We start from the raw sequence: 144179 nt of genomic DNA, 5'->3' as shown, positions 1-144179 counted from the left end.
TCATGCCTGTAATCCCAGCACTTTGGGAGGCTGAGGTGGGAGGATCGCTTGAGCTCAGGCATTCAAGACCAGCCTGGGCAAAATGGCGAAACATCATCTCTACCAAAAACACAAAAATTAGCCAGGCATGGTAGCGCGTGCCTGTACTCCCATCTATTCGGGAGGCTGAGACATGAGAATCACTTGAACCTGGGAGGCGGAGGTCGCAGTGAGCCGAGATCATGGCACTGCACTTCAGCCTGGGTGACAGAGCAAGACCCTGTCTCAAAATATAGGATTATATTTAAAAATAGTAAAATAAAATAAAATACACAAAATACAGGGATGTGAGTGTGTGTTGATCGCATGTGGCGCTTCTTCATTGACAGTGAGACTGCAACAATCCCTTGATCCAGAAATAATCCCTGCTTCTTGCCCCTACCTCACAATTTACAATATGGCAAATTATTCTGTAGCATTTGCATGTTAAATGGGCAAGAGAACTTAAAAAAGAATTCATTGAATGTCTCTGGTTAGAAAACAAAGACTCACCTCCTCTGTCAGAAAGCTGACCTTTAGAAACCAGGCTTGCAGATGATACAAGATAAACTAAGATAAACTCAACACCTGCAGTTTACACTGACATTCACATTTGCTAGCCTTAGGGACTCTCTCCAATGTTGTGAGGCTTTTCACATCATTTGAAAGCGGGGAAGAAAGACCTAGACTTCTTAAGTTTCATTAGGAATCTCCAGGAATGGAGGGGGCTGAGTATTTCCATCCGCCTGGTGACCTGGAGCCCTGAGCTAGTGGCCCTCAACTATTTTAAGCTTGATTTGTATCTGCCCTGAACCTCATTCACATGCAAATTCTTTTTAAATAGGAATTTGTAAATGGAGTGCACACCTCTAAGAGCCCTGCAGCTACTTGTCCAGTCAGTGTCTTGCCTTCTTTCTGAGTTACCGTTGGAGCCACAGCCGAAATTAGAGAGGCATTTTCTGTAACGCTGAGAAAAGCAGGAAGCGGTGAGAGGCTTCTTGCAGAACACGCAAGGCTGTTTGGAAGTGGCCCCCCCCCACCTCCCACCCACTGCTCTGTAATTTCCCCAGGCAAAGCTGAAGGAGCTGGAAAAACCCTGATAAGGTTGCTACACAAACGTTGGGAGAGTCCCTGATGGCCTGTGAGGGGCCATGTGGGGCCAGGGGCGGATAGGGGAGCTTGACTCTGCAGTCCCCAGGGCAGTCTGACTGCCCAGTGCCTGGCGTGGGTGAGCTCAGGGCTGCTCTGTGTGGGGGCGTCCAGGCCTGGCTGCTGATGCCCTGTGGCTGAGGCCACCTCCATCTGCATGAGCCAGTTTGGGGATTCAGCTGGCCCCCCAGGCAGTGGAGGCGAGTAAGGGCTTCTTCCGAGGGTGACCACTCAGATTGAATTGGTCCAGGTGTTGAGCCAGAATTGGCTCTATTTTCTGCTAATTTCCATTCCCTGATTCTGCTGCCTGCTACAGGAGTGATTTTGGATTTAGGCTGACCTGGTAGACTTCTGAAAGACAGTGCTTTGGGTTCAAGTTATCCTCAGGTAATTTATTACCGAATTTCCTCCAGCACCATCCCGTTCCAAACCCTCACTCCCTCTTCCTTTCCCACTTCAGCCTTATCTTCTCCACGGTCCCTCTCCAGCTTGTATCCAGCAGCTGGACTCTTCTAAGAGTGTGGTATCAATGCAAGATGCTATTTGGTGCTTCCTAGGTAGATACTGTAGTAAGTCCGGGTTTTGGGGGCCTGATACTGGGGGACCTGCTATGAGAAAAAACACAGAATTATAATTTACATCCCCCCCCACCCTCGCTCCCACCGCTAAGATGGGGGTAGAATGTGAACTGCTGGCAGTCTGAACGCACTGCGGTTCAAATCCCTTACTTTGTCAAATTTAAGAAAAGGTACAATAATGATTATCGGTTGCTAAGGCACCTCTCAATACCATGAGTGGCCTCTGTAGGTGAAGGGTCTTTAGGCCTAGTCATCATCAAGGCGTGGGGTGTCCATGCCATAGCTAGTAACATGGCTCTAGAACATTTCAGAAGCACCAATACCATGCTTTGGCCATGGCATTTATTCTAAAATAGTATCCCCATATGTGATAGCAATACTAGAGGAAATACATAACAGAAGGAATCTTCACACATTCCATCATTCTGGCAAAACAGCTGCTCTCGTCTCAGTACGAACGCATGTTTTTAAACAGTTGTAATGATAACCTTGGAGTAAGGAAGGCCTTTCTAAGAAAGACACAAAAACCTGGGAAAGATTGACACACATAAAAATAAAATAATGTGGGCAATGCATTTCCAAGTCTAAAGACAAATGGAAACATGGGAAAATATTTGCAACTCATATCGTAGACAAGGAGCTAATTTTCTTAATTTATAAAGAACTCCTATAAATCAATAACAAAAAGACCAATAGTCCAAAAGGATTAAAATATATTAGTAAAAGTTTTCAGACAAGGGAACACAAACAGCTTTTAAGCGCATGAAATGTGTAATAGCTATATTGAAAAATTTAAAGAGCAGGGTTTTTTGTTTGTTTGTTTGTTTGTTTTTTGTTTTTGAGACAGAGTTTCACTCTGTGGCCCAGGCTGGAGTGCAGTGCCGCGATCTTAGCTCACTGCAACCTCCACCTCCCAGATTCAAGCAATTCTCCTGCCTCAGCCTCCCGAGTAGCTGGGATCACAGGCACCTGCCACCACGCCCAGCTAAGAGCAGGCTTTTTTGTTGGTGGTGAAAATTGACAAATTGATTTTAAAATGTAAGAAATCCAAAGGCCCGAACTCTCTGTGGAAGAAGAATAAAACGACGACTCACTCTATCCAAAGGAAAGATCTGTTAGAAATCTACAGGAATTAAGACGGTGTGATGTTTGCACACGAATGAACAGATCAATGTAAAAAAAGACATTTCTAACTTAAAAATCACACAATCTCTAAGTTTGGAAAAGGAGACCTGATGGTTACAGCCATCAATGTGGCCATCCCGTAGGCCACGAAGCTTGCCTTTGGCCAAGGCCAGAGACAGGCACTCTGAAGGAGAGATTAGGGCAGGAGCTTTGTGCTAAGTGGGTTGGATACACATGCATATTCAACAAGTTATAGGAGGAGCTAGGAGTATTCATGAGGTGGTCCTCATGCATGTGTGCCGAACTGACATGTATGTAACATACGACTCATGTCTACCTTGGGGTTGAGACTGAACACTTAAATGTATTACAATCAGGCCCTATACCTCAAAAGGTCTTTTCAGGACATGAAAGGATTCAAGTGCACAGCCTCTGTAAACCAGCCAGAGCTGGTAGTGTAGTTGTGGCTGGTGGAACAGGCGTTCAGTTATTCAGCCTCTGTGAGCTGGATGAGTTGTAATTGCTTTAATATTGCTTATCTCAAGGCCAGAGCTTGTTTAGGTGCTAGAGAAAGAGAAAAACCTTGCGGCAGTTACAACATAGTTCATTCTTTTCTCTTTTCTTTTCTTTCTCTTTCTCTCTCTTTCCTTCCTTCCTTCTTTCTTTCTTTCTCTCTCTCTCTCTCTCTCTCTTTCTTTCTTTCTTTCTTTCTTTCTCTTCTTCCTTCCTTCCTTCCTTCCTTCCTTCCTTCCTTCCTTCCTTCCTTCCTTCCTTCCTTCCCTCTCTCTCTCTCTCCCTCCCTCCCTCCTCCTCCTCCTCTCTCTCTCTCTCTCTCTCTCTCTCTCTCTCTCTTTCTTTCTTTCTTTCTTTCTTTCTTTCTTTCTTTCTTTCTTTCTTTCTTTCTTTCTTTTTTCTTTCTTTCTCCTTCCTTCCTCTCTCTCTTTCTCTCTTTCTTTCTTTCTTTTCTTTCTTCGGAGTCTCACTTTGTCACCCAGGCTGGAGTGTGCAGTGGCACGATCTTGGCTCACTGCAACCTCCACTTCCCCAAGCAATTCTCCTGCCTCAGCCTCCCAAGTAGCTGGGACTACAGGTGCGTGCCACCGTGCCTGGCTAATTTTTTGTATTTTTAGTAGAGACGGGATTTCACTGTGTTAGCCAGCATGGTCTCAATCTGCTAACCTTGTGATCCACCTGCCTTGGCCTGCCAAAGTGCTGGGATTACAGGCTTGAGCCACTGCGCCCGACCAGTTCTTTCTTTAAGTGGAGGAGGTATGTGACTTAACCCTTGTCTGGCATGGCCTTAGGTCCTGTTTATAATTTGGTATTTTATTGCCACAAACAGTCTGTTCTGTGAGTCTTACGATCTCTATTTCAACATTAGTGCTGGTCAGTTGTTTTGTCTAAACCCCAAAAGGAAGAGAGTTTAATGAGGTGTGTCTGACCGCCTGTCCTATCATGGAAATTAGTTCCATGGGGTCTCCTTGGCCAAGATGGGGTTTGTTCAGTCATTAAGGGGTTTAGAATTTTATTTTTAGTTCACAAAATATAGGGTCTAGGAACAGTTATGTATGGTTATTTGTATGGATGCTTGATTTATGCAGAAAAGATACTATAGTACAGAGGGAACATTTTCTTCCCTCGATAAATGAGGAATAAAATTTCTATCCACATAGAAAATATTTCTTTTGACTCCCACCTCCTTTCAAACTCAGAATGAATTGCACTTCTAAATGCAAAAGGCACGAACAATACGGCTTTGAAAAATATAATATTTTTATGACCTTGGAGCAGGCAAATATTTCTTAATTAGGACACAAAAAGGTGCAAAAAGGGGAAATGTTGGTAAGTAGGACTCCACCAAGACTGAGCATTTCTGTTCCTCCGAGGATAACTTTACAAGACTTAAAAGGCAACCTCAGAATGGAAGGAGATATTTGCAATACATAAATCTGACAAAGAACTCATAATCAAAATAGACAAAGAGCTCTTACAAATCAATAAGACATGACAAAAAAAAAAAAAAATCAATGTGACGCATTGGCACTGCCCAGAAAAGGAAATCCAAATGTTCACGAGCAAAAGGAGGTGTTCAGCTTCGTTAGTCACCAGGGAAAACCACAAGGTGATATCCTCACGTACAGCCACAAAATTGGCCAAAGTGAAAAAAATCCTACAACTGACAAGGGCCAGTGTTGGTGAGGGTGTGGAGCAGCCAGCCCCCATCCACTGCTGGTGCGGGGTACACACTGGTACAGCCAATCTCGGGGCTGTTCGGCGGTTTCCACTGAAGCTGAGCACACACCTGCCCTGTGACTAGGAGGAACGGTGTCTGAAAGGAATCAAGAATGTTACGTGAATGGGTTCACTTTGTGCATGCCTCAGTATGTAGGATATACTTCCATAAAAAGTTAACAAAAAGAGCAATGAAAAACAAACAAACTTTGCAGAAGTTCCAGAAATGTTTTAAAAATGTGATAACACTAGTTTAGGGAAATAGGCATTCCCACATATTGCTTAGTATAAATAGTTTAAACAAAAACACTGGTCACTACCCTCTGATATTTAAAATGGGAGTTTAAAATGATGCACCATCTGAGAAAGGCCATTTGGCATTCTCCATCAAAGTAACAAATGCAGTTTGACCCCTAGTTACCTCTAGAGAGACTTGCGCAAAATGATGTTGAGGAAAAGAGTCCAACTCTGTAACATATTTGAAGAGATTTATCCTGAGCCAAATATGAGTGACTGTGGCCTGTGACATGGCCCTCAGGAGATCCTGAGAACTTGTGCCCAAGGTGGTTGGGGCACAGCTTGGTTTTACATTTTTTGTTTGTTTGTTTGTTTTGAGACTGAGCTTTGCTCTTACTGCCCAGACTGGAGTGCGATGGCTCTATCTTGGCTCATTGCAATCTCCGCCTCCCGGGTTCAAGCAATTCTCCTGCCTCAGCCTACCGAGTAGCTGGGATTGCAGGCATGTGCCACCACACCTGGCTAATTTTCCATTTTTAGTAGAGACGGGATTTCTCCATGTGGGTCAGGCTGGTCTCCAACTCCTGACCTCAGGTGATCTGCCCACCTCAGCCTCCCAAAGTGCTGGGATTACAGGTGTGAACCACTGCACCGGCTGGTTTTACACATTTTTGAGAGACATGAGACATCAATCAAATTCATTTGAGATGTACATTGGTTTGGTCTAGAAAGGCTAGACAACTTGAAGGGGTTGGGGGAAGTGAGAAGTCCTTCCAGTTGTAGGTAGATTTAAAAGTTTTCTAATTGTCATTTGGTTGAAAGAGTTTATCTAAAGACCTGGAATCAATAGAAAGGAATTGTCTGGGTTAAGATAAGAGATTGTGGAGACCAAGGTTCTCATTATGCAGATGAAACCTCCAGGGTAGCAGGCTTCAGAGAGAATAGATTGTGAATGTTTCTTATCAGACTGAAAAAGGTGCCAGACTCTTAGTTGACTCTCTCTTGGATCAGGAAGAAGGTCTGGAAAAGGGAAAGGGCATTCTCTATAGAACGTAGATTTTTCCCCACAAGAGGTGACTTTGCAGGGCAATTTCAAGATATGGCAAGAAAATATATTTGGAGTTAAAATATTTTGATTTCCTTCCTTGTTATGTGATGTTATGCCAGAGTCGGGTTGGAAAGTAAGCCACCACATTATATAGGGTTAAATAAAATCCCTCTGATGAGACTTTATGGTTTGTAGAGTGTGACTCTCCAGGCCCCTTAAGTAGGAATTTGGGCAAAAGAAGAAAAACAGTCAGCGTTTAGTCCTCAGTGATATCACTTTTTGTGTAAAGCAAAACTTTGAAAATAACTTCAAATGTCCCCTGTTAAGTTGGGAAGATTCATTGAACAGTTCTTCATTTTGCCCATATGTGGGAAGAGGAACTGAGCTTGGTGTGTGTAGTATGGTTTTTGGGATAGATTTCCTGTAATCATAAATGTCTTGATTCTCTGAGTTTCCTTCCTTCCTTCCTTCCTTCCTTCCTTCCTTCCTTCCTTCCTTCCTTCCTTCCTTCCTTCCTTCCTTCCTTCCTTCCTTCCTTTCTTCTCCTTCTTCTCCTTCTTCCTTCTTCCTCCATTATCCTCCTTCCTTCTTTTTCCTCCTTCTTCTTCTTCTCCCTTCTTCTTCCTCTTCTTCTTTTCTTCTTCCTTCTTCTTCCTCTTCTTCTTCTTCTTCTTCTTCCTTCCTCCTCCCTTCTTTTCTTTTCTTCTTTCTTTCTTTCTTTCTTTCTTTCTTTCTTTCTTTCTCCTTCCTCCTTTCTTTCTTTCTTTCTTTCTTTCTTTCTTTCTTTCTTTCTTTCTTTCTTTCTTTCTTTCCTCTTTCTCTCTCTTCCTTCCTTCCTCCTTCCTTCTTTCCTTCCTTCCTTCCTTCTTTCCTTCCTTCCTTCCTTCCTTCCTTCCTTCCTTCCTTCCTTCCTTCCTTCCTTCCTTCCTTCCTTCCTTCCTTCCTTCCTTCCTTCCTTCCTTCTTTCTTTCTTTCTTTCTTTCTTTCTTTCTTTCTTTCTTTCTTTCTTTCTTTCTTTCTTTCTGTCCTTCTTTCTTTTTTTCTCTCTTTCTTTCTTTCCTTTCTTTCTTTCTTGGAGTCTCACTCTGTCACCAAGCTGGAGTGTGGTCGCGTGACCTTACCTCACTGCAATCTCCGCCGTCCGGGTTCAAGCAATTCTCCTGCCTCAGCCTCCCGAGTAGCTGGAATTACAGGCATGTGCCACCACACCCAGCTAATTTTTGTATTATTAGTAGACATGGGGTTTCACCATGTTGGCCAGGAAGGTCTTGATCTCCTGACCTCGTGAACCACCTGTCTTGACCTCCCAGTGTTGTGATTACTGGTGTGAGCCACCATGCCCGGCCAGGTTCATCTTTCTTTAAAACCTACTGCAAACTTAGTGAAATGAAGGTCTATAGCCTTTAGTGAGTGGAAAATACTTAGTGAGTGTTAATAATTGTGAAAATAGGTTAGTTGTACAAATGTAAATATGTAAGCCAAACAGCTAGGAAAGGAGTGTTTGAAAAATTTAACATATATATGTGTGTTATGTTGCTAAAAAGATGTTTCCTTCCTTGTAAAATGAAATAGAATTTTCAGAGATATAACTTGATTATTTTTGAAATTAAAAAATCATTCTTATATAAGGTTTGGTCGCAAGAAATTGCATTGTTTTAAAATTTTTTAAAAAGTCATCTGAGAAGCAACAGAACATTACACCTTGGAGAAGATTTGAAAAGCATTTGGCAGACATGCATTTGCTGAATGGTCCCCAGGGAAGATGTCGGGGAAAGCACTGACTATAAATCTAGGCTGCAGTTAGTTTCTGTTGACAAATTTAGCCCCAGTTGCTACATTGAAAATTTGTCTTCAGTGCCCCCTTGTATTTGCATCTGGATTGTGTGGGGTGAAATGCCCATTTTCACATGTTAAATTTCCCCAGGGAAGGGTTGAATCATGAAAGGCAGAGCTGGGAGGGGTGTGGATTGTTTGGGGGGTTCTACCTGGTACCAGTTCTGTGATGGAGGGCTGGGGGCTGGGGTTGGTCTCTGGAAGTCCCGCCCTCCTGTTCTCCTCTTTGGGTTAGATGACACTAGCTTGATCACTGGAGGAAGAACATCTCCATCTCCTTGTTTTTCCTGGGGCCTAAACCAGGGGGTGCTTATCTGGCCCGATGGTGAGGCACAGGCACGGAGGGAGGTGAGAGCCGCAGTGTGGGCCAGGTGCCTCCCTGAAGGCCGGGTCTTCCATCCTTGTCATCACTGCGGGCTTCAGGAACAGGATTTTAAACTTTTGGTTCAGAGCCATTAGTGGGAAGTGACCAGTGTTTTTGTTTTTGTTTTTTTTAATGTGTAGGAGAGCAGAGCAGAGGAACACCAGTGCATTTTGCCCGTGGGAAGCCCGCATTGTGAGCCTTCCGTCCTTGGCGGTTGGCCGTGTCTGGAGGTGCCGGCTGACAGGCAACATGCCTTTCTTCCTTCCTTTCTTTCTCTCTCTCTCTCTCTCTCTCTCTCTCGGAGTCTCTCTCTGTCTCGGCTCTCAGCAACCTCTGCATCCCGGGTCCTGGTTCAAGCAATTATCTCATCTCAGCCTCCCGAATAGCTAGGATTACAGACTTGTGCCACCATATCCAGCTAATTTTTGTATTTTTAGTAGAGATGGGGTTTCACCATGTTGGCCAGCCTGGTCTTGAACTCCTGACCTCATGATCTGCCCACCTTGGCCTCCCAAAGTAACATGGATTTCTTTATGGAGCCAGAGAGAAGTTCGAAAGCCACTGTTCTAGAAAGAGTTCTCCCTGGCATTTTATTGAAGTGATTGCGAGTTTGAAGTCAGTGCTAGCAGCGTTTGGTAGTCAGGCCACCAGTGAGAGCTCAGCTTCGCCATTCTGGAAGCCTCTGTGCTTAGCTCCCCTCCATGGAAGAGGCTCACCAGTGAGCCTTTTGGGTCCTCTTAAAATGAGCCAGAACATCGTTGCTTGGTGCTGATCAAAGAACATAACTCTGTCCCTCCTCCTAGGGAAGCAGTCGCCATAGGCTGGCACAGACTGGTGGGGTCAGCCTTGCATGGGGAACAGTATGGGGTCCCGCCCAGCGCCACCATCCAGAGGCCTGTCATCAAGAGAGATGAGCCCCTGAGCAGCCAGTTCAGGGGACATTGGTCATTGACATGAGGTGCCACCACCACTTCCCCACTCTGCACCCGGGTGCCCTCCCAGCTCCTTCCTTACCCTCCAGGCCTAATCCATTCCCCACTGGGCACATCAGGCCACAAGGTCTCCTGCTTAAAGCCTTTCGCGGGCTTGCCACTGCTTCTAATGCCTCCCGGTCAACTCCCTGCTGCTGTCCACACGGGCAGCTCTTCTGGCCCCTTCTGACCTGCTCATTGTCTCCCCAGCTGCCCACCCGACCCCAGGCCAGCTCATGCTGCCTGAGCAGCTCTGCCATACTGCTCCTGCACGCTTCTCCTCACCTTTGCATGCCCGGCTCCTGGTCACCTGCATTTTGGCTACACGGTGCCTCTTTAGAGACCTTCCCTCCTCCCATCACTCCTGAAGTCCTGTCCTCTCACTGCCTTGTTGTCCTGTTGACACCCTCTTCACTGTTCTGGCTGACTATGGCTGCATTTAAAAGCACCTCAAAGCTCACTGGCTTAGAACAACAATTTGTTATTCTCTCCTATGGTGCTGTAGGTAGATTGGGCTTGGGCTTGGCCACACCATCCTCACAATGGTGAGGCTTCGGATCCAATCAGACAGTGCCCAGACCTGGAGTCTGTGAAGCCTCTGCTGAGCGAATGGTGCCTTCGTCTTTGTGTCTGGCCAAAGATGTTGGCTTTCAGCTGTCCTCTCGGTCTGGAATCTCAGGAGTGCCCATATGAGCCCTCTCCACTCAGCCTCTCCCAGCATGGTGGCCAGGTCCCAAGAGGGAGCAGCCCAAGGGCCAGGTCCCAAGAGTTGATAAGGAGTTGCAAGGCCTCTAATAGCCTGGGCTTGGAATAATCAGAGCTTAAATTGGTTGACAAAGTCACAGAAGTCGGCCCAGATTCAACTGGGAGAGATGAGGCCCTTGACAGGGACTGGCAAGGCCACACTGTGGAAGAGACAGTGGGATGCTAGATGCTGTCCAAACGTCTTCAGCAAATGCAACCTGCCTCTTCAGACTCACCTGAGGTCACTGCTTCCATTTCTTTCCTTTCTTTCCCTTCCTTTCCTTCCATCCTTCCTTCCTTCCTTCCTTCTTTCCTTCCTTTCCTTCCATCCTTCCTTTCCTTCCTTCCTTCCCTTCCTTCCTTCCTTCCTTCCTTCCTTCCTTCCTTCCTTCCTTCCTTCCTTCCTTCCTTCCTCCCTCCCTCCCTCCTTCCCTCCCTCCCTTCCTTCCCTTCTTCCCTCTTTCTTTCTCTTTTCCTTTCTTTCTCTTTCTTTCTTTCTCTCTCTCTCTCTCTCCCCCCCCCAACTCCAATGGATTGGAAGCAAGGGCTTTGTCTAAATAACCCACAGTTGGGTTCCATCACCTGAAACATCCATGCTAAAGTGGGAAAAAACCCATGAAACTTTTCTGTTGAGTTTGACAGGGAAATAAACTCTATCTGATTAATCTCAAAGCAATACGCCTCTCAGCCTTAGTGCATCTTCTTGGAAACTTCTGCGCCGTGACAGTGGAGTGGAGAAAGAAGCAAATGCGCATACTGAAGCACAAAGGAAGAAAGATGAGGCAGAGGTCCAAGCAAACCGCTAGCTTGTTGCACCTGTGGAGGCCCCAGGAACAGAAACATGAGTGCCAGAGGCTGGGGATGCTGGTACAAGTTGTTGAACTGCATGCTACTGTCTAGAGCTTGTCTCAATGCATCTAGAACTTCATTGCCATCTGATCACCGAGACCACCTCTGAGACCCACCTTTCTCATGACCATAACTGTCCATGTTAGTCCTTTGCCCTGGACCTGTGACACTCTGGACTATTTCTGTGTTCACTTGTGGCCGAGTGTAACAATCATAGACTAAATCACCTCTTCTGCTGTCTTAGCTGAAGAACCAATACGTTTGGAAGGAGAAGCCTAAGTAGCCAGGATTGCTGTCAAGTATTTAGGGGCAGACTGCATCTGTATCCCCATTCATTCTTTTCATTCAACGCATAGTAAATGACATTCCTACCACATGCCAGTAACAGCACTGGGTTCTAGGGATTAAAACAAATGTGAAAGAGTGCCCTTCCCACCCCCGTTCTCTCTGTTGGTGAATCTCATGTGACCTCCAGTAGTGACATTACTTACCCTTTATCATGCATGTGCTCCATGCCAAGCATTACACTGAGATGGGTGTGCACATTGACACTGGTTTTTTGAATTCTTACAACAAGCTTGTCAGTTGGTTGTCAACATTTCTTTATAGACATGGGTCGTGACCTTTAGAGAGGTTGAGAGATGTGCTCAGAAATCTACAGCTCATTTTCTTTATGATTACAGCATGCTGCCACCAAGTACTGGTACCCTCGTCAATGGCAGCTGTTAGTGTCATTGGGCCTGCTGAAGTCACGTGGTCTCTGCTGCTGCCTTGGGCCATGCACGCCATGTTCTCATGGTGGCTTGGTGGGGGTCCCGTGGGCAGTAGGTCCAGTGCAAACTCATCTTATTTCAACAGTCAAGAGTCAACAGAAAAGAGTCCGAAAAGGAAATCCGATCTATGACTAAGAAGTCCACAAAGTCCGTCGGGCTTTATGTGAAAAACTAACCTGCTTAGTGCCAGGCCTGTTTATTCTTGGCTAAAAATGACTTCCTGTTTCTAAGAAAAGGGGCCTCTGGTGGATAGAAAACATTTCTTACAAAACAACTTTTGCTGAGCTTGGGCCCAGTGACTCAATGCCATGTGGATTATATTTCCTATAAAATGCTCCAGGCTGAAAAATCCAGGGTAAAAGTATTGGACAGGGGCTTCTGAAAGTGGGTTGTCTTCAGTGTAGACAGGGCTGTTTCCCCACACTCCTTCCTGGGGAGATGGAGTGCCCGGTCGGGGGAGTCCCAGTGGGGAGGGTGAGAGGCCTTGCTTTCCCTTTGCTCTGGGAGCCTGGGGTTGTCTTCATCTGCTAGGGCCTCTGCAATGAGCACCATGGACCGTTCAAGGCAGCTTAAACAACCGCGTCACAGCTTAGACATTCACTGTTGATCGATGCTGCAGATGAGATCAGGTAGGGGCTGGGGCTCTTACTGAACTTGCACCCTGGCCTCTTCCCCTTCCCTGCCCTGCATCTCTCCCTCCATTTGTGCTATCCAGGAGCAAACCCTTTAGAAATCACATGAATCCATGCTTGAGCTCTGCTTCTAGGAGCCAGTTTTATGGCACCAGCGTGGTGCCGGGCACAGAGTAGGTGTGGAGAAAGTGCCCGTGAGTGAACAAGGAGGGGCACTTGCTCTCCCAGACACCAGGCAAGCTTCCCCCGACACGAGAACTCTCAGATTCCCCACAGGTCCCACATGGTGAGCAGTTTGTCCTCACGTTACCGAGGAGAGGCAGAGGAAAGGTGAGCCATTTGGCCAGGCTGTGGCAGGCCGGGGATCTCAACACAGGTCTGTGTCACCACACAAGCTGTATAGCTGTCCCCATGGCCTGGGTGAGGGACTTCACCTCCGTGGGCCTTGGATTTCTCATCTGTTAATTGGGAGCATTGTTTGTGTGTGAGGATTCAGTGCAGGACACATAGCCCAGCAGTGATTGCTAGCCCTGAGCGACGGCTCAGCATGCTGGCGAGGACTAGACCAACACCTCTGTACACACACACACATATATGCACACACACCACTCACTACACACCCATGTACATACACTCCCATGCACACATGTATGCACATGCACATGCACATCCACAATACACCCCACATATGCATATGTATGCACATCCACATACACTACACACCCACACACATGCATAACCCCCACATACAGGCATGCGCCTACACACCCATTCACACACCCTCATACATACATTCAGCCACATCCGCACACACCTATGTGCATACCCACATATATACATGCATGCACATAGACTACACGCACACATACGCATACATGCAAACAATGCATATACACTCATACACATATGCACATACAAGCACACCACAGAACACGCATGTACACATGATATACAAGTACGCAGTAATGTATATGCACACATATGCACACCTACATATCTCTATACACACATACACATATAGGCAGCCACTGAGAACACTGGCATGCGGGTTCAATTAATACTGGCTCGTGGCAAAATGTTGTTTGTTTAAGGAAGCTTATGGTGAAAAACAGTGTCACAAAGTCCCTGGGCTCCCTCCTCCCTCCCCAGCCAGAGCTACTGTTGGAGCACAGGTTGGGCAGAAGCATAGCTCCATGCCCATGCCTCACAGAAGGTGAGCAGGCAGCTCTTGGGAGAACTTGACGGTTCCCTGGGTGGCCCTGGGCATTGGGTCCCCTCTGTCAGTTTTTGCTACATGGCCATCCCCTCTTTGCTGGTTGCTGGGGACTCACATTGAGCACTGAGAAAAGCCCCTTTGCTCCACCCCTGTCTAGGGAATGCAGGGCCTTTACTCCTGCTGGGGCATTTCAGGAGCCTCATGAAGCGGGGGAGACTCTGGTGGCTGCTCCCGCTCCCACTGCCGCTGCCGGATCACAGTTGGTGCTGTAGTCCTCCAACCTGGCCTAGAGCCTCATCTGGCTTTTTGAAGTGCCATCTTCAGCTTGAAAACAGATCCTGAGGCAAAGGCTCCTGTGATTACTGCGGGGAGCGGAAGCCCAGGGAAGCAGGGTGAGGGGTGGGGGCGGGGGGGTGTCCTAGGAGGACAAGCAGCCACATGGCCACAGGCACCTGTGCCTCTTATGGGGCATTTCAGATGGGTCGAGAAAACAATTGGGCTTCAGAACAGCCTGGCGGTGGGGCAGGGGAGGGAGGGAATTCCCTGCCAGGCGTCTCTCACCTCGTAAATACCCCCACAGCATTAATTCTCCTACACTCATCCTGGGGAAGCCGGAGCCTGCCAGGTTCAATCTGGCTGATGGGTCAGTGTGCAGGTGCGGTGGCCCCTCTCTGCTAGTGGACACATGCGTGGGCTCTGAGATCCCTAGCGACAGTGGCATTACTCTCAGGGACCAGGGAGGCATGACATAGGTGTAGATCCAAGGTGTCGTGGTAACAGAAGCCCTTACAGGAGCGACGGGGAGTTATGGGGAATCAGAGGCCATCGTCCTCATCTCCATTCACAAGCAGCAGTATGCGTAAGAACCATCTTGGTCCTAGTCCGGGAAGGTCAGGACCAACCCTTGAACCTCATTTCAAATAAGCATTTCCAGTGATGTGGATTCCTGGGGGTCACAGGTGAGACTGGTCCAAGGTCATTTACTTGTACCCAGAAAATCCCCTATTCCCCTGGAAAGTGGGATGTTTTAGTCACCTATTGCTGCTTAACTAATTATACTCCAAAACACAATGGTTTGAAACAGCAGCACTTATTACCACCCAGTTTCTGCAAGTCAGGGATCTGGCCATGTACAATGGTGCACAGGCTTACCTGGGTCCCCTGCTTCAGGGTCCCTTATAGTGTTGACCAGTGATGTGGTAGTCTTCTTTTTTTTTTTTTTTTTTTTTGAGATGGAGCCTTCCTCTTGTTGCCCAGGCTGGAGTGCAATGGCACAATCTCGGCTCACCGCAACTTCTGCTTCCTGGGTTCAGGCGATTATCCTGCCTCAGCCTCCTGAGTAGCTGGGATTACAGGCATGTGCCACCATGCTCAGTTAATTTTGCATTTTCGATAGAGACAGGATTTCTCCATGTTGGTCAGCCTGGTCTTGAACTCCCGACCTCAAGTGATCCACCCGCTTTGGCCTCCCAAAGTGCTGGGATTATAGGTGCGAGCCACCGTGCCTGGCCTGTTGTAGTCATTTTAAAGTGTGAACAGAGGAAACTCTATCTCAGTCAGTTTAGGCTGCCATAACAAAAAGTAGCACAGACATGGTGGCTTAAACAACAGACATTTATTTCTTACAGTTCTGGAGGCTGGAAGTCTAAGGTCACGGTGCTGGAAGATTCAGTGTATGTTGAGGCCCCGCTTCCTGGTTCATAGACGGCCATGTTGTCTCTGTGTCCCCTCATGACAGAAGAAATGAGAAAGCTTTCTGAGGCTTCTTTCATGAAGACACTTAATCCCATTCATAAAGGCTCCCCTCTTATGACCTAATCACTTCCCAAAGACTCTACCTCCTAAAATGATCACTTTGGCCTTAAGATTTCAATGTGTGAATTTTGGGGAATGCAAACATTCAGTCCATTGCATACTGCATCCTTACAAGCAGGTTCAGCAACTCCTTGCCTGTTGGACCGAGGGCCTTGGCTCCTCATTGGCTGTTGGTTGGAGGCTGTCCTTGGCTTCTTGCCCTGTGGATTTCTTCAGCATGACAGCTTGCTTCAACAAAGTGAGCATGTGAAGGAGAGCAAGCTCAAGCATGAGGAAAGTCACAGTGTTTCATGGCCCTATCTTGAAAGTGGCCTCGCATCCCCTTTGCTGTATTTTGTTCATTAGAAGCTACTCACCAGGTTCGCCCTGCTACCTCCCCAAAGAGAAAGGATCATTAGAGTGTAAACTCTACGAGGTGGAGACCACTGGGAACCATTTCAGGAGCTGCCTAACTTAGGCTGTTCCCTGGCTCTTAATAATTTATGTCCTACAAGGTCCCCCGCAAGTCTCATTACATTACAGCACTAGCTCAAAGTCAAAAATCTCATCATTTAAATCAAGTCCAGGGGATGAATGAGGCTCCTTAGATGAGGTGGCCTAAGTACAGATCTTCAAGTACAGCACTTTTCAGTCTTATACTCATGAACTCAAGACACAAGTTACCTTCCCTTCACTCACTCTACATGCAGTGGAGGGACAGGCATGGGATAAACAGTATAATCTTTTCTGTTATAAAAGGGGAAATGGGAGGCACACAGGAGGCACTGATCCACAGCAATTCTGAAGTACAGCTGGGCAAACATTGGAATTTTTTTGATTAGTTCTCAAGGCCTGGGAATCATTCTCTGTGGCTCTTGGCTCCACCCTCTGGGCTCTTACTTTTGTCCTTTTAGTATACTTACTTTTTTATGAAAGACAAAAGATGTTTGCCTCTGAGCAGTTAGTTGTCTCAGCCTCCTTCCTGACAGTCAAACGTTGAGGTCCAATTGCCTCTTTTCATTTTGCTTGCCCTGGCTCTGTCCCTTTTAGTTAAAGGTGGAAGTGTTTTTGCTGATGTAGTTTTTTCAAACAATTTGTGGGTTTTCTATGAATCTCACTGGAACCCACTTCATTAGATAAATTAAGCTGTGGCTTCAAAGCCACAGTTACCTATCTCTTTGAGATATGTTCTTCTCTACTTTGGACTCCTGCTGAGAAAGATTAGGGACAATACCTGATGCTTTTTATAGACCCCATGACTCATTTAAGAGGAATTGTGGGTACATGATTTTTTAAAAGGGCCTTTCATGTGTCTCAGTAGTACTCTGATATTACAACTGTTCTGAGATTTTAACAAAAGATTGCACAATCACATCTTGCCTTTATTTCTAGACAATTTTGAACGTTGCTTAGATATTCTTAATTTTAGCATCTTTTGCTGTTTGCAAAGGATGAGAATTTTCTGTGTCATCAAGTCTTTCTAACAGTTCTTTCTTCAGTTTTGCGTTCCCCTCTCACATGTTATTATAAGCAGCAAGAAGAACCAGGTAATGCCTTCAACATTTTCCTTGAAGTTCTTATGTAGACTACATAGTTTGCTAGGTCCAAGTTCTGCACTCCACATAACTGCAAGCAGCAGTGTAGCTAAACCTTTTGCCACTATGTGATGAGAATCCCTTTCCTTCAATTTCCTGTAACATATCCCTCACTTCCTCTTGAACCTTCACTGGCAGTATTCTCAAAGCTGAGGTTTCTGCTAACAATTTGTCCAAAGCAATTTAGGTTTTCTGTATCACACACCTGAAAATCCATTCACATTCATCCACTGTCCAGTTTTGCAGCCACTTCTGCGTTTTCAGGCTTTTTTTTTTTTGAGACAGAGTCTCTCTCTGTTGCCCAGACTGGAGTGCAACGGCACAAACTTGGCTCACTGCAACCTCTGCCTCCTGAGTTCAAGTGATTTTCCCGCTCAGCCTCCTGACTAGCTGGGATTACAGGTGTGCACCACCACATCCAGCTAATTTTTGTGTTTTTAGTAGAGACCGGGTTTTGCCATGCTGGTCATGCTGGTCTCGAACTCCTGACCTCGTGATCTGCATGTCTCAGCCTCCTGAAGTGCTGGAATTACAGGCATGAGCCACCGGCCTGGCCTCAGGCATTTTTTATTGCCACATTACACTGATACTAAAATCTGTCTTAATTATCTATTGCTATATAACATATTAACCCAAAACACTGTATCTTAAAACAGTCATATCTATGATCCTGTAGCTCAGGAATCTGAGCAAAACTTAACTGGATCCTCTGCTTCAGTGTCTGGTACCGGCTACAGCCAAGGTGTCAGTCACAGCTCTGTCATCTCAAGGCTCGACTGGGGAGGGATCTGCTTCCAAACTCACTCATGTGGCTGCTGGCTCGTAGGCTGTTGAACAGAGGGTTTCAGTTCCTTGCCACATGGGACCTTCTAGCGTGACAGCTTGCTTCATCAAAATGAGCTGAGAAAGCAAAAGATAGTGAAAGCAAGATTAAACTCAGTCTTTTACAAGGTGACCTTGGAAATGACATCCTGCCAGCTTTGTCATATTTTATTAATGTTTATTCATTTTATTTATTTGTCATTCACTAGGTCCAGCTTATGTGCACACACATACATGCCCACACACAAACACACGTACATACACGCATACACTCACATGTACACACATATACATACCTGCGCACACATACACTCATATGCATTCATACACACACTCTCACAAACACATACACTCATACACACATACACATATTTGCATACATACTCATTCATATACACACATTTACTCATCTACACACAAACACACATGCACACATACCCACATACATATACTCACACACACACATAGTCTCACAGATACACTCATACACATACATATGTATGCACATTCCCATGTACATCCATACACATATACACACACCACACACATTCATACACACATAGACACCCACACACCCACACATGCATAATTATACACTTACATACCTGCACACATACACATAGACACACACACACACACACATATATACACACACACATACATACACACATATATACCTCCCTCACACACATGGTCACACAAAATATGCCTAGATGCATGCACACATGGTAAAGGTATGAATTCTTGGAGCTAGGAATTATTGTGAGCCATTTCAGAAACTGCCACAGGGTCTAAGACATAAGAGGCCCCCATGGAGGCCCCTCCTCTGCAGTTTTTGGGGCAGGAAGTCTATGCTTCTTTGTTCCATTTTTTTGGGAGAATGGAGACTTCCCCATACCTGTGGCAGTAGCTGTGGAGGCTTCACAAGGCTTCACATCCAAGAGGGCTCCCTCTCCTGGCTGTAAGTTGGTGCTGGCCATGGCTGGGAGCTCAGCCAGGGCTGTGCCACAGAAAGCCCCTCCCTGTGCCTCTGTGAGCCCTGGGCTTCCTCACAACATGGCAGCTGTTCTCTCAGAGCAAGTGTTTTGAGGGAGTGAGCCAGGCTAATGCCTTGGCAGGCACGGCAGGCCATGTCTGCTGAACCCTGTTGAGGGAGGCAGGCATAGAGGTTCCCCCAGGTTGGTGGCAGGACCTGGGTTCCCCCACTTAAGGTTGAGTGGTAAGTTCACAGTCAGAAGAGCATCTGAGGTAGGGTAGGCTGCTAAGACTTGGTGGGGAATACACTCTTCCCTACTAGCTAATGGAATGATGTAATCCTCCCAAAAGAATGAGCCAGTAACTCATTACTTTCCCTCCCAAAGAGCACATGTACAACCTACTAGGTGGGTTGGGGACTTGGACTCAGGAAGGCCTCTAAGGGCAGGGGTTTGGCCCTGGGGAAGTGTTGTGGGCAATTATTTTAGGGACACAGAACAATCAGAAAGAGTTTGGTCAGCACGAGGCCACACTCACCCCACTTCAGTGAAGGTAACTGACTCACCTCTGAGACTTGCCTTCAGCCAGGGTGTTCAGGGCAGTGATTGACAAGTGGAGAGGTGTCCTCAGGGGACACCAGGACACCAGGGTGAGTCACTGGGCAGAGCCACCAGAGTGATCCTGGTCTCCTCCACTTCCAGAGGTGCCAAGGCTGCAACTCCACGGAAGACAGGAGCCCTGAGACCTCTCTGAAGCCAAGGCCCTGGGGCACATGGCTGAGGCCACTGTACTGGGCTTTGTGAACGTTCCATTAGCTAGTAGGGAAGAGAATCCCATGCCTAGGTTGTTTCTGAGCATGGCAGGGGCCACGTTCCTCAAAGGTGGTTTGCAGATTCTAGGAGGGAGAAAGCTGTACTAGGCGGTCCCTGAAGGCCCGGGAGGCAACGGTGGACATCGTGAGACCAGCTCGAGCCGGGGTATGGGGACCTGAGTTGAGAGCAGCAGAAGGGCTGCTTTTCTCCTACATTCCTCGTCTGCAACTTCAGGGCTGGCTATCACTATCTGGCCCTCTCCAAATCCTCAGGGGCATTAGGGTCATTGCCTGGTGTGTAAATCATTAACAAAATGTAAAAGGTTGCAAAAAATGGCCTCTTCAGCATTTCATATTGGCTCCTTCGTATTTCACATTTCCCAATATCTTCCAGCTGAAGCCCTGCCCCCTGGCTTCCTGGCACACAGACCCTCTGCTCCAGCGCAGGCCTCCTGCTGTGACTCTTCTCTGGTACCCTCTTGGCAATGGTTTTCTCCACAAAAAGAGCAAAAGCCTTTATCTGCTTTCAGGAACTTTGGGAAACTCCTTCAGCTGGCTGGGGAGATGATTTTCTGGTTTTGATCTTTTCCCTAGCAAGCTTGGTGTACTCAAACAACTCTCTACATCTCACTGTACTCTATCTTCCTCTTTTATAAAATGGCAATCATGCTAACCAGCCTCTCCATCTGCGGGGTTGCATAATCCATAGCAAATATCCCCTGATGGATAAGCATGGTGCTGAGAGGCTTGTCTACATCAGCTGTGTAAGCCCCAGGATGACCCGCACACAGGGAAACTAAGGCACACGGAGACCAGCTCGTAGTCAGTGACAAGTAACCTGCCAAGAGCGGTGGTTTAAAAGCATATCTTGCAAATTCTTGGACACTCTTGTCATCCCGAAATAGAGTCTAACCCTCCTCCCTTGAATACGGGCTGGCTTCAGTGGTGGAAATGTCCATGTGTGAGTTTGAGGTTTGATTAGAAAAGATGACACAGCTTCTGCCTGACTCTCAAGACCCTTGTTCTTGGACCTTAGCTGCCATGCTGGGAGGAAGCCCAGCAGCCACATGGAGAGGACACGACAGCCGAGGTCCCAGTCAAGCCAGCATCAACTGCCCAACACATCAGTGAGTGATCCTGCAGAGCTTCCCATCTCCTAGCCACCGCAGCTGATGCTCTGAGGGTGGAGGCGAGCTGTCCTTGCTGGGCACTGCTTAAATTGCAGATGTATGAACAAAATAAAAATGGTGGTTATTTTAAGACACTACATTTTGGGTCTCTAGGTGTTTGGGGGTGGTTTTCCTCCAGCAATAGGTCCCCAGTCTTGTGCTTTTAGAGTCCTTGTCAAGAAGTAAAGTACAATGAGGAGGCGAGCCACGTGCCCCTTACCCTATCCAGGTCTGCTGCCTAACGTTCATCCCACCCACCTGCAGGAAGCTGGAGCCTGAAGCAGGTTCTGAGGGCTGCTTGGTGTTAAGTGCTGGTATTTCTGGTGCTTGGTTCGCTGCTGCTCCCTGGCAGTCACTGGAGCTGCTTAGCTCGGTGTACTTAACCCACATCATTAGAGGAAAGGAAGTGGCTGAGGGCATCTCCCCACACCTCAGGGCCACTAAAGCAAACGCCTGGGCTTAGAAGGCAGCATTATCTTCCTGCCCTGACCCCCAGCGTCTTACAAGCATTTTCATCTTCACAAGGGAGCAGGAGGAAAGCCCTTCCTGGCTACGGTGCTTTGGGCTGATGCATCTCAGCCCCCTGTGGGAGACAGAGCTCAGGTCTTGAATCACTGTTACCTGCAAGTTCAGGGACAGACACTTTGAAATACCAGCTGAAAGGTGTTCTGTGTTGCTGAATTCCACACCAGCAGTATCCGGACTTATCAAGGTGGGATTCTTGGTGTGTGCAGTGTAAGAGCTGAAGAACTTCAAGTACTGTTGATGGCAAGTATAATATGGATCATCTCATACATTCGCCATGTATTTTTTCTTTTTTAAATTGTAGTGAAAAGCACACAACATAAAATTTACTGTCTTAACCATTTTTAAGTGTACAGTTCAGTACTGTGAAGGACACTCATATTGTTGTGAGGCCAATCTCCAGAACTTATTTGTCTTACAAAACTCTATACCCACTAACGAGCTATCCTCTGTTCCATTTTTGGAAACCACCATTCCATTTCCCATCTCTGTGAATCTGACTCCCTTAGGTGCCTCAGGTAAGTAGAGTCAGAGAGCATTTGACTTTTTGTGATCTGCTTGTTTCACTGAGCATCATGTCCTCAGGGTTCATCCCTGTGGTAGCATGTGTCAGAATTTCTTTCCTTTTGGGGTGGAGTAATACTCCATGGTGTGGCTAGACCACATTTTGTTCATCCATTCATCAGCTGATGGACACTGTGTTGCTTCCACCTGTCATCCGCCGTGAATTACACTGCTGTGAGCATGGGTGCACACATACAATGCATTTTTTGTGGTCTGTAGGTCTCTGGGGATGGCCCCTTCCCCCTGGGCAGATGAAGGGCACTGTGGATCCCTAAACCTCGGCCCTCCTCAGGAGTTTCCTGGTAGGACAGATGTGCACGAGGCTTCTGGCCTCCCTGGTAGGGCATGCTGGAGCAACCTGGGCAGACGCTGGCTCCAGCAGCTATCAGATTTCCTCACATTTAGAGGCCCAAGGGCCGACAGATACAGTCCATGAATTACTCCTAACTAGTTTCCTGACAGCCATGGTTGTGGTCCCACCTGTTGCAAAAAGGGAGTTTCGGGTTTCCCCGGCCAGGTGGAGTCTGAGGGTGCCCAGGGCCAGTGTGTGTAAGGGCCATGCGGGGCCCACTGCTCTGGTCTCCCCTTGGATGTCTACTAAATCTGCAGCGTCAGACCCAGCTGATTTAAGAAATCCTAAATGGAGCAATCCAAGAAACCACTTCATCAAGCCAACTTTATTGCAGACAGATATGAAACTGCCGACTTCTGGTCTGGCTGCACAGCTGTGTAAAATTGTTTAGCAACCTGGGTCAACAGATACTAAGCAGAGTGAAGAACGGGTCGTAAAATTTGATAGGCTGATGGGGCTTGCAAGACAGATGGGGTGAGGTGGGGTGGGCTGGGGAAGGTGGTGGAATAGGGCCCAAAGGTTATGATCTGCGTGACTTTCAGACCTGCAGAGCTGTCTGGGCATTAAACGCAGGATAGCCCCCAGGAGTTCCTTCCAGAGAAGAAATAAAGAAAGGCCTGATTGCAGAATGACCGTCATGATAAGCCAGTGAGATGATGGAGAGAGGGTCGTAAATCTGGGGGTTTAGGAGGTGTTAGGATGCAAAGACCAGTGGGGAAGGGAGAAGAGTGTGATTGCATTTTCCATACCATATTTTTTAGCTTCTAAATCAATCTAAAATTATATGTGTTTGGAAGTGCCCTGGAAACCATCTGTAACCCCAAAACAACATTAAACAATTCAGAGACGTTGTCAGAGTTATCTGGACTAGAGGCCCTCTCATGAGGTCGAGGAAGACGGTTGTGGTTCTCAGCCAGTCCACTCCAGGGACCCTTGTGCTGCGGGGCCCTGCCAACAGCAGGCAGCTGCCCTGGCTGCCGGCTCCCACTACTTCCCTGCTCTGCTGGGCGACTCTCACTCCACTGTCACTCAGCGTGCTCTGCCCCCAGCCTGCCAGAAGGGTGCTCATCTGATTCTGCTGCCCAGGGAGGGCTTTTCCCTACTGAGTGGCCGAGAGCCGCTGTCAAGGGCTGTCCGGCTTTGTCTTGATTTGGCCTGGTTTGGTCCTCTGCCTGGTGCTGTGGAGTTAGGCCCCCTGAGGCTCTCTTTTGTGTTCCTGATGTCCTCTTCTATGAGTATTGCTTGGATTTAAACTGGTTTAAGCAACAGAAGACAGCCCAGAGGCGCCGCAATCCTGGCTTAGTTTTCCTCCAGTTGGATTTGCAGAAGATTCGAGGTTCCTTTTGTATAGGAGAGGAAATCAAAGCTAAAGGCACCGTGTTTCGATGTGAACAGGAAGGGCAGAACAATCAGAGCTGATTGTATACAGCCAGGTGACTCTGGGAGAAAAAATTACAACCTAAAATCATTTCATAGAAACCATATATGATTCAAAAGATTTGAATGAAGTATTTAACCCATGAAGCTAGATAAAAAGCAAAGTAAGCCTAAAGAAAAGGAAAGAAACAAGAAAAACAAATGTAGTAGTCTTTGAAATGTCATGTAAGTATGAAAGAAACCCAGTAGATAAGGTCCATGAATCCTCAGTCTGGTAACCCCTCCCTCCCCCAGCACTCACACAAGCACACACAACCTGCCTCATAAGCCTGATCAAGTAGGAAAGGGAGAATACAGCCTTGGAGGTGGGAAGGGTCCAATTATAGGCCAGGTGTGTTGGCTCACGCCTGTAATCCCAGCACTTTGGGAGGCCGAGGTGAGCGGATCACCTGAGGTCAGGGGTTCAAGACTAGCCTGGCCAACATGGCGAAACCCTGTCTCCACTAAAAGTACAAAAATTAGCCAGGTGTGGTGGTGGGTGCCTGTAATCCCAGCTACTCAGGAGCCTGAGGCAGCAACATTGCTTGAACCTGGGAGGCGGAGGTTGCAGTAGGCTGAGATAGCGCCACTGCACTCCAGCCTGGGTGACAAGAGCCAGACTCTGTCTCAAAAAAAAAAAAAAAAAAAAAAAAGAGTCCAATTATGAGAGGTTAAGATGTCCTTTTTAAATCAGTAAATTTGGAGATCCACATAGAATTGATGATTTTCTCAGAAAGCACAATCACACTGCCTCAAGAATGAGAAGAATTCTGAGTGTACCAAACATTACAGAAGAAATAAAAATGTCAAAGTTCTACTTCCATAAAAGGCATCACACACAGTTTTATAGACTAATGTAACCTTGAAGTGGTGGCCAATTCCCACGATATTTGAAGTATTTTTCAGGGGATTAAAAGGAAAAAAACAAAACAAAACCCCAAAAATCTTTGCATGTAATTCCACAAAGGGAGAAACACACTTAAGATTGAATAGAACAAAAAAGAAAATAATTTCCTAATCTTACTCATGAATATGGCCATGCAACCATCCCAGCCACACCAGCAGGAGTCGGAGATGTATTCTCAGCAGAAATGGAATGACAAGACTCTGCACTAGGAAACCCCAGACACAGGTGGGCAAAGTGAGAAGGAAGTCTTCCCAGTACAGGGAGAGATCTCCATTCTGCTTGGCTCCCATACACAGGGCTAGGCATGTACCTGCCCCCTTGAAGGAGACTGGAGAATTCTTATCTGAAGAATCTCATCCAAGAGGAAACACACTCAGAGACTCTGACATGGTAGGCCTCCAGTGGAATGGCCAGGTCCTTGCTGGATTACCTAGAATTCCATCTGTTTAGAAGCTAAACACCACACACACACACACACACACACACACAGAGTTTCTAATCTCTGTGTGGATAAACTTTGAAATGTAAATATTTTAAAAAGTGCATACAATAGACATATAGTAAGTACCATATTTAATAATGACATTTTGGAAACATTTCTCTTATTGTCAGAAAAAATACAGATACTGACAACAAATTTAGGTGTTTTACATTGTCTTAAGATCACTGCAAGAACAGGGAAAAAGACATAAATATTTAAAAGTAAGAGACACAATTTTAATTATTTATTTGCATGTAGAAAATACAAGATAATCAAATTTATTTGAATTAATATGACATAATTTTGTAGTCAGATCCAAAGTAAATTTATAAAATGTAAGCATTTTTCTAAATTTCAGCAACAGGAAGATGTAATTTTAACAATACTATTCATATTATTATTGAAAACTTACAACATTTTGTAATACACATAAAAAGACACATATGAGGCTGAGCACGGTAGCTGACGCCTGTAATCCCAGCACTTTGGGAGGCTGAGGCATGCAGATCATGAGGTCAGGAGTTCGAGACCAGCCTGACCAACATGGTGAAATCCTGTCTCTACTAAAAATACAAAAATTAGCCAGGCATGGTGGCAGGTGCCTGTAATCTCAGTTACTCTGGAGGCTGAGGCAGGAGAATCACTTGAACCCGGGAGGCGGAGGTTGCAGTGAGCCAAGATCGCGCCACTGCACTCCAGCCTGGATGACAGAGACTCTGTCTCAAAAAAAAAAAAAAAAAAAAAAAAAAAAAAAAAATGGGGTATTTTTTTTTGGGTTTAAATTTGCCTCCATCACGTACAGATGTTGAAATCCTAGTCCCCAATACCTCAGACTGTGGAAGTGGAGTCCTGTTAGTTGTATTTAATTAGCTAAGTTAAGAGGAGGTCATACTGGAGTAGGCAGGGCCCCCTAGCCCAACATGGCTGCTAACCTTATAAACAGGGGAAACTTGGACACACACCAGCACAGAGGGAGAACCCATGTAGAGATAAAGGAAGACATTGGGTGATTCTTCTACAAGCCAAGGAACACCAGAGACTCCCGCACACCTCCAGAAGTTGAGAGAGAGGCCTGGGGTTGCTTCTCCCTCATAGCCCGGGGAGGAGCCAGCCTCCTGACACCTGGATCTCAGACTTCTGGCTTCCAGAATCGTGAGACCTTACATTTCTTCTGTTTAAGCCACCCAGTCTGTGGGACTTTGCTATGGTACCCCTAGTGAAACGAATATACCTATATATGGGACCCTAAAAGCCTTTACTGAAAGATCTAAAAGAAGACTTGAACAAAGGGAAATGCAGGAGACTCTTCGGTAAAAGACTATACCACATTCCCCCCAAGTTAATCTACAACATCACTGCAATAACAGAATGCTTGCTGAAGTGGTCACTTTCACATACTGTTTGCGGAGGGCAATTTGACAAGAATCAACACATTTGGAACTCTGCCCACCTTGTTTGCCTTGTCATTCCACTCAGGATTCCAGCTTTTAGAAAGAATTGAATCTGATTGTAAAAACCCATGTTCAAGCAATTTTACTGCAGCCTGGTCTATAATGGGAAATAATTGGGGAAAACCCATAACTGAATGTCAATGAAGGATTGATAAATAAATTACGGCATATACAAAGTCTAGAATTCTATTCATTGGTTAGAGTATTGAGGTGTCTGTATATGTGATGGTGTGGGAAGATAGCTAGGATAAACTTTTTTTTTTTTTTTTTTTGAGACAGATTCTTGCTCTGTTGCCCAGGCTGGAGTGCAGTGGTACGATCTCAGCTCACTGCAACCTCCGCCTCCCGGGTTCAAGCAATTCTCCTGCCTCAGTCTCCTGAGTAGCTGGGACTACAGGCACACGTCACCATGCCCAGCTAATTCTTTTATTTTTAGTAGAGACAGTGTTTCACCATGTTGGCCGGGTTGGTCCCCAGATACATGTTGGCCGGGCTGGTCCCCAGATACAGACTAATGGGAGGTCCTGTATCCTTCTCAGGATGTTTCCTTACTCCCCCAATCACCCAAACACCCCATGGGTTATGCAATCCAAACAGGAGATTCTCTGCCTTTCCACTGCCAGGCAGGGGTGGAGCTCAGTGTCTGTTCCCTTGCAGCCGTCTCCTGCAGCCTGGCAAGCTTAGTGTCAAGGGCTATGTTTGCCTTGCCCGGCTTCCTGCCCCAGATGTTCTGGGAAGGTCTTGTGACTCCACTTCTCCTTAATAGGTGTATTAGTCTGTTCTCACACTGCTAATAAAGACATAGCCAAGAATAGGTTATTTATTCACTTATTTATTTATTTATTTATTTATTTATTTATTGAGACAGAGTCTCGCTCTGTTGCCCAGGATGAAGTGCAGTGGGGTGATCTCGGCTCACTGCAAGCTCCACCTCCCGGGTTCACGCCATTATCCTGCCTCAGCCTCCCAAGTAGCTGGGACTACAGGCGCCTACCACCACGCCTAGCTAATTTTTTGTATTTTTAATACAGACGGCATTTTGCCATGTTAGCCAGGATGGTCTCGATCTCCTGACCTCATGATCCACCTGCCTCAGCCTCCCAAAGTGCTGGGATTACAGGTGTGAGCCACCACACCAAGCAAGAATAGGTAATTTACAAAAGAAAGAGGTTTAATTGACTCACAGTTCCACATTGCTGGGGAGGCCTCACAATCATGGTGGAAGGTGAATGAGGAGCAAAGTCACATTTTAGATGGCGGCAGGCGAGAGAGCTTGTGCAGGGGAACTCCCATTTATAAAACCATCAGATCTGGGAGGCTTATTCACTACTGAGAACAGTATGGGGGAAACCGCCGCCATGATTCAATTACCTCCACCTGGCCCCACCCTTGACATGTGGGGATTATTACGACTGAAGGTGAGATTTGGGTGGGGACACAGCCAAACCTTATCAATAGGGTCACCTGCAGGCCTGGGACTAGGTTAGGCTATTTGGCTCTTGGGGCTTCCAGGTTCCTGCCACTTGAAGGTTGTAGGGGAGGGGATTCTTTCCTCTCATCTCCCTACCTCTTCTCCCTGATGACCTCAACCAGGGCATGTAGCCTAAGGCTCTCTCTTCTACCTCTCAGCCATGGGACCTAGACTCTAGATTCTATCCCTGTCTGAGACACGTAGCTTCATTCCCATCATGGGCTGAATCTTCAGAACATGAAAACCCGTTTATGTTATACACTGCTTTCAGGCCAGCCCCATCTCCTGGCAATTTCTTTCTTCCGGAGACCTTAAGCACAAAAAGCTGAAACAAGTGCGTGGCTATATATTTTATTCTCATACCTCCACCCTAGTCATGAAAAGCTTTTGCTTGAAAACTCCAGGGTTTCTCTTGCTAAAAGCAGGAAAAAAGAAAGGCAAAATACAAATTACATATTCAGTCGGTCACCTCGTTATACATTTATTCACAAAAACCAAAAAGCCACCCTCCCCAACCCACACATTTTAAGTAAGTGGGAAAGATCTGAGAGGATTCACACCAGAGTGCTAACAGGAGTGACCAAAGGCTGGCAGAAGGGGTGTGGAGGGGAGGGGAGGCGGAGTTATTACAAGGGAGACATCTTTTTTGCTCTGTAAATTTAACATTCGATGTTTTACAAGCATGCATTACTTTTGCAGTTTAAAAAGTCAATAAAACCCATAGATTTGTAAGCACTTACTAGTTTACCTAGTGTTTTAAATTCAGTAAGTACTGTGCTTAATTAAACACCTACCATGCACAGTACTAGTCTAGACGCTGGGAACACAGTAATCAATGAAGCAGCGTCAGCAAAGCCCGGTCCTCCTGAAGCTTCCACCGTAGACACACATAGATTTTCTAGTGATTTTTTCCAGGAGGAAAAACCAGAATTATTGTCTTTTTAATATTTTATTTTATTTTATTTTATTTTTAGCTAAAGATGAATGTCTGTAAGGATTGGTAGAGTACACAAAATTTTGGCCGGATGTGGTGGCTCATGCCTGTAATCCCAGTCTTTAGGAGGCGGGTGGATCTCTTGAGCCCAGGAGTTCTAGACCAGCCTGGGCAACATGGAAAAACCCCGTCTCTACAAAATACAAAAAAAAAGCCCAACGATTAGCCAGGCATGGTAGCCCGTGCCTCTGGTCCTAGCTACTCAGGTGGCTGAGGCGGTAGAATTCTTGAACTCAGGAGGTGGAGGCTGCAATAAACTGAGATTGCACCGCTGCACTCAGCCTAGGTGACAAAGCAAGACCCTGTCTCTACATAAATACATACATAAAGTTTTATGACATCTGCAACAATTTTATCAAGCTGCTCAAATAATTGTGGCTTCTGTGGTAACAAAATCATAGCTATCCCAAATCCTACCGTGAAGGTACTCACACTCATAGTGAAGACAAGGCTAAATTCCAATTAGAGGTTGGTTGGAAATAAAGATGGAATTCTTTCCCCATTCAAGTTCTCAGACTCTTTGACTTCCATCCACAGACCCCTTGGATACATTTCTTTCAAGTGAATTTGTGACTTTGGTGAATTACTCCAGGGTGGAGTTTGGTGAGCTAATTTGTATTAAATTAAACAGGAAGGTATATATACATTGAGATGGGTTTTGAAAAATCAGTGCTGCCAAAGTCAAGGTGAATAGAAGAGACACTGCCTTAAAAAGTCATCGTCTTCATGTGCTCCCCAGAGGACATGGTGAAGGACTCTTCAAACTCCTCCAGAAGGCCAAGGAGGGGAAGAAGGGAGAAGAAGTTGCCTTGGACCTGCCGGAGAAGGCTGTAGGAGGGTGTTGGGTGTCTCCTGGGGCCCTGCAGCCCCTTCCGGCAGTAATTTGGGGAAACAGGACATGTTGGCTCCCCACAATTCCTGGACCACAGCAAAGCTTCATCCCTGGAAGACACCCTCCTCATCCCACTCTTACTAAGCCTCCTCCTTTCAAAGGAAAAACAGCCTCTTGTCTCCAAAGAAAACTGAAGAGGAGGGGGACAGAGCAGAGGCCCTTTCCATTGGGCGAGGGAGCTCTCAGCTCACCCCTGGGCCTGTCCCCATAGTTTCCGCAGACTGGGAAGGAGGAATGTGGCCCATCCTTCTAAGATATTGATGGGATGAATAGACCTTTAGAAAAGTCAGGGTGGAGAGTCTGGTCCTGGGGAGTTTTAATTACATCATCCTCATTATCAGTCTTTGCCTTGACATTGAATTTTTTGTTGCAAGAAGGGAAGGAGGCAGTGCAGGGCCAGGTGGGGCTGCCCAAGGGTGTTGTAAGGCTCAGATAGTGCCTAGAGAGCCCTCCTGGCGCTTGGGACCGATGAGCTCACCACAAGAAGGGCCATGACCTCATGACTGCAGGACATTGTTTTTTTTGGCCTCCGGAATTGACAAGATTAGCTACATGTATGTATTTTTTTCTTCAGGAACCATAGGCATTCCTGAGATAGGAGGATTGTGTACGTTTGCAAACCTGCAGGGTTTGAGATTCACAGTGACAATCCGCAGCTTCTAGGGCTGTCATGAAAATGGCATGGGATGCTGGCCCACATGGGGTGCTGTGCACGACACACTTTGCTGTTACCCACTAAAGCTACCCTCCGCCTGCCCACCAATCAAAGGGGTTTAAAGGTTTGAAGTCTGGCTCATATAAAAGCTGTGCCTCAAACTTCAGGATTGGTTGTTAAAATGCAGGTTACTATGCCCCACTTCCTAACAATTCTAATACAGGACTCGTGTGTGTGTGTGTGTGTGCTGTATAATGTGTGGTGTGTGGGGGATGTATAGCTTGTATAGTGCGTATAATGTGTGTTTCTGTGTTTCTGTGGTGTGTTGTGTAGTTTGTGTTGTGTGTATGTGTGTGGGGGTGTGTATACTGTGTGGGGTGTATAGTTTTTGTGGTGTGTGTAATGTGTGTAGTTGTGAGTGTGTGTTTGTAGTTTGTGCTAGGGACAGTGGAAGACACCCAGGAGTGGACAGTAGTAGGTGGAGGGGATGGAAGGAAGGAAGGGAAGGAATGGACATGGATGGAAGGGATGGAATGGAATGGATGGAATGGGTGGTGGCACGGTATGTGCAGGTGGGGTGTGTTCTGTGTGGTGTGTGTGGGTTTACAGTGTCTGTGGTTTGTATGTGTATGATGTGTGTATGGTGTGTCTGGTGTGTGAATGGGGTGTGCGCTGTGTGTGGTGTGTGTGGGTTTACAGTGTGCGTGGTTTGTGGCGCTGCATGATATGCGTGAACGACGTTTGTGGCGGTAAAACTGGCGTGAACGGGGTGTGGTCTGGGAGTGCATGCGAAAGAGTAAGAGGAGTCAGGAATCTCTACGATTCCAGCAGTCTGCTGGCTGATGCTGCAGAGACTTCCATACCGCTCTAAACCCGGATTCCATTAGCCCACGACATTTTTATTTGGCTATTGCATACCAAATACACAACAGCGGGAGAACAAAACCAGCCTGGATAGTGTTTAAAAAAAATAAATCCCACGTACTGTAGGATGTTAGATTTTAGTAAACTTCGTTCGTCTTGCTTCCTGCAGTCTCGTGAGAAGGCCAGGACCCCAGGCTACCAGTTTGAGTGTGTTTATCCAGCGAGCTGGGGGTAGTGGAGCAGCGGAGCTGGTGGCTCTGCCCCACTTCTGTGGGGCCTTCTCCGGGGCCCTGTGTCAGTGGGCAGCACGCTCTCTGGCCTCCACCTGCCTTTTGGTCAACATTGGAACACGTGTCTCCTGCCGCTCTGTGGTGCGGCCTGTGGGCAGCGTGGGAGGTCCTAGGTCAGCTGAGCAGCGGCCAGGCTCAGTGCCCTTGGTGAGCTCTGCCCTCCAGTTGTGTCAATAATTCCATGTCTAGTTTGACTCAAGAAATGTTTCTAGTTAATTTAATTGCAAGTAGCTGAATTCTGTTGTCTAGCTGAATTATTTTAGTCTAAGACAGTTCCAGTTGTTGGTGCTTTAAAGATTTTGGTCTGTGGAAATTCATGGTATAATATTTGAGTGTGGTGCATGTGGGTCCTGGTTCAAGACTTTCATATGAGAGACAATCTTTTTTGTTACACACACACACACACACACACACAGATCCATCCAACCATCTATCTGTATATGTGTCACATATACCATGTTACTCAGTTGGAAATATATAGAATAACCTCATCTCTCTCCCCACCCGCGTTTTCCTTTCATTTTCTTCTGAAGATGTCTTCCTCAAGTGTGAAGTACTTCTCAACAATCTCTCCAATCTTATGATTAACACTCAGTAATGGAGCTCCCTTTCAGCAGCCTGTGGTGTATCTGACCAATCTGATCTCTTCCCTAACACGGCTCTTGCCTTTTGGTACCCACTCAGCAGCGTTACCGGCGTTACCTGCATTGCCTGGAGCACGTCCAGTTGCCCTGGTCCTGGAGGAGCTGTTCTGGCTTTTCCTCTTCTGTGCTGCTGAGGCTCTCCGCCCTCCGTGTCACCTTCCGCGTGGCTGCTTTCTTGCCAGCTCAGCACGTTCACAGCTGTATGCCACTCTGCCAGCCCCCTCTCCGGGTCATCTCTCTCCATAAGGAGATTACAACTCTCAGGAAGGAACTGACAGCTTTCCCGCTTCCCTCCTGCTGCCTCTAGTGCCTCTAGTCTCACCCTAATGTGGATACGGCATCTCCGGCAGGCTGGGCAGGAGGCTGCTCAACCCTGGGCTCTCTGTATGGATGGCAACCATACAGGACAAAGTGACAGAATGGTGCATTCATCTGAGAGCCCCAAAGGCCTGCTTGATCATCCATTTCTGTCACTTTCAAACTCCGGTTTACCAGCAGAAGCAGTCTAAATGCCCATTGTGCACAGCAGATGAAGGCAGGGCTGGTCTGGATGAAACAGAGACTGGTCTCAAGGTCCCCAGCTTGGGTGGTGGGCTCCTTTACATTCTCACAGCCCCCCATAGCATCTCCCAGGCAGTTTGAGAAGCCCCCCCGGGCCTTGGGGACAATTAGGTGTGGAGTCTCAGGACTTTGTCTCTAATGATTCAACAAAAGGGCTCAGGATTTTTTTTCCTTCTGGGGATTACGGAAGAAACATTTGGATAAGATTTTAGTTGCAGAGGAAAGAACCCTTTAGTAAATATATTTTGTGTTCCCCCTTCCTCTTCTCGGTGCTCTCAGGGAAAGTTGAAAAGGAAGCAATAATTTTCTATTTTTGATGAGCAACTTTTACTGTACAGGTGGAGGAAGGACTCTGCCCAGGAACTAGGCAAGTATGTAAACAAACTGTCCTGGGCTATAAATAATTCCTTTCCTGTCATGACTCAGGGGGTTGCGGACAAGCCTGCTTGAACAATTCAGAGATTTACAAATCCCACTTTGGTTATAGAAACATTGCAAAAGTAGCTTGTAATTATTTATCCTCCTTTTAAAAAATTTAGCCTTTGGGAGAGAATGGGCCGTATTTTCTCCAACGCGGCATCCTCATCCACATCTGTCTGCTCTGGAACATTGTATGTCAGTCTGTTCTTGGAATCCAGATGTGGAGTGCATGGAAATCCGTCCAGCTGGGCAAGCCCAAGGTCATGGACATGCGGGGTCTGGCTTTTGGAGTCTGAATGCTCTTCCCTGACCCCCACACAGTACACACAGCTTGTTTACTGGCAGGTGTGACCAACAATAACAGGAAAAATGACCCTCTCTTCTGAAAATCACGATTATTAATGGGGAAAGGGTGTATTATGTGGCTGCAATGTGTACTTGCCTAGAAATTTTAAAGGGAAGGAAGAATCAAAGGAAAGATTCTTTTTCCCCTCCATGAATCATTTTTTGGGATTCATTTTCCAGATAATTCTGCTGTCCTTGGGGCTTTTGGAACAAGGAGAGTGATTTAGTGCTTTCCAAGGGCTTTTCTCTCCTTCCCTGGCTGTGGTCCACATTCTGTTCAGCTTCCCTTTCGCTGGCTCTACACAGAGTGGAGGAGGCTTGGAGGCGGGCTCAGATGGGGTTGCGGGCCTCGTACCAAGGACACTCCATGTCAGCAGTTGGCCCTGGGGCAGAGACTGTCGGGTGGGCTTGGAAAAGAATGTCTGGCTGCAGAGGAGCTTTGTGAAGTTTCCTTCCCACACTTTGGTGAAGGTCGGGCCCTAGTGGCCTGTCGGGGGATGACCCTGTACCTGGGGTCTGTCTGGGTCTGAAGGTCACGGACAAGTTGAACCTACTGTCCTTGCCTCCTGGCCCCTTGTTGATGAAGCGGAGAGGGGAGGGATCCACAGTCTCTTCTCTCTTCTCTCACTCTCTCTCTTTCTTCCCTTCTTTCCTTCTTCCCTCTTCATTTCCTTCCTTCTCCTCCTCTTCCCCTTCTTTCTCATATCCAGACAAAGGTGCATGCACACAATGGGATGGCCAGCCTTGGGTGTCTCCAGGGAACCAGGCCCAGAAGCAAATGCTGCAGACTATGTCATCCTGCTTGGGGACATGGGAAAAGACACCACACGTTCTTGCAAGACCACGGATAAAATCCAGGGGGTTTGTGAACATATATGAGGAAAGATTCTATCTTGGTTTTCACTAACATCTAACTGCACTTCAGCCTTTCTGTCTCCGGTATTGATGGCACCTCTGACCTCTGGTAGAAGCACAGCTAATGATTTTCAGTGTGGTTGTGGCAAACGTCTTGATAGTTCATGTATGCTCAGCACTACTTCAGTAGGGTAGTGTATAGATTACTGCTATTTAGTGTCTTAATGAAGAAGAACATACCAAAGTTTTAAGAAATATTTTTGTAGTGCAAGTTTACTGTGCAGGCATACCTTGGACACATTGCGAGTTTGGTTCCAGATTACTGTGATAAAATGAATATTGCAATAGAGTGGGTCACAAGGATTTTTTGGTTTTCTAGTGCATATAAAAGTATGTTTGCTGGGTGCAGTGGCTCACGTCTGTAATCCCAGCACTCCGAGAGACTGAGGCGGCCGGATCACTTGAGCTCAGGAGTTTAAGACCAGCCTGGCCAACATGGTGAAACCCCGTCTCTACTAAAAATACAAAAATTAGCCAGGCATGGTGGCAGGCACCTGTAATCCCAGCTGCTTGGGATGCTGAGGCAGGAGAATCGCTTGAACCTGGGAGGTAGAAGTTGCAGTGAGCCGAGATTGCGCCATCGCACTCTAGCCTGGGCGTTGCAGCGAGACTCTGTCTCAAAAAAAAAAAAAAAAAAAAAAAAAAAAGTTATGTTTACACTATACTATAGTCTACTAAATGTGGAATAGTATTAAGTCTAAAAAAATACATAGCTGAATAAAAAATACTTTATTGTTAAAAAATGCTAATGATTATCTGAGCCTTTAGCGAGTTGTCATCTCTTTGCTGGCAGAGGATCTTGCCTGGATATTGATGGCTGCTGAATGATCAGAGTGGTGCAGCGTTCCTGTGACGAGGTCACTGCAGCTGGTGGACCTGGAGGGCAAATGCACACGAGGTCACTGCTGCGTGACTGCCAGGAGCAGTGGAGAGGGCTGCAGGCACCCCTGCAAGGGCCCTGGGGAAGTCGACATTCCCAGGCGTATATACCCGTTCCCTTGACAGTTGTGATTTCAGTTTCCGTAAAGAAGAACACTTCTAGTCATAGTCATTTTAGACATTATCATGGTTTTAAAATTTCACAAACAGAATGTGCAATACAGAAACACCAGAAACTTCCATGGAAACAGCAAGAGCAGAAGCAACTCCACCTATTAACCTCCCTGGCTGCTGCAAAGCCGGTGTTGGGAAGCCATTGGAAAACGCTGTCACTTTTTGTTAGTTTTCTATTTTTTTCTTTGGTTCCCTTTTGTGATTTTCTAAGCCGGACAGCTTCTTCAGAGGCATAGCATACAAGTAAGGGTTTCTTAAACGGCATATGCCCAGTAACAGGCCAGCGTGGGCACTGAAGCCCTCTGTCACCTTGTCTGTGGCACTAGCCTGGGCTTTAGCACTGCTGCTCAGAGTCAACTTTCTTACTTTTCCTTTTGGAGATGGTCTTGTCTTTGGTAATCTGTTTAGAGATCTCTGGATAATTATCTGGCCCAGATTTTGTCGTCAAGACTCCACCTGTGAACCCAGCAGGGGCCCAGAAGTCTTCGTAGGTGTCCATTTTTAACATGCCAAGATCCACTTTGCTTATGCTCAAAAGACAAAACTCATATTCCGTCTAGTGGATATTCAGCCTTACTTTGTGCTTCAGAGACATTTCTGACTATAGTGAAATGGACCTAAAGATCCTGTGGGATGAGGCGGCTTCTTACAGACCAAACACAGGGAAGAAAGGAGAGGGCAGGGCTTGGGTCTGACTCTGGGGTCCTGGCAACCCTTTTAAGTGGGACATGCAGGGATGGAGAAGGATGTGGTAGGAACACCCAGCTAGGCTTGAGGTTGCAGGAATATCCATTCTGGTCCAGCACAGTCTAGCAAGCCTGCAAACCACGAGGAAAAGCCTGAATGCAACTTGGGCCATATCTGCTGTGACACTGGGCAGTAAAATGGCAGTGGCTGGCAAGGTGTGGGTTGGCCAGGTTGGTATCTAGATGTCTTCAGAGGCCCTGCACATTCCAGAGAGATCCCTGAAAATTCCCAGTCTTCACTGGGACCTGGAGGTTTTAGGGGTTACATGAACTAGAAAGAGCCTAGGTGTGGTGCAGGATGATACCAATCTAGCTAGGCTGCAATGACATTTTTTCCAGAAGGCCCTGGGATGTTAGTTTTCTACTGCTACAAGACAAACTTAATAGGGTAAAACAGCACCCACAGTTTCTACAGGTCAAGAGACCAGGCATGGCTTGACTTGGTCCTCTGCTCAGGGTCTCCCAAGGCTGCAAAACAGGTGCCACAGGGCTGAGGTCTCGTCTGGAGGCTGGGGGTTCAACTGGGAAAGAATCTGCTTCCAAGGTCACTCAGGTTGTTGACAGTTCACCTCCTCCTGCTGCCAGACTGAGGTCCCCACACTCTTGCTGGCTGTCAGCAGGGGCTGATCTCGGTTCCTTAGGTCTTCTCAGGTCCTTGTCCCATGGCCCTCTCACATCATGGCAGCTCCTTCTGCAAAGCCAGTGATGGGGAGAGAGTCTCTCATGTTAGAAAGGGCCCTGATCCTGCTCTTGAGCACTTTCATCTGATTAAGTCAGGTCCTCACAGAATCATCTCCTTTTTGATAACTCAAAACCAGCTGATTTGGGACTTTCATGACAACTGAGGACTGCCTTAATGGTTGCCATATACTGTTGGTTAGATGCAGATCTCAGGTTCTGCCTGCCCTCAGGGAAAGCGGCTTACAAAGACCTGGGCCCCAGGAGGCACAAATTACTGAGGGGTCCCAGGCCTGTGTGCCACAAAGATTTGGGTGGCAGCAGTGAAGCCTGAGCCCTTTGCACTTGAGGCTGGTGGAGGGTGCTGGGTGTACACTGTGTGCCAGTCCCCTCTCAGCTCCCACAGAGCTATTGACCTATAGCCACACTAGTCCCTACACTAGAGGCAGGGTCAGCATCCTTACAGAAACTCTTCCATTGGCTTCCATCATTGTGAGAGCTCTGAGTGCCGTGGTCTCTGGTCCCCACCACTCTCAGTAGGTCTGTGTCTGAGTGAATCATGCTGGATGCAGAGGACCAGCATCCAGGATGCTCAGACCTGGGGCTGTGTCCTCTCCCCATCATCCCATGGCAGGAAGTCACTGCTGGTCCCTGCCTGTTTCAGGACATGGTTCTCCACCTTCTTTAGGGTTTTGCTGTTTGCAGCGAAGCACTTGCTAGGGATACTGCATTTCCCATGTGAGGAAGATGAAGTGTAGGGAGGGTCATACTGGGGAGAAGTGGCCACCCAGACTGCCTTCAAAGCTCCACTCATGACTACTAACTGGGGCACCCCCTAAAGCACAAAAGGCTCAAGGAGAAATCCCCCCCACCAAGTCCTCCATTTATGGCACTTCAGCATCCAGATTTCCTGTGCCGTCAGCTGGAAGGGAGCTTCCAGGCCTCGGACTTTGCTAAGGAGCTCAAGAGATCCCTCTTCCATAAAGCCTTTCTTCCCCACTCCTGGACGCTCTGCAGCCTTACGTCCTCTTTCCTGTGTTCCTTTGCACCTTGTGTAGAATTTGCGCAAACCTCTGTTATAATTGCTGATTTGCAGGCCTGTCTCCTAGCTAGCTAGTGAGTTTTCTGAAGACATGCAGCCAGATATTTTTATCTTTGCATCTCTGGCACCCAAAGCATTACTTGGTGCATCATGGGCATTTGGTAAGTGTTTGTTGAATGACTGAATGAAGGAAAAGGAGTACTTGAAAAATGAAGTTGTTTACTTGCTCAGAGACACAAAGATGTGAGTGATAGGGATGGAATAAAACTCAGGTCTCACTGATTATCCATTGAATAAAAACTTTGACCCTAACATTGTTACTCTTGGTCACTTCTAAAAGGAAAGAGCTTTCATTAGCACCAAATAATGAGAGCAACTGGCTCCCTGGGCTGTCTCTGGATCTTTCTGAATCTTCTAAGACTTAGTCAAGGTTTTTCTCAGAGTAACAGCAAGCAAAGGCATAGACTGAGCCAAAGGCAAAGACTGTGGGTTTGGTCACACTGAGGTTTAAATCCTACTTTTGTTACTATCCAGATGTTTGGTCCAGGGGAAGTGATCCGACCTCCCTGGGTCACCGTTTACTCATCTGTAAATGTGGAAACAACAATGATGCCCACAGTCAGGGTGACTGTGAGCATTGACCCAGAGAGCACTGGTGAGGGCTGCCACTTATTCACTTCTTCAGCAAATATTTATTGAGCTATTATGTGCTTCTTGTTCCAAGTTAGCTCCAGGCTGTGATGAAGACCCAGGGGAGCTGAGCTGTGTGGGGAAGCCAGACATGGAAACAGAAGATTGGAATGCCAAGGTGCCCCAGAGGGTACGCCAAGAGACTCACGGGCCATAGGTGGCAGAAGACTCAGGTGTGTAGTGGGAGTGACAGAAAATCAAGGAAGACTCAAATAAAACCAAAAGGTGGGTTTCAGCGAAGTCTTAAGCATAGGGGTGCTGGTAGCTGCTCAGGATATACTAGGCTTGCTTCACTCGTTGTCATTCATCTATTTATCATCAAGTACAGTTAATCCCGCGCTTATGCAACTGTTCCACCCCCAAAGGTCTTTGTCAACTTGAACTTTGCATGAGAAAAAGATAATCTACTACATTTTCTTAAATGTTGCTTTGCATTTAAAGTTACAGATCTCCTTATGAACACACACCCCTTTCTATCTGCATGTTATTTCAAAACCCTTCTCCTTGAGGTAAAACCAAGTGGAGTTTGCACGGCTGGGAGGGAGGGTTTGGCCTTGTTCACACTTTAATCTGTCCATTTTGTCTTCTAATTTGATCGCTCATTTGTGGGTGGGTCCTGGTTTTCCCAGCTTTGTCCCTTGCAGTCGTGTCCAGCAGGCAGCAGAATGTGCGTGTGCATGGGTCGCCGAGAGCAGCAAGGATGGGACTGGTGACAGACGAAGCCCTTGAAAGGGACACGCCAGCTTCCGCGGAGCAGCTGCCCCAGCACTGTCTCTGCAGCCTCAGCCTGGCCCAGCCCTGAGGATACCTCCCTCACTCAGAGACCTTGTCACATGCTCTGCTGGGGATCTTGCCGATGTCCTTCCAGGACACTCTTCCCTGCTCTCACCTTGTTCTGTGCCCCAGAGGCTACCCTAGATGAACTCTGTCAGGCAGCTCCCCTACTTTGGCCTCCTTTTGAGGTTTCCTCAGTGGGGAGCGTCCTGTGCCTGACCTGCAGGGCCTCATGGAGGTCCTGCCTCCACCTCACATACCCTGCTTCTGCTTTATCATTCTTTGATGTTCACAATCCTCCCTGAAACTCCATCATTTGGTGCACTCCTCTTTCCCTGTAGATAGGCTCAGGAAGAGCAGGAACCTTTCTGTCTTGCTCACTGATGAATCCTTACCACCTGGAGTAGTGTGGCTCCTTGTAGATGCTCAATACATACTTGCCCAGTGAATGAATGAGGAATGTTTCTGTTTGGCTCCATGATGTCAAGTATCACAGTGATTGAAACCAATGAGTTGGAAATATAAATAAGAACACTATCAAGACCCATATTCTTCAAATTAACTCAATTTTTCTGAATTTGAGACTTTCCTTTCTCTTTTTGCTGTTCTTGCTGGCAAGTCCTGGGAAGGGGCAAAACAAACAAACAAACAAACCAAAACAACAACAACAACAACAAAAAAAACAGTCCAAGTTTATTGAGGGATGCAGAAAAGTCAGAGAGGAAGTGGAAGCCAAAAGGCCACATGGACTTCCAGCCACAGTGACCACGTGCAGGAGAGCTTCCCTTAGGCTTGAGGGCACTGCCCAAGCACTTAACTTGTCTTTCAGTTTTCCTCGATCATCTCCAAAGTGGCACCCGCATCCTCTCTTTCTCTCATTTTCTCCAAGCTGCTTGAGAAATTCACAAGAGTCATGGTTAGCGTCTGAGCGAGGAGAAGCTGGGGCTTAGAGGAGGAAGAGCTTCCAGCTGACCTCAGCAACTGCAGGGTTTAGTGATCTTTGGGCTGATTTTGAGTCAGAGGTGCCTTTCCTCCTTAATTCTAGAAGATGGTTATCACATGCATTGTTGTGCATAGGTAGCTGTTTTTGAAAATAACCCAAGAAAGAGTACAGTGAAAAAATCTGAAAAACTGGTCATCAAGAGTCCCAGTAATGACCAGTATTTTCTTCCCTTGAAAGACCTAGTCATTAGCTGTCATTGTTTCTCTGACTTCTGATGATACTGCATCGCTAATATCTCCGTCAAGCCCAGAAGGGCCATGGAGGTGCTGCCCTCACCCTGGAGACAGGGATCCACGTGCTGGCCCTGGTGGTGCAGCCAGGCAGGAGCTCAGTGGAGCAGCAAAGGGGACCCGGCCTCAGAGGTCACCGTGCCTCAGTATTTTGGGCTTGTGAGTAGCTTTTTGTGTTGGCAAAGGGCTCTCAGTGCACCTGATATGGCTCACTCCCTGTCTGTAATCAGAGCCATGCTGCTGGACCTGGGTCATTTTCTGCTTCAGGAAAGAGGTGATGGCTGGATGGTGGCTATTAGTCTACAAACAGGGTTTCTGATTCTTTCGGCCAAGAATGACGGAAAAAATGGAGCTGGGGGTGAGAACTTAGGCCTAAACATCTTCATTGAGTTAACCCTACTTTGTATTTCAACGCTTGATTTTGATGCTACCTCCTTCCTCATTTTCCAGGGGAAAAAAAGGTTCTCTCTGCCCTTGAAATATATCTAGGGTGCTTGGGACTTGGACAGACACTGCTATGTCAATGTTGCTAGCAGCATTATTTGCAATAGCCAAAAGTTAGAAACAGCCCAAGAGGCAATCGATGGATGAGTAGATAAACAACATGTGGTCTATACATATGTATTAATTAGGTTTTTAATTTTTGCCATTTCCTGATGCTGTGACATCTGGGGCCCTGCTGACCCTGGAGGGACTGCTCGTTCCAGGGACTAGCTGACTGCCAGGGAAGTTCCCCTGCAGACCCGCCTTTCATGAGCAAACCAGCCAGTCCCAAGCCACCCCAACTACCTCCTCTATGGGGCTCTCACACTCCAGGGCACTATCTCCCTGCACTCATCACCCCAGGGCAGGTACAGGACATTTAGGGACAGCCCCTGCAGCCTAGAGCCTGCTGAAATTATGCAAACTAGGCAACCCTAAGCCTGCTTACCCTGCCTTGCTTGTTCCTTCCTGCGGAAACCCCAATAAAGGCTCCTGCCCACGCCTGCATCCCCTGCCCCCGCCCACACCCCCGCTCCTGCCCCCGCCCCCGCCCCCGCCCCCGCCCCCACCCCTGACCCACCCTGGTGCTTCCTTGTGTGGCCTGGTGTGGCGTGGCCTGGTGTGGCGTGGCCTGGTGTGGCGTGCCCTGCCTCCTGTGTCCAGGGTCTGTGAATATTAACTTTCTCCTTCCTGACAGTCTTTTCTGTGCCTGAATTTCTTATCACACCTGATTAAAACAAATCCCCAGCACATTTAAAACAACATACATGGAATGTAAATCAGCCGTAAGAAGTAATGAAGTTCTGTCCCATGCTACACACAGGGATGAATCTTTTTTTTTTTTTTTTTTGAGACAGAGTCCTGCACTGTTGCCAGGCTGGAGTGCAGTGGCGCGATCTTGGCTCCCTGCAACCTCCGCCTCCAGGGTTCAAGCGATTCTCCTGCCTCAGCTTCCTGAGCAGCTCGGATTATGGGTGCGTGCCACTGCGCCTGGCTAATTTTTTGTATTTTTAGTAGAAATGGCGTTTCACTGTGTTAGCCGGGATGGTCTCGATCTCCTGACCGCGTGATCCACCAGCCTCGGCCTCCCAAAGTGCTGGGATTCCAGGCGTGAGCCACCGCGCCCGGCCACAACATGGATGAATCTTAAGGATGTTATGTTAAGTGAAGCAAACCAGGCCCACAAATGCTCCAACATACCATGGTACACAACTGAGTGGTAAGAAAGAATAAACTATTGATCCCTGCGACAACTTGATTGAACCTCCAAGGCATTAGCGTGAAAGAAGGCAATCTCAAAAGGCTACTGCATCCATGTGTATGACATTCTTGAAAAGGTGACCTAGGGACAATGAGTAGATTGGTAGTTGTAAGTGGTTGGGGTGGGGGGGGGTTGTGAATATAAAGGGGAGGTACAGGGAGTTTTCGTGGGGGATAGAACATCTCTGTATCCCAATTGCGGTCATGGTTACACAATCTATACATGTCCTAAAGCTCATAGAACTGTACACTGAAATAGTTATTTGTATTATTTATTAATTGAAAAATAAAGGATAAAAGGGGTAAAATGGACGGTATCAATTCAATTGAAATGTCATTATTTTTGTATTTATTTGTTTGTTTTTTGAGATGGAGTCTTGCTCTACAAGACTGGAGTGCAGTGGTGAGATCTCGGCTCACCGCAACTTCTGTCTTCCAGATTCAAGTGATTCTCTAACCTCAGCCTCTGGAGTAGCTGGGACTGCAGGTGTGTGCCATCACACCCAGCTAATTTTTCTATTTTTAGTAGAGATGAGGTATCATCCTGTTGGCCAGGCTGGTCTCAAACTCCTGACCTCAGGTGATCCGCCTGCCTTGGCCTCCCAAAGTGCTGGGATTACAAGCATGAGCCACCGCACCCAGCATTGAAATGTCCTTAAAAATACCTTTATCTTTAGTCAGATGCCTAAAGGATAAAAACTGCATGATTCCACTTATTTGAGGTAGCTACAGTAATCAAATTCGTAGAAGCAGAAAGTAGGATGGTGGTTGCCAGGGGCTGGGACTGGGGACTGGGGAGTTGTCTAATGGGGACAGTTTCAGTTTTGCAAGATGCAAACGTTTTGAAGATGGAGGGTGGTGATGGTTGCACAACAATGTGAATGTTCTTAATGCCACTGAACTGTATGCTGAGAAATGAATTAAGACAGTACATTTTATGTTGCGCATATTTTACCACAATAAAACCCAGCTAGGCTGCTGGCCAGCGTGTCCATCAGCGCCGTGGGTGGTGGCTCCTGAGGGCGGAGTGTGGTGCCCCTCATCTGCCCCACACCTGCAGGCAGCTGGCCTGGGATACCTCATTCTTGGCCAGGTAGCACATCATCCTCACATGTCCCTGGCCTTGGGACCCTGGCTTGCCTGGTGACCCAGGGGCTTTGCTGTGACCCTGGAGGCTGCTGAGAAGGTCTCTCTCTTACCAAACCAGCAGACAGACAGCCTTTATGGCAAATAGCACCGTGAAAACAGCTGGACCCACAAGGGTTGTGGCAGCAGCTTCTGCCTGAGAAACCCGTCCGGGTCGTTGTGGCCTCAGGGAGTCCAGGCCTCTGCTTGCTTGGTGGGACTCAGTCCCAGCTGTGGGTTGGTATCACGGCAGCTGTCTGCTCTCCTTTTGCATTTTTGTTCATTTGGAGGCCTCCCCACCTCACCTGCAGAGCCCAGGAGGCGGCACTCTCTGGGAGGTCCCAGGCAGAAGAGCTGGGTTAGGGTGATGGGCGCCCCGTTGCCCGGGATTTGAGAACCTGCCCCTTTGGTTTTTATAATTAGATTTCTAACAGGATCCAAGTGAAACCACAACCCAAACCCCAAGCTGTAAACCCAGCAGCTTTTCTGAGCACACCCCTCCTCTCACACACATCACAGGCCTGGGACCATGGCCTCGAGGCGCAGGGAGACTATAGACATTTGTTTGCTTCCTTTCAGGGCTTCAGGCGGTTTTTCTTCCCCTCCCCGGTCTTGCAGATTCTTTTGAAAACCCCAGAGTCCCACTTTCAACTCCTTCCTCTGGTCTCTGATAAAAGGCACACTAAGAATCACTTCTAACAGTTTCAGTGAGAGCTAAGAAAGCTGTCTGCAAAGACAGGACATCAAAGCACAGAGCTCAGGTGTGCCCCGGCTGGCCTGAGACAGCCCTGTGGCGGGAGGGAGCGTCTGCAACCTCCAAACCGGCCCTGTTGCCCCCAGGGGTCCCAGACTTCCCCGGCTGCAGCCCCTGCCCTGGGCCTCCTGGCTACTGCCCGGCTGTACTTAGCCTTCTGGCAGGCGCCAGAACTGACTGCCAGGAAAAGCCACAGCGAACCCTGCAAATTGCCCAGATACCTGGAGACAACATCTTAATTGCCCTGAGAAGAGCTGCCTGGCTGGAGAGTCCCTTTCTGTGGGCAGGGAAGGTTTGAACTTCAAAGAGATTCTCCCCTGGTTCACAATGTTTACAGCAGCTCCAGGAGTGACAGGATAATTTTGGTGTCCTTGGAGAGAGTGGCCTGGCAGGGCTTCTACGTCTGCTGTGGTCTAAGAGCCTCAGGGGGACCACGATTTGTGGGACTCACCACAAATAGCCCTACTCCTGTCCCGGGAATGGCGCCAGCTCTGCTGTTCTGGTGTCTTTGACTCTAGCTCTAGGCTCCTGGCATCCACCACGGGGTGGGGCCGGGGTATGGGCTGACCGGGGGCTAAGCTCACTGACCATGGCCAGCCTGGTCCTGGGCATGAGGATCACCACCCATGTGTCTCATTCCAAAGTTTCATGGTTGGGGGCTCTGGTGGGGTGACAGGTGATTTATCAATTTGCTCCCATCTTCTCAACTCTAGCCTCCTTGCAGGAAGTGGGGTAGGTTTGGAATCATCCCCTCACTCCTCAGTCGTCACCCAGGACAGTCACTTACATACCTCAGTTTAGGCCTGGCTGCTGAGAGTGTGTGATGGTGGATCACACCTGCTGGAGAAATGCAGGCCTGGATCTCCCTGCTGAGGATGGATCCACTGTTCCAGTGTCACTATCCAGCCCATGCTTCACGGCATTCAGGCAGGGCTGCTGGAAAGCTCACTCAGAAGGGTGACTCCATAGCTGGGGCATGCAAACACCTGGATGTGTTCTAACTGCAGGCTCAGGGCTGGGCTGGAAGCTCTGCAAGGCTGGGCTCAGCTGGGCAGCTGCCTGGAGCACCTCTGTGTGGCTTGAGCTTCCTTACAGCATAGGGGCCTCAAGGCAGACTTCTTCTCTGGAGGCCCAGAACTTCAGAATGGGTGTTGGTGGAAAAGGTGGAAGCCGTGTGGCCCCTGGGACGCTGCACAAAAGCCCAACTTCTACCTTTCTACCTTGGCCAATCTCCAAGGATTGTTTTTATCATATGCCCTTGGTGGAAGCAGCAGGCCATCCCAGATTCCAGGGAAAGCATATAGACCCCAGTCTCAGTGGGGAAGGGCCAGACACCACGTTGACATGTGTGCTTATCCCAAGAGGAAAACATTTATATTTATTTTATTTTTACTCCTAGAAATACACCCTTGAGTTGTGGATAGACAACTTAAACGCAAATCAGGAAACTTGAGTCCTGGTGTCAGAACCCCGGGAAGTTAATGGAGTGTGGTAGGCCACAAACACGCTCAGCCTCAGTTTCCTTATCTCAGTAGTGAGGGTGCCATGATGGTAGTTTAATGTACTGCCTGCAGAGAAAGTGCTTAGGGAGGAGGTGAGGCCTGTCTCACACCAGTCCACTCCCCTGGGGGACACGGGGGCTCTGGGCACCCTCTGTCTCATGTCCACACTGATCTAGGTGTGAGGATTGTGGGGGGCCTGGGTGGAGTCGGCTGCACCGATGGAAAGTTGCTGCTGGGGAGAGTCACTCTAGGCTTCATTCAACTGTGACATGAATGTCAGCCTGGGTTCTTTCAGCTGGGATGGAGAAACAGCTCTTCTCAACACGGGTGAGGCCCCAGCCCTGACCCTGCCAAACCAATGGGCTATGTGGCCCTGGGCCAAGGACACAGCTCCAGGATTTGTCTGGTCCTCATGGTGCTTCACCACGAGAGCGGGGGAGGGTGGCAGTGAGACTTCTCCGGATCACAGAGAGGAGAGAATGGGAGGGCGGCATGCACCCAAAGAGCTGGTTCCGTCATGGAGCAAGAGACACGCTGCCTGGAGGCCACAGCCAGAGGAGCATCCTGACTCCCAAGGATGGAGAACCAATGTCTGTCCTGCAGGCTTCTCAGTCACCTCAAAGAAGTCCCAGGGTCTGATCAGAGAGACTCAGTGCTGCAGGGATGCAGGGCCCCGTCTTGGTGCCACATGAGGAAGGCTAGCTGCCCATCACGGTCAGACCGGCTGCCAGCCCTTCCCAGGTCCAGCCTGACAGATACAGGATCTGCAGCTACAAGTGGGAGAGGGAGCCACCCGTGCAATCAGACGTCTGGCTCACTTCCAATGCCAATGTGATTTTATTGTTTTCTCGGTGGTTTGCTTGGGAAGGGGCTGTGGATGCCACAGGCACTGGGAGATGTGACTTTGGGAGAAGACAAGGCAGGATGTGCCAGCCAGCCTCAGGCCCCTCATCTGAGAACTGAGGGAGGCTGAGATCCTTCAGAGGGCAGGATTGTAGGTTTGGTACCACCTGCTTTCCCAGTCTTCAGCAGAGAGCTGACAGGCTGGGCTGACCGCACGGGCCTCTCTTGCTGTTGGAGGGAGCAGAGGACAGACTGGCCACTCACTCCAAGCCCATGGGGCTGCTGTGCTGCCCACTGGACCTCCAGAATCCTTCTCTGCACCGCACATAAGATGCACCAGTGTTGGGGCCCTGACCTTTCCTAACACGATTTGACCTTTTGTACTTCCAGGTCTCTGCAGGTGCTGACTCCCGGAATTCCCCCCAACAAACCGTTTCTCCACCACAACACCTGAGCACTCCCTCCCCGAAGCCTGTCCCAGGAGGGCTCATTGCTGGCTCAGATACTGGGCAGGGCCCTGCTCCCCCACTGTGGGCCTTGGCCATCTGATGTCCGTGTGTGCATACATACAGAGATTTCTCATGGGAATTGGCTTATGTGATTATAGAGGCTGAGAAGTCTCGCAATCTGCCATCTGCAAGCCAGACGTCCAGGCCAGCTGATGATGTAATTCCAGTCTAAGTTTGCAGGCCTGAGAACCGGCAGTGACAGCGTCCAAGGGCAGGAGAAGCTGCATATCCCAGCTTAAGCAGAGAGAGCACATTAAGTGTACTCTGCCTTTTGTTCTGTCTGGGCCCTCCATAGCCTGGATGGTGCCCACCTGCATTGGCTCACTTCTTTAGTCAGTCTACTGATTCAAATGCTAATCTCTTCTGGAAATTTTCAAACAGATACACCCAGAAATATTTGTTTTACCAGCTGTATGGGCATTCCTTAGCACAGGCAAGTTGACAAAATTCACCATCACACTTACTTGGTTTGAGCCCACAACAGGCAGAAGTGCCAGGAGTTAACTCAGGAATTCTTCAACTGATGCTTCTCAGAGTGGAATGTGAATACCCCAACTCTGCCAGTCCTAGGGTCTGGGGAGGCACATGAGCTTCACACGAGGACTCCACAAAGCCTGGCATGTGGGCAGGTGCAGGGCTGCCCACTGTTATTGGGCCATGTTAAGGTAAGCACAGAAATCGAGAGTGAGCAGAAACTCTTACAGCACTAGGTTGTAGAAGCAACATCCAAGCTCATGGTCATTTTTCTAGCAATTCATTTCACCAAATGTATTTCGCAAAAGTGACCATTGGCAATGAATTGGCTAGAACGATAAAAAGTTCCCAGTCCTTCACTACAGATAGTTTGAGAACACAGTTTGCCACCATGGCCAGAAACACTGGCTGTATCTTTGCTGTCCCGGCCATTTGCTGCTGGCCTCTGTGGAGCCTCTCTCCACGTGGTCTGTGGAGGGCGTTCTGTGCAGAGCTGAGCCCCCAGGGGCCAGGGCTGGAGATGTGCCGGCATGGCCTCCTCAGCAGTCAGCAGCCATGGCAGCATGGGACAGAAGGATGGCTGCCTCCAGAGCATTGTGTGGAATCGTCCTGAAGACAGCAGGGATGCGGGGTCCCCGAGCTGGTTTCTGGGGCAACCTCCAGGGCACTGCTTGTTGCTTTCTGGATAGGCGTTGGTGGCGGAAGCAGCTGACCTGCTTCTGCTGGCCGCCTTGGAATCCAGGGCTCTGCTAAACCAGGACAAAGGCCAGAAGGGTCCTGGAAGGGTCTGGAGGGGGAAGAAGGAGTTGAACGGCATCATTTTTGTTGAAGGCGCAGGGCTGCCTGTTTCCCATGGAAAAGTAAAAAGATGAACAGAGAGATAACCAACTGAGGTAAACAACTCTTGAAGAGTGGGCAGAACCTTCTCTAAGGTCACGGCTCCTTTGAGAAAGTGACGAAAGCTGTGGGCTCTGTTCCCAGGAGATGCACGTGGGTGTGCAAACATAAACACATGGCCAACTGTAAACACATACACACGCATACATGCATGAATGAACAATTACACATGTTCATACATGTGCAACCACTGGGCACATTCGCACACATGCACAAATGTACAAATGCATGCCCATGAACACAGGACATATACACATGCTTATGTGTACATACACACACAAGAAAACCACACACAGGCACACACATATGCACACACATGCACACACGTAGACACATGTACACACAAACAACTGCACACATGCACATTTACACGTGTGCAAATGCTGTTGTGCCACATCCCAGGAGTTCTTGACTCTCGGAACCATCTCTACAGTTTCCAGGGCTCAGAGATCCGGTTTTAAAAGAAAAGTGGGCATTTAAAAAGCTGCAAAAAGGAAAAGGAAACCACAGGAAGGAAATAAAAGGTCTCAAAGACTGCCTAATTAAAGCGACGGAGAGCCATTCCCCACTGGTCACTCTGTAAACCTGTGCTACGGCTGAGCGGTGCCCTCTGGAAAGGAACTGACCTACAGTCCTGGGAGGTACGGTGCCATCTCCCCAGGCCTCCCCCATTGGCTTGAGCAGAGAACAGATGGGAATTTCAGCTGCAGGAAACTCAGAGAAGCATGTCTCAAACTTCAGATGCCAGGGTTGTTCCTCTGCCCCAGCCTCCAAGAAAACCTTCACAGCCACGTCTGGTGTTGACACTATCCCCTGGAGAGCCCCTTGGTCCCTAGAGAGTCAGAGGCTTATGGCCACATGGGCTAGGACTGTGCCTTGTCACTGGGAGCTCTGGTGTCTTGGCCCCTAGCCACCGGGGAGGTCAGGAGGGACTCTGGAAAATTCCTTCAAACAGGGAGTCATTAAAAGTCCCTGCCCAACCAAGTAGCTGGTGGTCTTCCTAGGGCTGGGTAGAAAGGAGCAATGGGTGTCCTGGGGCCCAGCATGGGGCAGCAGGACCTGGGGACCCCTGTCTTGCAGAGGCCCACACTCATGATTGGCACCGAGTCATAGCAGCACATCTCTCCCAGTGTGTGCATGCACACTGCACAAACACATGCACACAACCACAGGCATGCAGACACACACACACAAAACCAGTCATGCACACACACAAACACACACACAAACACATACACAAAACCACCACAGGCATGCACACACACACAAACACACACAAACACACACACAAACACATACACAAAACCACAGGCATGCACACACACACAAACCAGGTCTATTTGACACACACATGTCAAACACACACACAAACCACAGTTGTGCACACGCACACACATGAACACACAAAAACACATACACACAGAAACCACACACACACACACACAACCACAGGCATGCACACAGGTGCTCATCCCAAGACTGGAAAGGGTGCTGGGCAATCCACATAAATGTCCACTTGAATCTTCTGGTGGCCCCATGGGCAGGCTCCAGAAGCTCCATCTTGCAGGTGAACAGATTGGCTACACTTTATAGGAAAACGAAGCTCGGTGAGGTTGCATTACTTGAGGTCACACAGTGAGGATGGCATCCAGGACTCCAAACCAGGTGATCTGGTTTCAAAGCCTGCATCCTCCCCATGGTCCTGACCTTGGCCCAGGGGACTGCTAAACCCAGTGTGCTGAGGACAAGGAGGACATGGGCTTCGATGGGTGTGGACTGGACAAAGCTGTGTAGTACAGAGTGACCTGCGCAGCTCATGGCCCCATCTGAGCTCCAGAGTCCCGTGGGATGCTGAGCCACAAGGCGGAGCCTGCCCAGACCAGCTCTGGGAAACAGCCTTCCCGTCACCCGTCTTGTGGCCATCTGCTCAGGCAGGGTGGCTGGACCCCATTTCCCAGGCAGCTGTGTCAAAGGGGGTCCCTGAAAGAAGGGTGGGCCCCAGATGTGCTTTATGGAGTGGGGAGATGTAGGTTGTACAACACTTCATTACTGCCCACAGCTGGGAAACAGCTGCCGCTCTCAGCTGGCCGGGCTGCCTGGTCCCTGGGCCACAATAGGACTGTGTGTGGGAGCTGGCAGCAGAGAGTCATTAAAGAAGCTGGCTAGGCTCTGGGAGGAGGGATTATGCCAATGCCGCAGTCCCAGAAGCTGGCCTCTGCCAGGGGAGCTGGTAATTGCGGACCAGCCACCTGGACTCTCTAGGACACTGTTCTCTTCAGAGAGAGTTGTACTCAGCTCTCAGGGTGGTTGTGAGGACTGAGAATGCAACAAATTTCCATTACACTTCAGCACAGTTCTCAGGAACTAGTGGGGTAAACCAGAGATTATCAAAGCTACTGGCTGAAATTTGCCTGAATCTCACAATGTTGCTCACCAGTAGGGATTGCCAGGGTGCAGGGAGGAAGTTTCAGGCCTGTCAATGTCAAAAACAGGTCTTTCCAAGGATGCCGCCTCTCTGCTTCCTCCCTTCTGTGACAAGAGCTGTTGGTAACTGGGTTGGTGGTGAGCTACCTGGAAACTTAGTGTGAGAAACTACTAGTGGATCCTGTGGGTCAGGAATTTGGAGACTGCATGGTGGGGATGGCTCCTCTTTGCTCTACCATGTCTGAGGCCCAAGCTGGGACATCTGACTGGTGGTAATTCATTCTTACATCTTGACAGGTATGTGGGTTGTCAACTGGGTCCTCAGTTCCTCTCCGGATGGCTAGTTGGACTTCCTCACAGCATGGTGGCTGGGTTCCCAGGATGAGTCCTCAAAGAGCCCGAAGGAAGCTACATGCTATTTATGACCTCACCTTGGCCTCCCCACAGCATCTCCGCTGCCAGGCTCTCCTCGTGCGTATATACTACCCAGGTTTAAGAGTGGGGACAAAGACCCCCTAGGGGGAGGAGTGTTGGTCACATTGTGAGGGGAGCATGTGGTATAAGATATGCACATATACCCAGACATATACACACAGGCATGGCCATCTCTGAAAAATAGCAGCCTCCCCAGTGTTCCTGTGACAGTTTTCATAGAGAGACAGAGCTTTGTCTAGGGTTTCTATCCTACAACACTCTTGCTAAAGGTCCTTCTGAAATGTAGTCACAAGTTGGGAGAATCCAAGAGAGCAGAGACCCCTTGGGAAAGACCATCTCCTGGGATCTGGTCTCAGGAACTTACAAACAAGTTGGAGGAAGACCATGTAAACATAAACAAATATGCTGAAACACCCGCATAACATTTTGAGACAATGAGAATTGCACTAATGTAAGATGAGCTCAATTATGAAATTGTGCAGCCCCTGGAGCTCTGCCCTGAGTGGCCCCTCCAGGATCCATGGGAGAAGTTTTGTCCTTGACTGAAAAGCCAGGACAACCAGCTATTTCTCCAGAGTTGCTCTGATTAGTCTGTTACCATTGAGTTTTTAAATGTATCCACACTGTATATACGATTTAAAGTAATGAGTGACTTTTTCTGTAATTAAAAAAATAGCAAAAACAAAGTTAAAAAAAATCTCTTTCTCTCTCTCTCTCTCTTTTTTTTTTTTTTGACAGGAGGTTTTGCTCTTGTTGCCCAGGCTGGAGTGCAGTGGCATGGTCTTGGCTCACCACAACCTCCACCTCCTGGGTTCAAGGGATTCTCCTACCTCAGCCTCCTGAGTAGCTGGGATTACAGGCATGTGGCACCATGCCCGGCTAATTTTGTATTTTTAGTAGAGATGGGGTTTCTCTATGTTGGTCAGACTGGTTGCGAACTCCCAACCTCAGATGATCCACCCGCCTCGGCTCTCTTTTTTGTTTTAATTGAAGAAGTCAACATTCCTTCTTATCTCCGCCAGGCTGACCCTGGTGGCAACCACAGTTAATAGCTTCATGTGAATTGTTTGTTTTCAAAACCTAGATTTTAATCTTTTAAATTCTTTTAAAAATATTGCCACCATCAAGGTGGGGTACCTGTCACATGGGCATGGAGGCAGTCTAGGCACTGAGGGGGCTGGGCCACGTGTCCCCTTTTTTGGGTAGAGGGGTGAGGCTGGGAAAGGAGTATGTGGGCTGGTGACCCAGAGAAGAGGCATTGGGAGCCAGCTCGGAAGTGCGTAGGCTGCCTAATAAAAGTGACAGAGAGCCATTTCCCACTGCTCTTTGATGTTTGAAATGATATTTGAAATTTTACGCATAGCTGTTCCAGCACTAGCCCACAGAATTTTTGCACTAATTATGTTTTTCTTGTTGTTTGTGATACACTGTTTCTACTCTCTGATCATTCCTGGGTATTGCTCCAGGTGATGACGTGGGGATCATTGCATTTTAGGGGAACTCTTTTTATTGAAATACCTCTTCCGCATGGAAAAGGCACACACCAGGATAGAACAACATGGTGAATTTTCCCAAGGTGAACCCACGTATTGTCAGCCCAAGAAATGACAATATCAGCCCCCAGAGGCTCCCTCTGGGTGCTAACCCTCCAAGTCTGGTCACCATCCTTATCTCTGAAACGGTAGCTGACTTTCGTCTATCTTAGAAGGTATATCATTGCAACATGCAGGGTGCATCTGTTTGAGTCTGGCTCCTTGAGCACAGCATCACGTCTGTGAAAATCAAAGGTTGCATTCTTTTGGACACCCGTATTGCAACCCCTGGATTACTGAGCCCCTCGTTTATTTAGAGAAGTCATTAGGGTTATAATTAGTAATGTGTTGTGTTTTTTTTCTGCCAATATTCATAGCTGCCCTGGGACCTCCTTCACAGGCAGTAGAGAACGTGGATGGGAACAGTTTTGGCAATTATGAAGCTAGAACAATTGTAGGCTTGGATATCCCCAGAGACTTGGATTGGATTCCTGTTGGCTTTGTGACTCTATGGCTTCTCATCTGTGGGGACATGGACAGTGGTACCAGCATGCATTGGGGGCTGTCTCAGAGTAGGCTGCGTGCAGCACACCTTATGTGTAGGGTCCACTGGGTCTCTACCACCACACAGCGGAGTGCAGTTACTGTCTCCATGGCACAGATGAGGTAACTGAGGCGTGCTCACAGAGCTGGTAAGGGCGGGGAACTGAAACCTGGACCCAGAGTGTCTGGCTTCAGAAGCCAGGCATCCATGCGTTGGGCCATGTTGTCTCCTTGAGCAGAATGGGGACATCCAGGGTCCTTTCAGGCATGTCCGTCTTCAGACACAGCCTGTGATCCTTCTGCAGGGCCCTCGAGTAGGTCACTGTCTTCAGTTTCTTTTGTTAAAGCTGGAGATTTCCCTAACCCCTGCTACATGTAGTCTCTAGGTTCAAGCTGTTCTGTGGGTCGGTCTGATGGCTCCTTCCAGCACATTCTTTCAACTGGCCAGGGCGGAGGCTCCGGTGTGGGTCAGCCGGGACAGAGAGTCCAGCAGGCATTTCACCAGAGTATACTTGGGAAGTCATTGTGGTCGTGGGCAGCTGGTGCCCTCCACACTGAGAGCTGGAAAAACATTTATGTTAAAAGAATTGAATATACCACTTTGGAAAATCGTGCCAGTATGCAAATCCATTGTTTTTTAAAAGGGTCTTATTCTCCCAGTGACTCTTTTTTGCATTGTATAATTGATTGACACATTCTCACCTTTGCCAGTGAAAGGGAAAAATCACACAGATGACAAAACGCCCAGAACATCTGAAACCACACCCTTGTCCTGGGTTTCAGTATCCTGGGGAAGTTCTCATTTGCAAGTAATAAATTGCCGTGTATTTCCTCTTCCTCCCACTGCTTGCCATCACAAGGAAGTAGCAGAAAAAGTCCAAGTTCTACAGTCCACCTACACTGGCCTTGGATTCCAGCCTGCCTGCCTGCTAGTGGGTGCACCTTTGGGTAGGTGGCCAGGTTCTCCCATTGGAATGAGCCGTGGCTGGTGGCTTGCCTGACTCCCCTGAAGTAATAATGGAGGCCCAACTGAGGATGGGCAGCATCCCATCCTCAGGGAATCCCCACCCACAGGAAAGGGGAGCACAGAGCGTGGACACCAGACTTGTAAGGTCCTCAGTTGAAGCTGGTCTTTAGGAAAAGTGGGTGCTGCTGGTGGGAGGGCAAGGGCATTGCAGAGGAGCTCTGGGCAAGGCAAGCTCAGTACAACAGGTAGACAACCAGTTCTCCCTCCCCCAACCTCCTTCTCACCAGGCTGTTCCTGGAACTGTCAGGGAGAAGACATGCGCTTGGCTCTGAGTGTTGAGTATTTAAGTTCCGAAGTTCTGGGTATTTAAGCACTTCCAGTGGACAGTCACTAACAGAGGCTGAAGGCTCAGGGGCAGGCCACCCTGTCCTGTAGACGCCCAGAGCTGCACCATCTAAAGCTCAGGATCTAGGCCACATCCACGGGCAACTCAAGCCAGGAACCAGGTGTCACCCTGACTCCTCGCCCCTGGGTCCTGGCACCCCTGCATTTTGGGAGTCTCCAGAAGCCACACCTATCTCACTGACACTCCTACTCAGTGAAGTGCAAGGCAGCTTGCTAACTGTTGTGTTCGTAACCATTTTGCATGACACCAATCTGGTTCCTCCCTAGCCCTTCTCAACATCTGTGTAATGGTGTCACCCACCCTTAGGAGCCCCCGTGCCTCTGCTGCAATGTGTGTCAGTCTTGATATTGGCACGGCACCTTATTTCCTTTTTTCTCTCAACATTTTATTGTAAACACTTTACAACATGCAGAAAAGCTGACATAATTGTACAGTGAACACCCATCCTCCTGACACCTGGATCCCATGATTAACCTTTTACTATCTTTGCTCTGCCACACCTCTCCATCTCTCCACCCTATCACCTGTGTCCATCTCATTTTTTTAATGCATTGCATGGAAGTTTCAGATATCAATACACGCCACCCCAACACTTTAGCATGAATGTTATTGACTAGATTTCAGTATCTGTTAATAGTTCTTTTTTTGGGAGAAGGGGTCAGATTGTCATTCAATGACATGAACATACATTAACAGAACAATCTGATGTATTTAGGCAAATGCAACCGCTTCCATAATCCAAATTCTGTAGAGATATAGAGCATCACCATTGCCCTAGAAAGTTCCCTTCTGCCCCTTCCCAGCTAATCCCCACCTTCAACTCCCCAAAGGTAACACTGGCAGCATTTTATCAACATAGCTTAGCTTTGCCTTTTCTGGGAATTCGTATAAACGGAATCATGGAGTATGCACGCTTCCGGTTTCTCGATTCTTCTGTGTGGCCGATTGCATGCATCTGCAGTTGGTTCCTTTTAATTGCTGAGGAGTGTTCCAGCATACAGAGGGGGTGCCGCGCTGTTGATGGATGCCTGGATGCTTTCCAGCTGGCAATCGTGAGTAACAAAGCTGCTATGTGCCTCCTTGCACACATCTTTGGATGGATGCTTTCGTAATACACATGGGTGAAATGGCAGCGTGCACACCAGCCTCTTTGTGACGTGCCCTTTGCCTACTTCTCAGCCACACAGCCCCGGCTGTGGAGAAGCCCTGAGCTGTTTCTCATATACCGGATGCTGTTCCATATGCGAGGACTGTGTACGCTGGGGCTCCACCCACATCTGACACTCTCACTCTCTTCTGGGGGTTCCCTCCTCCGTAACCTGTGTTCCTGCAACAAGTTCCAATTCAAGGGTTTCATTTGATTCCAAGGGTTTCCTCTTGAAGTTATTCCGGGAAGTGCTGGCAATTGTAGGAAGTACATGCTGTATGTGATGAGCTGTCACCACTGGACACTGGGGCACAGTCCCTGGAGACCTCGGGGACAAGTGCAGAACCGGCTTTGGTGTTGTCCCCTCTGGAGGCTAAGAACTTGGGGAGATTACCCTCTGACCTCTGCAGCGCCCCCCATCACTAGCTCTGTTGCCTAGGGTGGCTCTCAATCAATTCCCAAACCCACCCTGAGATTAGGCTGAGTGGCGTGTGCAGGGAGCATTCTCAGGCAGAGCCCGGCATTGCGGTAGAGCCTGCAGCTGTGTGGGAAAACAGAGACCCAAGGTCAGGCTAGCAGGGCACCCACAATGCAAACCGCACCTTCTCCAGAAGCCTCCCCTGACCACCTTATGCGTGTTCTTTCCTCTGTGCTCTGATGTCCCAGGGCACATGCATGCCTGGTGGTGCTCACTTGTGCCAGTTGCAATGGTCTGTTGGTGAGGTTTTCCCTCTCGGCTGCAAGCTTCTCAGGGGGTCTCTCCATCTCTGCACCCCCAGGACTCAAAATAGCCCTTCAATGCATCAATTCACTTGTACCCTTACCATACTATCTATTCTGTCCCAGGAGTCACTTTCTACAGTGTCCTGTCACAAAGGTTTGGCTGGGACTGCTGGCAAAAGCCACTGGCTTGTTGCCTGTCCCTTCCTGGCAAGCCAGGCCTGTGTGCTGTGTGTGTAACCTCTGACAAAGTTTGTGGTTTAAAGGTTATGCTGACTGGGCTGGAGGTGAGGTGAGGACAGTGTGTGTTGGAGGTTGGTGGAGTTTTGCCAACTAGAGCAAGCTTAGTGCCACACCCTTGCTGGGCCCTGTTCCCTGAGGAAAGAGCCTATGGTTGGCTCTTGCAAGACCGCAGGTGAGTCTGTGCCTTCCTGTCTGCGTCTCCCCCCGGTCAGGCGGGGTGGAGTGAGCACAGAGCGAGGCACATGGTTCCAGGCCACTTCATTGTTTGCTTACGGTTGAGAATGTCCGCCAGGTCTCTTGTGTCTGGGATTAGTGGAAGCAGGTCCTGCTGGGACTGTAGCTGGGTCCCCTGGTCACCAATCCAGCTTCAGGGACTGAGCTGTATACCTGACACCTTAAGTGAGGTCATTTGCCCTATGGACCCACATCTGGGCACAGAGCCATTTAGTTCTCAACTCTTTTGTCAGGAAATCTTTCCGTGTTCTCCTCACTTGGTGATTTTGTTCATTCAACACAGGTTTTTGGAGTCCTTGGCAGGGGCTTGGCAGATGCTATGATGTGTTGGTCCAGGAAATCAGCTTCCACCTGCAGCCCCAAAGCTCTTTCTTGCTGGCATCCCCATCCATGAGGGCTGGCTGCAGGGCAAGGTGGGGTGCTGCACCCTACACCATCACTCAGAGATCTGCGGCCCTTCCATCAGGTGGCCCTGCCATCCTCCCGGGCCCTGGGTTTCTCAGTTGGATTCTGTGAATCCAGGAGGTGGATGAGGAGAAAAACAGCGTGGAGGATTCCACGGGAGGCTTTGGGGCCAGGCCTGAGTGAGATGCGCGTCACTTCTGCTCACGTTCAATTTCCTAGAGCTTTCCCAGGACTCCCCCGACCCCCGGCCGCCCAGGAGGCTGGGAAATATGGTCTCCAGGGCTGGAGGGACATGTGACATCGTCTTGGCCACACGTGGGGAAGGTTAGACCCACCTCTCGGCCATAGGTGGCTGATGGTCTAGCGAGGAGGATGTGTCCACACCCTTGCTGGTGACACGGCCTGCGGAGGAGCATGCGCCTGACAGCCTCATTTTCCAGTTTCCAGGTCAAGACACAACTGTTCCAATGTAAACGTTCTTAAATGATTCTAAAATTAACTCTCACTTGGTTATACGTGTAAGGTATTTTCTCCCAAGCGGTGCTGCACAGCCAACAGTCACACCTGGAGAGCTTCCTGGGGAGCGGCCGGCAGAGTTGCTGTGTGGTGGGGTTGGGCTGGGACACTTGAGCTGAGCAGCCAGCCAGGGCTCCATGCCGTGTCCCCTGCGTTTCCACAGGAAGGACTGTAGGAGTGTGTGCTCGCCAAGGTTACGAGGTGATAGGACATTTTCACAACGGAGCTCTTTCTTACATGCAGTGTCCCTAGTGTGGCTTTCAAAAAATAGGATTAAAACTCTTTTTTTTTTTGTTTTTTGAGACTGAGTTTCACTCTTGTTGCCCAGGCTGGAGTGCAATGGTGCCATCTCGGCTCACTGTGACCTCTGCTTCCCAGGTTCAAGCGATTCTCCTGCCTCAGCCTCCCAACTAGCTGGGATTACAGGCATGCACCACCATGCCCGGCTAATTTTATATTTTTAGTAGAGACGGGGTTTCTCCATGTTGGTCAGGCTGGTCTTGAACTCCCGACCTCAGGTGATCTGCCCACCTCAGCTTCCCAAAGGGCTGAGATTGCAGGCATCAGCCACCACTGTGCCCGGCCAAAATTCATTTTTAATGAAAAAATAATATTGTGTCAAGTCAGGACTACTCTCATTGGAAGTGCGGGACTTCAGGTTTCCATATGACCAGGGAAGGGGAAGAGGAGATGGGACCCTTTCCTGGGAGAGGGTCTAGCTCAGGAAGTCTGTATCAGATCTGAGGAAAGGCTTGGGGGGATGAGGAAGAGCAGCAGGCATGGGTTGTGCATGCCCAACGGGCTGCTAAGAATGGAAGCAAATTCTCATTGGGCCATGAGGGCAAGGGCAGAAACCGAAGCGTCCTCTGTCATCACCACGTCTCCCAGGGAGGATGAGTTCTGGCTGCTTTGATACCCAAAGCATTTAGGAATCAGAGATTATTTTATGCTTTACAGAAGGTCTAGGGCAGTTTTTATTAACTGAAAATCAGTAATTTATCCAACATGGTAAATAATGAAAAATATGGGCAGAATCAAGTGCAATAGTAACACAAAAACTTTTTTTGAATGAATAAAATGTTAATAATTGCAAATAAGCTATTTTGCTTCATAATCAATGGAAATACTGAGAAATGTTGGAAATATTCATTTATTAGCTATCAAAAATCTAGAGGATTTTATTTCATTTGGAAGATATTCATACCTGTTACCCAGAAGTACAAAGGACCCTTTGGGATGCTTTGTGGCTTCAAGATCCTTTCTGTAACTCATTGGCCTTGAAATCTGTCCTAAGATCAAGCACGCCCTTTGCAAGATCTTGGTCAGTTTTCATTTGGGGCCGATGTCTGCCATTAGTTAAAAATCCAACTCTTGATTCTCTACCCTCAAAGCCTTCCCTTAGGTTTCCAGCTCTTAGAGCAGTACAGAAGGCTTTGCTTGAGTGACAGTTCCTGTTGTTTTCCTGTTTATCAGTTCCTCCATTCCCTCGTGCACCCAAGTAACCAATGATGGTTCAGCAGCGAATGAGCAAAACACAAACCAAGCAAGACAAAATACCGTCCTGTTGACATAGTGGTGCTGTAATTATTATTTATCCTTCCTGTGCCCCCAAGCTATGATGACGCTGGAAGAGGGACCAAGAGCTGTGTCTCAGATTACCATTGCTCCAGGAGCCGGTCACTGGAATGACAGACAAGACAGACATAGCAGAACAGTGGTGGACAACCACTGACAGAGAACCACAAGTAGTTCCATTGCCATAGAGTCCCTCAGGAAATAAATCCTATTTATGCCTGAATGCATGAGGCTTTACAGATATCCAGTTGTTTCATGTTGAATTCAAAGAGCCAACATATTTCTGGAGAAATCGCTTCCCAGCTGGAGATGGCTGGACAAGTCTCTGGGAGCAGTGGCGTCTGAGGTTGGGGAAGCTCACCATGGGGGTCTGTCATGGGTTTGAGAGAGGCGAGCACATGCCTGAATGACTTGGGGCAGTGGAGTGGGAGGGGGTACTACGGACAAGGTAAAGATGACCATGTTTTCCTGGTCACTTTTATCACTGAGGCAATAACAACAAGGCTCTGAGGCTGCTGGGTCATCTGGAGTTGGGTAATAGTGCAACATGTATTGATTTTGGATTAGCCAGGATTCAGGTTAAGGAGTGTTTTGTTTCTTCCCCAAAGCAGCTTTCTCTATGCTTACAAAACAAAAATAACATGAAACTCCCAGTTCTGCAGCTCGTCGGATGCTGTCTCATTGAGCTTTAGGGGCGCACCTGGCCTGTCTCCTGCCAGCCTCACCTCCATCAGCATTCCCACCCGTGGGTGTCCACAGGCCCCATTCCTGCTCCTGCCCTGGCGTCCCTAAGCAGCAGACATTTCAGGTCCTAGGATCCCCTGCACGCCTCTGACCTAAATGTAGAAATTCTGGCTGAAATGGAGGGTATGGGGAGTGCCTTTTCCACGATACTTGTCTGTTTTGTTACGTGGTCCCCAGGGCTGCCAGACATTTTAATAGAGAATGTTGCTGTTGCTCTGGACCTCTGCTCATCTGCCCTGCAGAAGTTGGGAGCTATACCCTCATTTTGACATCTCTCTCCTCCAGGTACTTGCTACAAAATCCCTTCTCCTTTCCACCAGACAATAAACAAAACCAAACCCTACGCAGGGACACCTGCTCACTCCCTCCTTCACTGGCCAGAGTGGAAATCCCAGTTTGGTTTCAGCTGAGATCTGTTACGAATATACACATAACTCTTCAAAATGACCACGTATTGCACATTTATCTCAGTCTGTCATCATGATAACTCGATAAGAATGTTTTTATTTTTGTTTTAAACCCTCCTACTTTCTAACATAGCTGAGAATTCCAAGGTGCGGGCAAGACAAGCTCAGGATCACACATCCATGGTCTTACCAAGTACGGGTGGTCTGCATACATTTCATGAACTTTTTCCTTTCTAATTTTTAGAAATTGATCATGAACAGCTCTTTAAATAAGACTTATATGAGGAAAATATTGATTTCATGGACAAGGCAGCCTTTTTTTTTTTTTTTTTTTTGAGATGGAGCTTCACTCTTATCACCTAGGTTGGAGTGCAATGGCTCAATCTCGGCTCACCGCAACCTCTGCCACCCGGGTTCAAGTGATTCTCCTGCCTCAGCTTCCCAAGTAGCTGGGATTATAGGCGTGCGCCATCATGCCCGGCTAATTTTGTATTTTTAGTAGAGATGGGGTTTCTCCACGTTGGTCAGGCTGGTCTCAAACTCCTGACCTCAGGTGATCCACCCGCCCAGCCTCCCAAAGTGCTGGGATTACAGGTGTGAGCCACCGTGCCTGGCCAGGACAAGGCAGTCTTATATAAAGAGTATGCCTACTTTGTGGAAGCATTTTTGTTCCTGTCCCTTTTGCCCTTCATCATCGTCCCATAAAGGATAGAGCACTGAGCCTTCAAGTTGGGCAAGTTGTCAGCACCTTTGACCAAAATCAGTACATGTTTGTATTCAGGAAGGGTCTTTTGAGGTTTCTCAGAGGAATGAAGTTTGAATTTTTGAAATGGCAGAAAGCACTTTCCATACTGGCTGACCCCATCCCTGCCTCTTACCTCTCCATTCTAGATGTGGATCAGAGGCTGTTGAGATATTTGGACATGAGACTGTATTTCTTCTCTCTACTGCTCCCAGAAGCTCAGGTGACAATCCTCTATTTCTTAAAGACTTATGACAGCTTGCCCGTATGACAAGGGCCAATGCCCAGGCCTTTACTTGGTGCTAAAAATCCATTTCTTACCAGAGAGGCAAATTTGTCTTTGTTTTTATCCACTCTCAACATGCACCAATAAGGTCTTAGGCCCATTCATTGACTCAACAAACACCGCGTGCCTAGTGAATGCCAGGGACGTCGCAGACACCTGGGTTGCAACTGTGTCCCTATGCAGACACATCAGTATGCTTGTGGGTCTTAAAGTCTGTAGAAAGGATATATTAGAAGAAGCAGGCTGGGCGCGGTGGCTCACCCTTGTAATCCCAGCACTTTGGGAGGCCAAGGCAGGCAGATCACGAGGTCAGGAGATCGAGACCATCCTGGCCAACATGGTGAAACCCCATCTCTACCAAAAAAAAAAGAAAATTAGCCAGATGTGGTGGCAGGCGCCTGTAGTCCCAGCTAATCAGGAGGCTGAAGCAGGGGAATTGCTTGAACCTGGGAGGCGGAGGTTTCAGTGAGCTGAGATCGCACCACTGCACTCCAGCCTAGGTGACAGAGCAAGATTCCAGCTCCAAAAAAAAAAAAAAAAAGGAAACAATAGCATCACCAACAACTGTTTTAGTTTAATATGTATTAAGATGGACATGACCCATGAGCTGAGCCACATCCTAACAGGGATATGATGGAGTGGGAGTCTGCTGTTGTTGACTGAATCAGTGAAGGCCTTGCTGAGGAGCGGCCATCAAAATTGAGATGTCAGTTGTGGGAGTAATGCTCTAAGCAGAAAGAACAACAAATACACAATCCTGTGGTGGGGAAGCAGTGGGTGCCATTGAGGACCAAAAAGTCCATGGTGAAAGGAGGGAAGTGCCAGAAATGGTACCAGTGGAGGGTGAAGGGCAGGGGAGTGACTCCAACATGCAGGGACTTAGGGGCCATGATAAGGAGCTTGGGTTTTAGTTAAGATAAAGAAAAAGCCATTGCTAGATTTCAGGTAGGGAGGATCAGATCGTCATCTCAGGAAATGAAACCGGTGTTCTCCCAGTTCATCAGGCCTGGAACCTAGACTCCTCCCTCTCTCCCCAGTCCTCCTCTCTGCCCAACACACACACACACACACACACACACACACACACACACACACACAAACACATACACCCACATCACCATTGCTCTTCTCCTGCAGCCATTTCCCCTGAAATAGTGAAATTTCTTAATTGTTTTCTCTCCTTTCTACTCTCTGTTCCTCAATCAATTCTCCACCCTACAGCTAGTGACATTCTTAAAATGCAAATCAGAACCCAACGTGGTGGCTCACAATTATAATCCCAGCTACTAGGGAAGCTAAAGGTGGGAAGATTGCTTGAGGCCAGAAGTTAGAGACCAGCCTGGGCAATGTGGTGCGACTCTGTCTGTAAAAATAAATAAATAAACACACACAAATCAGATATGGTCATCCCTGCCTAAAACAGGTTTGGCAATGAAAATCAAGAGATCTGATATGGATATCGTGTTACCTATTTATTGATGCATTAAAAAAAAACAAAAACAAAAACACCCAAAATGTAGTGGCTTAAAACAGCAAAAACTCTGGATTGGTTAGGCAGAGCTGGGCAGTTCCTTGGCTGGTCCTAATGGGCTCTTTGTGACTGGTCTTTTTTTTTTTTTTTTTGAGACGGAGTCTCACTCTGTCGCCCAGGCTGGAGTGCAGTGGCCGGATCTCTGCTCACTGCAAGCTCCGCCTCCTGGGTTCACGCCATTCTCCTGCCTCAGCCTCCCAAGTAGCTGGGACTACAGGCGCTGCCACCTCGCCTGGCTAGTTTTTTGTATTTTTTAGTAGAGACGGGGTTTCACCGTGTTAGCCAGGATGGTCTCGATCTCCTAACCTCGTGATCCGCCCGTCTCGGCCTCCCAAAGTGCTGGGATTACAGGCTTGAGCCACTGCGCCTGGCCTGTGACTGGTCTTGATGGGAAGTTGCTGGCAACAGTGGGTGGGACACCTGGCATGGCTTTAGACCATATCTGGTGCCTTTGCGGGGACAGCTAGAGGCTGGGCATGGCTGGGATGGGGGAATTAGGCCTTTCTCTGTCCATGGAGTCTCAGAGCCTCTCCATGTGGCCTCTCCAGGAGGGCAGTTAGACTTCTGACCTGTCAGCTCAGGCCTTCCACAGGGCCAAGGCAGCAGGCCCAGCTTCACTCCCACATTGCTGGTCAAAGCCAGTCCCAGGTCCAGCCAGATTCAATGAGGGTGGGGCAGCACAGGACATGACATCAGCTGTCATGGTTCACTGGGGACCACCTTCGTAGGCTGGTGATGAAGTTTCTGTGCAGATGTCAGGTTGATACTTAAGCCAGGAGCTGGAGCCTGTGGAGAAGCTTGGACAGATGTTCATTTAGAGTTTGTTGGTGCATATGTGGTATTTTAAGCCATAGGAATAAATGCAATCTTTAAGGAGAGTGGGTAAATGGGAAGGGGGACCCAGAACGAAGCTGCAAGGAACATGGTCACTTAGGGGCTTCGAGAGCTGAGTGAGTTCAAGGAAGAGTTGGGCATCCTGCAGTGGATGTTGAAGGAGAAGGACCACTGTGGAAGAAGGAAAAATCGAGGGAGCATAGGTAGTTAAAAGTCAAGAGAGGAAAGCCTTCAACAAGGAGGGTGTAGTTGACCATATGGTATGCAGGCAAGGGTTGAATAAGATGAAGACAGAAGATCCCATGGACCTGGCAGCATGGGAGATTTTGGGCAGGAGCCATCTTGGCAGGACAGCGGGCATGCAAATCCAGAGGATGCAAGTGAAGACAGGGCAATGCCAGGCCGGCGAGCCTTCTGAGAAGCTCGGTTGCAGGACAGCCCACAGTGACAGGCATAGGACCCCCCTTGGTGACTGCAGGACGTCCTGAATCTTCCTCAGTTGCTCCCACTTCCCCTACCTCACTCTCCTTGTTATGCCTGTGTTGATAGATGTATATCTCAATAGAGACACAGTCATATATATATGACATATATATATATCATACATATGTCACAGTCATATAGACAAATTAAAATATATATACTACATATATTATATATCCTATATATATTATGTGTGTGTTTTTGTATATGCCTCTCTATATAGTTAACTTAAACATTTAACAGCTGGCTGGGTGCAGTTGCTCTCGCCTGTAATCCCAGCACTTTGGGAGGCTGAGTTGGGCAGATCACCTGAGGTCAGGAGTTAAGACCAGCCCTGCCAACATGGCGAAACCCCATCTCTACTTAAAAAAAAAAAAAAAAAAAAATTTGCCTGGCCTGGTGGTGCATGCCTGTAATCCTAGCTACTTGGGAGGCTGTGGGAGGAGAATCACTTGAACCTGGGAAGCAGAGGTTGCAGTGAGCTGAGATTGTGCCACTGCACTCCAGTCTGGGCAACAGAGCAAGACTCTGTCTCAAAAAAAAAAAATTTAACAGCTATATGGAAGTATAATTTACCTACCATAACATACACCTGTTTTAAGTGCAAATTCAAAGATTATTAGTAAATTTACAGAGTTGTTCACACATCACCATAATCTAGCTTCAGTCCATTTCTGCCATCCCACCCCAAAAAGACCACTCATGCCTATTTTCAGGCAATTCCCACTTCTGCCTGTAGACCCAGATGGTTATTCTTGACACTCACTTGATATTTGAGAAATGATGCTTTTACTGTCATTTATTTTGTCATAGACTGGCCTGAGTCCTTGGTACTGTCCCAATCACCAGCTGATCTGGTATACCTGGACTGTCAGCTTGCTCCAAAAAGCAGGTCAGCAGAGGGCTCAAGTCTTGTGCTGGCCTGGAGTGCTGGTGCTTGGTAGGGGAGAAGGGAGTAAGGAAAGGAAGGGCACAGTGACATGGGCCAGTCTGGATCACTGAGACCTGTATTCTATCTTTCCCACCTCCACAGTTCGATTATAAATATTTTTAAATGATCTAATTTCCCAATGAAGCAATTGAGTGGTGGTTTTTCTATTCTTATTAACAAAATCTTTTCTTCAGGCAAAATGTTCTGCCCAGTAATACAACAAATGCCAGCCTGGCTGCCCCGGCTGAATGGCTGCAGTTGGAGGCAACGGTGCTGGCGGATGCCCTGGGGGCTATCCAGAAGCCCCACTGGCTTAGCACTCTAAGGAGAAACGGCTCCCAGTAAAATAACTTCCATTCTGCCAATGTATTTTGCACTTCTGTAATTAGGAAGGGCTTTGCCTCTCAGTCTGCATGTGGAGGTGGGAACTTCTCAGAATGCACCTTTCCTCCATGTGTCTTTGCTCTTGTTCACCCCAATCCTCCACAGATAACCTTTCTTGTGGCCTGCTGTGATAAGGTTTGCATCACAAAGGCCTGGTGATGGTTAGTAGCCATCACTCATTGGGGCAGAGATGTTGCTTTCTGAAAATCAAGTCTAATATAGTGACAGTGTTTAAAGAACATAGGGTAATGGGTGATTAACATGTCTTGTTGACTGTCTTGGATGACTGATGTCTCCAGAGACTTTTTGACCGGTGGTAGTTCACAGTACTCACAGTTAAACACTGAGTGGCTGAAGTGCTGGCATTTGAGGTGAGGATTAGGAGGGAGTCACCTGCTTTAGACATCAGAGACGCAGCAGGGTGCACGTTCCTTTGTCCAACTTAAGAGTCAGGCTTGTATTCTCACCCAGAGAGACAGCACATTCATTGACTATGCCTCTGTTGATAGATGTGCATCTCAACAGAGGTACAGTCATATATATGTATACATATATATATACACACACACATATAAATATATATAAAATAGGTATGCTACATACATAATAAATAATGTGTGTGTTTGTATGTCTCTCTATATATTTAACTTAAGTTATTTTATTTTATTTATTTATTTATTTTGAGACAGAGTCTCAGTCTGTTGCCCAGGCTGGAGTGCAGTGGTGCGATCTTAGCTCACTGCAAACTCCACCTCCTGGGTTCATGCCCTTCTCCTGCCTCAGCCTCCTGAGTAGTTGGGACTACAAGCACCTGCCATCACGTCCGGCTCATTTTTTGTACTTTTAGTAGAGATGGGATTTCACCGTGTTAGCCAGGATGGTCTCGATCTCCTGACCTCGTGATTCGCCCACCTCAGCCTCCCAAAGTGCTGGGATTACAGGCGTGAGCCACCGCGCCCGACATTTAACTTAAATTTTAAATAGCTATATTGAAGTACAATTTACCTACCATAACACACACCCATTTTAAGTATAAATTCAAAGATTTTTAGTAAACTTTCTGGGTTGTTTACACATCACCGTAACCCAATTTTAGTCCATTTCTGCCACCCCACCCCAAAAAGATCACTCATGCCTATTTCCAGGAAATCTCCATTTCTACCCCTAGCCCCAGGCAACCACTAATTTACTTTCTGTCTCTATGGATTTGTTTTGTTTTTCTGGAAATTTCATATAATTGAAATTGAACAACATATAGGACCTTTTGTGAGTGGCTTCTTTCATTGGACATAATGTTTTCAAGGTTCATCTGTGTTGTAGCACACATTACTGCTTCATCCCTTTTTATGACTGAATAGCATTCCATTGAATGAATAGATTAAATTTCATTTATTCAGTTGTTTATTGATGAACAGTTGTGTTGATTTCACTCTCAGGCTACTGTAAAACATGCTGCTCTGTTCATCTGATATGTATGTTTCTACTTTGTGGCTCAGTTACTTATCTGTGGCTGCATTTCTCATTGCAGGCTGTTAGACTATCTAAGTGCTGATGGCTAAACTGGAAATACCAGAACTCAGTCTTGTATTTGTTCTTTTGATCTTGGGGCTAGTTATGGCCATTCTCCCTGAAGATGTTTTGTATGTGCAGTCAAAGCTCCCCAAGAGAATAGCAACATGCAGTGCAATAGCCAGAAAATCATAGCTGATAGGTTGGTTAGAATGAATTTTTTTAAATGGAGAAATATGTATTTTTAAATTGTAGTAAAATAAATGTGGCATAAAATTTACCATTGCAATCACTTTTAAGTGTACAATTTTATGACATTAATTACATGTCCATGGTTGTGTAATGCATCTCCAGAACTTTTTCATCTTACAAAACTGAAATCCTGTTCCCATTAAAAAGCTCCTATTTTCTCCTCCCTAAGCCCCTCAACTCAGCCTTCCATCTCTATGAATTTGACTACTCTAGATACCTCATATAAGCGGAATCATACAGTATTTATCTTTTGTGATGGCTTATTCCACTGGGCATGATGTCTTCCAGGTTCACCTATGTTGTAGCATGCATCAGAATTTCCTTCCTTTTTAAGGCTGAATAATACTCTGTTGTAAGTACAAAGGGTCTTTAAAAAGTTTATTGTATATGGGTATTATGAAAATATTATGTATGGATTTCAAAATCGTTTTTGTGACAAAAGCAACCTGTACTGACTTGTTGTGACATGTCTGAGCAGGGTCTAGTTTGAGGCACTAAGAAGGATGAGACATTGGTTGGAAAAGAGTACCCACCGGAGCCCCATGAATTCTGCTAAAATCGAAACAAGAACTAACGTTAAATTTAGGGTGAAGCTTACATGGAAGAATGGTGAAATCATTGCTGTTTTATAAAAAATTTATGGGGACAATGCCCCAGAGAAATCAGCAGTTTATAAATGGATAATTTGAAGAAGGGATGATATGAAGTTGAAGATGAAGCCCAAAGCGGCCAACCATCCACATCAATTTTCAAAAAAAAAAAAAAAAAAAATTCATCTTGTTCGTGCCTTAGTTGAAGAGGACTGAGGATTAACAACCAAAGCAATAGCCAGCACCACAGACAACTCAACTGGTTCAGCTTACACAATTTCGACTGAGAAATTAATGTTGAGCAAACTTTCCACTTGATGGATGCCAAAATGATTGCACCCAGATCAGCAGCAGATAAGAGCCAAGCTTTCAATGGACTTTTTAAACAAATGGGATCAAGATACTGAAGCGTTTTTTTGAAGAATTGTAACAGGACATGAAACATGGCTTTCCCAGTATGATCCTGAAGACAAAGTACAGTTAAAGGAATGGCTATTGAGAAGTGGAGAGGTGGTCCAACCAGAGCAAAAACAGACTGGTCTAGAACAGAGGTCTTGGCAGCAGTTTTTTTGGGATGCTCAAGGTATTTTGCTCACTGACTTTCTGGAGGGTCAAAGAACAATAACATCTGCTTATTATGAGAGTGTTTTGGGAAAGTTAGCCGAAGCTTTAGCAGAAAAACACCTGGAAACGCTATGCTGAGGGTTCTTCTCCATTACAGCAATGCTCCTGCTCACTCCTCTCATCAAACAAGGGCGATTTTGTCGGAGTTTCCATGGGAAATCATCAGGCATCCACCCTGCAGTCCTGATTTGGCTCTAATATGGTTTGGCTGCGTCCCCACCCAAATCTCATCTTGAATTGTGGCTCCCATAATCCTCATGTGTTGTAGGAGTGACTCGGTGGGAGGTAATTGAATCATGGGCCTGGGTTTCCCGTGCTGTTCTCATGATAGTGAATAAGTTTCACGAGATCAGATGGTTTTATGAAGGGGAGTTCCCCGGCACATGCTCTCTTGCCTGGCACTATGTAAGACGTGACTTTGCTCCTCATTTGCCTTCCGCCATGATTGTGAGGCCTCCCCAGCCACGTGGAACTATGAGTCCATTAAGTCTGTTTCCTTTTTGAATTACCCAATCTCGGGTATGTCTTTATTAGCAGCATGAGAGTAGACTAATGAGACTCCTTCTGATTTCTTTTTGTTTCCTATTCCTAAAACACCTGTAAAGGGCACCCATTTTTCTTCAGTTAATAATGCAAAAAAGACTGCATTGACATGGTCACATTTCTAGGACTCTCAGTTCTTTAGGAATGAACTAAATCACTTACAAAAGTGTCTTGATGTTGATGGAGCTTATATTGAGAAACGAAGTTAATATTTTTAATTCGTATCTTCTAATTCTGTTTTTTTAATGAACATTTTGAAGTCCATTTGTACACATCACATTTTGTTTAACCATTCACTCCTCAATAGACGCGTGGGCTGCTTCCATATTTTGGTTATTGTGAATAACACTGCTTTAAATCTTGGTGTACAAAGTCTGCTTGAGTCCCTGCTTTCACTTCTTATAAGTATATACCAACACATGGAATTGTTGGTCATATGGTAATTCTATTTTTAAATTTTTGAGGAACTGGGTTAGGGTAGATTTTAAGTGAGCCTTCAATTTTCAATTATATTCTTCTTTTTACCGTTTCCTTCCTATAGTGTGTTTATTAGTGTAAGTATTCAAATTTAATCCTTAGGGGGGCAAGGATTATTTTGACTGCCCTTTATGTATTGAACAGAAATTTTGGCATCAACGATTGGGGTGACAAGTAACTAGGGGAGCCTGACATTCTTTAATTTCACAACAGTAATGCATTAAGAAATTTCCTTCTTTTGGGGTTATGGAAACATCAGACTCTCAGTAATTGTTCCCCAAATGCCTGCCCCGCACAGTGCATGCCAGGGAGCAATCACACACAGGCTCTGGCCTCAGTGGCTCTGAAAACCTTTTAGATCCTTAAGCTCAGCACACAGGGGAGTACATCAGGTAACTTACTGTTTTCTAATGGAGATTGTTATGAAAGGACATGGATTATTGTCAGATATTCTTCCCAGAGGTAAAAATTTGGTGGGATGCTTAGGCACAAGTCCATCAAAACTGAGGCTGGGATAGGGGAGTTACAAGAGGAAGATGTCACTAAATCTCCAGCAGTTCCAGTGAGCTAACCAGAATGATTTTTTGAAATGCTCCAGTAAAGGAAGTGAAAGTAGCTGGTAGCATCCTTTTCTGCTTTGATGGTGGGTGGGAAGGAGTCCAAGGAGAGGTGCTCCTGGGGAAAGGAGCACATCGGCTGTAGCTGCGGCAGGTAAGGGCAAACAGCCCAGGGCTTTGCAGCGGCTGGCTGCCCACGATCCCTGATTGCACTGGCAGAGGCTGACATTCTGTGGCATGTCCAGAGTGTGGCTTCCATTTGGGGCCATCTCTGTCCAGGGCACCTGGCAGGGAGGCCACTTTTGCTGTGTTAATAAGCAGAGCAGCAGTACGTGCTGTTGGCAGCCCCTCTCGTGGGGTGGCTGTGAGAACAAAGGGAGTGAGATGTGTCACATACCTGGCAAGGTGCCTAGGACACCAAATCATTGCAGGCATGATACTTCTCTTGTGTGTGAAAGTGTCTGTGGTGGGCTGGGTGGGAAGGGTCCAGGTGTTCTTTGCAATGACAACTTGACCTCTGTTATCCGTGGTGGACAATTTGGAAACCTTCAGTGTGTCCAAATGGGACCAGTACCATGGGAAAGGGTGTGTGCCAGGCTTGTTGAGAGCAGGCGTTGTCTTCCTGTGCTGGCTGCTGGGCCTGAGGGTGGTTCCAGTGTATGTCTGTGAGTGAGTGTCTACGTGTGTGCATGTGTGCATGCTTTTACATGTGTGGCACTTGTGTGTTAGTGTGTCTTTGTGTGTATATGGTATGCATTCATATACCTGCATGCACACTTGTATATGTGCATACACATGTGCGTGTCTCAATCAGGGCCTGCTGAGTATCAGAGACTACAAGCTTACCAGGTCCTTGGACACAGTGTCTGCAGTCCTGCTGGTGTGTCCCTGGGGTGATGGCAGGTGGAGGACAGGGAGTAGGGCACGTGAAGGTCAGGCTGAGGGTGGAAGATGGGGCTACACACTGCTGAGGGAAGGTGTGCAGGACCAAGCCTTGCTCTGGGACCTTCCAGTGCTGAGCGGGAGCTGGGAGAATGCAGGATGCCGGGGCCAGAGGGGAATCAGAGTCGGGCCTGCTGTACCTTGTTGGATCCATGGACTGTCACTCAGGGATTCTGGATTCAAGGCCAGAGAGCCTAGATTTGACAGTCTCAAGGCTCCAACCTCCATATTCCACTTTAGTGGGAGGCTGTGCCAAGGTCTGCACCATCCTCTTTAGCGAACAAACAGGTCCTGTGCTGCTGAATCCTTCAGGCGGTGAGTGGAGCCCATTTCCCCATCCTTGAATCCTGACTGTTACTGGCCCAGACTGAGGTGACGTCCTGCCTCTTCTAGGCTAGGCCTTAGGAGGTCTTGGCAAGTCGTCTGTGTCTCTGGGGTCCTGCACTGCTGGAGGGAGTAACCACTTGGAGGAGAAAAGAGACACGCCACCCAAGAACCAGATGCAAAGTCCAGACAACCTTGAATCCTCCCGTCGGGCTGAGCAGCTCCAGCTGGTGCCACGTGGATCAGAGACAGCTGTCTTACCAAGCACCATGTGCTTTTCTGAGACACAGCATGGAAAGCCAAGAGATCACTGCTACTTTAAGTGGCTCCATTTTGGGGTGGCTTGTTACGCAGCAGCAAGCAACTGAAACACCACGAAGGATCCACATCCAGCCATTCGGTCACTTGATTCCTATCAGCTACGGCCCACGAGTGCAAGCCGCCCATTGTATAAGAGGCTGGCCACAGCCACAGGGCCCTGACAAAAGGGGGCATCATCACTTCCCTTAGTGCTGACATCAGTGAAACAAAATTCGTACTCTGTCGACCTCTGCTCTTCAAAGCAATCAAAGACAAGTTCTGAAAAGTGGAACATCTCAAAAATATGTTGTGATGAGGTCACTGCTCAGTATATTTTGTTTAGTCGAAGTTAGAGGCAAAACCATTCAGGGAACTGTGTGGGGCATAGTATATAATGACCCTCAACAACCCGCTTTAATTACTGCTATTCCCAGTTTACAGATAAGAAAACTGAGGTTTAGGTCAACTAAGTTGTGCTCAAGCTTACACAGCTGGGAAGAGTTGGAAGAGGAACTTACTCAAATTTCTAGCTCCAGACATCCGGCATACGTATTACCGCTCATACATCAAAGGCCCTCTCAGTTAATACAAATAGTCTTATTTAAAATAACTGTTTATTCTATGACGTTAAATTTTTATCAAAACTTATTCAAGCATCAAAGAGTAGATTTCTTCTTGGCTTAATCCTGGTGGTCTAAGGAATTCTGCTTTATTATGAGTAAGTTCCTTCTCTTAATGTGCTTAAAGGGTTTCCATGCTGAAGGGGACAAGACTAATGATGCTGTAATCTCAGCTTTGTAGGGCAGAGATTCATTCCATGGGCTACTATGTATAGTATCACTCCCTAGCCTATGGGAGTGATTCTAACTTGATAAGTGTTATAGAAAACATATTTGGATCTTAGTTCTGGGAGTCCCTGTGAGATTCCCTGTGAAATCTGGTGGTGGCTTACTGTTTGCCAGAAACACAAGTGCCTTTGGGAAAGGGCTTCCCAGGGGTGGGCAGAGTCTGAGGTGTGTGACCGGAAGAAAACTCTCACTTACAATGTGGCGCATGGTGTTGGCAAGATTATTCCATTGGAACCAAAGAATCAAGGCAGAACCCCACTGGATCTGCTGGGAAAGTGTGGAGTCAGGACTCCCACCCTATTCTCTTCCGGTGACCCTGGAGTCCAGTCCAGGGAATCCTGCTCTGGAGGCCCCTCCAGCTCTTGCAGATCAGAGTCACTCCTCATTCCTAGCACCCCCAGGGCCTGGACCAGTGTCCTTCCTTAAGAGGCAGTCTTCCACCTGGCCCTCTGTTCCCACAGGGAAGCTGCCGCAGGCCCCCCAAACTGCCAGCTCCCACAAAGAGGGTGCAGCCAGGTCCCAGAGGGGCTCCCCCTACCCAGTATCTGAATTTCAATCAACACCGGCAACCCAGTCTGACATGCTCATTGGGGCCAATGAAGCCAATTGTAGGAATGCTGTCATGAAATGGTCTGGGGAAGAGGCGAGGAACATGAGCCCTGGGTTCACAGCTCACTGCAGCCTCAAGCTCCTGGGCTCAAGTCCCCCTCTCATTTCAGCCTCCTGGGTAGTTGGCACTACAGGCATGTACTGCCATGCCCAGCTAATTTTGAATGCAACTTTTTTTTGTAGAAATGGAATCTCACTATGTTGCCCAGGGTGGTCTCAAACTCCTAGCCTCAAGTAATCCTCCTGTGCTGAGATGATAGGTGTAAACCATCACAGCTGGCCCTGACTTCTCTTAACCTTTCACCTTCTTCCTGGTCCTGGGTACAAGAATAATAGCAGTGCCTCCTCAAGGGTGCTAAAAGCTAAAGCATGTTTCCCAGGGGTGCCCTCCTGGAGGAGTATCATGGTGCTTATGGTCTGGCTCACAAGGAGGCATCTTTCAGGCTGAGACTACCAACTGTCCTTTCTTCCCTCCCCTCCCACCCGGTATCGGAGCTGACTGAGAAGCCAGTCCCTTGCACCAACATGACTGTGACTCCTTCCTGTCACCATCATTGTCTGAACTCGTGGTCTCAGGGGACTCAAGCTGCTCATGAGTTGCTCCTTAGCAATGCATGAGACTGATCTGCCTCCCTGCTCCCCAGGAGCTATGTGCTCAAGGATATCCCAGCTCCCAGAGCTGTCCCCAAGTTGCTGGAAACAGCCCACAACCACAGCCTGCATGGGACCTGTACCACCATGCCAGGCAGCAGGGCAGCTCTGGTAGTCAGGTACTCACTTGGAGATGATGTCCTTCAGACCCTGGGGTTTCTGAAGCCGATCCAATCATAAGGCTGCATTTGAAAGGAACAGAGGAGATGCAGGTCTCTTGTAGCTCTTCGAGGTCATGTGATCTGCCTCTACTTGGAGTCCAGAGACCTGATTCTCCCTCTGTGCATAGGACTTAGTCCCCAGGACTGTGTCTCTGCATGTATGTGTGTGTGTGTGTGTGTGTGTGTGGGTAGTTGTAAGGTCAGCCTCACTCCCTACTAGAAAGCTGCTGACCCCTGCCCACAGACAGCAGCCATCATTCAGCCGGCACAATGTGCAGGAAAGGGCTGGTGATGAGACCCCGCAGCTCAACCTGGGCTGAGGGTAGGCTTCAGCTTCCCCAGGACACAGGCTGTTGCTGAGCCCCGGCTTGCCTCTTAGGAAGCCATAGGCGTGAGGTTGACTCCTCGGGGAATAAGCCAATACCAAGTGGAGAAGTGAGGATGTGTGGCCAACCAGCTGGTGATTCTGTGGGGTAATGGGGCAGATGGGGGAGCTGGACCCTGCACCCACACACGCAGTTTCCGGAACTTATGTGGCACTAGCACTCGCATGGAGAGGGGATTTCTGTGCAATGGAATGAGCCAAAGTTGAGTCCCAGAGCCCCAGAGTTCTTGCTCTCCAGGTACTTTGAAAAGGAACCAAGCATCCAGAAACTATGAAAAATTACAAATGGTCCAAGTGTGGGATGCGATTTTGGGCAACCGATGCCCAGGAGATGGGTTTGACACACGGGACTTGCAGAAAAAGAATCCACCCTGGTGAGCCCCTTGGCCTGCAGTGCCCATCACAGGTGTTCTGTTTTCCACGTTGTAATCAAGCCCTGGACAAGGCATGGAGGGCTTACCCTGGGGACGGAGAGGAACAGAACACTCACAACCTTGACCACATAACGAGAGACAGGAGCAGGGCAGGGAGCAGAGAGCCAGGGGAGCCCTTTGGGGTTGTCTCCTCAATTCCTGGAGTGGGAGTAAAGGGATGCTGGAAGAAAAACCCAGATAAAGAAATTTAAATGTAGTGTTTACTTTAAAAAGAACAAAAATAACAAAGCCACTAATACTTAAGAATAAGAGCCACAAGCTCATTTTCTCTCCTCATCCAGCCTGGTTGTCTCCTTCCCTCCTTCAGCTCTCAGCTCACTCTCCATCAGGGACTCTGTTTTAATGTCTGCTCATCCTCCATGGCAGCCTACATAAGTTCCATGTGAGCTGTTTATTAGTTGACAGTTTGCCACGGGCCTGGCTGCTCCAGAATGCAGAGACATCACCTCCTTTTTTGAGAGGCTTCTCCAGAGCTGGGACAGTGCTTTGTTCCTAGTTGGTATATTCCATGCTCTTCCCTGTGGCTTCCTTGTGTCTGTCCTGTGCTTGTGTCTGCAGCTGCGTCTTTCTCCATTTACCTCCCCTAGGATATGTTCACTGTATTCAATGAGCCTTGTGCCCCACACACCAGCCTGGCCCCCTTCTGCCTGGGGTGTTCGCACCTGGCATATCCCCTGACCTAATGAGCTCCTTCTAGCTTGCCCGTCAGCATAGGCATCACTGCTTCTGAAGTGGGGATCTCTTTGATCCTGGCGGGGCAGGCAGACCTCTTAGTTGTGCTGTGCCATCCTGGAGTGCCATGCATGGTGGGGGGACTTCAGGACAGATGCATGGGCCCCACCCCTGGGCTTCTGGGCCAGGTGCAGCTAGATAAGCTGGGCATGGTCTCTGCAGGGCCACCCAGCTCGGGCTGCCCTTCTGCATCGCAGCGCAAGGGAGAGAGCAGCTTTGCCGGAGAGCAGAAAGAGCCTGAGCTTTCACACTGAATGGTCCTACCGTGGATGTCTTTTTCTGGGAGTTGCTGGGATTGCCAACTCTGGGCCTGGGGGTGTTGGGGACATTAAGGGCTCTGAGGTTCCATCTCCAGCTACTCAGAAAGGGTTCCTTGTGTCATTCATCAGGCAGCTTGCTTATCTTATCCCTCTTTTAGCAATTGTCATACTGCATTAAAGTTAGTTTGCTGGTCTGTCCATTAGCCTGGCTGGTTTTGAGGTTCCAGACTCTGTTTATTGACCATTATGTCTCCGGCACCTCGGAAAGCTTTCTGTGCTTGGAGTCTTTGAATGAGGCTGTGAGTGGTTGACGAGACTCTGAGCCAACACGGGTGGGAGGGGGCTGCTGGCCAACTCACTCACCAGACCGCCTTTACTGTCTGTTTACTGTCTGTTTACTTTAAAAGAATGCCTTGGTGGTCTGAAAACCTTCCTAAGTGCCAAATGAGAGCATCTCAAAGCTGGCAGAGCCCCTGGGTGTTATCAGGGTGGAGAATCACGTTCCTTTCATTCTCTGATGGGAGCGTGCATGTGTGTGCGTATGCCCATCACCCTCCACTGGCTTCACTCATGATCACAGATAAGGGGAAAACACTTACCTTGGACTTTGGATTGAAACCAGATCAGGAGACTTAGTCACCCCAAACACAACCTCAGAAAGCATGAAGATAATATGGAACATCAGCCCGTGTAATGCAGCAAAAGCTCCCCTGTGAATGAGTTTTAAACTTTTTTTTTTTTTAAACATCCTGAATGTTTATGAGTACATGCTGATGCCTTCTTAGCTGTTTGTTGGGTGGGTGGGACAGCCAAGGGGCACTGTTGATTTGAGCACAGCAGAAGCAGGCTCTGAACAGTCCCGCTTGCTGCCTTGTGCACAGAGCAGAGCAGTGCAGGCCCTGGGGTAGTGCAGGGAAGAGCAGCTCTGACCTGGGAGGTGCTTCTCTCCATGCTGCCGTAAACCTAAGACTCTCTTTAAGTTGTCCAAGATCAAGGGCTGCTTCTGATGAAGAGGGAGCAGAGGTCAGTAGTAGCCAGTGTGTTTAACCAATGGCAGTGACGGCCAGGGCATCTCCCAGGGGAAGGGACAGTGTAGCTATAAAGGCCCACCAGGAAGAAAGGCCCCATTTGCCAGTTGGCCAAAGAGATCCAGCCTCCTTCCTCTAGATTCAGGATTTAAAAAGGGTATGTGATTTTGTCCTCTGTTGGGAGAAAACGAATTAGGGATACTTCAAATTGTGTTTAGTCAGAAGATACACCAAGTTAAAAACAGTTACTTAAACTTCAATTGTGTGTGTGTGTGTGCATGTAAGCCATGTAATTGCTTCATGCACTCACTCACTTTTGAACTTAAAAATCGAAGTATTTTAGAAATGAACTTCATTGTTCTTAGATTTTGAATGAGGCTATTTTCTTCACTTAGGAGTGTCTGCCTTTGCTAGTCAGCCAGGCTTCCAGTGCAAATAGGCTGATTTCTGCAGTGTGGATCTTAACAGAAACTTGCCAGAACCGCCTTACATCTGCTAAATGATTTATTTGGAAAATATATGCGTTAGTCATTACAAAGATGTGGATGAAATCCAGTTGCCAAATAACAAGTATCATGTACATGAAGGATTATCATCAGATCATCAGATGGGGATGACTCAAAGTACTGCTTCTTGTAATATATTAAATGTGTAAATACTTCATACAAAGACACAGCCAGAGAATATCAAAAAACATCACAGCCAGCACAGGACAGTATCTGCCTGGCACTCTTTGCAGAAGGCAGCCACACTCTCCATTATCCCACCAAGGCCACTTGCCTGCCCACCATTGGATTGGAATTGTAGGGCTTGGTTCAGCCAGGAAACTCCTTTCAGTCCCAGGTGTCTGAAAGGAGAGGTAACCAGGAGTAACTTAACTAACCAAATTGCTAGAGATTAGTCATGCTTGATATAAGGCTTCATGAAAAAACATCCCACAGGGAGATTCTGGTAGGATTTAAGCAGCACAGGAACGCTTCCATCTCCATATAAAAGTTAGACAATGCGTCTTCTTCAAACCAAACCCTGGCTGGGGATGAGGAAATCTGCAGACAGAAATAGCCAATCTCTTTGCCTCAGCGCCAAGAAACAGCAATGACTATTCTTTTCTTTATTTTCTGTGCAGAACTTTTCTGGAATATTCTGGGCCTTCTTTCTACAGCTCAGCCATAAGGAATTGGAAAGACTGAGCAGGGCATTTGTCCTGGAGTAGGTCCGTGTGTCCTTTTTATTTTCAAACATTCATACTTCAGTCTGCTAGAGCCACTTTCCCTAAGCATGAAAAGAGTCCTAGAAGCCAGCCCTGCCACTCCTGTGGGATTTTCCTGGTCCACATCTTTCATCTAGGGCTGTGCAGAGCAAACCTGAGAGGTTCAACAGATACATTTCCTGAATTGGGAGAGGGAAACAAGAAATTCATCTTTTTGAGAGTGAACGACTTAAATATCACTGCTTTTAGAAAATTCAAGAGTAACCTTATTTACCCTAAAAGCTATGTGTGGATTGTCAAAATGTACATTTAGAAATATCACAGGCCGCGCACAGTGGCTCATGCCTGTAATCCCAGCACTTTGGGAGGCTGAGGCAGGTGGATCACCTGAGGTCAGGAGCTCGAAACCAGCCTGGCCAACATGGTGAAACCCTGTCTCTAATAAAAATATAAAAATTAGCCAGGCGTGGTGGCACCTGCCTGTAATCCCAGCTACTCAGGAGACCTAGGCAGGAGAATTGCTTGAACCCGGGAGGAGGAAGTTGCAGTGAGCCGAGATCACGCCATTGTACTCCAGCCGGGGCCACAGAGAGAGACTCCGTCTCAAAGAAAAAAAATAGTACCACAGAATTAAGTAGAAATGTCTATAGTAGAATGAATTTTCTGAGAAACAAATTGAGGTTTATGTTCCCGCTACTGCGGGGTCTCCCTGCTAAGAGAGTGAAAGGTAACATCTCTTTCCCCCTCAGGAGGGGCAGGGGAGTCTGTGTCTGTGCTCTGGGCTCCTTTGGCTTGTTTGTGTTTAGGGCTGAACAAAAAGAAAGGTTGCCAGGAATCTAGGGAAAGACCCTACACAGAATTTGGAAGAGCCCCAGGAGACCAGCCAACTCTGACTTGCTGGCTAGCTTGCAGGGAGAACTGGGGTGCTGCTGCTTTGAAAGGAAACAGAGTGTGGCTTGCTCATTTCCCTGGACAGCGTAAGCATCAAACAACTCAAGGGATGGGGAAGGAGCCATGAGATGTGACTGATGCTGGTCTTCCCACTTAGTGCATGGGGTTTGGGGATGATCCGATTTGCCTTAGAAAAGATACGGTATTTCTTTTCATGTCAGTAGGCTCCATGGCTTACTTGGATGTTTCAGCCAATGCATGCATTCAATATATGCGTCCCGTAGCCAAACTTTCTAGTTCACTGATAAATGACTTCAGTTCCCTAGAGGAAGGGCAAGGAAAGGAAGAGGGAGAAGAGCCACTGCCCCATATTCACGCTTCTCTTCTCCTGTGGAAGCAGAGCCTGGTGTCATTCCATGTGGCCACGTGCCCATGAAGGGGTGGTGTTTCCCAGCCTCCTTGCCACCAGCCAGGCCCGATGAGAAAGATGGCTTTAAGGGAGGGCACATTACCTTTTCCTTCTTTCCCTCCTTCCGTCCTCCGATGGGAAAACAGCTCAGCGGTCAGGCACTGCAGCAGCGCCCTGGGAACATGAGGCCAGGAGAGAGGCCTGGGCTTCGGGAGAGCCGAGTAGAGGGTGAAAGTCTGGGACCTTGGTCCTCTGGGTGTTGCCACAGCAGCTCCCCTTGGGAGGCAAATGCACCTTCGCCCTGAGACTGCCTAAAAACCAAGCTTGGCTGCTGTTGGGAGGATCCTGGGTCAAAATGAAATAAATACCCCCTTGCTCGGCCAGAGAGAGGCGATGGACTGTGTGAACTCACTGCTTCCCTCCGTCTGTGCACAGCGGTTGCTGAAAAGAGGAACTCACAGCCTGGGGGAGTGGGGCGGCACAGACAATTCTTGAGTTTTGAAAGCTATTGGCCCCAGTGAGCCCTGTGCTCCTTGGAAATAAAGGGCACGAGATCCCCCAACCCCATTTCGCATTTCCATTTTAAAGGGTGTGTAAAGTCAGTGCAAAGAGATGTAGTTATTTCCTTGTATGTAGTCAGGGGTTTCTCTGAGCTAGGCCTGCCTTTCCCGCAGAGGACAGAATGGCATCCATTAAGACATGTGATTTATAGGGCATTGTTTTCTATCCCCAAAGGACGCTGCTGTATTTTCTGTCTCTGCCCTCTTCCTTCTCTCCTGCTTCTCACCCTCTCATTTTTCCACAGTCTCACTGTGTTGTAGTAACACCTTACAACTGCCTTGGCCCCAGAGCCCTTGCCTCTGGGCCCCTCTGAGGTGCCTCCCAAGCACCACGGTCATCTCTGGATCCTTGGCCATGTGTGTGACGTGTCAGTTTGCATCATTTATCTTGAAATGGAGCCCCCGCCCTTGGGCTTATATCAATAGCCTCAGGGCCTCACTGAACAGGGCATTCTTTCAGACCCTTTGAAAGAACAGGTGAGTCTCCTTGATCTGTGAGTCTTGTATCATTCCAGAATTTCTTTGATCCTCAAAGCAGCTCTTAGGCCCGCCAGCTGGGAGGTTGATGGGCAGATGCTGGGGCCCTGATACCTTCCCAGGAAAACTTCAAGGCTGGGACTCTAAGGAAAAAGGGCCGCTTCCAAGCTGTAGGTTCATTGTACCAACATCAGCAGGGTTATAGCACTGATAAAACAATAACAATAGTGGCCTCTAGCCTGTGAGGGCGTCGCAGTGCAGCCCTTGCTACAGCTCCAGGCCCACCAAGCAGTCTCTCAGATGACCACAAGCCTGCACAGCATTAGTAAGAGATGCATCACAAGCTGGGCACGGGGGCTTACTCCTGTAATCCCAGCACTTTGGGAGGCCGAGGTGGGTGGATCATCTGAGGTCAGGGGTTCGAGACCAGCCTGACCAATATGGAGAAATCCTGTCTCTACTAAAAATGTAAAATTAGCTGGGCGTGGTGGCTCATGCCTTTAATCCCAGCTACTCAGGAGGTTGAGGCAGGAGAATCGCTTGAACCAGGGAGGCGGAGGTTGTGGTGAGCCGAGATCACACCACTGCACTCCAGCCTGGGCAACAAGAGTGACACTCTGTCTCAAAAAAAAAAAAAAAAGAGATACATCGCTAGTAGGGGATTTTTCTTCCTCCTCCTCCCCTTTCTCTTCTCCTCTTGAAAGGGTCTTGAGACAGGTAACATATTAATACATCAAAGTTAAGCCACAGGAAACAGCCAGCCTTTCTAACTGAAGACCTGTGTGTTTAGCAGATGGCCCCACATGGAAAGTACCCGCCTAAAGTTGACTTCAGTGGTGGAAACCTCAGGGTGGGAATGGGGTTGATAGGAGCAGGATGAGGCAGTCTCCTGGAAGTAGAGAAGAGAGGAGGCTGGCGGCAGAAGGGACACCCAAGTGCCCACTGGAGAAAAATTTCATACTGATGATTTGATGGGAAAGAATAAAGCCAGGTAGGTCTCACGTGTTCATCCTGTGCACAGGTGGGATGGGCTTGAAATCTAATTTCTGGTAGTGAGCCCTACCTTCAGCCTTTCCAAATGCTATTTCAGAAGAAGGGGGTACAAACTTCTCCTAACAATTTTTGGGAAAGCCAAGGAAAGAGTTTATATTACTTATCAGCAATAACACCTCGTAAGGATTGTGGTTAAATATTTCTATTTCTTTATTTATTTTATTTATTTATTTTTGAGATGAAGTTTCTCTCTGTTACCCAGGCTGGATTGTGGTGGCACAATCTCGGCTCACTGCAACCTCCGCCTCCCGAGTTCAAGTGATTCTCCTGACTCAGCCTCCCGAGTAGCTGGGATTACAGGGGCCCACCACCACGCCTGTCTAATTTTTGTATTTTTAGTAGAGACGGGGTTTCACTGTGTTGGCCAGGCTGGTCTCAAACTCCCGACCTCAGGTGATCCACCTGCCTCAGCCTCCCAAAGTGCTGGGATTACAGGCGTGAGCCACTGCACCCAGCCAAATACTTACATTTCTTAATAAAGAATTCTGCTGTCTTGTTAGCCAAATTGTTTCCTTTCCTTCACTGGATAAATTTCTCAAGATTTTCCCTATTATCCAGCTAATGTCCAACCCCTGCCTTCAGCTTGGTACTCTACTTAGCAAGACACAGGACACTCACGGAAGCCCTGCCCCATGGAGGTCTTTCCTCTTCCACTGGCTTTCCAAGGAACTTGTCCAGGAAGACAGGTCCCCGCTAATTGAATGAGATTATCCTCCTGTATCTGATACATGGTCTCACTGAAATAGACATTTTTTTGAGATAGACAATATGCACTGCCTCTTGTAATTGTCACGATAGCCCAGCAAGGCTGACACAGATGAGAAAGCTGAGGCTCAGAGACATTAATTAATGCGCCTGAAGTGACACAGTGAAAATGTGGCAGAGCCAGACCTGAAACTCATGTCTGGGTCCACTGACCTCTTTTGCCACTTGATCTCTCAGTTGACACCATGGGCTTCACTCTATTATCTGTGTGCTGGGTGTGTTTTGTTCATAGAATCACATGGCTGTGAGTGTTCTTGGGTTCTATCCGGAATTATACCAACTGAAACGAAAAATTATTTGTACCACGTATAGAACATACACCGGTATAGAGGTATATTCTGATACAAAGCTATAGATGGATTGGGATTTTTAGCTGGAAACTATCTGATCTTTAAATTATCTGAAAAAAAAAGTTGAAAATTGTTTTCAAGTGCCACTGTTCATCTCAGCCCAAATTTAAACCTCATGCTCAGATGCAAACGTGCTTGAGAAGCCCTATAGTGCTATGGTTGCAATAATCTTTTTCTTTTCTTTTTTCTTTCTTCTTTTTTTTCATTTTTAGCACTCTACAGTTAGCTTTAGGAATGCTTCACATGCACCATGTCTAGTTGACTGTGCGTCTCGCAGCTTCGTTGTGACATGGGAAAGCTTGGCACTGCCATTCCTGCTTTGCAGCTGAGACTCATGCATGTTAAAGAACTTGCTTACTGTTCTAACAATTGAGAAACGTAAGCCAGATCCCAGTCCTTCATTTGCATACTCCAGTTCCAGTGCTTTTATGTCTTCATTATTTTCCATTCATTACACATTTATATTTCCTACCATTTCCAGGAACTGTATTAGGCACAGTGAAATGAAAACTGATTAAGACGCAGTTTCATCTTTGTAATAGCTGGCATTCTAGTGAGATGAAAGACTGGAGACTTGATTGGCATGATATCACCTGCCAGATGCTGGAATGGCGACGTGGACACTTGGATGGAATCGCTTGTGCTGCTTTGGGCTGTGGGGGAAACAGGGAGCATCACTGAGTGGGTCTGAAGCATCTCAGTGGATGAGTAAATGTGTTTGGGCAAACGGAAGTGGAAGGAGGTTTAAACCTACAGCATTTACAAAGCAACTGGTATTTGATGGCCAGTAAGAAAGGCAATGTGTTAGGATCAGAGGAATGCTCAGGAAGATGGAGGAGATGAGAAAAAGAATAGATAATTCGCCCTGATTTGAGGTGAGCCATGTCCAGTGCATTTAAGGCCTTGGAATTTACCCCATAAATCAGCGTTTCTCAAACTGAGCTGTGTGGAATACTGCAGACCACCCATGGATCTACTCTCAGAAATCTGTGCGCTCTTTCCAGTTTTTAATACCGGTGATATTTTAAAATGAAGTATTACAAGTCTATTCTGCATCATCTGGAGAGCCAGCTCAGACCAAGGGGACAGGAGACCACACTCACCTGATTCCAGCGCCATAGGCATTTTCTATTGAGGATTGCTTCCATGCCAAGGAAGGCACAGTGATGTCATGAAGAGGCTTCACAGTAGTTTGAAAGGAGAAGAGGAGGGTGAAAATAAAGTCATCACCTTGAACAAGGTGATCAGGCTGTCGGCATCCATAGAACTCATCTCATTTGTCATGTCGTAGTCACGTGAATGGATGTTCTTGGCACAGCCTGTCTTGTCTTGTTACCTCATAATGGTTTATTAGCAGAAAGTGTTGGAGAAACTATTGAAGAATTTTTTATTTTACTTGCAGAAATAATTATCTTAGAAATCTAATGTAGATTTAAGTAACAGCAAAACGGCTATTGTATTTTCAAGTGAACAAGTCAACTTGACTAATTTATCAACTAACATTTCAATAAAAGTGATTTTTGAGGATGGGTGACTGGCATGTTTGGCTAACTATGAGATGTGATTGTTGAAAACTAATGAACAAAACCTTCAAGAGCTTATTATTCTTTCGTTTACCAAGCATTCTTAATGGTATTATTATTAACAAATAAAGCTAAACATTAAATATAGAATTGGACCTGAAGCCACATTTTTATCCTTATTATCAGTCATTTAGAATAAAACAACATCATCGTTCACATTAAATAAATGACTTTAATATGATATTGGTTTTGTAGTTTTGTTTGTATTTGTTTGAAATTATATTTGTTTTTATAGCTAAGTAAGAGTATGAGAATAATGTACTTATATATAGTTTTCATTTGAATGTACTTAAATACAAATAACACTAATGATATGATATAATTTGAGGCAACGCTAAAGATTTAAGAATATTATTTTTTCTCTTAAAAGGAGTATGCACATTTATGATATTTGCAAGCAAGCAAGGGAAAAACACTGACTTTTTTTTTTAAAATTAGAGGTGTTTTAATGCATGGTCATATTTTTGTTAGAGATGGGACTTCGATGACAGAGTGGAAAACTCATTGGGAGGGAAGTTGGAATATGGGAGGCTATGAAGCTGGTTCGGTGGTGGAGTGAGCAGGAGAGTTGGCATTTCTGCAACTGGATAAAATATTCTTGTGGCTGGCTGGGCATGGGCTGATGCTGAGGTGAGAGTTTATAGTGGTGGAGATTTTGGAATTTGTGCAACTTTCTGGATAATTATACAGATAACCAGGATTGAGAATGCAAAATGTGGCACACATTAGGTAAAAGTTACCAAGTATTGGCTGGGTGTGGTGGCTCACGCTTGTAATCCCAGCACTTTGGGAGTCCAAGGTGGGCAGATCACTTGAGGTCAGGAGTTTGAGACCAACCTGGCCAACATGGTGAAACCCCATCTCTACTAACCATACAAAAATTAGCTGGGGATGGTGGTGTGTGCCTGTAGTCCCAGCTACTCAGGAGGCTGAGGTGGGAGAATCACTTAAACCTGGCAGTCAGAGGTTGCAGTGAGCCAAGATCGCGCCACTGTACTCCAGCCTAAGTAACAGAGTAAGACTCCATCTCAAAAAAAAAAAAAAAAAAAGTTACCAAGTATAGTTTGTACATCTGCAAATTTTGTTATTCTAGTAAATACACAACACCCCCACCACACACACATACCTCAAATACCTCCTATTTGAGAAGGCAAAGAGAAAAAGGACCCATGAAGGACAGAATGGATGAATGCGAGGTGCCTCTCAGGTCTAACATTCCATATGTGGATCTCTGATGTTGAAATGATATTAGAAACTATTTTTTTCTTTTGATAATTTGCATAAAGAGTGTAGTATATTTTCTCTAAGATTATCTCTCAAATTAGTACTTTAAAAACTTTCATAGTCAAAAGATAGCAATAGGGCAGTTCTGGTTCCAGTTAAGATGGAGAAAACACACCTACTCTTTCTCGCCCACAAAATACAACTAAAATTTTGGAGAGAACCCATGGGACAACTATTTGAGGATTCTGAAAAGTCAATGGTGCGGCTCTCTAAAGAGTCTGAAAAGCAAAGGGTAGCAGGCATAGTGGGGAAGAAAATCAGATGGTTTGAAGTATGCTAAATCTAGTGGTGAGTTTCTTGTTTTTTGTTTTGTTTTGCTTTTGTTGTTGTTGTTGTTGTTTTTTCTACCAGCATGCACCCCGGGGCAGCATGGGTCCTGGAATAATGCACTGGGCAAGAACAGGAAGAACTTCAAAGAAAGGATTTACTTTCTGGCCCGAGGAGTAGAAAGGAGCAGAGAGAGTGGAAGACATCCTTTGTCCCCCTTGGAAACCCATGCCTGCAGCTGCAGCTGTCGCAGTGGTGACAGTGGATTTGGGTAGGCACCTAAAACTCTGAGGAAGGAGAATCCTTTTCATAGGAGGAATATGTCTGAAGAGTGTGGTGGAATCTCTGTTGCATTTTTTTTTGTCTCTCTAGCCTCCTGCTGCTTGACTCTGCACATATACACACTTGCAGTAAGTGTACAGCAGAACCAGGAAACTAAATTGCTCAGATTTCTAAACAGAGGGCCAAGAAAGCAGATACCTGGAAGCAAAAGACTGAGCAGGAGCTACAGAAAGGGGAAGCTCAAGAAAGTGACATACCAATTGTATATGAACTTTTGGGCTTGCTTCAAGCTGACTCTGCATGGATCTGACCCCAAACAGCATACTAAAGGTTTTGAGAACTATGGAGTAGACAACTTCCTGGGATTCAGTGTTTGTAATGAGTGGTGCACACATAAAGCTGATCTAAAGAACACTGGAAAGTCTTTGAAAACTAAACTGACATTACAAGCATAGCTTATACAAAGCATGTTAGAACATACATCTTGAAATCACATTCATTAGTCGCCTGCAAAAGCAAAAAGCAAAACCCCAACATTCTTCATAAGTTGTATGAAGGCTTGTAATGTTATAACAATATTCAAAATGTTCAGCATACAGCCCAGAATTAATCAACATAAGGAAAACCAGAGAAGCCTGATAAATTCTCATTGGGAGGAACAATGAACATACATCAAACCCAAGATATCCAGATGTTTGAATGATCAGAGAGATTTAAAGTAGCCATTGTAACATGCTTCAAGAAGTAGAGCAAACATTCTTGGAAGAAGCAAAAATATAAAGTATAAAGAGCCTCAACAGAAAAACAGAAGTTGTAAAAAAGAGAACAAATTGGAAATTTTAGAACTGAAAAATACAATAACAGAAATTTTAAAAATCCATTGACTCAATAGCAAAAGAGATGATACAGGAGTTGATTTGAAGATAGAACAATAGAAATTATGCTTTATAAACAACAGAGAATAAAACAAGAGCCTCAGAGAACTGTGGAGTAAGGTTAAAAGGTTCACTATTTGTGCCAGAGTCCCAAATGGACAGAAGAAAAATGCCCCGTAGACTTTTTTTTTCTTTTGATGAAATCATAGGTAAAAACATCCAATTTTGGTGAAAGACATAAACATACAAATTCAAGAAATGGAGCGAACCTTAAACAGGACAAAATAAGGAAATCCACTCCCAGATACATCATAATCAAACTTTAAATCTAAAGATAAAAAAATTGAGAAACGCCAAAGAAAAACAACACTTTATATATGAGGGAAAAACTATCAGAAAGATTGCAAACTTTTTATCAGACCAGAAGGCAATGGAATAACATTTTTAAAGTTACTGAAAGGAAAAGAAAAAAGCCTGTCAACTCAGAGTATTATATCCGACAAAATTATTCTTCAGAAATAAAGGCAAAATAAAGACATTGTCAGGTGAAGGAAAACTAAGAGAGTTTGTTACCAGCAGACTTGCTCTAAAACAACCTGTTGACATTTGAGATTGGATAATGCCTTATTGTGATGGGCTGCTCCATACAGTATAGGATGGTTAGCAGCATCCTTCTCACCAAGTTGTGGCAATAAAAAATGTCTGCAGACATTGCCCTTTGGAGGCAAAATGGCACCCAATTGAGATCACTTCCTTGAAAGAAATATGAAGGTATTTGTTCTGTTGGAAGGGAAATGATGACAGAGGGAAGCACGGAACTTCAGAAATTAAAAGAAGGGTCATAAAATCATAAACATCTAAGTCAATACAGTAGTCTATTTTTCACCTTTTAAGTTCTTTAAAATATGTATAATGGCTGAAAGTAAAAGCTTTAACATTGTCTGATGAGAGTTTTCAGTGGCTATAGATACATGTGACAACTACAGTGGAAAGTGAGGAGGGTACATGGGTGTATGTGGTGATGAGATTTCTGCATTTCCACTTGAAGTGGTAAAATATTAATTCTAAGTGGACTATGAACAATTGGCATGCATATTGTAATCCCTAGAGCAACCACCAAAGACTACATGAGGAGATAGAGCCAAAAACCCAATAGATAAGTTAATTATGATTGAATTATAAAAAATATTCAAATAATTCAAAAGAAGACAGGAAAAGAGAAACAGAAGAATAAAACCCAAATGGAACAAGCAGGAAACAAGAAAGTGGTAGCCTCAAATCCAAACATATCAATAATTACATTAAATGCACATGGCTTAAACACACTGAATAAAGAAAGATTCAGTCAAATGTGGGCTACAAGAAATCCATTTAACATATAGTGGTACAGGTAAATTAAAAAGAAAAGAAAGAAAAATGATATAGCAGGTAAACACTAATCAATAGAAAGCTGGAATGGCAATATTACTGTCAGACAAATGAAAAGTTAGAGTATGGTAATCAAAAGGGATAAAGAGAGACACTATAGAATGATTAAAAAATAATTTTCTTTTTCTGTGCAAATATATTATCTGACCATGTGGCAGCCCTGGAATCTCTCTGAACCCATTCTGGTCAGGTTGGTGCCCGATTTTGGAATCATTCTTTGCTCGCTTAAACTCTGTTAAATTTAAAAGAAAAAAAAAAAAGATCAATTCCTCAATAAGCCGTGACAATCCTAAGTGTGTAGGCACATAACAATAGAACTTCAAAATACATGAAGCAATATTGACAGCATTGAAAGGAGAAATGAACAAATTCACAATTAGAGGTGGACACTTAACACTTCCCTCTTGGTAATTGATGAAACATATTAACAGAAAATCATCAAATGCATATAAAAGAACAGGATATGGAGTATCAGTGACGGCGGCACAGTAGTGACTAGGAGTCTGGGTGGCAGTTCACCAGCGCACCCAAAGAAAGCAGCGGTCTAGGCAGAGGGCACGGGGAGCGCTCCTGCAGGCTGGGCTTGGGACCCGGTGTGGAGCTTGGTCAGAGAGAATCCCATAGAGCTGAGGGTCAGGAGAAGCATCCAAATTATTGTCCCTGCCACTGACCTCAAGCACATTGACTGTGCCTCCCCTCAGCGAGGGACACACAGCCAGGGTCTGTCCTCACCCAGACACCCTCCTGCTTTGTCACCTCGTGGGCCAAGATGACTTCTGGTGCCCCAGCCCTTCTGTCTGCATTTCAGGCAGCAGGAAGGAGAAAGAGAGGAAAAAGGAGCATCCCTTCTTTCTTCAGGAGCCTTTCTAGAAGTTCCCTTAACACTGTGGTTTTCATCCCATTGGCTGTGATGTTGTCAGGAGGCTGCACTGGTTGGCAAGTGAGGCTTAGAGACAGAGCGATGCTCACAACAAAATCAGAGCTCTGTGACTAAGGGCAAGAGATTCTGCTGATGAAGAGATTGACCATGGGCCAGTGCCTGGACTGGGCTCAAGCCAGGCTGCCTGCCTCTGACGCCACACCTGTACGCACACTGCATGGGGACCCCGTCAGCTTGATTCACCCACACCCAGGGTGCGGGGTCTTCCCGTCTCATGGATGATGCCTCTTCTGAGCCAGCTCCAGCCCTGGGAGATTCTGCTTCTGGAGCCTCATGGCCCCACGTGCACTGCTCCTTTTAAGCCTTGAATGGCTAAGCTCTGCAAAGCCGGGGTCTTCCATGCTTCATGACGATAGCCTGCAGCGGAGTCTGGAGCAGATTATGCCTCTCTTTTTCACACACAGGGTTTGGTCAAAATAACTTTTGCAGATGGTCCTCCAAAGACTAAAGTTTTCTTACAGCTTTTCAGAGGCCTCCAATCAAAGGCAGCCAGGAGGGCTCCCTGGGGAGTGGGGGTAGGGCTGTGGGCCCCCTACCTCCTCCAGCCCAGTTCTGATTCCTTAGGCCTCAGATGTCTGAGTTGACTTTTTGATGAAAGTCACCTGAGAATGGCTCTTGCAGGAGGAATCTGATTTCTGAACATTCTGTTTCAATAGTGTTTTGCCGGCAAACTGAGATGCAGATACTTCAAGTGACTCATTTAAGTTCACAGAGTCTGGGGGAGCCAGAGCTTGGTCTAAGTCACTGTGGCGCTTCCTGACCTGTGCTCCAGTGCCTTGCCTGTTTGAACATGTTTGCCTGCCTACGCAATTGCTGTGCAACTCCTCCCCTGTGTGTGTGTGTGTGTATGTGCATGTGAGCCTGTGTGTGCATGCGTGTCTCTGTGTGTCTCTGCGTGCATGTGTGTACATGTGTTTGTGTGTTCCTGTGTATGTGTCTGTGTGGGGTGTGTGCGCCTGTGTGTGCGTGCCTCTGTGTGTGTGCATGTGTGTGTGAATGTATGCATGTAAGAGTTGTCTTTGCCCTCACAAAGTGGGCTGGGCTTGAGACCTGTGTGCATTGTTTCCACAGAACCAGCAAGGAGCAGGTGCAGGAGGAAGTGCCAACTGGTGCCTAATTGATAGGAAAGTGGGCTTAAAGGTCAGGTTACCCAGCTCCACTCCTTTGGAGGTGCAGGTGACTTCCCTGGTGAGTGAGGTGTAGTGGGTCAGGGTCGGGTGGGTGAGCCCACTGCTCTGCAGAGTTTTTGTGCTAGTGTCAGGTCACACCTGCATCCCCTGTGACCAGAGCCACTTGTGTAGGAGTGTGTGTGCTTTGAAGTGTTCAGATCTCCTGGGTTTCAGGGAGGAGAACCTGGAACCTGGTGAGTAACTGAGGCCTCACTGACTGCACTCCAGGGTCCTGGTAGGATCTGAATTCAGGGCCTGGTTCTCCTGGGACTGCTTCATCTGAAGGGGCATTTGCCTGCTGGGGAAGATGCAGGTTGTCCTTTCCTTGGGTTGTGGGGCTTAAGACTCCTCTCGGAGAACCAGGTCGGACTTTTTTCCCTATTAGAATACTTACTTTTCTAGGATCCTGTGCAGGTTTATTTTGTATGGGGGTCTGGAGGGGTTCTACCCACCAGGCCAAGACCAAATCCCAGGTCATATCTCCTCCCAAGCATACTTACCTTCCTCCCCTCAAAAAACACAGAAGGTTTAAGAGGGAAAATCCACAGCAGGTGGACTGGGAGTCAGTCAGGTGAGCGAGAGGCCAAGGGGTAAGCAGTGCATGCAGCTTGGGGGACCCTGTTTCTGTTTGATGTGGCTTGGGGGGCAGGGCCGCTAGGCCCAGGGAAGGGAGAAGGCTGCCTGGGATGCCCTGGGCAATGGGACACCTGGTCCTGGGAGGGGCTGAAATGGCTGCTCCCAGCCCAGGCTCCGGGCAGTGTCAGGCTTCCCATCTGGTCCCTTGAGCTTCTGCACAGGCTGTGAGCAGGCTGGGAGCAGGTGGGGCCAAGGGAGGAAGGCCCAGAACTCCCTCTACTCTTTGCCACCCTGGAACAGTTGCCTGGGGGACAGGAAGCTCTTCTTTAAGCAGCTGGAGTGCGGTTGCTGATGCCTTTAGGTCAGACTGGTGGTTCCCAAAGTGTGGGCCCTGGGCCAGGAGCATCGACCTCCACAGAACTGGTTGGAAATTTGGAGTCAGGGGTCTCATCCTGACCTGGGCTGAGCAGAAGCTGGTGGGGGCTGTCCTTTAACAGCCCTTCAGGACCTGGAGGGAGCTACAGTTTGAGCACCACCAAGGTTTGACATTAGGGGTAGGAGGATTTGGGTGGAGCACTCCTCTGCCGACCGAGGAGCTGAGTGGGTGTGGGGAGCTCAACTCCTCCCAGTCTGCTAGTTCCCAGCCCCGCTGGACTCTCCCTCCCTACCGGGACCAGCATCTCCTGACAGGGCCCGAGGGACTCAGTCCGAGTCCAGTTACAGAACACAATTCCCTTCTCCTCCGGCCTCCTGGCCACAGTCCTCAGACCTCACCAGTCATGAAACAGAGACTGGGATATGGGGCCTACTCCCAAGAGGCCAACCACAGGCAGAAATCTTTTATTTTCCTGAAGTTTTGTTCATCTTCAAAATGTGGGCACGTTTTCAGGACTCTAGTCCATAATGCAGGCCTGTTTGTTTTCTTACAAAAATAAGTCAGTTTGCCATGGGGCATGCATATCCATGTGGCATCAGGAGGCCAGCACCTTTTCGGCCAAGCTGACATCACTTTCCTGGCCACTGTGGAGGGGCCCCCTTTCTGTCCTGGGGAGGGCGTCGGCACCAGCTGGTGTCACTATGCACTGAGCAAGTACAGGGAGCAAGTCCCTTCCAAACACTCTTGAATTTAATTCAGTTCTCAAAGCCACTCTGTAAGGTCTTCCCATTTACAAGGACACGGGGCAGAGTGCAGGTGAAGACACGTGTCTGGGATGGCAGCAAATGACTCAGGATTGGCCAAGGGACTGAGTTCAGGGCAGCGGTTCCCAGGCAGAGGGCTTCAGCTGATCCGGTCCAGGGATTCTCCAGCGAACGTCCTGGGAAGAGCAGTAGCTTCACTCAAACATCTGTCAAAATTTTAGACCCTCAGTCTCCCTTACCCCCCGACTCAATTGGAGACTCCTGGCCAGGGCTCATAATCCGTGTGGGAAGAGACCCTCTTGGGAGTTTGGATGCCCTCTCCTGTTTCAGAACTGCCAGCTTCCACCAGAACCTCAATGTTTGCCCCAGTGGATGTCAGCCTGCAGGCCTATGGGGAGGGACCCAGGCACAGTGCAGGATCCCCCTTCCTTTCCTCAGGAGCAGCTCTGTGAGGGTCAGGGAGGGCCTCTGGCTTCACCCAGAAATGGCTCCTTAAAGCAGCATAGACCCCTTCCACCCAAGAGCTCATGGTCAGGACTGCCTCTCTCTCCCAGCATCTAGAATCCTGTCTCAGAGGTTTTGGGGGAGCCCAAACTAAGATATAAGTGTAAACCAGAAGTTTATGCATACTTCTATGAATTCTATGATAGGCTTGTAGCATTTACAGTTACAAAAGCAAACACTTCTACAAGTTAATAGCAAACAGACCTTAAAACCAAAGAAAGTCAAATCAGCAGCATTAATGATTGTGACAGACAAGTCGTATGTGGGCACTCGGTGTCAGCTGCAGTGAGGCCGCGGTCCCGCTGTGTGCTTGGCTGTCTTGAGCTGGCAGGGCCGGACCTCGGCTTTGAACCCTGGGGAAGATGCATTCCCACCACTAACCAGCAGCGTCCTTTGGCTTGAGCACTGACCTTTGCCTCGGAGTGATCCTATCGACTGTGACCCCGAGTCATGCTCTCAGGTCACGGACACTGCCCAGGGCTGCTTGCTTACTTACATCACATGATCCAAAATGGGCTTTTTGCATTTTTTTCTTTATAAAGTCTTTTTTTTTGGTTAAAAAAATTGTGGTAAAATATATATAACCTAAAATTTGCCATTGTAACTATTTTCAAGTGCACGGCTCAGTGGCATTAAGTTCATTCACACTTTTGTGCTACCATCACCACCACCCATGTCCAGAACTTGCTCATCTTCCAAAACTAAAGCTCCTTACCCATTAGGCAACAGAGCCCCATTCCCCTCCTCTAGCTCCTGGCAACCACCATTTTACTTTCTGGCTCACGGATGTGACTACTTTAGGTTTCTCGCAGGAATGGAATCACACAGTATTTGTCCTCTTGGTGACTGGCTTATTTCACTTGGCATAAGTCCTCAAGCTTTATTCACGTAGCCTATCACAGGATTTTTTTCTTTCCTTTTTAAGGCAAAACAATATTTCACTGTATGGATGTACCACATTTAGTTTCTCCACCTGTCCCTCAATAGACACGGGCTGTTTCCATATCTTTTTTTTTTTTTTTTTTTTTTTTGAGACAGAATCTCTCACTGTCACCCAGGCTGGAGTGCAGTGGCATGATACCGGCTCACTGCAACCTCCACCTTCTGGGTTCAAGTGATTCTCCAGCCTCAGCCTCCTGAGTAGCTGGGACTACAGGCATGCACCACCATGCCTGGCTAATTTTTGTATTTTCAGTAGAGACGAGGTTTCGCCACCTTGACCAGGCAGGTCTTAAACTCCCGACCTCAGGTGATCCGCCCACCTCAGCCTTCCAAAGTGCTGTTGTTACAGGATTAAGCCACTGCACCCTGCTTTGTTTCCATATGTTGAGTATTGTGATTCATGCTCCTACGCACATGGCTGTACAAATATGTGTCTGAGTCCCTGCTTTCACTTCTTTTGGGCACGTACCCAGGAGTGGAATTGCTGGATCATGTGGTTACAGAGTGTGCTTTCAGTAATTTTTTAAAAGATTACCATAGGAAAGCAAATAAAAATGAATGCTCTGATCTGGAGAGGTCTTCACGAAGAACAGCATGTGCCTGTGGGTGTTCGTGAAGACCTCTCCAGATCAGAGCATTTGTGGACATCGACAGGAGAAACCCACTTGTCCTGGTTTGGGGTTTCCACAGAAGTAGACCCAGGGCTGTGACTTGGGTGCAGGGAGGTTATTTGGGATGTGACCCCGAAAAGGACTCTGAGCCCTGGTGGAAGGAGGCTCCCAGGGAAGGCCACATGGACTGGGCCTGGTACCCACAGTCCCAGTTACACCAGTGGGCCCCATACTGGCTCTGCTCCTGCGCCCAGTGACCTTGGGCAGTGGCACGCTAAGGGCAGGGTGGAGTAGGGGCGTGGTCTCCTCCTCTCCTCCTCCCTGTGGGCAATGAGGGTGCTCATTGTCTTTAGAGAATCCCAAAACAAAAATAAGGCCAACCAGTTTGTCTTCTGTCTTCTGTTTATCGTCACCATGCACCAGCGATTCCGAGTGATGCCCGTGATAAAATACTTCTCCCTGGAAAAACATTTGTGTTCCAAACAATGGCTCCAATGGTTACTGTTGAATTGTAATAACATATATGTAAGCCTCAAACTGGCACCTTATTCTACATATACTTTAATAAATGTATTCTGCAGGGAAGTAAATTTGAAGAACTCCCAGTTATACAGTTGGTCAGACACACGAGTTTGTTTCCAGTAGGAGTTAATAACAGCCTAGGACCCTCTCAGTTCATTGCAGGTGTGGCCTGTGATTCCCCTCCCCACACCACCCTGGGGTCATACACGTCCCTGATGTCCCTGTGTTTAACATTTGTTTTGAACAAACAATGATAACACAGTGGTTATCAGGCAAAGAAACAGCTGGAGTTTCTGCAGTTCTGTCCTGTGGACACTTGGGCTGGCGGCAGGCAAACTGTAGTGGGGGAATATTTTTGTGTGGTAAGTGTCAGTTTCAGTCCATGCATGAAATGCATTTGTCTCATTTCATAATGACTTTGGACATTTTCATCATAACGGACAGAGTTGTAAACATGTTCTGCTCTCTCGTGTGCCCACATCCTCACCTGTGAAGTGGGCTGATGGCATCTCCCTCCCAGGCTGGGCATCCAGGAAGTCTCCACCTGGAGGCTGAACTCAGAGCCCTGAGCACAAGAAGGCGGTGGCTGCAGCTCTTGCTGTGATTATTGTTGTTATTATGCTTTGGGGAGGAGAAGCCTGTCCTGCCTTTGGGGGCATTGGCGGTTGAGCGTGGAGTCTGACCCCGAAGGATGACGAGGAGCTTGTCCCAGAGGAGAGGACCAGTGGGCAGCATGTTATGGTTATGTTATCCTCAGAACTGCATGCCCTGAAGGTGGCATTTTGCCCATGATCTAACCTGGATGTTTCATTTTTAGGAGAATAAACCTATTCCTTCAACAACATTCACTGACATTCAACCATGAGCAAAATGTCCTGGTCATTGTGCCTGAAATAAATGGAACTGGTATGTTGAGCAAATTGCAATGAAGACAACTCTGCATTTTGTCCACAGCCATTTAAACTCTCTTCAGGGGGGAGAAGGTGGTTTACCCGCAGGAATGAAGAGCAGCGGGCCCCTTGAGCCGTCGTCTCCCTCTTAGGTTATGAACAGTACTAGGTTACTTTCAGCCACAAGAACAGCTCATCTTTATTTTCAGGGTGGAAGTCTGCAGTGGGAATCTGGGCGGGGACCACTCTTCTATTTTTTTCTCATGGACTCCTCTTCATCCTCCCTAACACCCAAGTTTTCTGGAGAGTTCAGAGTGGCTGAAGGGGGAAAATGGGTGGGAAACATAAATCATCCTTGAACTGGCGCTGCTGTGAGGAGGCCACGTGCTCACGGGGCTTTGGTGGTGTCTGCAGTCCTCATCCGGCCTATCTGGAGCTCTTCAGGGTGGTGCGACTTGATTCTGGTCCATCGGGACCCCTCTACGGGCCCTGAGGTTCACTTGGCCTGTGGGATTATTGCAGGCCCTTCTGCGTAGGAACTGGAAGATAGCTCCTCTGGCTCTCACTCTACACACTTTCCTGCTGGGAGGTGAGGGGCATCATTAGACCCCTGGCCACCAGGTCCTCTCACTGTAAGGGACATGTGTCATGTTCCCAGAGTGGTCTCATGGAGGCCCCGTCCCTCTCGGCCTTTGGCAGAGTCACCTTCTGCCATGAGGGCTGAGCTGAAGCAATCCTGACCAAATCCTTAGGCGCTCAGAGTGATGGCTGTGAGCAGCTCTACCCTGTTTCCTTTGAGTGCTCTTCTGAACCAGGTGTTTCACAGCTGTTGTCTTTTAAGGCTTGAGTTGGACACTTAGGTCTTGATATCCTATTGTTTTCAGAGGGAGACAGGACTATATGCAAAGGAACATGATCCAGGGTGGACAGTGGCCTGAAGCAGTATGGACAATGATGGGGGAGACTCTCCCAGTTGGGGCCAAGGGAATCCTGGCAGGCCTTGGAGGTGGACATAGTGTGACCTCCCATCGTGGGTGAGGAGGACTGGTGGGTCACTATGCAAGAACTGAGAACCACTGAGAAGTGCCCGGGCCCAGGGCCTGCCCCTGTGGCCTTGTTGGTTCCTGCTGGGGTCACTGCAGATGGTGACAGCGTCTCACACAAGGTGACCTCACACTGAGCCCAGCGGGTTGGGAGACAGGCTTGTCTTCCTCTGCGCCAATTCTGTGCCACACGTTTCTAATAGAGTGACGGCATATGACCACACTTTTCTGTCGTTTAGAAGTTTCCAGAATATTCTGAGCTTCTGAAAGTTCACACAAACATACAATGCTCTGTTTTTATTATAAGAGTCAAGTAGGATGGCGATTTTCCTATGTGGATACTCCAAGGCGTATCGGATCTGACTTTTACAATTTTAATGAAGTGAAACATTTTGGAAAACAAACAACAAAAACTTTACTCTTGTTCTCTTCCCTTTTCTCTTATTTATTTATTTATTTATTTAAGGAAATGGCTTTGAAGTATCTGAGAGCCTTGAGGTGGGAAGCGGGTGGAATTCCTGTGTCTGGAGCAGTAGGTTTCTGGGTGGAGTGCAGATGGATTCAGGCACTGGTAACAATAGCAACAAATGTAGCAGAGCCCTCCCTTTGATGTGCCAAGATTAAACATCGTGTCAAGTGCGAGCTGTGAGCTTGACTGAAATGTGATAATAGGGAAGCCTGATACCTTTGGGGCCAAAGCCCTATAAAGATAAAAATCAGATTATTAATGACGGTTTCCAGCTTTTTTTTTTTTTTTTTTTTAAAGTCTTAAGATGTGTTTGTTCAGCAGGCTGTGTGCAGACACCCCTGCCAGCAAACACGTGTGCACCACATGCTTACAAATGGGCAAGGCTTCTCTGCTGTTTGCAGAGCAAATGCTGCTCATGCAGATGGGCCCCCAAAGGTCCATATACTCATCATGCCTGGTAAGGGGTTTGGCATGAAACCAGGGCCAGCTCCTCTGGGCCTCTGGAGTTTTCATGTACATTGTGCACAGTGTTTCCCCAGCTGGTAGCAGGAACCCAGATGCTGAGTTCCAAGTCTGGTTTCATCTCCTGACACAGAGGCTGCAGACGGGAACGTTGCCTGTCTCTGCCTTGGTGGAAAAAGTGCTGCAGAATCCACGGCTCACCGTTTTGTATTTGGGTGGGAGGCTGGGTAAAGAGGCTGCACCAGCTGGCAGGCATATCTATAGAAGGAATGCGGGCCTGAGATTTGAGAGCCCCTTGAAGAGGTTCCTCTGGCTATGGCTGGATGTGTGACTAGGGACAGGGCTCTTTGTGTGTGAGCATTCGGTTTCCTCAGCTGTAATTGGAGAGGGCCCATTTGACACCTGTGGTCCTCTGCAACTCTAATCTCTAGTGTCAGTCATTAACACCTCAGTGCAAAGCAGCCCATCGCATCTCTTTCTAGGGGTGGGGCTTGGGACTGCCACTCAGAAGTTAAGGAGGGTTGGAAAGGGAAGTTTCCACATACAAGGATCTGCTTGAGCTGGGGGTTTCTGTGGAGCCCTGGCCAGGTGGCAGGAGGGTGCTGGGGGCTTGGCGGGAAAGTGGATGCCAGGGACAGGAGAGATGCTGGGAGGAAAAGTGCGGGTGTGTGGTGTGGGGGAGGCAGGCTTCAGGCATCAGGCCTGCCAGAGGATCTCACAGGGATTGTCCTCTAGAGTGCTAACTCCTCTAAGCAGCCCCAGGGTCTTTGGGACATGCAGGCCCTGTCTCCAGTCAACTGAGATTTAGAAGGCTGACGTGTCCTGAATCAGGATTCGAATCTCAGACTCCTGACTAGAGGCCAGGTCTCGTGACTGCAAGACACTTATTTTGTCATTTGGATTAATCCCACAAAGAAACCCACCACCAGGGTTGACCTATCTCATGCTTGGCCCTGTGGAAAGGCAGCCCAGCCAGATAAGGAGTTTATGAACTCCCGAAAAATGTTTTCACTCAGATGAGATCAGCGGGCCCTTGGAAGTACCTTCTCAGAGGTCAGCGCCCAGGGCACTAGCCGCAGGGTGGCTCTGAGAATCGGTGGAGGGAATGCTGGGGTGGCGTCAGCAGGTCCAGCTTCAAATCCCACTGCCAGCACTCACCGATCTCCACTCCTCCGCATTTCTTTGATTGTCAGTGGTAGAGGACCAGTGCCCCCTCCTCTGGATCTTCCGTGTGAAAGCACGGTGCCTCCTCTCTGACACAGAAGTGATTAGATGGCTACCTACCCCTCATAATCCCATTGTTGTGGAGTGTCCGTGTGGGCTCCCTGAAAAGCACGGAGCAGAGGTGTAGACGTTTGATTAAGTGCTTCCTAAGCAGGAGGGTAGAGCCTTGTTTCAGCTGCTGAATTTGCTTTGTGCGGCCTGGCATTGTTCTCAAGAGGGTCTTTCATATGTGTGTGAGGACGTAGGATCCTCCATAGAGCAGACGAGAAGCAGGCCAGGGGAGAAGTGATCTCCACCTCCGCACCCCACACCCACATGGCGCAGGAGGACACGGCTGACTGCATCTGTATCCCTGTGGGAAGGTGAGTGGGGAATGAAGTGCCACTTGCTCGGCAATGACTCATTATCATCTGAAGAAAAGTGCCTGGGGGTTGGAGGTCAGGAAATGTCTGTCATTTGCTTCCTCTAGGTTTGATTTAACCTGATGAGAGTTAACCTGCTTATACGTGCACAGGTTGTTTCTATCCCTGTGAAATCTCATGGTGGGTGAGAAAGGTAAGGTCTACTGACTGGACCCCTCCATATTCCGGCTCTATGGATCTGACAGGACACCTGGGATGGGGACCTTTCAGAGCTGCCCAGGGAATTCTGGTGTGAGCCAAGCTTGAGAATCTCTGCTCCAAATCTTGATATTCTACCTTATAAAGAAACAAACATCAATTGGTTTCTGCCAGTGACCTACCCTATGCCATCCCATCACTGTACTCTTCTGCAGCCACAGTCCTCAGGGATTTCAACCTGACCAGGACCTGGGAGCCTTGAGATGTCCAGTCATTTTCAAAGGCCCGGGGGCCCCTGCAATCCAGGGCTGAATTCTGGGCTTCTGGATTAGCTCTCAGACCCCATTCCTCTCACCCTTGCTTCCAAAGGAGGTTTTACCCATTTTTGGCCAATACTGAGATCACATATTTATACTTAGGCAAATGACCTACTTGCATTTCACCATGAAGTCCGAATCCAACCACGGAAACTCAAGACTTCCTTACTGCATTCATTGTGCTATGCTGACTTGCAGGTAGAGAACTTTATTCATCCAAAAGTCTGAAGGTGTGTTAGGATTGTTCCAAAACTCTGTGTGATATCTGTTTGTCTAGAAAAAAAGAAAGTATAATTCATCTTACAGCATGGAGACCCTTGACCAGATGTCGATCTAGCAAGATCCACACAGTCCCCTCGACAGATGCTTTCATGAAGAGTCAGCTGTCATAGCCTCAGCCCCCATGACCACTCAGACCAGACTGGAGTGGAGGTGGTGCTGACCCTGCTGGCCTCTGGTTGTTCACGTTAAATCTGCAGCCAGAGCTTTTTCTGTGTCGAAAAGCGTCTGTAAAATGACAGAGCCACATTGTCACACTGGCTCTTTCATTTTGCAGACACTTTTTGCCTTCTATAGATGCTGGCCATGCCTCAGTGGCAAGCAGGCAGGATTGCAGTCCAGAGCTGCCTCACAGAGTGTGGCGTCAGGGGGAGGTCAGATCTCAACACTATGAAGGCCACTCTGTGTTCACCCCATTTTCCTCCCATCTAGTTGCTACTCATCAGGTTATATTTTTGACTTGAGAAAATTGTGCCTGTGAATTTATTTCAATATCCTCGTCTTAAAAAAAAAAAGGACTTCCAAAGCACCAGTCTAACTGGGGCCATTTTGAATTCAGACATGGTCAAAAATATGTCAAAGAATGCACAAAATTCTGTGTTTCCTGATTTTAAATCTCCACTCACCCGCCAAGGCCAACCTAGAACATCTTGAAACAAGAAATTGTTTCTTAGGGCCAGATCCACTTATAACATCTGCAGAGAGCGAAGAGAGACATCCTGATCCTAGAGCCTCTTCCTTTTTCCTTCTCCCACGTGAGCCTGGTAGGACTCCTCATGATTAATATTTCTTACAAATCCCCCACTTGCTCTGTAACCAGTGATAATGCACCAGCCTCCAGTGGCAACGGATTGGTCACAGCATTACTTAATTGCTATCTCCTATTTTGGTTTAAAATCTTCTGACTTCAACATTTAACAGTATTGGATATCAGCTGTGGAATATACCACCAAAGATAGACTATCTCACAAAAATAATACACCATGTATTTCAAAATCATAGCATTTGCTTTCAACTCATATTTCTGGCCAAATATGGAAAGAGAGATCCCCTTTGCCAAAGCTGGTTTGGACGTTTGAACAAGGCAGCTCTCTGTAACAATTCTTGGTGAGAACATGTTCTTCTGCGAGACTGCATGCCACATTTCATATTTGCGTAGGCCTCTCATCCCCGCGGCCGTGGAAGCACTTGGCATGGGTTCCCTCCACTTTGCTGAGGTGGGAAGCTCAGCTAGGGTGGGTTTCCCATGAACAAGAGTTGGGAAAGCAGCTGTCTCAAAGCCAGAGTCATGGACCTGGGGGAAGAAGGAAGGAAGTGGGACTAGAATTAGAGACCAGGTCCTTTGCTCCCAATCCAGCACCATTCTGCCTCTCTCTGGATGCCCTGAGTGCATTTGTAGATCTCCTGACTCCTAATAATTAACGTGAGACCGGGTGGAATCAGCAGTTGGTATCCACGCTTGATGGCAGAGCCTCGTCTGCAAGCCTGGGTGGTCACTACACATTTCTTTCCACTGGGCGATGCCGTGCTTCCTTTCAAAAGCTCATTAGAGATGCTCCTTCCCTTTGAAAGACACAGAGATGTTTCATGTGCCATTTTCAATTTGTCCAAGTTGCGACTCCAAAGAGGTGGAAATTACAAGAGGGTGTGCTTGTGAAACTGGAGGAGTCTCCCCGACTGCAGCTCTCGGGACAGCATCTCACTGAGCTTGGGATAAAGTTGCTGGGCAGGACCAGACGATGGGACGCTGTTTTTCATTCTTGGTTTGGCTCTGCCGCTGAATGGTGGGGAGTACACCCTGTTCTGGGAGGAATAGGAAGGTCAATTTCAGTACTTTGATGTTGCTTTACAAAAGTGGAGGAAATCAAATACAGACTCCTGAAATATTAGCAACCCCAGGGTTTGTGTTGCACTGTTTCTAAGTTTTGGAAAAGATGATCCAGGAAGATGGGAGTCATGGAGTCCTCTTTAAGCTGATGAATGTTACTCTGCTCTTCCCTTCTGCCTGCTTCTCACCACCCAGCGTCTCTGCTGCCCTGAGGTTGGGCTGTCCTGGGAAGCTGTCTGCAGCTGGAGCTCTGAGTTGAGCTGGCTCCATGTGAGCGACGGAAACTTGACTCTGGTTCCCTGGCCCAGGGCCCAGCTCCCCTTTCCCTCTCCCTGGGGCGCTGAAGAAGTGAGGAGTGCATGCATGAGCAGGCTGCTTGTGTGTCTGCTTACCTTGGCATCCTAAACACTCCAGCCCCATCTTCCCTGTGTGAAAATACTCACTACAAGCTTCTACCTGTTTCCACTTCCAGGGTTTGCTCCCATCAACTTGCTTCTTCTTGGAAAGCTAGAATCCTGCAGTTGTATTGACCAGCACAAAGACCTTTGTGCTGACTGAATAACAAGGGGACCTTCATGTGACTGGCAAGTGACTCAATTTCCCATGGGTTGCATCATGTTTTGGGGCACGAGGTAAGCATGGGACACTCCAAGGGGGTTAGGTCCCTGGGGAAAAGTGCATACCGGTGGCTTTTGAGTCAATATTCTTTTAAGTTCATGCCCAGTTTGCATTAGAGAAAAGGTTGTGCCCAAATGAAGATAGTCAGTGAACTTGTAGAATGTCACCAACCTGTCCAGGAGGTTGTACCCTCTAAGGCAGTCACAAGACTGCTGCGTATTTGACGTGATGGTTCAGGAAGGGGAGCCCCCAACTGACCAGCATTAGGTTCTCTGGGTTGCCGAGTGGATGAGGCAATCAGGAGTGAGAGCACAGGAGCCTGGGGACAGGAAAGGCCATGCAGAAGCACTTCCTCGATGCGGTGGATGGATGTGGGCTCTGCCCATACTGTGGCCATAGTTGAGCAATGCCATGTGGCTATAGGGGCTTTCTTAAACTATAAACAGGCCTAACTAAGATGGCTACATCTTCTTTTCAGAAGGGGCCACGGGGCCCTAACCCCAGTCTACATCAGGTGCTGCCCAGGTGATACAGCACCAAGGAAAGAGAGTCCAGTCGCACTCCTGGCTCCCTGGGGACCATGGCAGCTCCAAAGGCTCCCTGTGGCTGGAGAGCTGTCTGTCTTCATCCCGTGTGCAGCAGCACTTTTGACCCCTGAACCCATTGCTTTCATTTCTCTATTCTATCCATTTCAGTGCCCGCCTTGGTGAATTTGGGGTCGGCTGCCAAAATGATTGGAAGAGAAGCCTGTTGTTTTCACTGGGAAACAAGCATTAAAGGATAGATACTGTCTTTATCAACAGTTATTGTTTCTTTATCTTTACACTGGGGCAAACAGTTTTATAACTATTCCTCTTAATCACACAACTGCCCTGTGCAGTAGGCATTCTTCTTAAACCCATTTAATGGATAAGCAAACTGAGGCACAGAGAGATATACAGTTCATTGGAGGTCTTTCTCACCAAGCGTTACTGGAAGAATCTGGATTATAATCCAGGTCACATTTCACACATCACAGGCTGGGACTAAGAAAAGAGATTTAACTCCTAAATTCTGAGTAGTCCTTATGCAAATACCCGGTGACCAAAAGCAAAGCTCAAGCCTCCTTCCTGCGCATGTGGTACTTTGACTATTCAGGGACAGCTCATGTCACACCTCTGATCCCACTGCACAAACCAGCCACCTCGAACCCCCTGTGAATAGAGAACACCTGTTGTATTCCCTGAATATTTGGAACTAAGTGAATGGCAAAGAGAAAAGTGGTCTGAAGGATTTTTTAAGCATGAAGAAGAACTTCCAGGGACATCCAAGGTCTTGCATACCCACCCTGATCCCATCTGGTGGTGTTAGGATCACAAAATGGGGACTTGTTATTTCAATGAGGGTTCCAGGAGCCCCTGGGAAGTCTTTGCTGGTTCGCAGATGTGTTTACACTCAGGATATTCTTTCCATGGCATAATTTTGAGTTACTTTCCACAAAAAACATTCAAATGCAAAGGGTTTCTGCATAATTTTCAATTAAAAAGACAACGCATTGATCAGAGCCATTAGTGGTTTGCAACTCTTCTTGGGGAATGGGCTTTCTGGAAGGAAGCATAGGAGAGAAGTGCACATAATTTTGAGTATCCCCTTTTCCAAAACGTAGTGTGGCTGTGATGATGCTGTAGTTTCCTGTGAGCCTAGAATACAGTACCCCTGTGTTTGGCCTGCCAGGGCAGGTGAACATTCCCCAGGCTTGCTCTGTGTCACGGATACCCGGCTCACCAGATGGATGCACTACGGTGGGTGCCCTGGTAGCTCAAGCTGGCTCTGATGCAAAGATCTGGTACAGAATTTATAAAGCAATATCTCATTTCTGGTTGATGGTGACTCATTCGAGATATTGGCACTTTTTTTTCCTATTTCGTGTCAAAGATTCTTGGGATGAAATAAGTTAAAAAGATGTTTCTAGAAGACAAGCAAGCATCAAAAAATAAAAGGAGCTGAAACATCCACCAAAGTGAATATTAAGAGAAATTTGACACTCCAGAGATTGTGAATGTCCTTTTATCCTGGCCTAGATAATGAGGCGTGCACAGTTAGTACTGTGGGCTCCCTGGTGCCATTAGAAGAAAATGCTGACGGAGCTTACAATCATGTCTTCAGTTCTGTTTAGTCAGAACTCCTGGTTATTTCATTAGCATGCTGAAGTTCTGTTTCCTTGTCATTTGGAGATGTTTAACTGTGGCATATGTCAGAATCACAGGCAATGGAGAATAGATTAAACAATACTTCCCTCAATGAACACTTGAAGAAGACACATACCTCAAACTTTATGTTAAATCTTAGAGGAAAAGTCAAGTTTTTGTTGTAGTTTATTTTTTGGAGATGATTGTAAATTTGGTTACTTTGCATTTGCTTTTAGACAGAAATATTAACAGAGTTCAAGAAAAGCCAAGAGTTTTATCAGAATAAAAAGGAGATTGTCTACCATGTAAAACCAGCTGCAGATTCACTGAGAATCACTCCTGGGCACCGTCAGTGTGGGAGCTGCTTCCCTAAGAGCTGAGACTGCCAGCACACATGAAAATACCACCCAGCTCTTCCAAGACTGGCCCCATGCTGGCAGAAGTTAATGTGTGCAGCTCAACAGCGTGATGTCAAGTCCAGATCTCAAAAGCCGACTGCCAAGTGAGCGAGGACATCTGCTTCAGTGGAAGGGTGAGGGAGGCTGTGAAATTCACCAAGAGGTAAAAAGCAGCTGAGAAAGCCTTGGGAGACTGGGTGGGACTCAGATGCCCAGAGAAAGCCTTTTCAGGAAGAAAGACTGAGGGAGGGAAAGTGACAAAGGCATAAGCGAGGGCTCTGGGAGTCAGCACCAGAGAAGGGATGGAAGGGGAATGGCCTGTCAAAAAGCTTTGGAAACAAAACCCAGTTTTGGAAACTGAGGTGCATGATTCCAGCACATGTTGTTTAGGAAGCGGCAAGTCTGGCTCTGAGGAATGACGTGGGAGCTCAGTTCATGACCGTGCAAAGACTAAGGAACCCAGAGACCGGGGTGACACTGCAGACGAAGGTGTCTGGATTGCTGGGGAGTCCGAAGATGGGTGGGTTCCGGGGGAGCCTGGGAAACCCAGACTGTGCTCTTCCTTCTTTTTTGTCTCATGAGAGTGAAAAGCCGGAGGGAGTGACAGAAGACTTTCATGTGAGAGACCCTGAGGTTGAGACTGGGACTTCATTGTATAATAGAGCATTTGGCTGGCCTTTGTCTCCGGTTCCTGGGAAGGACCCTCTAAATCCTTGGTATTTCCTGAGCGATAGGATGTCTTTATTACTCATGGCAGGCCCCTGTGACCACACCAGAATTCATGCGAACAGGAAGACTCGGGACGGGGGACTGGTCACACCAGAAAGATCAACGTGCGACTAGAGAGTTAGGGCTCTGTGCCCCTATCAGTCTGGCCTCGGGGAGGGGATGTGGCTGGAGATTGAGTTCAATCACATAGCCATTTAATCAACGAAGCCTACATACTGAGACTCCAATAGGCACTCTGGACACCTGAAGCTCAGGTGAACTTCCCTGGTTGGTCGTACATCCATGTGCCAGGACAGTGACACATCCTGAGGACATGAAAGCTTCATTCATATTTGGAGCCCTTCTAAATCTCACCCTCTATGTCTCACATCTGCATGGTCCTGGGATGTATCCCTTAGAATTGTGAGTACAGAGCTCTCCTGACTTCTGTGAGTCATTCCAGTATATGATTAAACTCGATGGGAATCCAGTATACGATGAACCCTGATGGGAATTTGTTACCAGCTGGGCAGAAGTGTGGGCGATCTGTGGACCCCGAGCTTGTAGCTGGTGTCTGAAGTGAGAAGCACCTGTGAAGAAGTGAGCCTTAAGCCGAAAATTGGACCTAAAGTCTGCATGGCAGTGTCAAGGTGGCATGGCATCCCTTTGGCATCAATGTGACCATGTCTCAGTCCTGACCTGCTGCTCTTCATTGAATCAGAACCCATGGGAAGCCCAGGTAAGGAGATGCACCCTCACGCAGGGGCTTCCTCTGAGTCAAGCATCCCTGGTCATAAAGTATACCTTCAAATCCCTTTTGTCAGGTCACTTACAGGTCTTCCAAGGTTAAAATATTTGATAGTGACACTAAATACTAACATTAAGAGAAAACACTGTCACTGATAGACATCTATCTATAAGATCTTGATGAGTCCAGCATTCTTGGATCAGGGACCATGTGGCATTTGGCACAGAATTTAGTGTGTGGCCTTGTCTGCCCCCCGTGGAATTTATTTCCTTCTCTGCAAGTTTCTTCTGCACTGTGTTTATATCTGTGTTACAGCACTAGTCACAAGTAAATGCACATCCTTCTTCTCTTATGGACTGCTTTTCTGGATGGTGGAGGGCAGGTCTTTATGTTTACACCCCTTGCAACATTTAGTGAATTGGATTTAAGAAGGGGTGGTTTGGGAAAGACTCCACCAAGAAAGCAGTATGGCTAGAGGAAAAAAAAAAGCCAGTACCACCTGGTAGAAATGGCACTGTGCGGTTCACTGCCTTAACGTGTGCACAGAGTGGCGGTTCGATTCAGTTACCCCTGGATGACGTCAGCATTCCCCCAGCCCCAAGAGCATCAGTAGACCTGAGGCAAGAGAGGCTGGGGCCCTGACAGTATCTCCCTCTGTGGTCTTGAGCCCTGGATGTCTTTTTTCTGCAACCTTCACTGGTGGGTCACTTCCTGGCAGAATAGCCACGGGGAATTCTTTGTCTCTCATTGTTGTTCAAAGTCTTCTAAAAAACAGAGTGTTTTTGTCCAGCCCTGGGGTTCTGGATTCTGTTTCTGTCCCTCGTCAGTATCAGGCAGAAACTGACCATTCAGGAAGAGAGACAATCAGATGTAAATGCGTTGTCTGCTGCTGCCTCTAGGGGAAGGTTCTTAAATACTCTCAGCCAGATGACCTTCCCTCCCCTGCTGTTTATTGTTTTCCACTATCAAATGTTCCCCCAGCTGTGGCAGCTGGAGTTCAAAGCTGTCCCCTTGCAACAGAGTGTCCTTGGTGGGTTTTCTGCAGAGTTGATTAATGCCTGACAGCGTGTGGGTTCCTCCAGGCAGCGGCCCTCTGTTGGATTCTTCAAGGCGAATAAGAATCTGCCGGAAAGAAGTCATAAATCCTCCGTGCCCTGTGCTGTCAGCCGTGAGTCTCGCCGGTTTGCTTCTGTGGAACCAGGAGAGTCAGGTCATTTGAGTGTTTGTGTGTCCAGGGTTATGCCTCTGTGATCCACCAACTGCGTCTCCCGTGCGGCCTGCACCATGCAAGATAAAGACCTGGAGACTAGCCGTCCGGCTCTGGCCCCCACCACTTCATTAAAGACTGTCAACAGCCTTGATCTATCTGTCTGTGTTACCTGATCCCGCACGCTGAGGCTCGGTAAAGGACTCCCGTGCTGGAGACCATGGTGTAGGCTGTCAGAATGGAATTTTGAAATTGTGGCCAGACACAGCTCACTAAAAACTGTAATTAGTGGGTAGACAGAAAAGCCTCATCACCCAGGGCCTGGTTTTTTTGGATTGGTTGGGCCATGCCAATCATGCAGGGAACATTGCAGAGGCATGATTTGGGGCTTAGATCATGGCGGCCCACTTACCCCATACCCAGTACATGCCCCACTGAGACAGCGACCATCAGAGTGTCTGGAGAAACAGGAGGATGGTCATTGGGAGCAGCTCAGCTCCAGGTGGAGCTCCCAGTGGCTGCAGAGGTAGTTGCCCCAGGCAGGCTGTTGTGCAGTGTGGCCTCTCTCGTGGGTGATGCGTCTTTGTGATGAGCTATTTCCACCACGCAGACCTTGAGCATAGTGAAACAATATGCCAGCAATTACTCAGTACAGTGCTGGCCATCGGCTCAGAGGAATTCCAATTACTATCAGTGGTCATTAGCCCAATCAGTAATGATTCAGAGAAGGGAGATCTTGAAGGCATTGGCTATTTTTCTTCCTTTTTTTAAAATTCTGGATATTAATCTTAGAGAAACACAAAAGCAATCCCACGAGAGGACTCAGGTGAAGCAGTCTTTACTGAATAGAATCACAGAGACTGTCTTGACGTAGAACTGAGCTTTGGAAAGACATTAAGCAAGGTTGACAGACACTGCACTGCAGCTGCATAGTGTTGGTTGCAGGAGATGGATTCGACAGTTGGCTCTGCTTGTCTGCCATTGTGGTAGACTGTATTTTCCAAAGTTGATCACACCGATCTATAGCCCATCCTCCACTGGGTGGGGGGTGCTGTGTTCCCTCTTTTTGGACATAGGCAGGCCTTTATAATTGTTTGAATCAATACAATATGACAGAGGTGGTGGTGTGTGCCTTTTGTAACCAGATCATCAAAGTTATTACAGTTTCTGCTTTGGTCTCTTGTCTCGTTCACTCTTAGGACACTTGCTCTTAAAACCCAGCCGCTATCTTCTGAGGAAGCCCAGGGCACAAAGAGAGGCCATGTGTGGGCGTTCCAGCCAAAAACTGACAACCAGCATGGGCCACCAGATCTACAAGGAAACATCCTTCAGATGGTCCCTGTCTCTGAAGACACGATAGAGCAAAGACAGGCCATCCTGCCACTCCCTGTCCAAATTTCTGACCCATAGGAACTGTGAGAGGTGATAAAAGATTATTGTTGCTTTAAGCTATGAGTGTTGGGGAATATGTTATGTGGAGCAGATAATAGACTCACCTGTCACATCTAGTGGGTGCTGATTGCCCCTGTGCCCGAGCATAACCCATCTCATAGGTTTGAAAAGAACAATGCATGAACCCAGTGCATGGCAGGTATGCAGGGAGCAAAGTGAACTTGATGGTTACCCAAGCAGACAGCAGGAGCTTGGTTCCTGGGTGTGGCTGGTTTTAGCTCCAGGGATATTTGTCGAAAGTGTCTAAGGCAGCAGTCAGCTCTGCCTCTGTAGAAATAACAAAGAAAAAACAAATGGCAGGGGTAGACAATCCTTGTGGGAAAACACAGAAAAATTAGTTCCATAGTCATTCAGAGAAACGAAGGGATGAACAAAAGCCCTCCCCATTCAAGAGACTTTTCCTAAGTTCTAAGTAAATCTCGGCTCAACACCCAGGTGTAGGGGCAGTATCCACCACATTCTCAAGGCAGTTGTTTTTAATTTTTTTTTCCAGGATTAAGATTGAAAATGCTTCAGCTTTCCGAGGCAAGGCGGTGCTGCCTGCATTCTCTGTGTGTCATGTGGTCTCAAGCACACCAGGGGTTTTCCTGGAGTGTGTCCTGGCAGTAAAGAGGCACGCAAGGCATCTGACATCCCAGCACCCACAACAGAACATTTTTATGACATTCACCCAGCTGTACCTCTATAAAGATATTATGCAGGTTCCAAGAGATTAAGCTTTGCCCCCCATCCAGCTGCTGTGGAATGATGCCCAGCATATGGAGGACAGATAGAATTTCCAACCCTGACATGTGCTGATAAATTTGACTTTAAAAAATATTAATCAGTAGCTCAGATCATCAGCCATGCACGAGGGCAGGACAGCAGGAGTCTGGAAGCTAAATCCACAAATGCGTGCGGCCGTCCCTGGGCGATCCAGAGAAGGAAGTTCATCTGTTCAGTCACATTGAGCATCTCCTGCCAAGTGAGGGGCTCCCTGCTTGCTGGAGCTGCAGACCCGAGTTTGAATCCTATGGGGACCTATGGCTTTGTTAGAAAGTAACAGAGATGTCTGGATGCAGGAATTCGGAGCCTGGTGCCACCCTGCCCTTCATAGGTGTGGTCTTGAACGCACTTTTGCTCCCTTCTGGCACTGGGCCTCATCAGAGGGGCTCAGTGAAGTTTGGAGCCTGAGTTTGTTTTTCATCTGGTTGGACAGCCACCTAAAACATTTCAAGGAGCCCTTGTTTGTCCATCTTCCAGGGTGGGAACTGGAATTTGCCCTGGACCCCTACCATTCCTTTTTTTGGGGAGGCATCTCTCAGTGGCAAGGTGAAGTTGGATGGCAGCACAGGGGCTTGGCCTCAGGAAAGTGGCCGGTGTCCAGGGTTGGTGACCAGCAGTGAGGAGGAGCTGACCTGGGGAGGAACTTCAAGGTTGGTTTCAGGTCTGGGGGCTGAAGTACAGACACGGGGAGGGACAGTTCTAGGCTTTGAGGGAGCCGCAGCCCTGGCAGGGGAAGAGGGCTTCATGTGGGAGGGCAGTCAGGGGCCAGCACTGCAGAAGCTGGATAGCCCTCTCACCAGGGTAATGGACCACAGATAGCAGACATGTCCAGGCAGCTGCAGAGAACATGCTGGAGTGCCCCTTTCCAGAGTGCAGGAAAGGCTGGCCTGGCAACAGCCAGGGATCCCCATCCCAGGTATGAGGTGTGGGCACAGAGCCACCTTCCTCTCCAGGTGCAGGGAGGGATAGGGGAGATGGGACCAGGGAGGAGGGCTGGGAGCAAAGAGACGGGGAGGTAGGGGAGGTGAGCTGGGGTGGGGAGGAGGAGGGGATATGGGGTGAGGAAGGTAGAATGAGGAAGAGTTGGTGGGGTGGGGAGGAGGGCCGGGGATGGGGAACCTGTGGAGTCCCCGGTGGGGAGCCCTGGGCCAGGCTTGACAGTCTCTGTCTCTTTCCAGCCACGAGGTGTGGCTACTTCTGCTTTTTGTCTCTAATGCTGAGGAGAAACACCCACAGAGAAAGTAGACATAAAACCCTTCAGATAACAAAGGGTGGAAATCAGACACACATCCTGTGACTCTGCTATGGGCGAGGACGGTGCCCCCACCTCCAGGAGCCCAGCTGTAGGAGGGGAATGGAGGCTGGGCTCAGCACTGCAGCCCCCATGCCCACCTGCGCCCAGGCTCACTATGCAGACTGCTATGTGTGCTGCAGGAGCCAGACGGATGCTTTCTTACAACAGGCTTGCTGCACATGGTACCCATCTGAACCCTCATCTTGGTGGATGAGAGGCTTGAAGGAGGCCCCTCACTACCTCTCTCAACCGTCTCCACTGGAGATGAAGCTTCTCAAGCCTGGGGAAGCCACGGGACTTTCCAGGGGAAACGTAGGGAAGGGGCCTGAAAAGTTAGTGCTGAGAAAGAACTAGAAAAGTTTTGAACCTCAAGCCTTCCATATCCTGTTAAGAGGCTGGAATACATTTATGCAGAGTTGCAGAGATGTCTCCCAAACCCAATCCAGGCCATCAGTGTTTTGTGTTCCATAAAGACCAGCACATTTGGAGAAGTGGCTGCTGAGCATGTGGGTTATGGGAGTACAACTACCCTGGCATGCGGATAGCAGGTGGCCAGGTGGCTGGTGGAGCTGACCTCTGACCTCCAAGGTGTGACTGAGCCCCACCAGCCAACACTGCCTTGAACCACAGCTACATCAGGTGGAAACACAGCTCAGAGCAGTACCTGGTCACACAAGCTACAGGGAAGTCTCGAGAGAATGGTCTGGAAAGTTTGAATGCATGTGGCTGGGCCGGGGCGAGGTGACCATGGTGGTGTGGCCGCAGCTCCTGAGAACTGTCTGGGGCTGGGCCAGGAGCTTTGGCAGGTGAAGCTGCTCCCTAAGCAGAGTCTACAGCACCTGTAGATCCTGCTGCCTCTCAGATGTCCAGTGAACCCCACAACCCTGTCTAGGGCATTGCATCTGGGGGCATCCCGTGACCTCTCGCATACCTAGTATGACGGTTAATTTCATGTTTCAACTTGGCTGGGCCACAGGATGCCCAGATATTCGGCCAAACATTATTCTGGGCATGTGTGTAGGGTGTTTTGGGAAGACACTGGCATTTGAATTGTAAAGCAGGGGCCTCCCCAAGGAGGAGACCTCATCCAGCTCACAGAGGTCCTAAAGAGAGCAAAATGGCTGAGTAAGAGGGAATGTCCACCTGACTGTGCGAGCTGAGGCAAGGGTCTTCTCCTGTCTTCAGACTCAAACTGAACATCAGTTTCTTGAGTCTTAAGCTTACCAGACTTCAAACTGGAAATTTGAAGGGGTTTCCACCTTGAAAACAGCAGATCTGGGGACCCGTCAGTGTCTCTCCTCATGTGAGCCAGCTCTTCTTTCCCTATGTTTACACACCCGCTGGTTCTGTTTCTCTGGTGGATCCTAAAGAATACAGTCAGTATTCTCCGCCATCGAGAGGCATGGCCCTCACGCCTCCTCCTTGCTTGGACTTGAGATCTAAAGGCAGAACTGTCACCTGAGTTAATGCATCAGGATGTGATGGTGTACAAGGGATGGTCCTCTCCTTGAACTGCCACAGCACCTGATAGCAGGCACCAGCTTTACAGGGGAGGCTGCTGCAGACTTAGTGAACAGGGAGGTACCACGTGGCAGGAACCACTGTGGTAAACCCACAGGGCTTGCATACATTTCACGTCTCAGCAAAGATGTCCACATTTTCTGATGACACCTAAGATTAGTTCAAAGTTCTTGGAAGAAGCCTCAAATATCATCACCTAATAAAGAAGTTTAGATGTATTTTAGATGGAGAGCTGACAGTCCTCTTACCCCTTACCTGATTTGAGTCCTAGATGATCTAAGCAACGTTGTTTCCTGAGGACCCGGCCAAAAAAAAAAAAAAAGGGAAAGATGGAGGTGGACTAAATTTTTATATTTAAGAGACGCTCATGTGTAGTGTGAGTGTGAAACAAAAAGACCTGTCTAAACAAACAAATAAAGCAGTGGAAATCCATTTTTTAAAACATGTATGCTGGGGCCTGGGAGTAGTGGACACAGCAGCATTAACATTTGGAAGGAATGCTTGAAAACGCTTTCAAAAGAAGTCACGTAAGGGGCGCGTGCCTGCACACACACACATAGCCTGTTTATGCAATTTATGTGTCCACATTAAATTTCTAAAAAACCTTCCAAATTTGCAAGCACACGATGCTGCAAGTCCTAGAGCTTCTAGGGATCTCCCCTTGCAAATCCAATGCTGAGGAACAGGCTTTTTTTCTTTTCTTTTCTTTTCTTTTTCAGAGTGCTTTTAGAACACTGTGTAGGACAGGATGTAGAAATGGGAAACTCACTGGGTTTCTGGCGATACCACATCCAGGTTAAATTGAGCAGAGAATCACCTGCTTGCAATGTAGAATTTCAAAGGGAAGGCAGAGAACAGACTCGTCTCAGCCTGAGGGAGTGATGGGGAATGGAGTACTGTGTACTCCAGGCCCCTCCTGCTGCCCCGTGCCAGCCGGCTAGGGGTAGAGGCCAGCCCTGCACTCAGCTCATCCTCACTGTTCCCAGCTGGGCACTTAGTTCACACTGGCTGATCAAGAGCTAAAATGCCTCCTTTCCCTGAAATATAATGAGGGAAATGTGACTTTGGCTTTGATTCCTCCCTTCCATCTACTTCCTCTAACCAACAACAAAGCTCCCATTTCATGTGGCTAATGGTTCCTGATGTGATCCGAGCCCCACTAAATAGTTTATGAGAAATGGCTATTTTTATGTGAGCAGAAAAGAGCAGTTCCTGGAAAGCTGGGGCAGCCCTTCATGTCTGGGCTGATGAGATCATCAGTCTCAGGAAGCCGCTGCTCTGCCGGGGCTGTTATTCACTGTGAGTGCTCCTGTGTCCACGGAAGCCACCCATCCGGCCGCTGGGACACGTGGCCTGGGAGCACTGTGTTGGGAAGAGGCTGACTTACCTGAAGTCCGCTCTCCCTGCTTTCCTTGTTGTGACATTTAAGAAGGACATCCTGAACATGAGAGAATGGAGAAAGGAGACTTTAATGGGGGGTTACAACTGGTTCTAACTGGGGTCCCTGGATCAGGAACATCAGCATTGTTAGAAATGCACATTCTCGGGCCCCACCCGCTTGCTGAGTCAGAAACTCTGGGTGAGGCCCCCGCAGTCTGTTTCACAAGCCGCCCCACCCAGGCGATTCTGATGCATGAGGCTGCTTGAGGACCACTGATGTAATTAACAGAGCAGCGGACTTAGGGGTGAGACCTTGGCCCTGTGCACACCTCTCTCGCCTTTATACACAATCCCCTGCCCAACGACTCTATCTAATGATCTCTTCTGTGTTGCAGTCCTTTGCCACACTCTTTATTTCTTCGCTAGGATTTATTGCAATTTACCTACATTTTCTATGTTAATTTCTTCATTGTTTCTGACCGTTAAAATCATCTGTTGGAAGGGCGTAGGCCAGTGTCTCCGGGTCACCAATGGTAATTTGCACCTCAAAACCTGCCAGGTACAATTTAAGGGTTTAATGCATGTTTTTAAATATGAATACGTAAGGTCACTTTCTTTGTTTCTCAGGTCTGAATGTTCTCATTCAGATTGTGGAGATGAAAACTGCTTCAGAGAACTGTTCCCCTTTTCTTCTTCCTTTCCGCTTTCAGTGCCGGGCACTGAGACACTCCCCACGAGCAGCGCCGTGTGGCTGCTAAGGGCAGGGTCTCTAAGCTGTGCTGCCTGGGCTTGCAGCCTGGCCCTGTCCCTCCTTAGCCTGAAGACCCTACTGTGCTTGTCTCCCCACTGGCAGAACGGGCATCAAATCTCATCCCTCTGTCCAGCGTTACTGCAAGGATTACACAGGGCATCTACGTAGAGCTGCTGTGGCATGTACCATGTACTAAGTGCTCAGTAAAACGGTCAGCTGTCTTGTGATGTCAGAATGCCAACAGGGTAAGTGGCAGGGCCTGTTCCTTCTCAGGGAGGTTGCAGTCTTGGGCACCTTCATGTCCATGAAGATCCCAGGCCTGTGTGAGCTGCAGGTTCTGCCCTCAGAGAGGTGGCTCTTGAAAACGAGCCAAGCTGAGCTCATAAATCCCCTCCCGAGAGGGGCACCTGCCTTATTAGGAGGCGCTTTATTTATGCGTTCATATGAGAGTGCTAAAAGCTGCTCTCACCCCTCATCATCCCAGTGGTATAGGCCGAACAGCGCCCTCTCAGAAAGGATCTGCTGAAGTCCTAACCTCCAGCACCTCAGAAGATGACCCTATTTGGAAATAGGGTCTTAGCTGAGGTACTTGAGTTAAAACGAGGCTGTGAGAGTGGGCTCTAAGCCAATCTGGCTGGACTCCCTGTAAGAAGGGGAGATTTGGTCACAGACAGGTACAGAGGGGCACAGGGAGGAGATGGCCATCTCCAAGCCGGGAAGCCAGTCCCCACGCCACACTGGATCTACTGGCACCCACCCTGGCCCCCCGGCCTCCCGCACTGTGAGAAGTGATTGCCTGCCATCGATGCCACCCAGTACCTGGTGATGAGCCTGGTGGCCGAGCCGACTGATACAGTTGTAGTTTCTCTGGGCTTTCTTTCCTCTCACTTCTCTGTCCTGTTGCCAATGACATCTGCTCTGATGATCTACGGCCATGTGACAAACCACCCCAAAATTTAGTGGCTTAAAACAATATTAATCAGTTATTTTGCCCAGGAATCTGCAACTTGGGCAGGACTCGGCCTGAACAGCTCTCCCTGCTGCCCTTTGCCTGCGTGTCTACTAGACGGGATGGGCAGTTCGGCTTCCAGGATGGTGCAAGCATATTGCTGCTCTCTCTGTGGTGGGATTGCTGGGGGCTGTGGCTTCCCCTTGGCATGAAGCTGGGCTGCAAGAGCACATCTAGGAGGCAGGACATGGAAGCTGTCCTTTCCTAAAGGAAAGTAGGTCTGGACCTACTCAGAAATTGGCACAGTGCCTCGCCCTCACCATGTTCTATCTGTCAACAAGTCATGGAGCCCAGACGCAAGGAGCAGTGAGGAGATAGACCGCACCTCTCACGAGTGAGAGCCAGGGAATTCGGGGCATGTTTAAAACCACTACATATCACTGGCTAGGTTTTTAGGTGTGAGTTCCTGAGGATGCCATCCTTTCTCTGCCCAATTTTCAGCTTAAATGACAACCCTATGAGCAGGTACCTGGTACCCACTTTGTGCTCTGGGCAGTGCTGTGCACTCTGAGATTAGGAGAGAGATGTTGTCCCGACTCCCACATCATTCAGTAGCAGGGCCCACGGCCATAGCTTTTAAGCTTGTCTCTGTTCAAACAACATCATGAAAGGTCAGCATTAAACAGACAGACAAGGTTGGGAGCGTGGCCCAAAGGGTGGCCTGCCTCCCATCGGCTTGTTTCTTCTACTACGACCTCCAGGGAACTGTAGGCACAAACACTAGGTTGATGAAAAGTTCTGAATGTACAAGCTCAGAGGTCAGAGTTGGAATCCTTAATCTGCGGCTTCTGAGGTGCCCCTTGAGCAAGTCACTGAACCACTCTGAGCCTCAGTTTGCCCTTCTGTAAAACAGGGTAATAAAAATATCTCCCTTCCTTGTCCACCAGGAAATGTAAGCACAACCTTATGTCAAAAGAACAGCATTTAAAGGCCCGTACTACCAAATTCTGAGCTCAGGTGAAACTACGTTAGACTTCCAGGAATGGGAAGATGCCTAGGCTGAAATCCAAGCTGCGCCCCGCAGGCTGAGGAAGGTTAAATAAGGGGAGCAGGGAGGAGGAGAAGCAGCGCAGACAGGAGGATCATCAGCAAGCAGTCACGTGGGCCAAAACGTGCTGTGGGCAGAGGTGGCAGCAATCAGGATGCCAGGCTTTCTGGACAGGGTTCCCGGGAGGGGAGTTTGGGGAGACGCCATTCAGAGTGGACACTGGGTCCGTACATAATGCTCGACTTGATGGCGGCACACAGTGGAGGTCCCTGGAAGCAACATGGCAGGTACACAGGAGGTGGGGTCAGCCAGGAGCAGCGGGGGCTCTTCAGAGCAAGGCTTTAAAAGCATGCAGTCTGGCAGGGGTGGCCTTGATGACACTTGGGAATGCAGAGGGAGGGTGATCTAGAGACACCTTCCAAAGAAATCAAGGCCAGAGTTTTGTGTGGAAACAGAAGGAAGGAGGAGGAGCTGGCTTTAGAGATAACTGAGGATTTTCCTGGGCAAGAACCTAGAGGGACGACACAGGACAGGGGTGGCTGGCCACTGGGGCTGGAGCCAATGTTGAGGCCAGGGTGGAACACGTGCTTGAGACGAGGGTGGGCCGTCCCAGTGTCGGCTGCCTGCAGACATCAGAAATTTGGTTTTGAATCACAAGAGGAAATCAAGACTAATAATGGAAAACTCTGAAATGTCTTGCATACAGCTGGTATTTGAAGTTCTAATTTTTTTCACTATATCTCCAAAACTTCTTTTTCATAATTTCTCCAAAATATAGATTCTCAGATGAATGTGGACCTGCAAATCCACAGTCCTTTTCAATCTCCAGGAATACCTGGCCATACCTCCTAGAAGGCCTTTCCTGAGTTTCATGCGTTTAGACTGCCATGGGATTTAGACATAGGGGGGACTCTAAGAAGACTGCTGCTCTTCTCTTCTGCTCTTAGATAGGTTTGACCACATTGGGAGACTATGCTTTAGTAAATTTCATAGGTTAACCAACTTCCTCACCCAGAAGATGTAGGTCAACATCAACAGAGATAAGTCATGTGGATAGTATGTGCCCTTGATGTTATGTGATGAGAATCTTGTAAGCTGCAGTGATAGTGAAAAATATTTTATGTTTCAGCAAACCCCTTCTTGACCTTTCTTTCTTGCTTTCTTGCTTGCTTTCTTGCTTTCTTGCTTTCCTTCTTTCTTCTTTCTTTTTTGGTTTCACTGTTGTCACCCAGGCTGGAGTGGAGTGGTGAGATCTTGGCTCACTGCAACCTCTGCCTCCTGGGTTCCAGCAATTCTCCTGCCTCAGCCTCCCAAGTAGCTGAGATTACAGGCGCCTGCCACCAAGCCTGGCTAATTTTTGTATTTTTAGTAGAGACGGGGTTTCACCATGTTGGCCAAGCTGGTCTTGTACTCCTGACCTCAGGTGATCCACCCACCTCAGCCTCCCAAAGTGCTGGGATTACAGGCATGAGCCACCATGCCTGACCGATGTATTTTTCAAGTATATTTTCTTCTTGTCTTTGGTGGAGTTTTAAAAGACCTACAGCCATCTGTAGGTGTCACTTGCTTTTCCCTTTGAAGCTTCCAGATGCCTGCCCAACTCTGATGGAGAGTTGTATCAAATAGACTAGAGGTTACGGGTTCTGGGGAGGAGACCACAGAGATAAAGTGCCATTCTCGTCACATAACATCAAGGCCACATACTATCAACACGACTTATCTCTGCTGATGTTGACCTTCATCTCCTGGTGACAGAGTGTTCGTCAGCTTACTCCACTGTGAAGCTATCGGCCCCCTTCCCTTCCCATACTATGCTCTATGGAATTTTGACCATAGTTTTTGTGGAGCTGTTTGTTTTTCTAGTTATTGAGTTCTGTGTTCATCATTTCACTGTCATTCTTTTAACAGTGCCTTTTGAAAAAGAGAGTTTTAATTCTGATGAAATCCAATTTGTTAACCCAATATCCGAGGTCACAAATGTTTTCTCCTAGAAGTATTATCGCTTTAAGTTTTAGACTTAGATATGCCACTCATTTTGAGCTGAGTTTTCATGTGGTTCCAGGTATGGAGCAGATAAAAGCTCATTTATGTGTGTGTGCACACATATGGATATGCAATTGTTCCAGCACCATTTGTTGAAAACTATCCTTTCTCCAATGACCTGCTTTGCAGTTGCCTTTGTTGAAGCTTAGTTGTCTGTGTGTGTTGTGAATTTCCTTCTAGACTCTGTTCTGTTCCATTGGTCTGTTTGCTTTGATGCCAGTATCACATTGTCTGGATTACTGTCGCTTTATAATAAGTCTTAAAACCAGATAGTATTAGTCCTCCAAGTTTGTTCTTTTTCTTCATACCTGATTGGCTAATTTAGACAATTTGCATTTCCATATAAATTTTAGAATCAGCTTGCCAATATCTACAATACAGCCTGTTAGGATTTTCACTGGAATTGTGTTGAATCCACACATTTTGATTTTGGGAGAATTGTCATGTTAACAATATTAAATCTTCTGTTCCAATAATCTGGGTATATTGTTCCATTTATTCAGGTTTTTAATTCCTCTCAGCAATATTTTAGAGCTTTCCTGTTTCTTAAAAACACCATGTATATGTATAAACTTCATAAAATCAAGTAAAAATATTAAAGAAGTGTTTAGGTAAAGAAAACTTGCAGGAAAAGTTAACAGGCTCTGTGGGAGAAGCCACCCAAGATATTTAGCTATGACCGTATGGACGTGAGTGTATGTGCATGTGAGTGTGCGTGTGTGCAGGCAGGCATGTGTGAATGTGCGTAGGTGTGTATGAGCATATATTAGGAGTGTGTGAGTGTGTATGTGTGAATGTGAGAGAGTGTGTGTGGGTGTGAGTATATGTGAAGCAGTGTGTGATGTGTGTAGGTGTGAGTGTATGTGGGTGTGTGTAGGAGTATGTGATGCATTAATGTGTGTGCAGGTATGGGATATGTTCTGTCATTTTAAGGGATATGGAAGGAAAGGAGGTCAGTATGCTCATTTTACCATCTTGATGTCATTTCTGAGTTTATTTTCCCTAAATAAAATATATTTCCAGGAAGAGTTTGTGCTGGCATTCTCCCCAGGCTGAACAACTCTAATTAATGTGCTGGTCCTTCTCCGAGAGCATCTCCACACACGAGCTCATGGTTTGGGGGAGGAGGAGAGCGTGTCTGGGAGCCTGGGTTGTGGGCAGACCTTGCCTAGGTGGGGTGGGCTTCCTTTAAGAAAGAAAAAGGTCCCCCCGGGAAAGGACCTCCAGGCCTGCTGAGGCGATCTTCTGCTTAGGCGACCTTTTTTCCTAAGAGTGGAATGGCCTTGCATTGCTTTTCTTATTGGTCTTACATACTGTTCAATCCTTGTAACTGGAGTGGCTGTCCTGGGAGGGGAAACTCAAGCCTTCCTGAGAGATGGATCATTTCTTGTCAGGAAATGTGAGGACTTGTCCTTCCTGCCCAGGCCCCTCATGAGCACAATGCCTCTGGAGCAGGTGGTCTCCATCTCACCGCCGAGAGTGCTGCTTCTTTTCATGGCAGGACTGTTTGCCATCACAACTGTGGAGCCACGGTTCACACCCAGGCATGTTCTCCGGAAGACCCGTGGCTGCAACCACTGCTCTGCATGGAACGTGAGATGGACAGTGTTCGCCTAGCCAACAGTTGATGCTGAATACATCCTCATCTATGTATTGACCATCTGCCCTTTTCCCATGATCTGTTCATCAAAATTCTTTGCTAATTTCCTTAATAAAAATTGTCAGTATTTTAATTCTCCTGATTCATGACAATTTCTTTGTCAAGGAAATTAATACTTTGTTAAATGAGTACAAATATTTTTAAACATTTTGTTTTACTTTTAACCTTTATTCATGGTGATATTTTGGGCATACAAAGGTCTTTAATATCTAAGTTATTAAATTCACAACTATTTCCCTTTGTGGATTCTGAGTTTCAGTTTATGATTCTAAACATATTCTCCACTCAATGATTACAAAATAAAAAGAAAACAACAATGGTATTTTAACCTACTACATTTATTGCTAACTTTTACTTATGAATCTTTGTTTTAATTGGAGTTTATTTTGGTAAATGAAAGCACATGAGGAGACAAGTTATTTTCTTCTATGTGGTTGAACAGGTGTTGTGAGAAGGTTCGGAGTCTGTTTTCCCATGGCTCCCCAAACATGCCGTCTTCCTCTACTTTTTATTTTGTTTCTGTGCTGTCTATTCTACTCCTTTGGAAACAAACAGCACCCTGAGAATGGAGTGGACTTTGATGTGCTACCATTGTTGGCACCCTTAAGCATGATGGAGCCCTGCTGACTTTGGCGGCCTCAGCTCTCACGGATCTGCACCTCTTGTACCCCGTAATCACTTTCTTGGGGTAGTTTCTACCTGACCCTGACAACTTCTCATGCTCTCCATGCCCACAGCTAACCCTGTGTTTCTGCAACTCTGGCTACATATTGGGATCACCTAAAAGGTTTTAAACATGACTGCTGCCTGGGCTCCATCCCCAGAAATCCTTTTTTTTTTTTGAAACTGAATTTTGCTCTTGTCGCCCAGGCTGGAGTGCAATGGTGTGATCTTGTCTCACTGCAACTTCCGCCTCCTGGGTTCAAGCAATTCTCCTGCCTCAGCCTCCAGAGTAGCTGGGATTACAGCCACCCACCATGAAGCCCAGCTAGTTTTTGTGTTTTGAGTAGAAACAGGGTTTCACCATGTTGGCCAGGCTGGTCTCAAACTCCTGACCTCAGGTGATCCACCCGCCTCGGCCTCCCCAAGTGCTGGTATTACAGATGTGAGCCACTGCACCCAGCCCAGAAATTCTTATATAGCCAATCTGAGCTGTGTCCTGGGCATTGGCAATGCCTAAAATCTTCCCACGTGATGCTAATATTCAGCCAATTGGATCCTAGAATGACTTTGGGGATAAGTGCAAAGCCTAGCCTATTCTGAACGTGGGAGTTGGTTCCTTTCCCCAGTCATAGCAGGTTTATGAACATAAATACTTCCATGGCATAAGCTCAGCAATGTGAACCTCCCAGTGGCAGGGCTTTTCTAATTTCTTCCACTCTTGGGCAATGACTCTTTTACGAGCAGCAACTATGCTGAACCCCAGATATGGCTTCATTCCCTGGAAGACCTACTGACTACATGATGGTAGGTCAATTATGTTAGACTCTGTCCATCATGGGCAACTAGGTGATGCTTCTTTAGTGGCAGAGACATTTATTTCTTTTATGGAATTTCCTACAGTGTCTGCTTTGTTTCTGCCACAAGAACCATGCATGGACTAACAGAATACTTTTTTCACGGTCATGTTATTTCAAAGTAAAAGAGGTGAGGCAATTTGGATTCTCTGGTCTTACAATATACCCATAAACCAGAAACATCTGGCTCTATAGAGTAGCCAAGTGGTCCACTGAGGATTCACGACAATGTCGTCTGGATGGCAACACCACGCTTTACTGAGATACTGTCCAGCAGGAAGGGAATGTGCTTAGTACCAGCAACCAGCATATAGGCCTGGCTCTCTTGTAATCAGAATAACTTCTCCGGTAGCCAAAGGGAGGAAGTGGGAGTGGCATCGTTCACCATTACACCTAAGAACCCACTCCCAGTTTTTTTTTTTTTTTTTACTTGTGAGGCCTGCTTTTTTAAGTAACCCTGGTATGAAAAAGAGAAATTATTCCACCAGGGAACAGAACGATGGCCCCACTGAACTGGAAGTTGAACCTACCATTTTGGGTTTCTCATTCAATTGAATCAAAAGTAAAAGGCAGGTGGTTACTCTTTTGGCTAGAGTGATGGATCTTCTGAATGAACGTAAATTGGATTGCTACTACACAATGGCCTGGCAGGCAGATGGGATCAGGGGAACTTCTTTTACTGCCAACTCTAGCGATCAAGGTCAATGGGAGACTGTAGAAAATCAAAATAGGTAGGACTTTCAAGGGCTCAAAGCCATTAGAAATAAAAGTTTTCTACCACAGGAGAAGAATACTGACCAGCTGAGGAGCTGGGTAGGTGTAAAGGGACCACAGACTATGTAATGGTAAAAGGAAAGTATTTCCTTTTACACCAACAATGGGAAAAAGTGCACCAACAATGGGAACTGCATGAAACTTGCTACTATCAAATGGCAACGTGAAACTCTATGCTCCTTTTTCCAGATAAACAACCAATACTGTTAAGCATGATTTTTAAAAAGCAGCTCCTAATTTAAATCTCTGTAAATTGTCTAATGGAATATAAAAAATCTAGTCTTGGTCAGAACGTTGAGAGTCTGGGGCACTAGTATCATGACTTCCTCCTCTCCCTCCTGCCTTTGGCTCAGGGTGATGGACTGTTCACTCCTGGTAGCTGTGAGATGGAAGATGGGGCTCCCTCTCTCCCTAGTGTGAAGTCAAGAACTAAGATATATCCCCCGAGAAAGAGGCTACTACCATTTCTCATTCCCCCTCAAATCCGTGTTGTGGAGGCTAACTTCCAAGTGAGTGCAGCTGAGAAGTGGGGCAGGGAGGTCTCTTCTTACACCCAGACCCTACTTATAGGGAAAAGTCTCCACCCCAGGCATGGCAGGCTGCGAATACTAGCATGGCATCCCCTCACCCTGCCTTGTTGGCAGAGTGGAAGTTCCACCCCAAGAAAAGCAAACACAGCAGACCAGAAGCTATCACTGCTACCCAGCACCTGGCTTGTATAACAAGGTGTGGCTATGAGAGAAGTGGACCACTGTCCCCACCTCTCACCTGGGGCAGTGGCTACTCAGAGATTTTGCCCAGAGAGAGAGGCAATCATTAAGAAGAGAGAGCGCTAAAGCTCTTCCAGAAGGAACTGACTTGAGAACAGTGTGAAAAGTTTCAAACTTAAGAGTGCTCTTGCAAACAGTGGAGATTTTGGTGGCAAGCAATTAAGAGGAGGCTAGTAGGTCTAGAGGAACAAGAAACTGAATTATAGGCCATCTAGTTAACAAGAAAAATAGACAGCTAAGAGGAACCCTCTTTCAGCCAGAACGTACCCCAGAGACTGGCCTACTAAGGACCCTAAATTTAATTAGACCAGATTGTGAGATAATTCATGCCACCAAAGTGTTGTCAAAAACAATACAGCTGTCAATGGGTGATTAATGGACTCTTAAGACCTGCGTGTGATGTCAACAAGGACATACAGTTTAACACAGAGCTCAGGGAGAAAGATATTCCAAGAAAATTTTTAAAAACCACTGTCGGCTAGGCGCCGTGGCTCATGCCTGTAATCCCAGTACTTTGAGAGGCTGAGGTGGACAGATCACTTAAGGTTAGGAGTTCGAGACCAGACTGGCCAACATGGTGAAACCCCATCTCTACTGAAAATACAAAAATTGGCCAGGTGTGGTGGCACATGCCTGTAATCCCAGCTACTTGGGAGGCTGCGGTAGGAGAATCGCTTGAACCCAGGAGGCGGAGGTTGCAGTGAGCTGAGATCACACCGCTGCACTCCAGCCTGGGCAACATAATGAGACTCCATCAACAACAACAACAACAACAACAGCAAAACACTGTCACTGCAGAGTGACTGTGCATATGGCCACGAGGGTCATGTGCATGTGTGACTGAGCTCTCTGTGGAGCAATATTAGAGGCTTCACATGATATGTATAAACTAATAAATATATCAGGTTATTCTCTCTACACACATGCGCATGCACACACACACACACACACACATGTATATATATCACGACATTGGCCTCATGACAAATTGTGGAAATTAGGGCTGTTTCATATACACATTCCCTTGTTATATGGTTTATATTCATATCTGTTAACCAAATTTCCTCCTATATTTTTAAAAAATTTAGGATATGCTATTGGTGGCTGTCGTTATAATTTAGCCTTTAGATTATTACAGAACTTCAGTCTTGAATTTTTATGGAGCTAGGTGAGATAGGAGCATCACTCTGAGGTAGATGTCCTAGATGATGGAACTTGGGTCTTCTCTTCTGGGGAGCAGGTGGGTGTGTTAGTCTGTTTTCATACTGCTATAAAGAAATACCTGAGACTAGACAATTTATAAAGAAAAAGGTTGAACTGGCTCACAGTTCTACAGGCTGTATGGCTGGTGAGCGGGGTGGGGCTCAGGAAACTTACAATCATGCTGGAAGGTGAAGGGGAGGCAGGTTCATCTTATGTGGCCAGAGCCAGAGGAAGAGAGAGTCAGGGGAGGTACTACACCCTTTTAAACAATGAGATATTGGGATAAATCACTCACTCACTATTGCCATGATGACACTAAGGGGAATGGTGTGAAACAATGACAAACCGCTCCCGTGATCCAGTCACTTCTCACCAGGCCCCACCTCCAACACTGGGGATTACAATTCAACATGAGATTTGGGTGGGGACACAGACCCAAACTGCATCAGGGAGTGTGTTTCCTTTCATATGAAGAGAATCACATTCAGGTAGGAGGAACAGATGGCTGTTGCTGTTGTTTGGAAGTGCGATTGTTGGGGGAACGGGATATGAGGGTTGGGAGAAGCTGCAGGGTAGCTGGGAATGGATGTAATAACTCAGTGCTCTGCATCCACGCTGCCCTCCTCTTTATCAGAGATGGGAAAGACAAAACACACGCCTCTGAGACTCCTTTCTAGTGAGGCTTCTGGATTTGATCTAAGTTTGGACCAGCCTGAGATTTGGAAGGCAGAGTGCTGGGAAGGCTGCATTCCTGCTGCATCTGCTGATGCTTTGACAAGCAAAGTGGTGGAGGTGTTGCTTGCCTGTGAAGGGATGATCAGAGCAGCATCCAGTCTACAGTGCCCCAAATACTCACAAGCAGCATGCAGAGCACCCCTTCACCTGGTCTCAGTGAGGGGACGGGACCGTGGAGCACAGTGTCTGTACTGTCAGACAGTGTTCTGATCCTTGTGGCTTTCTGCTGGAGGCAGTTTCTTGGTGGCAGTGTCTCCATCTTGGTGGTGGCAGTGTCTCCATCTTGGTGGTGGCAGTGTCTCCATCTTGGTGGTGGCAGTGTGCTGCTGGGGCCAGAGGTTTCCTGGCTGCAGGGTGGGTAGGAGCACCCTTGCTGGCCCGATTCAGAGATATGGCTTTGGGAACTGTTCCCCAAACCTCATCCCAGCATCCGTTTCTCCAGTTCTGCCTCTGCTTCTGTGAACCCCTCAACATGCTGTCATTAATCCCATCATACGCTAAGCTAGCATCAGACAGGCCTGGTTCCAGAAGGACAGTCTGATGAGGAGAAGGAAGAAGAGCCACTGGTCAGATGTGTGTTTTCTGGCTCTGTTCTCCCTGGATAAAAATACTGTAGGTGGCTGAGTGTGGTGGCTCACACCTGTAATCCCAGCACTTTGGGAGGTCAAGGCGGGCAGGTCACAAGGTCAGGAGTTTGAGACCAGCCTGACTGGCATGGTGAAACCCTGTGTCTACTAAAAATACAAAAATTAGCCTGGTGTTGTGGTGGGTGGCTATAATCCCAGCTACTCAGGAGGCTGAGGCAGGAGAATCACTTGAACACAGAAGGCGGAGGTTGCAGTGAGCCGAGATTGTGCCACTGCACTAAAAAAAAAATAAATAAATAAGGGTAATGAGGGTAAATAAAAGTGCAGGCTCTGGAGTGTGGACCTTTAGGTCTCTGGGAGGTGACCGCCTAAGGAAGGACTTGCATACAGATGGGGAAGCTTGAGTAAGTGGGAAATGACAGTGCGACTTGTTTACACCTAGAGAGACAGCATGAGCTGCATCCCCCACTCCACTGTACCCTTGGTCCCAGCTTCAGGTGTGAGCTGTGGAAGTTTCTCCATGCTTCTACTTGGGAATAGAGAAGGGAGCTGCTTAAGTTGGAAATCAGCAGGCCTGCAATGGACTGCCTCAGTAAAAGGCAAGGTGGCCTGGTAATACACATATTTCTTTGAAAAATTTCCAGACATAAGGCATATTTTTGGTTATTTTATTGTTATTGATTTCTAATTTCATTGTCTTACAGGCAGAGAATACGATCTTCATGATATTGACTATGGAGTACAGGTTGAGACTTCTTTTGTGGCCTAGTGGATGGTCTGTTTTAGAAAACATTCCATGTTCATTTGGCAAGAACATGCATTTCCAACTTGTTAGGTTCAGAGCTCTGCATACGTCTGCTAGACCAACATATTTTACGCTGTTCAAAACTGAATCCCAACTTTTCTTTTTTGGTCTACTTGATCCTGCATCTAATACAATCTCTTAATATGATTGCCTATTTTTTACCCTCTTTTTGAAATTATGTTAATTTGGAGAGGGACAGTATGCTGTTAGCTATTCACAAAAGGAGGAGTATTCAACATTCCTGGAAATTATTTTTAATCATTAAGTAGTGATTTCTTATCAGTCCTTTGCTTCCATGTCTATTGTGTCTGAGTGTGGAATTACTCTACTAGCTTTTTTGATTTGGTGAGTATTTGCTAAGGTAGTGGACATTCCTCAGGCTCTCGGCTCCCACATAGCATCACTTCTGTATGTTTGAGGCATTTTTCACTGTATAAGCCATAGTGAGAGGCAGACTCTCCCACCCAGGGTAGTCACTGAAAAGTATAATCAGCTTTCCAGCTTGTCTTGCTGCTAAAGTATTGGCTAAAGATAAGATACTCCTAGGGTTTGAATGGGGAGCTGGCGATGTTAAGAAGCAGAGAGAATAGTGAATCCACCCCAGGAGCCGTAGGAGCCATGCCCAAGTCTAGAGGCAGCAGGAGCTCAGCCAACAGAGGCAGGATCACAAGAGTAGCATCCAGACTTTAACAGTGACAGCAGCTGTGTTCTCTCGCCAACTTTCCTCAGGAGTTACTTTTGGCTATGGTGAGTGCTGCCCTGACGTCTTTCATTTCTGCTAATTCAGTTGATCCAAGTTCTCCAGATTTTTCAGAAGTACTATTCGCTATCTCTATTAGTCCATCTTCATACTTCTATGAAGAAATACCTGAGTCTGAGTAACATATAAAGAAAAAGAGGTTTAATGGACTCACAGTTCCACATGACTGGGGAGGCCTCACAATCATGGCGGAAGGCAAAGGAGGAGCAAAGGCATGTCTTACTTACATGGAGACAGGCAAGAGAGCATGTGCAGGAGAACTGCCATTTATAAAACCACCAGATTGCATGAGACTTATTCACTATCACGAGAACAGCATGGGAAAAACCACCCCCCTGATTCAATTACCTCCCACTGGGTCCCTCCCACAACACTTGGGGATTATGGGAGCAACAATTCAAGATAAGATTTGGGTGGGGACACAGCCAAACTATATCACTATCCAATGTCTATAAGTTCCTAGGTTTGGTTGTAGGGGTGATGGGGTGGAAAGTAGAGATCGTTGGTTTAAATCAGCTATAGTTGGTTTCTGGCACTTGCAACTAGAACCCGATTACTGAAATTGTCATACTGATGCTTCTGTCTCTGATCTGCCACCACATGGGCTATTCTAGCCTCCTCCCCTTGCTTTGTGTAAATGCCCACTCCGACACTAAGAAACGTGGCTTTCACCATCCTCCATCCACTTACTTAGTGGTTCAGTTCCAGTACAGATGGATAGCAGGATTAGAACTGTTCACTCCCTCCCATGGTGAAAACTCTATCAGCTAGCATACAGTGCTTATGTACAGCTTCTTTCCTCTAGTTGTATACACTCCACTCATTTCCAAAGTTACTTAGGTCAGCACCTTTCCCCTCTGTCCAGTTAAGTGAGGTTATTTTATACATTTTTGATACAGTTTGATTATTTTGTCACATTCTGCGTTTCATCCTGGAAACCCCAACTTGCTATATGACTTCAAAAGTATTTTCCTACATTAAGATTCACTTTTTTTATTTTTTTTGCCATGAAGTTTTATGGATTTCCACAAATGCTTAGTATCATGTCTCTACAATTACTTCAGTACCGTACAAAATAGCTTTAGCATGCTAAAAGATCCCTTGTGTTCACCTAGTCAACCCTCCTCCCCTCCTCCTTAGCCCCTGGCAACCACTGATCTTGTAATTGTTGCTATAGTTTTTACATGTTCCAAAACGTCATGTAACTGCAGTGATACGTTATGTAACTTTTTCAGATTGGCTTCTTTCATTTAGCAATATGTATTTAAAGTTTTGTTATAGACTGAATTGCTTTCCCCACAAATGTATATGTTGAAGCCCTAACCTCCAATGTGACTGTATTTAGGGATAGGGCCTGTAGGAGCATAATTAGGGTTGAATGTGTGTCCTAATCTGATAAGACTAGTGTCCTTATAAGTAGAGGAAGGGACACCAGAGATCTCTCTTCAATCACACACAGAGGAAAGGCCATGTGAGTGCATGGTTGTCTGTAAGCTAGAAAGAGGGGTCATACCAGAACATTGATCTTTGAGACTTGCAATCTCTGGAACTATGAAAAAATAAATTTCTGTTGTTTAAGTCAGTGGTATGTTGTTATAGTAGCCTGAGTAGACTAATAAAACTATGCTTAGCTTTGTAGAGGTTGTCAAACTGTCTTCCAAAGTGGCTATACCATTTTGTATTCCCAGCAGCAATGGATGAGAGTTCCTGTGGCTCCACACTGTCACCAGTGTGCGGTATTGTTAGTTTTCTGGATTTTAGCTATTCTAATAGGTATGTGGTAGTATCTCATTGTTGTTTTATTTTGCAATTCCCCTGATGACAAGTTACGTTTTTCATTTTTCCATAGGCTTATTTGCCATTTGTATATCTTCTTTGGTAAGATGTCTCTTCAGATATTTTACTGATTTTTAAATGGGTAGTTTGTTTTTTTATTGCTGAATTTTAAGAGCTTTTAAACTATTTTTGGATATGAGGCTTTCACAAGACATATTTTACTAAAGTTTTTGTTTAATTCATGGCTTATTTTTTGTTGTTAGCGGTGTCTTACAGAGAAGTTTTAAATTCTAATATAATTTAATATATCTATTTTTTCTTTCACTGATTATGCTTCTGGTACTTTTAAAAGCTCATGGGGGACCTAATTAAACTAGAAAGCTTCTGCACAGCAAAAGAAATAATACTCAGAGTAAACAGACCACAGAATGGGAGAAAATATTTGGAAACTACACATATGACAAAGAACTAGCATCCAGAATCTACAAGGAACTCAAACAAATCAGCAAGAAAAAAATAAACAACTCCGTCAAAAAGTGGGCAAAGGACATGAATGAACATTTCTTAAAAGAAGATACACAGATGGCCAACAAACTGGTGAAAAAATGCTCAATAATTGAAAACCCCAATGAGGTAGACACCACCTTACTCCTGCAAGAATGGTCATTATTAAAACATCAAAAAATAACAGATGTTGGTGAGGATGTGGGGAAAAGGGATAGCTTATACACTGCTGATGGGAATGTAAATTAGTACAACTTCTATGGAAAACAGTATGGAGACTCCTTAAAGAGCTAAAAGTAGATCTGCCATTCAATCCAGCAATCCCACTACTGGGTATCTACTGAGAGGAAAAGAAGTCATATGAAAAAGACACTTGCAGCACAATTCACAACCACAAAAGTTGTGGAACCAACCTAAGTGGCCATTGACTAATGAGTGGATAGAGAAAACGTGGCATATATACACCATGGAACACTACTCAGCCTAAAAAGGAACAGAATAATTTCTTTTGCAGCAACTTGGGTAGAGCTGGAGGCCTTTGTTCTAAGTGAAGTAACACAGGAGTTGAAAACCAAAAACCACATGTTCTCACTTGTAAGTGGGAGCTAAGCTATGAACACACAAAGATATACAGAGTAATACAATGGACTTCAGAAACTCAGAAGGGGAAGGGGGGGGAGAAGGGGTAGGGATGAAAAAAATCTACATATTAGGTACAATGTACACTATTTGGGTGATGGGTGCACTAAAATCTCAGAATTCACTACTATATAATTCATCCATGTAAAGAAAAAACCCACTTGTACCCCGAATTTAAAATAAAAGTTAAAAAAAATCTAATGGCCAAACTCAAAATATAGAATTTCTACTACGTTTTCTTCTAGAAATTTTATAATCTTACATTTAGGTCTATAATCAATTTTGTGTTATTTTTGTGAAAGGTATGAGGTCTGTGTGAGGCTCATCTTTTTGTGTTATCTTTCATTTATGAACATTCAATTCTTCCAGCATCATTTGTTAAAAAGATTATTGTTTCTCCATCGAATCACCATTGCTTCTTTATCAAAGATCGGTTGACTCCATGTATTTATGTTGGTCTATTTCTGGCTGTCTCTTCTGTTCTGCTGACCTCATGTCTACTCTTTTGTCAGTACCATGCTGCCGTGATTGCTGTAGCTTTAGAATAGTAAGTCTCAAAATCAGTACTGTGAGGTCTTAGGACTTTGTTGTTGCTGTTCTCCTGCTTCCTCCTCCTCTTTATCTTCCTCTGTCTCCACTTCTACTTCTCCTACTTTTCCTTCTTTTTCTCTTTTCTTCAGCATTGTATTGGCTATTCTTGGTCTTTTGCCTTTCCATATATATGTTAGAATCAGAAAATACAGTTTGCTCAGATTTTATTGGGACTTCATTGAATCTATAGATCAAAATGGAAAGAGTTGATAATTGATTCTTTCAGCCATGAGCTTTGATTTCCTTCCTAATAGTTTGTAGTTTTCTACATATAAATCCTGTACATTTAAAAATTAGGTTTATACCTAAATATTTCAGAGTTTGATACCATTATAAATGCTATTGTGTTTTGAATTTCAAATTCTCATTGTTCATTGCTATGTACAAGAAAGTGATTGACTTTTGTATACTAACCATGTATCCTGCAAATTTACTATGCTTGATGATTAATTCTAGGAGATTTTGTTTGTTGTTTATTCTTTGGGATTCTCTATATAGACAATCATGTCATCTGTGAACAAAGATAGTTTTAATTCTTCCTTCCCAATCTGCGTATTTTTATTTCCTCTTCTTGTCCTATTGTGCTAGCTAGGGTTTCCAATACAATGTTGAGTAAATGTGACGAGAGAAGGTATCTTTGTCTTCTCCCTAAACTTGGAGGGAAAGAATCAGTTCCCCACCATTAACTATGATGTTAGCTCTACAGATCTTTAAAATGTTCTTTATCAAGTTCAGGAAGTTTCTCTCCATTCCTATACATGACAGAAAGGTTTTTTAAAAATCATGTATAGATGTTGTGTTTGTTAGCACTTTTTCTGAATCAATTAATATAATCATATATTTTTTTCTTTTGATTTTCAAATATCAAACTGGTCTCGCTTGTGTTGCAAACCTCACTTGGTTGTGGTGTATACTTTTTAAATCTGTTTTTAAGTGTCTATTCATGTAAGATCCTTACATTGGGAGATTTTGCCACATATTATAACTTTCTTTTAATTTGTAACTTCCCTTCTTACCTCTCTTTCTTGTTCTCTCAAATCATCTGCCTTACAGAATTCACAATAGTCTGGATTTTGCTAATTTCCTTCCCATATTCTTATTTAACTTGCTCTTCTATTCTCCGTATTTCCTCTAAATTGGTAATTGGACTCAGAGGTTTACTCACACTTACAGTTTGCTAATTGATTGATCTGTTGGGTGCACAGATGATGTTGTGAACTTGCATCAGGTAGCATGTGACGCCGACCGTAATCCCTGTCTTTGAGGTGTAAGAAACCATTGATGCTCACTGCCCTCACACACAAACTTATTTAAAGGGGCAAAATTAGGATGTTCTACTTCTAGTATTCCTTCATCATTTGTAGGATGGAAGATTTCTACAAAGAAGAAACTTTCCCTCATTAGCTACTTGATACACAGTGGAAGAGTTTACATAGGAAAGGCAGTGTATGAATGGTTATAATTTTATTTTGCCTCAGTATCCATTTTAAATATAAGTTGGACTTTCTCATACCAAAACTGGGGCCCAGTCATGCTTGACGCAGCTTCCAGTTCTATACCCATTCCTCCTAGTTACTCAGTATGGTGGATCCATCCAGATATATTCATATACAACTGTTTCCTGGTGATCACTTCCCCCTGCCTGACTGGCGACTGACCTCCACACCCTGCATGGACTGTGCAGATGGGCAGCAGTGACTACCTCTCCGCCACTGTATGACCTCCTGAAACTCGTGTCTGCTTGCTTTAAACCCAGCAACTGAAACTCCCTGTGGGAATCCTGTTGGAATAATGCCCTGGGCATAGTAAAGGTGTTGGCCATGGGTCCCCTTCTCATTCTCTCTTTCTCTCTGCTTCTTGACCTACCTGTGTGTGTGGTGCCCAGGGGTGCCACGTGCTCCCCAGGATCTGTAACTTTTTACATCTTTATTTCTATCTGTGTCTCTACTGATCTTTGAAAGGGTACTCTCCATCTTAAATAACTTAAATGAAGGCTGGACGCGGTGGCTCAAGCTTGTAGTCCCAGCACTTTGGGAGGCCGAGACGGGCGGACCACGAGGTCAGGAGATCGAGACCATCCTGGCTAACACGGTGAAACCCCGTCTCTACTAAAAAATACAAAAAACTAACCGGGCGAGGTGGCAGGCGCCTGTGGTCCCAGCTGCTCGCGAGGCTGAGGCAGGAGAATGGTGTAAACCCGGGAGGCGGAGCTTGCAGTGAGCTGAGATCCGGCCACTGCACTCCAGCCTGGGTGACAGAGACAGACTCCGTCTCAAAAAAAAAAAAAAAAAAAAGAACTTAAATTAAAATAGCAAGATAAATTTTTGATTCTTTACCAGTTTTCAAAATAATGAGTTAATTTCTGTAATGAATTTTTCTTAAAACTAGGCACCATTATATACTCAAGATTGAAACATCTTGTTGTTTTTAATCCCTTGCCCTGTTATCTTTGCTGTTGCTCTTATTGTGCTATCTATGGCCCTAATTCCTTTAACATGACCCTAATAGTTTTAGTAGCTTCCTTGTTTCAGAAAAGAAAAAAAAGTATCCCAAGTGCATCTGATAGTCTTGCTGCCCTCGGCCTGGAGTCAGCCCCTCCTTAAGGAGCTCTGGTGGCCTTCAGTGGGAAATGTAGAGATTGGGATCTGTGTGTGCAGCCGAGTTTCAGCAGGAAATGGATGTGGCATGTGGGAGACCAAGCCTGAGCCGTCCTGGAGGCCCCGGGTTGCGAAAATGTTCCCACAAAATGGCTTTGTTTGCCTTTTGCTGGGGGCCCTTTCACCCGTTCAGGACAAGTTTTTGCATTCATTTATTGGCTCAAGATTCCCTGAACCACATGAAAAGTGCAGATTGGAGCCCTTACATGCAGGTGGTACAGCCTGAGGTTCTGATTTCTCATGGGAATCCGTTTCCTTCCCATGAAGAGCCCCAGGCAGATGACATTATTTCTTGACACCTTCCTGGCCTGGTAGCTGGAATTTCTCTACTCTTTTTTTTGCAAGGCAGGATGGGCCTTCCATTCTCCCAGCTCAAGGCTGAGTCTTGCTTCTCTGGGTGGGACCACAGTCCCATTTCTGACCCCAAGTGGCCAGCGCTGTTCACCCATGTCTAGGTATCCTGGCACAATCTCGGCTCGCTGCAACCTCCACCTCCTGGGTTCAAGCGATTCTCTTGCCTCAGCCTCCCGAGTAGCTGGGATTACAGGCACGCACCACCATGTCCAGCTAATTTTTGTATTTTTAGTAGAGACGGAGTTTCACCATGTTGGCCAGGCTGGTCTTGAACTCCTGACCTCAGATGATCCGCCCATCTCAGTCTCCCAAAGTGCCGGGATTACAGGCATGAGCCACCGTGCTGAGCTGCTAGAGGTTTTCAAAGTCGATATTTTTAAAGCTGTCTGCTCTTCTACCTTTTAATCAAATTGACAATCATCTGTAAATGTTCTGTAAGCTTTTTTTTTTTTTTTTTTACCTCTAATGGGATGCTATCTGCCCATGATAGTGGGGAGTGTGGATCATGTCTTTCTCCTCAGCTGCTTCCTCACTGTCCGATTCTCTCCAAGCATGCAGGGAACGATGTTTGTGACATTTTACCAGATCAGGCGAGCGGGCCTGATTCTGCCTCTGGCAGGATGGGTGGGTGCTGCTGTCCCCTCCTCGTGTCTGTGGGCTTGTGCTAGGCTGTACCACCTCCTTGTCACTCACTGGGCCTCCCCTGTAGTCTTCCCTTTGTTTACCAGACCACTTTTTAAAAAGACACTGTAGGAACCTTACTGTTAACTACCTCATCGTTTTTTATCACGAATTATTTTCCTGAGAAGGAAACACAGACAGATGCGGGCTTTGGAAACACCAGTGCCAAGCGGCACCTGGGGTGATCTGGGATAAGAACCTCTGGCTGACGGGCAAGCCCGGGTGTGTGAGGCAATGGCACTTGCCTGGGAACTCTTCCCAAGAGGAAGAACACAGAGGCCTGTGTCTCCTCCTTCTAATGTGTGTTGTTTCTTCCGATGCGTCTTGTTGCTGACTGGGGATTGCTGTTGCCCCATGGCTCTTTATTAAAAGTTGCTGCATGTAAATGTCAAGGCTTTCTATTTTGTCCCTCCTCTCCTCCCAACTCTGCCAAAACCTAAGTCAGAGACCATTGAGGACTCACTCAAAATCTTGGATCAGGTCCTTGCTTCCTTTTTGGGAGCAAGGCTTGTTTCCATGGGTCTCTGGAGTATCATGTTTCTCTCTTAATTTTACTAATAAAAGGAATTTCTTCTAAGTAGGCATAATGTAACAACAAAATATACGTAACCTCTAGAGGACGCTGATGTGGCCTGTGGCCACACATGTGTATGATTTCTAAGGAGCCAACTGGAAGCGCACTGGTCACAGTATATGTCAATGGTACATTTGCAAGAAAAAGCAAACCATTTTCTGACCTAGTCTGTTGCTTAGTGACTGCTCACAAAACCTATAATTCAGGAAAGGGCATTGGTGACGCGGAATAAATGCTAGGCCTGGAGACAGAAAATGCAGGTGAAATAGTGCCACACTGGTTAGGTGATTTAACACTCGGTAACCTTGTCTCTCAGCAGGCTGCATCAGGAGAGCCAGATGCCTACTTCATAGATTAGATGGTGCCACAAGATGGGGGACGTGGCGATCGGGCAGCACATACAGCTTCAGGCCCTCCATACAGAGCGCCCAGCAGGGCGATGTCCCCACATGGCCTGGAGAAGGCGCACTCCCTCACCAATAGCTCCCCGGCCACTGAAGTTCCGTGTGTGTGCCTGCGTAGTGCCCTCCCCTGGACTGCAAGCTCCTAGGTGCAGGGGCTTTTTCTGATTCACCTCCGTGTCCCCACTGCCTGGCATCCTGTGTGGCTCCTGGTAGGTTCTCACTGAAAGCTTGCTCAGGGACAAACAGAGGGCTTGATGCAAAATAAGACAATGACCAGTCCGGAGTTGTCAGTTTCTGTTCAGTGTCGTCCATCGCGTGCTGACACGGATCATCTCCCAATCAATGAAGGTGAGTGACTAGACATCTCTCTGGATAGAAATTCTTTGTCTTCCTTCCTTAGCGTGCACACATATACATTTTATCCAACATAGATAAATGTCTCCTCCAGGAGCCAAAGCCACTTGGCTCCCGCTTCAGATGCTGAAGTCTGGATAGCAAGGAATATCGGATACCCTACTGACTACTTATTATTTGATGGGCCCTTTTACTGGTGTGGAAAATGAGAGGTGAGCAGAAAAAAAAAAATAAAAAGAATTTAAAAAGTCCAACCTCTCTGGCAAGGATCCCTTCCAGAAGGGATGGATGCAAGTGAATTTATTTTGAAGTGAGCTGGTTTTTAGACTATGGTGGAAAGAGCAGCTGATCTGGGCCCATACACAGTGACAAAATGGTAAATTCGTATTAAGTGTTGGGCTGGGAAAGTCCCTTCTGTTTCCCAAGCTTGGGCTTCCTCATCTGTAGGTTGGGGATAGAAATCCGTCCGTGACAATGCTCCCTACTGGGTTTACTGAAGTGATGGCCATAAATAGCCAGCCAGTGTCTGCTGGATCACTTGATGAGCTCTGCTTATCTGTGCCTCCTCTCCCTCTTCCACGCTGTCTGATTGACACCAGGTGGATTCATTTTACTGCAGTTGCCCAGGGTCACTGAAATATCATTTCCTATAGAACAAAAAAACTTGGCCCATCTTACATCTTTTCTACTGCAGTTTAGGTCCTGGAATACTTACATAAATTTTATTTCATTTCCATTCATAGGCTTCAAATTTTACACTAAGGGAGACTTCCATGTATTGATTTCATTTCACCAGAAAATTTCCAGTTCCCAAACCAAAGATTTAATGAAAACTGTCAAGGGGTTTTAGCTTCAAATTCAGAAACAGTTAAATCACAAATGCAGCACAGCAGCACGTTATTCTAGAAGGCTGGCAGTTTGTATACAAATGTACACACCATCAAGTAAACAGAGAAGGAATGAAAATGCCTGTTAATGTCTTAATCTATTCCTCTTTCCTTCTTCTACGTGCACGTCAGTTGGCTTTTTCCCAGGACGTTTATTTCTCCCTAAGAGCCTCGGCTGTCTCCAGTGTTCCTGTAAGGCTAGGCTGCCTCTCAGCACTGCACATTTTTCTGGTATGTGAGCTGCGGAACACTCCCCCCGCACTTTTTGCATCAAGGGGATCAATACCAGAGTGGGTTAACTGCTTGCAGATAGGAGGAATTCATGCCTCATGCTTTCCTTGGAAACGTGTCACTCCCAGGATGGGTGTGGAGCTGCGTCTGTTTATAGCTATTTCTCCTTCGCTGGTTCCTCAGAAATCACCAGGCTACCAGGAAGATTTGCTCAGCATTGCTGTGTAAAGGATGGTCTGAATTTAGAGCCCAGTTACATGCATACTGGCATGAGCTCATTGTCTCATGTGCGAATATGCATCAGAAACTCCTTTTAGTTTCTTAAACTGCTGGATGATGCAATCTAACTAGTTAGACATGCACCTTGCCCTTTGTAGGTCCCTGTGCTGGAGCCTGCCGGCTGCCTACCCCAACATCCATTCCCTTCTTTCTTCCTAAAAATCCCTTCATTAGAGCACCAAGTTTTGGCTGGGCTCACTACTACAAGAATGGAAAGACCACCTTTCCCACCTTTCTTTGCAGCTAGATTTGGCCACATGAGCACGTTTTCCTCCATGTGATATGAAGCAGGACATTCTGTGGACCGTGGGGAAGTCCCTGGCTCAGTCCAGGATCCCTAGAAAAGAGGCCCCAGGCAAGGCTTAAGTACTAAGACTTTCTCGGGAAGTGTAATCATGGGGCAGCAAAAGTGAGGAAAAGGGACTAGGAAGCAGGAGGGATGGAGGGCAAGCACGAGGTGGTGCCTCACAGAGCTGCCTCAGCATTGCAGGGAAGCAGGGCAGGTTGCTAGGTCACATACAGCTGCTCTCAGACAGGAACAGTCCTCTTGAAGAGGAGGGGGCAGTTTATCTGCCAGTGTCCTGTCTCAAGCCTCTTATTGGTCCAAGCTTGACCTCTGATATATTAAGTCCATACCCTGCTTCCTCGTTGTATTTCAGCCCGTGGGGTAGCCTTGAGGGAGAACAGTTTTGGCATCCTGTGGCATAGGGCTTCCTCTGAGACCAGAAGTGAAGTGTCAGAGCCTGTGTGGACACCAGCATTGCTACTATCTGCTTGTGGTGGGAGCAATAGAGGCTAGGATGAAGCCTGCCCTCACCTCAGACACAGCTGAGTCAGCTCTTGAGCATGCTGCTAAGCCCTAGCAAATCTGGAGTAGAGCAAAAGCTGGCGTGGGTATGTCTTCTTAAAACAGGAGTTGTGCCTGGAATATAGATGTGATGGTTGGAGCACTGGCAGCCATTTTGAAGCTCAAGGGAGAGGGCAAAATGCTAAAAATGAAGAAGTGGGATTTAGAACAAAGCCTCGGTTCCTGATGCATGTTGAAGTTAACCTCTAGACGTCTGTTAGTTGTAGTGATTTCTTTTAAATGAAAGGGAAAAAAAAATCTATTTTGTTTAAACTGATGTTATATTTCATTTATATATAAAGCCCAAACCAATTTTAACTAATACCACAAACAATAATTATTTGTTGGATGAATGCATAAATACCCCCGTTCATTAAAATTTGTCGTATGTCTAGAAGAGTAGATTTAGCGCAATGCACTTAACACCAAGTTCTGTCCTCTGGATTGGTGTGAATCCTATCTATTTCATCGAGACTGGTTCTCATAGGTTCCTGCCTATGCGCTCCAGGCCTTGCACACACTGATCATGCGAGTCTCTGCCTTATGGCACATTCATTTCTCCTTCCTTTCCTGATTTCCCACATGCTGTTTGCTCACATCTGACACTCACCCTCCATTTAGCACCTTGCCCCTTGTCTTTTATGATCCCCTTTAAATGTCAACTCCTCCATGAAGCCCTCTTGTACCCTCTGGGCAGAAGGTTCTTGCCTCACCTCCTATACCATGCTGTGGTGGCCGCATTGCACTGTAACTAGTCTCTGTTTTCTGGGACAGTCCCTGCCCCATGCTGCCTTCTCCCGCAACAGGCCCCAGCCCATGAGAACACAGTGCTTGTGAACAATACAAGGCTGCCTTCAATCCCCTCCACGTCCCTGTCTTGCACTCTGAGGTTTCCATATCAGCCCTTCTCTCTCCTCCCTTCCACCCTTCCTTCCTCCTCCTCACTCTTTTCTAAAGGCTTGGCATGTTTTCCACAGAGAAAGCCAATGGGAACCAGCACAAGCTCCCTGCCATGCCTGTCAGCCTCCCGGTAGCTGTGGACACTGCCTCTCCCTGGGTGGCTCTCAGCCTCCCCCAATCAGGACAGGCTTCGTCAGTGGGGACGAGCATTTGTTGCCTGCAGAAGGCCAGCACCACTACCTTTTTCTAGAGCTTTTTGCTCATTCCAGAATTTGGCTGTAGCAATTTCCCCTGCTCTCTTCCACCATCAATTTTTGTGTCTCTACTGAATCATTCCCATCTCATATGAACATGCTGTAATCATTCTCCTAGCTGAAAAGGAAACAGCTTCTTTTACCCATGTCAGCTGCTGCCGCATTTCTCTACTCCTCTGTGTAGCAAACCCCACCCCGGGCTGATTTCCAGTCTTTATTTCTCCTCCAATTCTCCCTTGAATCGACTGCAGTCAGGTTGACTTTCCCCCCTCCCAAGGTCATCAGTGGTCTTGTCATGGCCAGATCCAGTGGTCAGTCTTCAGTCCTGACTCCAGGTACCTATTGCTGTCTAGCAAGGCACCCCCAAACGTAACCAACAATCTGTTCTTATGAATCAGAATTTCCTCTGTTGACTGGGCTCAGCGGGCTGCTTCTAGATGGGATTTCCCTGTGGTGGCAGCTGGATGGCAGCTGGGCTGGAGTCACCTGAAGGCTCCGCTGGCACACAGGTGGCCGGCCACTGGTGCTGCCTATGGGCTGCGACTGCACCAGGGATCTTTGACCAGAGAACCTGCATGTGGCCTCTCATGATGCTGGCCTCTCAGAGCGTGACAGTCAGGTTCCGTGAAGGAGTATTCCAAGGGCAAGCGTTCCAGGAAATGAGAAGCAGAAGCTGCCAGGACACCCAGGGGCTCTGCCGGGAGCCAGTGCAGGCTCATTCTGCTTCATTCTGTTGGTCACAGCAGTCCTCGGGCCCATCTAGTTTCAAGGAGTGGGGGCGGGTGGGGGAGAAGTGCAGCCCACCTCTTGATGAGGGAGTGAGTGGCAAGGTCACATGGAGGAGCACCTGGCACACTGCACCACTCTTCTTTCTGAGCACTTCCTGGACAGTGCTGTCCTTGTTCCCTAGCTCCCAGCTGCCAGTCCTCAGTGCCTTTGCTGGACTTCTCACCATCCCAGGCTCTGCACGCTGCAGCTCTGCAAGGCGTGGGCTCTTCTCTTCTTTCCTGTCTACAGCTTCTTCCTAGATCTCCTGATGCAGCTCTGTGACTTTGAGGGGTGCGTGTCTGTCTGGGCCTGGGGCAGGTCCAACAGGGGTCTGATAGGGTTCCCACATCTCTAGGTAATTGCTCTGGGGTTCAGAAGAGTGGGGCTTTCTCTCCAGAGGAGTTCAGAAGGAGCCGCCCCCTCCCCACCCAGGGTGGTCTCTCTAGAGTTAGAAAGCAACGGACTGACCCTGTGGCCCATATTACTACCGTTCACCAACACGCCCCCCTATTGTTGTCCCCTGAGAGAACAGTACTTCTTGCTCCCCTTGAATCGGCTAGGACTACCTGACTTGCTTCGGTCAGTGGCCTGGAAGTATTTTATTACCAATACTTGCCTCTCTCTTTCTTCCCCTGCCTCCCTGATTGGGGAAGTGTGTACTGATATGGAAATACCATGGGTGGCATTGAATGCCAGTCCCACATGCCAAGAAATGCCTGGGCCCGGGACAAGCTTGGGACATGTGAAACACAGACTCTGGCTGTGCTAAGTCACTGTGATTTGGGGGTGTTACCACACTATAACAGTCTGCCAGGCCTGATAGAACGCTTAACTGGGCTTTTCAGAAAAACAGGGCCAATTCCTTGTGTGATTCCAATATAGAAGATAGAAACCCTCTCACCACACCCCCACCCTTCTCTCCCACACATGTGGGAGAGAAAGATAGAAAGACAAAGATAGAAAACAAAGATTCGGAGTTTCCAAACATTCTGGATGGTGCCTTCTAAAGCACTAGGGATTCACCAACATTTGATATTTGTCTCCAAGTGTCCCTTCCCAGAGGAGTGAGGTAGAGTCCAGCCCTGCCTCCAGCTGAGAAAAAAGGAGCACCCCACAGTGGCTGCTTGCACAGCTATGGAAGAGCTGCATTCCATCAAACCCCTGCCTTTGTTGAATGCCCACCAACAGGCTGCCAGCGTGGACATGTAGGAGACAGAAACTGCTCTCTGGGAGTTCATGATATGACGGGGCATGTGCTGTGTCTGCTCATTCACTCAACCAGCATTTACTGGACACCTGCTGCATGCAGCTCTATTCTAGGTCCCTGGGACACAGCAGGGAGCAGAGGCTATTGAATGAAGTCCATGCCCAGCAGGCTCTTCCTTTCTGGGTGGGATGGGGACAATCAGTGCTAAGTACCAGGAGAAAAGGGGAAAGAGATTGAAGTGTGACCAGGGAAGCCTGGCCTCAAATGAGCCAACCCCTCAAATAGGGGGATATTTGAATGGAGACTGCAAGCACAGTGAATGAGACAGCCAGGCAGGCTCCTGGGGAAAGGGTCTTCCAGGCCAGGGCAACAGCCAAGGCAAAGGCCATGAGGTGGAAACTCACTCAGAATGTTGGAGAAACAGAGGCTTGGGGGCTCTGGAGTGTGGTAAGTGGGGTGGAGGGAGGCCAGGCTGAGGGTTCGGAGAGGTGTGGTGGCCCCTGTGCAGATACTGGGTAATAGTCTGGCCTGTTGACATTGCACTGTGGACAGCCTGGCAGGGGAGATTTGTACTAGGCCACGAGTATCCTAACACGCTGTCTGATTTTAAAGCTTAAGAGCCTGCCTGTGGTTCCATTCTGATGGGAAAGTATTCAACCATATTTTTAAAATGTTTCTAATGCAAACATCAATCGATTCCTGGGTAAAAACTGAGGAACGGGGTTATCTCTATGTACCTGTCTCAAAGTCACACAGCGTTATTTCATATCCTCAAATATTTAAACAGAGTTCAAGAAATTCAGATCCATTTTTCTTTTTCTTAGGGCATCCAGGATCTGCTACTTCCTGCTCCACACATGTGGAACTCTTCTGTTGAAATGTTTTTTCTTCTCTTGCTTCCTGGAATTGGTTTGCTTAGGGAAATTGGTTGAGAGTGAGACGTGTTTATCCCTGGCACACTCATAGGAGCCCTTACCGGGGAGGCCACCTAACCTGTCGGCATCCACACTGAAGCATTATTATACCAGCCCAGGGACGCGGGTCATGACATCCTGGCTCTGGGAACGCCTCCCCTTCTGTTTGGCCGGGATGGGTATTCGTAGGGTATGTTCAGGCGTGTACCTCAGAGGCACAGGTTTCAGAGTCGAACAATAATTGGAAAAAGCTATAATCACCAGAATCAATTCCCAATTCCTGATCCTACAGCTGTTTGCTGCTCTCCATTTTAAATTGGATTTTTCTGTGAGGATGTGGTATTTCAGAACAAATCATCATCCATCTAGTTTTCGATGGAAGCTCCCTGGATCATCACAGGGAAATTAGACCAGACAAAGAAATGAAGGGAGGAGCAGATGGGCCCATTTTTCAATTTCCGTTCAAGTGGACCTCCAGGAAAAGTATCAGAACAGTCACAAGGTACCTGAAATGTCATCTCCAGAGCATGTGATGGTTGGGTTCTGGAGAAAGTGCTCTCCTTTGTTATCACATTCCAGAGGTGAAATGTAGACGTTAGTGGGTGATTTGGGTGGAAGGCTGGTAGTGAGGAGATCTCCCATAATGCTGTGGACTGAATTGTGTTTCCCCAAGTTCTTATGTTGAACCCCTAAACCCAGCACGTGGTGGTCAGGATGTCAATGTTGAAAGTGATAAGTCTAAGTCATATCTGGGGCAAGAGATGCCAGCACTGGACACCCGGGAGCATGGGTTCACCTGACCTATGGCCAGGCAACGCCAGGCAGCCCAGGCCTCCCTGTGCAAGGGCTGTCCCCACAACACTGCTGCAGGGGTCAGAGCACACCCCAGCCCTATGTAGACCAGTGAACTGCTGGCAAGAAGTATTCCTGCTCCTCTCCTCAGAAAGTCTGTCGTTCTCCCCTGGGAGAGGAAGGAGAGATGGAGAGTGTCCAGAAGCGTCAGCCTGGTGGACATGGAAGGAAACTCCAGGAAGAGGGCAACAGCATCTCCCTCCCTGTGCAGTCCAATTCAGGAAATAGAATTTAACCCAGTAAAAGGGTAAACAATTACAGAGTGTGAAAGCAGC

The sequence above is a fragment of the Papio anubis genome, chromosome 13 (assembly GCF_008728515.1).
Source record: "Papio anubis isolate 15944 chromosome 13, Panubis1.0, whole genome shotgun sequence".
In the NCBI taxonomy this organism is placed as follows: Eukaryota; Metazoa; Chordata; class Mammalia; order Primates; family Cercopithecidae; genus Papio; species Papio anubis.
The sequence above is the reverse complement of the archived record's forward strand: the minus strand, read 5'-3'. Positions refer to the sequence as shown.